This window comes from Zea mays, chromosome 5, assembly GCF_902167145.1.
Source record: "Zea mays cultivar B73 chromosome 5, Zm-B73-REFERENCE-NAM-5.0, whole genome shotgun sequence".
In the NCBI taxonomy this organism is placed as follows: domain Eukaryota; kingdom Viridiplantae; phylum Streptophyta; class Magnoliopsida; order Poales; family Poaceae; genus Zea; species Zea mays.
The window spans coordinates 37,858,782-38,002,960 of NC_050100.1; the positions used below are offsets into that span (position 1 = coordinate 37,858,782).

The window sequence follows — 144,179 nt, forward strand, 5'->3', positions numbered from 1 at the left end:
TACCTTTTCTTCTCCATCTTCTTCTTCCCTTTCTTGTTGTCAACCCTGTCACTGTCACTTGTATATGGACATTTTGCAATGAAGCGACCGGACTTACCACATCTATAGCATACCCTCTTGGAGCGGGTTTGTAGTCTTTCCCTTTCCTTTGCTTGAGGATTTGTCGAAAGCTCTTAATGACAAGAGTCATCTCCTCATTGTCGAGCTTGGAGACGTCGATTGGGAGTCTACTTGATGTAGACTCTTCCTTCTTCTCTTCTGTTGCTTTGAGTGCAATGGGTTGCACCTCGGGTGTGGAGGTGGCGCCTTGCTCCAAGTTGACAATATGTTTGGAGTCTTTGATCATAAGTTCAAAGCTCATAAACTTGGCAATTACTTTCTCGGGAGTCATCTGTTTATATCTAGGATCTCCACGGATTAGTTGCACTTGAGTAGGATTATGAAAAACGAGAGATCTTAGAATAACTTTGACCATTTCATGGTCATCCCATTTGGTGCTCCCGAGGTTGCGCACTTGATTCACCATTGTTTTGAGCTGGTTGTACATCGCTTGCGACTCGTCTCCTTTGTTGAGGACGAATCAACCGAGTTCTCCCTTGATCGTTTCACATTTGGTGATCTTGGTCACCTCGTCCCCTTCATGCGCTATTTTGAGGACGCCCCAAATTTCTTTGGCATTTTCAACCCTTGCACCTTATTATACTCCTCTTGACACAAGGAGGTGAGGAGTATAGAAGTTGCTTGGGAATTAAAATGCCTTATTTGGGTGGCCTCGTCCAAGTCGTAGTCCTCGTCGCCCACCTGTGGTGCATGTGCTCCAAACTCAATAATATCCCAAATGCTTTCATGGAGTGAGGTTAGATGATGCCTCATTTTATCACTCCACATACAATAATCCTCACCATCAAAATATGGTGGTTTGCCTAGGGGTACCGAAAGCAGAGGAGTGTGTTTAGGAATGTGAGGATAGCGAAGAGGCATCTTACTATACTTCTTACGCTCATGGCGTTTTGAAGTTGTAGACTCGGCGCCAGATGTGGAAGGTGATGAAGAGTCGGTCTCGTAGTAGACCACCTTCTACATTTTCTTTTTCTTCTTGTCACCATTCCTATGTGACTTGATGGAGGAAGTGGATTCCTCCTTGTGCTTGTCGCCGAACTCTCTTGACAGAGTCCATTCTTTCTTCCTTCCCGAGCCTTTGGCCTTGTCGCCGGTGACTATCTCTCTCTTGGCGTGATCTCCCGACATCACTTCGAGTTGTTAGACTCTTAATGAAGCACCGGGCTCCGATACCAATTGAAAGTCGCCTAGAGGGGGGTGAATAGGCAAAACTTGAAATTTACAAACTATGCTCGGGGGTTAGCGTTAGTCTTAATTCGGAGTGCGGAAGATAGTTTGCCTTGCCAAGAGTTGCTCAATTAATGCGGATAACTTTTGGGAGCAAACTCAAATCAATATGGACAAGGGAACTTTAGAGAGAAGAATGCAGGGAAACAAATCAAGTGAAGATCAGTGCAAGTGAACATGGTGATTTGTTTACCGAGGTTGGTTTCAAAGAACTTAGTCCCCGTTAAGGAGGCCACAAAGGCCGGGTCTATTTCAACCCTTTCCCTCTCTCAATCAGTCACACAGACCGGTTGAGGCTTCCTAAGGCTGGGCCAAATACCACCGAAATAGAAGGTAAAGAAGCTCAAAAGTCGTTCCTAAGGGGATGCAGAGCTTAAAGACTCAAAAGACGTTCCTAAGGGGATGTAGAGTCTTGTGTATTCCAGTGTGGGCGTGTGGGTGTGTGTCTTCGGCATCCTCATCATTTGCATCATATCATCACATCATTTCGCATAACATTACATCATACATCATATTGCATTAACGGCACAAAAATTGAATACGAAGCAAACCTTCGACAAATGCTTCGTCAAAATGAAAATGTGCTGAGGCACGAAGTAAGCTTCGGGAAATACAGTTTTATCAAACTTTCCCTAGAAGGGCTCTTTCTTTACGAAGCATGAGAAGGGAAGGTGTTTTTTCGCCGAAGGCTCAGAAACGGTATGTGTGCAAATTTCACGCATCGTAAAGAAATATATTACAGTAATTTACATGTTTCATCAATTGTTCCACACATCAAATGTTACATAGTATTTTTATAATAAAGTTGCAGAGTATTATTACAACAAAGTCTACTCTTCTCTAAGGATCTTTTTCTGCGGCTTCGTTTAATAATTTGTCGACAACTTCGTCGATAATAGAGTTTGCAAGGCTCATAACGTCTAGTGCTTCCTTCATCTCCAGATCAGCCAGAGGATTGTATGGCTCTGGCAGCGGTGATAGCTCAGCTGTAATAGATAAGCTATTAGTTCGAAGCCACAAAGCAAGTACCGAAGTTAAAATTCAAAAAACAATACCTATGCGCCTTTCGCGCTCAACAGCCTCTTTAGTTCGCCTAGCTTCTTCTCGGGCGTCATGGGTGTCTTTTTCATTCTTTTTTATAATTTCGTGGGCCAATTCTCGACCACCGTTTACCCAGACATTCGTTTTGTTTAAGGAGAAGGCGGCTTCGGCTTGAGCTGCAGCTTTCACGTGTTCGCATCCAGCCTTCTCCAGAATATCTGCGACTCCCCGCGCGCCGGAGAAAGCACAAATATCGCCGCGGTCATTCAAAATTTCCACAAAAGCTTCGGCTTCCCCCACTTATTCACTCAATAACGCCTTCGGGGTCGCCTCCAATGAAGTTCTCCTCAGAGGAGTAGGCACCTACCTTTGCAAAGCTGTTTTCAAATTTTTCACGCAATCCAAAGATTTTTTGAAGCATTTTTCCTTGGATTCGCGGAGCTCCTCAATATTTTTCTCCAGCCTAGCCTTCCACCATTCACTTATTTCTTGGCTGGCTTCTGCGACTTCACAATTTTCTTTGGCTTCAGCAAGTTGTTTCCGAAGGTTTTCAACTTCGGCTCTTTGGGCTTCGGCCTAAGCGTTGTACTTAGCTTCGTCTTCTTTCATTTTATTCACCAATGAAATTAAAATCTTGTCTTTATCCAAACCTTCATTTCTTAGCTCAATTACATCTGAGCGAAGGTTGCTGAGAGCTATTGTGCAACCTTCGTCTTCGACGCTCTTTTTTGCCCTCAAGGCATTGCTAAGAATTAAACCCTGCAAGAAAAAGAAAGAATTAAGCATAACAATGAAATACTTCATTTCCAACTTTAAAGTTAACTTCTATATCTTTATACTGTTGTACCCAAGGCTATCAGCAAGATCATCCTTCGCCATGGCCGAAAGGCCTTCCTCAAGCTTCAGAAATCCCATACTTTTAGCTATCTCCCGGCAAACGGATATTTCTTTGTTATCCGGGAGACAGTACATGAAATCATCTTCGTTAGTGCCATTGAACACTAAGGCCTCTTTGGATATTTTAGTTTCTGGGCGTAGTGTCTGGCTTCTAAGATTTCTTCGTTGGATAATTTTTTCCTCGAAGCATGCCGAATAATGTAATCAACATCTTCGGCCGGAGCTTAGGGGGCAGGAGATTTTGCTTTTTCCATCATATCTTGCCCCGTTGCCATGCCAGTATCTGAAGTTTGTTGCTCAACTTTATCTTCAGGCGCGACAGCCTTCGTTTTAATGGGCACTGAAGGCCTAGCTTCGGGTTCAGCCTAGACTTTGACAGCTTCGGCAACTTTCTTAGTAGGAGCAGGGCTCAAGGCCTTTGTGGTCTCCATGACAGCGTCTAGCACGCTAGCCATCCTCCTCCTCTTAGGAGTTGCGACAGGAGCTTTTTGCACTTTCGGCAATTCTGCCTCTGCTGGTGGGCTCAGAATTTCTGGCATTTTCACTGTTGTTTCCATTTTTGGCTCTTTGGTCGTATCATCCTTGGCTTCGGCTGGCCCGACTGTAGGCATTTTCGGCACTACAATCGATTCTTCAGCGCTTTGCACGATGCGGGCAGCTTGTTTTGCTTCGGCAGTTGAAGAGGTCCCTTCGCCAAATTCAGGCACTACGGTCGGTTCAATATATCGCGGTCGGTGGGTCAGAACCTTTATTTTCTTGCCCTTCGACACAGCAGTGGTGGCCGAAGCGGTAGTTTTTCTCTTCTTTCCTTGCCTTCGCAGTGGGTAGTGATAATCAAGGTATACGAAGCCAATTGCATCAAACACCATGTTCAATCTTTTCTTCCCCCGACCCCCGAAGGCTGCGGACAAGGCATCATCTTCGGCCTTGGAATATGTCCCAAGTAGCTCGTCGCTGGTAGCTTCAATGCATTTCAACCAGTCATCATTTGGTTCGTCAAACTTCTCTCTAAATCTGAAGGTATATTTCCATCGAACTAGGCCACCTTCACTGGATTCGGCAGTGGTCTCCTTCGGCATATCCCAGCTCTCCACAAGTGGCCGCACTCTGAAGGCTATGTGCTCTTGAATTATATCTCTTGTGCCAATGAAGGCGCAAACATTGCTAAAGGCCTTCTGGCATGCTTTGATGTCACTTTCAATAGCTACCTTCGGCCTTTGGAGGCCGAAGCGAGACCAGATGGGGCGCTGGATAATTTCCTTGATGTCTTCCCTTTTAATCTGATCATTTTAACATAAAACCATTCCTCCATCCAGGCCCTGGGCCATCTTTTCTGGTATGTCGGCACCGAGTAGCTTGCATTGGGGCGAGCAATAAATCCATAACAACCGAAGTTGTTGTGGTACTGTTCTTTGCTAGTAGCCTTCGTCTCGTATAATAGCTCGTGCATATTGCAGAAACACTTCACACTCGGCTCCAGCCCCTGGCTTCTTACAGCCCAAACAAACATCCCCATCCTAATTATAGCTTCGAGGGTAATCTGATGAAGAAAGATCTGGAATATCTTTAACACCTCAACCACAAATCTGCTCAACGGGAACCGAAGGCCTGCCTTCAAGAAGCTTCGGTAAATAACAACTTCATTTTCCTCAGGAGCAGGAGCAGTGTTGTCTCCTCCAACCCTCACAATATACATGTCGCGAAAATATCTCCCTCTCATGGTGTCAATATGACTTTGTTTAATGGTCGATTTTCTAAAGATGGTATGGCTTGGCCGCTAGGGCCGGTCCTCAGAATCTTCATCTCCACTTTCCACATCATAACTATCACTATCATCAGAATCTTCAGACAAACCCTCCATTATCTCCTTAGTAATTTTCTCTGTGTTCGTTTTTGCCATAGACTCATAAAACCCAGCAATAAAAGGGTCCGCAACTTTCTTCTCTTCATACAGCTTCTTCTCCTCAGTTATCTTCTTCTCCTCAGTCATCTTCTTCTCCTCACTCATCTTCTCCTCCTCAGGTTTGGAGCAAACACATCTTTAAACCTGTCGGGGACCATAATTAGGGGTACCCTCAAGACTCCTAAATCTCAGCTGGTAACCCCCATCAGCACAAAGCTGCAAAGGCCTGATGGGTGCGACTAAGTCAAGGATCGGTCCATTCGAGGGACGCGATCATGCCTCGCCCGAGCCCAGCCTCGGGCAAGGGCAACCGACCCCGGAGGATCTACGTCTCGCCTGAGGCCCCCCTCTAGCAACGGACACAGCTTCGGCTCGCCCGAGGCCCAGTCTTCACCAAGAAGCAACCTAGGCCAAATCGCCACGCCAACCGACCAAATCGCAGGGGTATTTAATGCAAAGGTGGCCTGACACCTTTATCCTGACGCACGCCCTCCAGTCGACAGAGCCGAAGTGACCGCAGTCACTTTGCCGCTCCACTGACCGGTCTTACAAGGGGACAGCGACGCCTGCGCCGCACCGACTGCTGAGCCACTCGACAGAGTGAGGCTGACAGTAGCCAAGTCCAGCCCTAGGCGCCATGGGAAACTCAGCTTCGCCCGACCCCAGGGCTCGGACTCGGCCTCAGCCCCAGAAGACGACGGACTCCGCTTCGCCCGACCCCAGGGCTCGGACTCGGGCTCAGTCCCGGAAGACGACGAACTCCGCTCCGCCCGACCCCAGGGCTCGGACTCGGGCTCAGCCCCGGAAGACGACGAACTCCGCTCCGCCCGACCCCAGGGCTCGGACTCGGGCTCAGCCCCGGAAGACGACGAACTCCGCTCCGCCCGACCCCAGGGCTCGAACTCGGGCTCAGCCCCGGAAGACGACGAACTCCGCTCCGCCCGACCCCAGGGCTCGGACTCGGGCTCAGCCCCGGAAGACGACGAACTCCGCTCCGCCCGACCCCAGGGCTCGGACTCGGGCTCAGCCCCGGAAGACGACGAACTCCGCTTCGCCCGACCCCAGGGCTCGGACTCGGGCTCAGCCCCGAAGGACGACGAACTCCGCTTCGCCCGACCCCAGGGCTCGGACTCAGCCCTGGCATCAGCCGACGGTCTCTGCCTCGTCCGACCCGGGGGCTCGGACTCGACCTCGACCTCGGAGGAGCCTCCACCTCGCCCAAACTAGGGCACAGACCGACCACATCAACAGGAGGCGCCATCATTACCCTGCCCCAAGCTGACTCAGGCTATGGGGAACAAGACCGGCGTCCCATCTGGCTCGCTCCGCCAGACAAGTAATGATGGCACCCCGCACGCTCTATGACGATGGCGGCTCTCAGCCCCCTTACGGAAGCAAGAGGACGTCAGCAAGGACTCGACAGCCCTGACAGTTGTCCTTCCGCCGGGCTCCAGCGCTCCTCCGACGGCCACGACACCACACGAACCGGGTGCCAAAGCCTCTCCGGCTGCCACGATGGCATGTACTTAGGACGCTAGCTCTCCTCCGCTAGACACGTTAGCACACTGCTACACCCCCCATTGTACACCTGGATCCTCTCCTTACGCCTATAAAAGGAAGGACCAGGGCCCTCTTACAGAGGGTTGGCCGCGCGGGGAAGGACGGGACGGCGCTCGCGTGAGGCCGCTCGCTCCCTCCCGCGTGGACGCTTGTAACCCACTACTGCAAGCGCACTCGACCTGGGCGCGGGACAAACACGAAGGCCACAGGATTCCACCTCTCACGCACGTCTCCCTCCGGCTGCCTCCCCCCTTCGCGCTCCGTCTCGCGCCGACCCATCTAGGCTGGGCACGCGGCGACAATTTACTCGTCGGTCGAGAGACCCCCGGGTTTCGAAACGCCGACAAAACCGAAGCTCAAAAATCAAGCAAGAGCTGGTAAGCAAGAGTTAAAAATTTTAGAAAATAACGCAAATAGGAGAAATGACGTATCAAATGCTGCCGCTGTGGGTTCCTATTTATATGCCTAGCGCTTTGCAACTTGGCGGGCCCCGTCTGTCATTGACTTTCCCTATTCTAGCGAAGGGAAGGTGTTTTTTTCGGACCTTCGGCTTAAGGCCTTTGTTCACGTCACAGTCTGAATTCGTTGTTATAACAAATTAATACTGCGAGGGGCTACTGTTGGGGGCCTTCATCTTCCGAAGGTCCTCAAAAAACACAACTAACATGTTTTCCAAGTATAATACATTCACAGGGACCTTCGGCCTCGGAATGAAGTTGTACATGATATGAAAAGCATGGTCTAGGAGAAGGATGAATCAGTTTCGAAGCTACGCATGGAGAAGCTTCGGCTTAGCGATGGAAAATGAAACCGACTTAAAGAGGAAAAGACTATCTAGTCCTCGATAGATTGTTCTTAAGTCAATAGTAAATATCAAGGGCATGGATGTAATTTTACACATGATGCGTCCTATGCCTATAAATAGATGAACAGTAGCACCATACTGTTCACGCTGACTTGTATTCACTCGCACGTCACACCTGTATTTTCACCTTCTATCAAGCCGAAGGTATAAATGTAATTTGATATTGTTCATGTTTATTCATAATGATATAAGAAAAATATCCTAATGATGTCATATGATTATTTATGTTATTTTCCATGTTTCATATGCTTCTACTTTCATTATTATATATTGAGATGATGAAGGTACGTTCTTTATAACCTTCGTCTGAAGATCATTATATCCTAAAGGCGATAATGCTTCGAAAGACGAAGATCTTTAACCAGTAACATTTTGTGTTGCCTTGTTCTTAAATCATAGCATTTGATAATAAGTCTCTTGTGCATAAACCACACGCTGAGGCCCCTCCCACATCGCCTTTCATTTCACCCCACGCTCCCCTCCTACCTCGCCTAACGCCATCGCTCACTGCGTCCCCTCCCACCGCGTCGAGGCCCCGTTCGGGCTGCCTCTCCGTGCACGTCAGCGCGCCAAGCTCGACACGCCATAGCCTGCAGAGCCGCTACTTAGAGCCCTTGCCACATTGCGCCGACCACTGTGCCCGGAGAACTGTCGTCAAACATCACCATCCATGGTGCTACCCCGACCGGATTCCGCTCGAGGTGAGAACCACCTGCTCGCCCTTTCCTCCTCCCTTCCCTTCTGTTGTATCCCTCTTTGCTCCACGCGGTCGCGTCCGAGCCATTTCATTGCGTCCCACCGGCGGACAGCCGACGAGATCCCTTTCCCCCGCATGATGGCAATGTCCACAATTCTCGCCGTCGTGCAGCTAGGGCTAGACGAAGCTCTTATAGGACACCCCCATCGGTAGCCCCCTCTCTTTCTTTTATCCCCGCACGCCCAGCCGAAGTAGCTGACCGGTGGGTCCTCTCAGCCGCGCGCGCCAACGCCGCACGAGCGTGCCGTTGAGGGCCCCTCGCCCGTGTCGCTGCTAGTGCCCCTAGCCATGCGCATCAAGCGCTGGCGCACTGCCGCACGCGTCTAGCCTAGCCACGTGCCGGCCACCGAGGGGCCACACGGGCTTGCCCACACGGACACGCATCCACACCGGATCAGCCCCATGCCATCCCATATCCCGTGGGATCCCCACACCCTCGACCGTGTAGCCCGCCATACGACCAGATCCGGCAAGTAATCAGCTGCCACGTGCCCTACCCGCGTCGGCGCCCATGCGCTTTTTCGTCGAGACCCTCGTTTTTCTTTGAAATTGCGTGCATGTAGCCTGAGTATAGGAAAACCCAATATTAGCCCCTGAAATCTATAGTTATTTGCGTTTTGGTCCCCAAAACTTGAAAACCCTATAACATTTGCATAGAAACTCCGAATTAGGTGATTCAAATTGCATAATTCTCATGGTAATTCTGTCTACGTGTTAGCGGTATGTTCATATACTATTTTGGTATTTTAATTGATGGTTAGTCCCTAGTTGGAATAAAGTAAGTATAGTCTTAATTAAATGATTTAAGGAAAGAGGACTATAGTAAATGTCCTAGTTCTAGAACCATAACACACCCTAATGATTTATGTCATCAACAAACTAACTCTATTTATATAATGTTGTATTGCCTTGTTGCGTATGTTTGGTGTACTGTTCTTTTGCTATTCTCCAAGTGTATTGAATGTATGATCGCTTTGCGTACACAATAAGCAGTCCATGTTTCTCGAAGAAGTTACAGGAGAAGCACTTGAGCAGCCTGAGGACTGACTATTATGTCTTATTCATTTCATAATTCATTCTCCCACGTACCATGATCAACCTAAGGACTGACTACCTTTACATTTACCCTGTTCTTGATTACCTTTTTGGGTTGGGCTATTATGATCAACATTATACCGATGCTCTACTTTAATAAATGAACATGATGAGATTACTTTTATGATACGATACTTTTATTCTGGATATGATGATGAACTTGTGATACTTAAGAAGGCTCGGGCTATTTTTCGAGTACTTCTGCGTAAGGATCAGTTCGGTGAAAGATCACCCGGGAAAATAGTGTATCCATGATGGTGAAATGGGACGCCCTTAGCTAATTAATTAGAGGAACTAGAAGTGTAGTTGCTTTATCGTTGTGTCATCAATGGGGTCTAGGAACAGTGCTTGCTCTGCCGAGGCTGGGTGCTGAGGTTTTTTCATTTTGTTTTTTGTTAGTCACCCCTACGAGGAGAGGTATTGTGTTTATCAAATTAGAGAAACTTAACGAGCGACTATGACCTCTAGAAAATCTTTGTAAAGGCTACATAGTGAAACCTTGCCGACTCACCTTGGGAGTGTTTAAGGTCTATACAACCCAAAGCAAAAAGGGATCACAAGTCATGGTAAAGTGTGCGACATATACAGAGAGTTAGAAACTGGTATATTAGACGTGCTCACGGTTGCGAGCAGTCTTGGGATCCTCTTTGATTAAGGATAATCTGGATACATTCATGATGATGATTTTATGATGATGATGCTGATACACTCTGATATTTCCTCTACGAGGATATGTCCCTTGGGATAACAACTATGTTTTATGATAAAACTTGACTTATTATAATGAGTAAAACTTAACTAAGTAAAAGCAATTTGCTTTTAGTCTAACTTCACGTAAAGCTAGTTCACTTCAGCCAAATATAGTATTTGCTGGATACGTTGATGTGTATTCACCCTTGTTTTAATACAAAACACCAGATTATCCACATTGCAATAATTGCTCCGGAGAAGACGAAGGCAACCTGGAGGACTTACAAGAGTTTTAGAACTTCGAGAAGTTTTAGACTAGATTAATATCAACCCCCAATTAGCTTCCTGTGAATGTCTTATCTTTACTACGTTTTACTTTAACACTTTGATTACTCGTTAAGTTGATGACTATGCGGATGTCTTCAACTTTATGATGTAATAAATTAATATCTTTTTATGTTATTATTTGAGCACTTTCCAATAATATTTATTTATGTAATCGTCACGTACGCCTTCTAAAACCGGATGACATTCGTTTTAAGTCCTAAATAATAAATAATCTCTGCTGCCCAAAAATTGCTCGGATCCATCGTCTTCCACACGTTCTCTCTCCTGCCCCGCCGTTTCCTCCAACGGCCGGTTCGTCCCACACGCGGGCGCTAGAGCGCAACTTCCGCCATCTCCCTCCCTTTCTGAAACCGACCACCTCTCCTTCCGTATGGGCAGTCGTACTCCAACCGCCTGGAATCCCCCACAAGCCGCAGCGCCACCACTGCGACGCCTACCCCCGCCTCTGCCGCGATGATCTTCCGTCCCGGCACCGCCGTGTGGGTGGAACACCCAGACCTCGCCTGGGCCGAGGCCGAGGTCGTGTCCTCGCCCGCCTCCCCGTCCTCGCCGTCCTATGTCACTGTCGTCCTATCCACCGGTGTTAAGGTGAGAGCGCAACGACTCAGACAGCCCATTGTTTCGATTTCCAAGCTCCGCTGCGTGCGTTGCAGCCTAGGTGTTCGTCGAACAGCTAACTTCGTTGCTGGGTTGGTTTGTCCGTTTGGCTATCTCTGTGTCTGGGCTGTGGTGTGGCCTGTGGGCAGGCTATAGTAGACGGTAGGAAGGTCCTGCCGCGGGACACTGAGGCCGATCTTGGGGGCGTCGACGATATGACCAAGCTCGTCTACCTCCACGAGCCTGGGGTGCTCTGCAACCTCGCACTCCGATACAGGCTCAACGAAATCTACGTGAGTGTCTCCATCTTTTGCACTCTCTCTTTAATCTCACAATGTCCATTGGTTGTACAATAGTCGTATCCTGTAAAAAGTCCTTCTAGGAGGATCGTGGGCTAGTGGCCTCGTGTAAGATCATGTATGGGTCCAATATATGTGGAAGATGGGATTATTTTGTCGATATGTGCTTAGCCATATGTTGTGTTTTGTGGGAACATGCTGCTAATGTTGTTGTTCTATGTGCCATACATTATTCCAACGGTTCTGTTTTTTCTTCAGACATACACAGGGCGCATCTTGATCGCTGTAAATCCTTTTGCAAAGCTCCCTCATATGTATGATATGCATATGATGGAACAGTACAGAGGTGTGCAGTTTGGTGAATTGAGTCCACATGTTTTTGCCATTGCTGATGCATCTTACAGGTACGGAACATGGAAACCAGCTTGCAGTGTGTTAGCGAGAAATTAGAATATGGAGTTTTACATGGTATATTTCTCTTTCTTGAAGAGCAATGGTTAGCGAGAACTGCAGCCAGTCCATATTAGTCAGTGGAGAAAGTGGTGCTGGAAAAACAGAGACCACCAAACTCATTATGCGATATCTTACTTTTGTTGGCGGGCGTGCAATTGGTGATATCCGCTCTGTGGAGCAACAAGTTCTAGAGGTAACATTCAGTTTTCTCATCAATTCTTTTGGTGCATGATTAACATGCCCTGTAGAAGGCTTTATGTTTTCTCAACTCTGCATCTATCCTTCTCACATTTCAATGCAGTCAAATCCACTGTTGGAAGCTTTTGGTAATGCACGGACAGTGAGAAATGATAACTCCAGGTGAACTTTAATTCTTTCATTAATTTTCTTGTAGTCAATCAACTTGTTTTACTATTTTTTCATAAAAAAGAATGGCTGTTTGATTCTTTTACCGTACAACTATATACATCTTTCATTTGATAGTCTTTGAATAGTGAGGGTGCCATACTTATTAATTTTTGAAAGGTGCTAATGTTTTAGGTGTAATCCTCATTATAAAAAGAAATGAAGCTAGACACTTATATCAGTATGCTCATAGGTGTGATAGTATATTACTAGTAGGTGTACTGCTTTCTTCTATATACACATATGTATACTTACTAGTTCATATCACTGCAGTCGATTTGGGAAATTTGTTGAAATTCAGTTTAACAAATCTGGTAGAATATCTGGGGCTGCAGTTCGAACTTACCTCTTGGAACGGTCTCGTGTTGTGCAAATTTCTGAATCCGAAAGGAATTACCACTGCTTTTATCAACTTTGTGCATCTGGGAAGGTTTGTTTACAGACCTTTGGTGATTTTATTTTAGTTTATTATCCCTGAGACTAATTGTGATGTTCCAATAACATGAAGCTATAAAATTTGGATCTGGAATATCCGTACTTTGTTTTCCAGGGATGGAAAGTTTTTCCATTTCCTGCGGATTAAACTGATTTAAGGTGCTACGATATATGCAACTAGTCATGAAGGATTATGCACATATTTCATAAAATAGGGTATGTTGTCGTGTATAATCTCACATAAGTGTCAACTTGAAAAACAACCTGTGGAAAGAGAAAAAAGACAAATGCCACTAAGAAGTGAAGCTTCATATCAAATTTGGAGTGAAGTGACTATATATTGCACCTTTGGTTCCAAATTACAAGTTGTTTTGGCTTTTCTAGGTACATAGCTTTTGCTATGCACCTAGATATACGCTATGTTTTGATCGTAGTAATAACTATGTTTCTAGAAATTTCAAAATGACTTACAATTTGGAATGGAGGGAATAGTATTTTCATAAGACAAAGTGGAGCAGGAAAGATAGTTTAGACTTTAGAGGGCTATCCTAGACAGCCGAAAATTCAGGGGAGTAAATGGACATTTATGTTTATGCAATGTTCCAGTTCACATGCATCCAGCAGTAATTGAGTCAAAAAAAAAAATTCTTCCGAAAAACGCAGGAGAGTTGCGCATCTTTATATTAAGAAGAGGGAAATTTAAGGTCCAAGAGGACCAGTACAAAAACCACCCTATGGTGGCCAGCAATAAGCATAAATAAAACTGTCCATAGGAAAAAGATACAAAGAGACGATCAACGAAAAATTAAGTCGAGCTTGCTGCGCCTAGAGCAGCAGCAAGACCAAGGCTTCCGAGGTGTTTGGCACCAGCTAGCACCCATAAAGATAGCTCATCGAGGAAGCTTCTATGCACCTTGCCAATGGTTGGCGAATCTTCATCGAAGATAACTCTGTTTCTATGCAACCTAAGGCACCATGCTCCCAAAATAATTGCACTGTTGACTCCCTTTCTATAGTTTTGCGCACCTGAATGGTCACTTTTCCCCACCAATCAGCAAAAGTTGACCAATTATGAATTGGGTGCTTTTAACCACTCTGCCATAGATACATAAAAGGTAGCATTGTATATCGTAAATCACCAATTTTCGTATAGAAGGATTTGCACAACACACAATGAAATGTTGTTTGTTTGTGGAACCGTTTCTTCCTCAACTTTGTTTGAATTTGGTATTTTAATATTTGTGTTAACTATTCCATGGAATTATTTTCATTGTCATGAGAGATTGAGACTCTGTTGGGTTAAACCTCCTCATAGCTCAATATTTATCAGTGTATGTTGTCTACATAAGTAACATACTAACATTGTATGTGCTTCAGTTCAGAATTACTTAGCTCGCAGTTGATACTTTTTGGTATATTAATTTGTATCACCAGGATGCAGATAAATACAAGCTTGCTCATCCTCAGAACTTTTACTACCTAAATCAAAGCCATATGTATGAATTAGAAGGGGTCAACGATGCAGAAGAATATTTAAAAACACGGAGAGCTATGGACATTGTTGGTATATGTTTTTCTGATCAGGTTCATCTTGGCCTCATTACAACACTAGGACAGAAAATTACCAAACTCTTGTTTCTCTTGATAAATGATTTTGACTCTTGATGCTACCATGAACTCTCAGGAAGCTATATTCCGAATTGTGGCTGCTATCCTTCATCTAGGAAACATTGAATTTTCTCCTGGAAAGGAGTTTGATTCCTCTGTTATTAAGGATGAAAAATGTAAATTCCATCTCCAGATGGCTGCTGATTTACTTATGTGAGTATTTTATTAATCCTTATCTTAGTCTCCTGTCACTGGTGCTATGCATCACAAAACAGCAAAGTAAACATGCTACTTTCTGTTGTGGACATAGTAGATACTGCTAATTCTTTCAGATCAAGTTATTATGTGTTTGAAACTTTGAATTTGCTACTTATTGTGCATGTCTCCCATCACGACAGCCAGCTTCTCCGGGGCACGTTCGTGGCCTTTGATCAGGCCATGAACTCTGTTCTTCGTGACTGTGTCGACCTCTACCACCCTTCGGCCCCCGTCCACCATTAGGAGGGCCGCAACGCTACTGGGCCATTTGTGTTCCATAGTGCTGAGATTGTCTCCATGACGATCGAGGCTTTGTCATCTCCACCTCCCATGCTTCCCATCAGCATGCTCGCCACTGGCGGCTCCAACGCGCCTCGATGTCTTCGTAGCTCACTCCAACTCCCATCATCTGGGTTGCTGACTCTGGCACCTCATACCACACCACTTTTGATCCTGGTACTGCCGCTTTACCCCATCCCCATAGCCCCACCTTCCCTTCCTCCATCATTGTCGGTAATGCGTATACTCTGCCTGTCACGGTGTCACCTCAGTAGGTGACACGATCCTTCCTAATGCTTTGTACCTCAACAACATCCTTGTTGCCCCCAACATCATCTAGAACCTTCTCTCGGTCCGTCGCCCCACCACTGATAACCACTGTTCTATGGAGTTCGATCCCTGGGGGCTCACCATACGGGATTTTACCACTTGTGCTTTGGTTGCTCGATGCGATAGCTCCAGCCTCCTATATCCCATTCGCTTTCCCGCCCTACTTTCCTCTGCCCATGTTGCCACATTCTATGCCCTCACCTCCACTGCCTCTGCCTCCACTTGGCACCGTCGTCTTGACTACCTCGGCCACGACGTCCTCTCCAGACTCTTGGACACCTCGGCCATCCCTTACCCCACGACAGTGCCACCTTGCTTTGCCATGCCTGTCAGCTTGGGCGTTACACTCGCTTATCCTTCTCTTCCATCTCCCGAGCTACTCACCCATTCGACCTCATCCACTGTGACCTTTGGACATCCCCCTATTCTAAGCATCTCTGGTTATTGGTATTATCTGGTCATCCTTGATGACTTCTCTCACTACTTGTGGACCTTTCCCCTCTGTCGCTAGTCTGACACCTTCACCAGTCTTTCTCACCTTTTAGCGTGGGTGTCGACTCAGTTTGGTCACACCATCTAGGATGTTCAGTGCGATAATGGACAAGAGTTTGATAACTTCTACGTCTCACACCTTCTTTCTCTCCCATGACATGCAACTGCTGATGTCGTGCCCTCACACTTCCCCTCAGAATGGTCGAGCCGAGCGCATGATTCGCATCGCCACCAACATTCTGTGTTGCCTCCTTTTCTAGCCTTCTCTTCCCGCCCGATACTGGGCTGAGGCGCTGAACACAACCACCTGCCTCCTCAACCGTTTTCCCTCTAAGGCGCCCCCCATCGCACTTCGTTCTTCACCCCCTTTGGCACCACCCCCCTCTTATGAGCACCTTGACATCTTCGTGAGTGCTTGCAATCCCAACACCTTCGCCACCGCTCATCACAAACTTTCACCCCGATTCTCTCACTGTCTTTTCCTCGGGTACTCCTCTGATCACAAGGGGTACCAGTGCCTAGATCTTCTCACCCACCGGCCACCGTATCATCATCTCTCATCATGTTGTCTTTGATGAGGATGTTTTCCCCCTTCTAGCTCCTCTCCACCCGTCGACCCAATTCCCTTCTCGATGTCGATTGCGTCGACATACCTGCTCTTCCCCTACCCCTTTCGCGTCGCACGCAACCGCGTCACCTCTGCCTGCGCCATGCGTGGCCGCGTCGCCTCATGATATATGCTCTGTTATTTAGTTAGAGCATAGTGTCTTTCTATCTAGTTAGAGGTAACGACTACTTACAATTAGACCTTATGTGCAAGCGTGCAAACGAGCATCCTGATCCATTAGATTATGATCTAACCGTAGATATAACTTTAGTTTGTTAGGGGTTCTTTTATAAATCTATGTGAGCTACTGGTGGAAGGGTTTAAGTGTTAAATGTTACATACAGTTGGATCATGATCTAATAGACTAGGAGCCTTGTTTGCACTTTTGCACATAATGCCTGATTCCACAGTAGTCGTTGCCATAGTTAGAGCTTTAGACATTTGCCTTTTTATGTGCTCTGTTATTTCTTGGCAAATATATGATATTAGCAATACTCATGATCACATGCATTGGTCCTTTATGAGCATCACCCAAAAAAATTATCGACAATTCAAAATGATCTATAAATTATGTCAATTTGTTATGTCTAGGCACTATTTTATGTCAGTTCTTGTTTTTTATCTAGGGTTGATGTAAATCTTTTGCTTTCAACTATGTGCTATCGCACAATTAAAACTCCTGAAGGAAACATAATCAAGGCAGTTGACAGTTCTGCAGCTGTCATCGGTCGTGATACTCTTGCAAAGACTGTTTATGCTCGACTATTTGATTGGTATGGCCATGTCCCTTCGTGAACTGCTTTTATAATTTTTCAAGGCGGTGCTCATAGCGTTGCTACTGCAGGCTTGTTGACAACATTAATAAGTCCATTGGGCAGGACATGGAGTCCAGGTCACAGATTGGGGTCTTGGACATCTATGGTTTTGAGTGTTTCAAATATAACAGGTCAGACTTTCGGTCTTTCTTTCAAACTAATAAGCAGAGGCCTATTATTCCCCTGCCAAACCATTTTAGCTTTCTGTCGGTGATTATTCTTCAAGGAGCTTCATAATTTTAATAATATTACCTAGTACAAGTATTAATGTGATGCTAAATTTTGGTATTTTCTTCAAGTTTCAAGAAAACCAAAAGCCTAATATTCCCCTGTCAAGAAGCAGGTTGGCCAAACTTTCATTTGTTTTGTTGACCTTTCTTGAAGGAACTGCTTTCTCGAAATAATACCACTGCAATTATTATGCAATGCCAACTTTTGTTAACAAATACCAGTGCCAGATTTGGTTAGTAAATAATGAGCTAGCTCACAACTCAGTAATGTTAGGCATGTTTGGTTCCCTTGGCTTCTCTTGCACGGACAAGGACTTTTGAATGGAATAAGATTCTGTTGACTTCCCTTGGTTGTAAGAGAACTTCAAATGGAAAAATCTATGGTAATAAAAAAATCTTAATGCACTTAGTTATTCCTTGTAGTGTTTGTACTTGATTGGTAAAACTTGTAGTAGATAGTTGGCATGTTCTGAAGCTGATGGCCCTATATAATGTACCAGCACTTGATAATATTGTGATATGGTGGGAAATGCTGGTGTTCCTGGGTTTCATGCACTTTGGTTGAATTCTTTTAATGGTAATCTGTAACATCCCCACACACAAAAAGAGTAGGTTGAAAGCTGCATTATAGTACAATGCATTTTCAAGCTAGACTGTTAGCTGTCTTACTCCACATGAAGATTCTTCAACTCTATTGTTAATACTTTTGAAAGATTATTTAGTTATATCTATTTTTCTTTGAATTTCTGATGGCTCCTCCTTCTGCTAGCTTTGAGCAGTTGTGCATCAATTTTGCTAATGAAAAGCTTCAACAACATTTTAATAAGGTATTTTATGACCCTGCCTATGTCCTTCCTCGTAATCACAAACATATTTGATTCCTTTTTATTTTGAATTTCTTGATCCAGCATGTTTTCAAGATGGAGCAGGAGGAATATAAAACAGAAGAAATTAATTGGAGCTACATCGACTTTGTTGATAACCAAGATATATTGGATCTTATTGAAAAGGTCTAAACTTCTAAAACTAAGAGAATCTATAGTTGCATTTGAAATATCCCTGTTATTAGTGGTGATATACTGATATGAATGCCAATATTGTATTGCTTGCTCACATTTTCTTTTAGTTTTCATACCAGTGTGCACATATAATGAACATACAAAGGTCTTGACATGCCTGTGGCATGTGCCAGTGAAGTTTGCTACATTCTCTGTTCATAAATTGTTTCTGCACAGAATATGATATGGTAGTTATATTTGATGTACCTTTACCAGCTTGACTAAACTTTTCAAGTTTTTCCTTTCTCCCTTCTGATTTTGGTAGGCGTCTATACCTGTAATGATGGTTGGAGCTTTGCAATGTATAGTAATTGTTTGGCATATCTTGGCCAGAGTGCTGAATTAAATTCAGAATAATCTTAACATTAAAACAGAGCTAAAGGTGTTGGTTATCTCTCATTGAATCTAAAAAGGGCATAAGTTGACTTGATGCACAATTTTCCTGTTGACAATAGTTTCTAAATCGTACTTGTCATTTAATGGAAGTATCTTTGCTGTAGTTGTGCTAAAACCTTGATCTTAGTAGTAATGAGCATTTTCTATAAAAAGTAATGCATATAGCTGGTTACAGACGTACAGTTATGAGGAAGAAAGTTGGTACATCCTTCTCCTTGCTGATGTACTTGTAATGTAACTGAACGTATGAACTTCTGAAAAGATGGTATATCATTGCATGCGTTTTCTTTTCTCGAACATGTCATTGGATGTGTTTTTCTTGTTGGAATCTTTGTTTCATTTATGTTTCATGCTAGCATATTATCTAAATAACAACAATAACAACAAAGTCTTTTAGTTCCAAATAAGTTAGGGTAGGCTAGAGTTGGAACCCACCAGAAGCCACAAGTCAAGGTTCAATAACAACAAAGCCTTTTAGTTCCAAACAAGTTAGGGTAGGCTAGAGTTGGAACCCACCAGAAGCCACAAGTCAAGGTTCAGACACGTGGATAGCTGTTTTTCATGCACTCCTATTCAAGACTAAATCTTTGGGTATATTCCATCCTTTGAAGTTTCCTTTTACTGTATATTCCCATGTCAACTTTGGCCTTCCATTGCCTCTTTTTCCATTATTATCGCACCTTAGAATCTCACTATGCACTGTGCCTATAGAGGTACTCCTATCCAAGTCCAATGTCCCACGAATGTAGCGTAGTATACGCTTGAGGGCAGCAAAGTGAGGTTCTCTTGGATCGTGCATATGAAGACAAATCTGTTGGACTGCATAAGAAATATCAGGGCGAGTGAATGTCAGATACTGAAGAGCTCCTGCAAGACTGCGAAAATCTGTAGCGTCTGAAACTGGATCACCATCGGCTGAAAGCTTGGGGTTTATGTCAACATGAGTAGTGCACGGTTTGCAGTCGCTCATGCCAGCTCGATCAAGAATGTCAAGCATGTATTGCTGTTGGGATAGGTAGAGCCCGGAGCTGGTGTGCTGAACATGCATTCCGAGGAAGTGATGTAATTGTCCAAGGTCCTTCAAGGAGAATTCCTGCTGAAGAGCACTGATGGTGCGACGAAGAAGTGCCATGGAGGATGCAGTGAGGACAATATCATCAACATATAGCAAGAGATAAATCATGTCTTCACCTTTGCGATATACGGAGGAACGCCACGCAACAGCAGCCAGCAGGTATTTGCCTAAAATTAGATAACCATTCCCACTGCAGCTAGAAATGGCGGACGCCTCGGCTCCCTGCCCCGGCGCCTCGGCTCCCTGCCCTGGCGCGGCGCCCTCCTCCTCGGAACTCCAACCCGCCTGTTCGGCTTCCATCCCAACTCCCCTCCCCACCAGCCCCTCGCCGGCCATCTCTCCGGTACCGGCGACTACCACCTTGTTTCCCACCTCCTCGGCGTCTGTGTCCTGGTCGTCCCGGCGGCTGAGCTCCCAGGAAGGGCGGTCCAAGGCCCAGCGCTGGCGCGGCGACGCTTCAGCTGGAGGTTCCTCTCCATCTTCTCGTTCCTTTAAAGCTGCACTCCTCTCCAGCTCGGTTTGCGCCGCTGGTCTCTCTCCCTTGGCAAGCCATGTCTCCCCCTCCCCTTCTGCGCTAGCTGCTCCTGTTTTCCCCGCCAAGGTGTCGTCTGGTGTGGCCCTTCCGGCTGTTGAAGTGGGCTGGCAGGTGGTTGAACGTAGACAGAGGAATCGTGGTGTGCACCTCCCTCGTCGAGGGTCCCGTGTGGATCTCCGAGGTCGGTGTTACAACTGCCTCTCTACTTCTCACCGGGCTGCTACCTGCCGGCGTCCAACAAGGTGTTTTCGGTGTCTCTGCTTTGGACATCGGGTGGCAGACTGCTCGTCTCTGCCGGCCGACTCTCAGAAGCAGCCAGTGTGGCAGCGCCTGGGCATCGTCAAGCGGCGTCTTCCTGGAAGTCAGGATTCCTCCCAGCGGGCCTTGGTGAGGCCGAGGACTCCGGTGCGGCCTCCGGTGTGGCAGAGGTTATCTGGCATGGACAAGGTTCATTCTCTGGGGGGCGCGCGCAAGACCTCGGTCTGGAGACGTCTTGCTTCGTCGCATGATCGTGCCGCGATGGAGCCTGTCATGGATCTAGAGAAGCAACCGCCCTTACAGCCCAAGCGAAAAAGAAGACGTTCAAGACGCGGGAAAGGGGCTGCGGTGTTGGGGAACAGTCAGTCTCCCCCTGTTGACTTGGTTCCTCTCACGTCGAACTTGCCCTCTTGTGTTTTGGAACTTTCAACGGACATGGCAAGAGAAGAAGTTGCGCTCCGTCGAGCATTATTTGTCACTGTTACTGGTACCAGACCCGCTGTTCTCGGCTCGGAGGTGCTGGAGGAAGTGGCCCGTCGTTATTGCATCAATATTGATGATATGTCTATTCACCAGTCCAAGCCAGAAGACTTCCTTCTGTTTTTGCCGGATGAGGAAGTGGCGACAAGAGTGCTTAATGAAGGAAAGCCATTCAGAGGCCCTTTGTTCTCGCTCGTGTTCAAGCAATGGACAAGATTTGCACATGCCTCAGCTACGTCTTTCTCTCACTTGATGGATATTGAGATCCGGGGGATCCCAGCGCACGCGTGGGGTCTGAACACAGCCAAGAAACTTCTTCATGGCTCCTGTCACATCTTGGAGTTGCACCCCGCCTCTGCGTGCAAGACAGATCTCTCCTCACTCAAGCTTCAGGCATGGTGTCTGGATCCGAAGAAGCTTTGCAGGGATATGGACCTCCACATCATTGAGCGAGAGCCATTTATTCAGGAGGCGAGATGTCTGACCTACAAGATTAGCATTGCTGCTAGTCCGGCTCCCCTTCAGTTACCCTCGGACAGCAGTCTGCCTCCTTCAGATGAGAATGAGTTTCATGGTGAGGAGGATGGAGATGTCCGGGGTCCGTCCAATCCCCGGTTCCGACAACCACGCCCTTTGCAGCGTCAGCCTGTCCACCATCGCCTCAGATCACATCAGGGCGTGGGCAGAGAACGGTCTGTGGCTGTGCATGGAAATAGGATGGTGGCGCCGGTCCTAGCACTGGAAGATGGTGCTGCTGTCTGTGCTGGTGATGGGCTGCTGACCTCACCTGGACCTTCCTCGCCTCAGCACAGATGTTTGGCTGAGCCGCTGGAGAAGGCTAGGTTGAGCTCGCCCCTTCCTGCCACTCATGTGCCATGCATGACAACCTTGAAGAATATCTTAGCTGGGCCGTCTGGGTCTGCTGTTGTGGGATCGCTGGATTCTGTCCTCCCCGTTTCGCCCCAGCGACACAGGACTGTTGCTGTTGCTGGGTCGCTGGAACAGGCTGGTGCGAATTCGCCCCTACCAGGTGGTTCATCTAATGCTGTGGCCCCCCTGAGAGTCTACTCGAGAAGCAGATTCCGAAGCAAACACGCCCCAATTCAGGAAGGACAGTTGATACAGGTCGTGGAGGTCAACATTACAGAGAGGCCTTGTCTGAATCATTCGGAGTCTGTGGATAATTCTTTGTCTGGGTGCACTGCTGTTGCCCCTGCCCTTGATTTTGCTGCTGAATCCCAACCACATGAAACAACAAGCTTTGAAGCCAGAAAACAAGAGTTCTTCAAAGGAATCTCCAAGTATTCTTCTGGGATTCTTCCTGTTCCGCGAGCTGAACCGCACGTTGATCCTCCACCTTCCCCACCTACTGCTCCCATGCCAAGAAGAAGTCGCCGTGTTGCGGGAGTTGGAGTGGAATTTAATCTCCTTGACCTGGGAGGTAGAACTACCAGGAAAGTCATGAGATCCTTGCATATTATCTCCGAGAATGAGGGAATTAGTCAGGAAGCCTTGGATGAATATACTCAGCTTTTCAAGCGCCCCCTGACCCGTAGTGAGGTGGAGGCTCTTGCTGCCCTATTTGGGTGGAGAGCCCCCTGAGTTGGTTCCCCTTCAATAAGGGTGTTGTTTTCTGGTTGGTGATGTAAACTGTGTTTCTTAATGGATCCATCCAAAATTCTTATTTGGAATGTGCGAGGTCTCAATTCTCGTGCTCGTCAAGATTCTGTTAGAGAATTAGCTCTGTCCGTTAAGGCTGAGTTGGTATGTTTGCAGGAAACTAAGATGCAATCTATTGCTAGAAGCACCTTAATTTCTGTTTTGGGTGCTGAATTTTCTGAATATGTCTTCTTGCCTTCGATTGGAGCCAGTGGAGGAATTCTGGTGGCCTGGAAAAATCATTTGAGATTCACAGGTGCGAGCAGAGTTGATAATCACAGTGTCTCCATTCAGTTCCATAAGCAAGAAGGAGGTACCTGGTGGTTAACCTGTGTATATGGTCCCCAAGGGGATGATGAGAAGATCTCTTTTCTGCAGGAGCTAAGAAATGTAAGAGAGGGCTGCAATGGTCCTTGGGTTGTTGCTGGGGATTTCAACTTAATCTACAAAGCCTCTGACAAGAACAACAACAATTTCAGCAGAGCTATGATGGGAAGGTTTAGGCGATTTATCAATGATCTCGACCTTAAAGAAATTCCTCTCCATGGTCGGCGTTTTACTTGGTCAAATCAACAACTGGAGCCTGTTCTGGTCAGGTTGGACAGAGTCCTATGCTCAGTTGACTGGGAGTTTCTCTTCCCTGATGTGCTGCTGCAAAGTTCTGCTTCCCAAGACTCTGATCATTGCCCATTAATTCTGGGTCTTCGAGATAATAAATCAGGGAGTCGACGTTTTCATTTTGAGGCTTTTTGGCCTAAATTGGAGGGATTTCATGATACTGTACGCGATGCCTGGGACTCAGTTGGAACAACGAATTGTCCTTTCCTCACTCTTCACTATAAACTGAAGAAGACAGCCAGGAGGTTGCAAGCTTGGAGTGATAGGCAGGTTGGTCACATTAGATCTCAACTAGCTTTGGCAAAAGAAATTTCTCATAAGCTGGAAATTGCTCAGGATGAAAGGGTGTTGACTCCGGATGAATTTTGGCTGAAAGGCAAGCTTAAAAAACATTCTTTGCTTTTATCCTCCCTGAAGCGTACTATGGCTAGGATGAGATCAAGGATTTTGTGGCTCAAGGATGGTGATGCCAACACAAAATTCTTCCACCTGCATGCCAAACACCGTAAGAGAAAGAATTTTATTGCTACGTTGGTTGATGGGGATGATATCCTTACTAGCCATAGGGACAAGGCTGCAGCAGTGGATGGTTTCTTTTCAAATTTAATTGGTTCATGCTGGGACAGAGAGCAAGCAGTGGATTTGGAGGCCCTTGGCCTTTCTCAGCATGATTTGGCTGCGCTTGAGGCTCCCTGTTCGGAAAGGGAAATATGGGAAACCATTAAGCTTTTACCTTCTGATAAAGCTCCGGGGCCGGATGGATTTACTGGCTGTTTTTATAAGTCCTGCTGGACCGTTATCAAATCTGATATCATGGCTGCTATTCAAGCTATCTGGAATAATAACTTTGTTAATTTTGACAAGTTGAATTCTGCTTACATTACCTTGATCCCAAAAAAAGAGGGGGCTGAACATGTGAAGGATTTTAGACCAATAAGCCTTGTGCACAGTTTCGGCAAGCTGATTACAAAGATTCTTGCCAACAGGCTGGCTAGCAAGCTTAACAGGCTGATCTCTCCAAATCAGAGTGCCTTCATCAAGGGGCGGTTTATTCAAGATAACTTCATGCTGGTGCAGCAGACTTACAGATTCCTTCATCGCCAGAAGAAGGCCAGTTTGCTTCTCAAATTGGACATCACCAAGGCCTTCGATTCGGTCTCGTGGCCTTTTCTTATTGAGGTCTTGGCGCAGCTTGGGTTTGGTCAGCTTTGGAGGGATATTATCTGTGGACTGTTGGCCTCTTCGTCTACTCAGGTCCTTCTTAATGGTTTTTCGGGGAGGAAGATTATTCACAGAAGAGGACTTCGGCAAGGCGACCCTCTTTCCCCAATGCTTTTTATCCTTGTAATGGACATCTTGGCCCTGCTCTTTACTAGGGCCGAGGAAGCAGGTTTATTGCAGCGCCTGTCGGACAGGGTTAATCTCCACCGGATCTCTATGTATGCTGATGATGTTGTCATATTTTTGAGGCCCTCGGCTGCTGACATTTCCACTACATTAAGTATCTTGGATTTGTTTGGAAAGGCGTCTGGGCTCCGCAACAATGAGCAGAAATCTAATGTTTTTCCCATCCAGTGCCCTACGGATGACCTTGTGTTGGTCCAGAATTTATTGCCTTTTGAGAGGTCTGAATTCCCTTGCAAATATCTTGGAATTCCACTCTCCCTTCATAAGCTGACCAGAGAACAGATTCAATCTATCATAGACAGGGTGGCCGACCGTCTTCCGAGTTGGAAAGCTGATCTTATGACAAGAGCCGGTAGGAAGATTATGGTTCAGCATGTGCTCTCCAGTATGATCATCTATTTGGCTATGGCCATTGATTTTCCTCAATGGGCTTTGGAGGCAATTGATAAAATTAGAAAGGGTTTTCTTTGGAAAGGCCGCAAGGAAGTCAGGGGAGGACATTGTCTGGTTGCTTGGGGAAGGGTGTGCAGACCCCTCCATTTGGGAGGGTTGGGTATTTCTAGTTTAAAGGAACTTTGCTGGGCCCTCCGTATGAGATGGTTATGGCTTCATAAAACTGATCCAGAAAAACCTTGGGCAAATCTCCCTATCCAAGTTCCAAAAAAGGCAGAAGCTTTCTTCTCCACTGTTTTGGTCTCTAAGGTTGGAAATGGAGCACACACTCTGTTTTGGACAGATAAATGGATCTTGGGGCAGAATGTGTGTAGTCTGGCGCCTAGGTTATTCGCCATCATTCCTAAAAGGATTGCAAATAGAAGAACTGTGCTTGAAGCTCTTGCCAACAGAAAATGGATATCTGATATAAAGGGTGCTCTGTCTGTGGGAGTTCTAGTGGATTATCTGAATCTTTGGGAGCTTCTTTCAGAAATAGTGTTGCAGCCTGAAGTGGAGGATAAGCACATTTTTAGTATTGCAGCAGATGGTAAATACTCGGCTAAGTCGGCTTATGAGGGCCTCTTTGCTGGGTCAACGTCCTTTGGTCTCTATCACCTGATTTGGAAAACCTGGGCACCTCCAAAGTGTCGGTTCTTTCTTTGGCTGGTTGCTAACAAGAGATGCTGGACCGCTGACAGGCTTGCGAAGAGAGGCTTGGATCATCCAGCTAGGTGCCTCTTTTGTGACCAGGAAGCTGAAACTATTGATCACATCCTCGTCTCCTGTGTGTTCACAAGAGTGTTCTGGTTTACTCTTCTTAAACCGTTTGGGTTTCAAAGTCTGGCTCCCCAGCCAGGACATTCTTCATTTATGGCTTGGTGGGAGCAGATTTCTGGGTTGGCTTCTGGTATCCCTGGTAAAGGACTTAATTCTCTTGTGGCCTTAGGTGCATGGATAACCTGGAAGCATCGTAATAGTTGTGTTTTTGATGGTTGTACTCCTAGTTTAGATCTGTCCATTAAGTTAGCCAGGGAGGAGAGGCAGTCTTGGGAGATGGCTGGGGCTAAGGGTCTTTCATACCTTGCTGCCCTAATTCCTGGAGACTAGGGAGTTGTTTAGTTTGATGGATTTTTCAGTTTCCTGTGTTTCTGGCCTCCCTGAGGAAGCCTTGTAATCTGTCCAGATCTCTTTGATCTGGATTTATCTCTTCTTCTTAATATATTGAGGCGTAGTTCTCCTGCGTTTTCCCCAAAAAAAAACCTTTGCGATATACGAACAACGAAGTGTCGGATTTGGTTTCTGTAAAACCAAGCTGAAATAGATGAGAGGCAAAGCGACTATACCAGGCACGCGGGGCTTGCTTCAGACCATATAGTGAGCGGTTGAGTCGACAAACATAATCTGGATGAATTGAATCCTCGAACCCTGAAGGTTGTGCACAATAAACTGTTTTTGACAGAGTGCCATGAAGGAATGCATTGCTGACATCTAGTTGATGAATGGGCGAACCATGAGATAGAGCCAGTGACAGGACTGTCCGGACAGTAGCAGGTTTAACAACAGGACTTAAAGTCTCAAAGAAATCAATGCCTGAACGCTGGGTGAAGCCGCGAAGAACCCAACATGCTTTGTAGCGCTCAAGAGAACCATCAGCAGTGCACTTGTGTTTGAAAACCCATTTTCCACTGGCAATGTTGGAGTGCGAAGGACGAGGGACGAGGTCCTAGGTCTTGTTATCAAGCAGTGCAGAGTATTCCTCTTCCATGGCTGTCCGCCAATTGGGATCAACAAGAGCAGCACGATAACTCCGAGGCACTGGTGAGAGCACAAAAGCTTCAAATAGAGCCGGGAACCGCAGACCGCACTTGCCACGAGTGGTCATGCCATGCTGATTGGTGACCGATGGTACGGGTACCGCACCAGCGGGGACCGATGGTGGAGGCGAGGTCCCAGAAGTGGGAATGCAGACCTGGCTGTCGAGAGTAGACCTGGCCGAGGAAGCGACCAGGAGGCCCTAGGTTGACAGAGGGGTGCTGTCTAGCGGCGGGTGGTGATGTGCAGCCGATAGTAGAAGAGCCTGGTGGAGAACTGACAGTGGTGTTCTTCCCAACAGCAGATGGCGATGTAGAGCTACTTGGAGAGAAACCTGGTGGTGTGCCGGTAGTGGTGGACGTCGATGAGCGCTAAGAAGGTCCAGCAGGAGGGCCGGCTGAAGTAGCAGGCCTAATGAGCGGAACACCCGGTGTACGGGGGTCACCGGCTGGTCCGCTGGTGGACCCAATCGAGTTCAGCGTAGGGGCAACCGGTGGAAGGCCAAGGTTGCTGGTGGTAGCTGCAGTGAAGAAAGGTGACAGCTCGAATGGAACTGAAACCATGTTAGGTATGTCGTCCAAAAAATCAAAAGTTGTGCTTGTGGATCTCTTCGAAGACCACATGGCGAGAGATGATGATGCGGTGAGAGAGACGACCAAGGCCGAGGTATCCTTTGTGGTGGGGAGAATACCCAAGGAAGACACATAGGGTAGAGCGAGGAGATAATTTGTGGGGTGTAGTGGGGGTGAGATTAGGATAGCACTTGCAGCCGAAAACACGAAGGTGTTCGTACGAGGGGTGTTTGCCAAGTAAGGCGAAGTGGGGTGTGCCGGAAGCAAGTGTATTTGTGGGAAGGATATTGAGAAGATATGTGGCAGTACGAGAGCAGCAGCCCAGAAAGTGGGAGGGATGCTGGCTTGGAAGAGAAGCGTGCAGACGACATTATTGATGGAGCGAATTATGCATTCGGCCTTGCTGTTTTGGGGGGAAGTGTAAGGACAAGACATGCGTAAAAGAACTCCATGGGAGGAGAAAAACTTGCGAGCGTTGAGGTTGTCGAATTCGCGACCATTGTCACATTGGACACCCTGGATGGTGACACCAAATTGGGTGCGAACATAAGCGAAAAAATTTGTAAGGGTGGAAAAGGTGTTAATACTTAAGGCGCAAGGGAAACGTCCACAAGTAGTGTGAACAGTCGTCCAAAATGTCCAGATAATATTTATGACCGGAAACACTAGTGATTGGTGAAGTCCAAAGATCACAATGTATTAATTGAAAATTGCGAGTGGCATGTGATGAAGAAGAATGGAAAGGTAGACGAACGTGACGTCCTAGCTGGCATGCATGGCATATGGGGGTGTTTTTATTCGGGGGTACAAGGGATGACAGAAGACTGAGCTAGCTGAGTGAGGACCGCAGATCCTGGATGTCCAAGTCGTTGATGCCACAACGAAGAGGTGGTAGCATGGAGAGAAGATGTCGTGCTCCTAAGTGGGTAGAGTGGGTCGGAGCTATCACACCGAAGGATCACGCGCCGAGTGGGAAGATCCTTCACAGAGCAGCCAAGAGGGTCAAATTCCATAGAACAATTATTGTCAGTGGTGAACTGGCGAACAGAAATTAAATCTTTAATGAGAGAAGGTGAAACAAGGACATTGTTAAGACAAAAGTTATGAGAAAGTTGAGTGGTGCCAGTGGAAGTGACAGGAAGAAGGTTGCCATTGCCAACAACAATGTTAGAGGGTAGATGATGAGAAGAAGAGAGGTGGGAAAGTATACCAGCGTCGAAAGTCATGTGACTGGAGGCACCTGTGTCGAAGAACCACTCTTGCTGCTGGGGATGTTGAAGAGTGGTGGTTTGGAAATTGGTGGCGAGTTGTTGGATATCCCAACCAGGAGGGGGTGGAGCAGCGCCAGTGTAGTCAGGGGCCGGCCCATATGCTTGAGGGGGGGGGGCCAGGAGCCTGCCCACTGGCTGGGAGGACCAGCAAGAAAGGCCTAAGGCGGTTGAGTTGGAGCAGGAGGCCCTAAGGTCGGTGGACGAGGTGTTGGCGGTCGTGACCCTAGCCACATGTAAATGGATCCCGTCTAGGGATTGTAGTAGTTGTGGCCGCCTGGGGGAGTGGAAGCGTGGCTGGAACCAATGTTGGGTGCACCGCGGTTGCCACCGGAGGATCGGCCACCGCGCTTGCTCCGCTTGCCCCGGTGCTGAAATGAACCGCCACCGCCACACCCACCAGTCTGCTGCTGTTGATTGGGTGAAGGGGGCGTGGCTGGGACGACTGGGATCCACTGGAGCTACCGATGTTGGACAGGGCAGCGAGGGCAGCGGCCGGAGCAGCCTTTGCCCGTGAGTTCCTCAAGAGCCAGGTCATCGCGGACCTGCAGAAAACTGGGAAGTGGCTTGGTGTGGCGTAGATGGTGACCGAGAGCCTGGAAGCGCTCGTTAAGGCCTCTGACAATGTTAAGGACTAAAGTCTGGTCAGAGACAGGTTCGCCGAGATCACGCAGATCTTCGGCGAGTTTCTTGTAGCGGCGACAATATTTGGCGACCGGGAGACCGCCTTGGGAGAAGGACCGAAATTCTTGGTCGGCATAAAGAGCACGCGTGGTGCGATTTCCAAGAAACTGGGACTCTATAGGGAGCCAAAAGGTGTGGGCAGAGGCGCCGCGCTGAGAAATGATGTCAGCGAGGGCATCAGAAAGAGTGCCAAGAAACCAAGTTCGGACGACGACATTCATGCGAATCCAATCGGGTGACTCGGGAAAAGCAGAATCGGAGAGGACGTGGCACTCCAAGGAGAATTTGGTGAGGGAGAGAAGGAAAGATTCACACCAGCGGGCGTAGAAGGTGGAGTTGGTGTCAAGGAGTAGTGGAACAAGAGCCCGGATGTTGGTTACTGCAACAGCCTGGGCGTGAAGGTTTAGCAGCGCGGTTGCCTTGTGGTGGAGAAGAGCAGCATGAAGAGTTGCAGGTGGGATGTCGTCGTCGGCAGCAGTGCCAGACGAACGAGTATCCTCCTCCGGCTGGGGAGGAGCAGCGGCTACGCGTTCCCGGGCGGTGCGCTCCTAGGCAGTGCGAACGTGGGCTTCGGCCGCGTCGCGTTCTTGCTGGGCAAGTGCGGCCTCGCGGTCGGCATCAGTCGCGCGCGCAAGGGTAGCCTGACGGGTGGTCAGAGCCCGTCGCTCGTCCTCTTCCTTGGCGGTGGAGAAGAATGGCGCGCTCTGCAGAGGTGTCGGCAATGTTGGGATGCTGAAGCACCTCGGAGCCGGAGATAGCGTCGAATGGTGGGTGCGCACTGAGGCGGAAGCGAAGTGGGAAAAAAGAAGGATCTGTCGGTAGACCTAGGTCTGTGATACCATGTAAGTAAGCAGGATTGAGGAAGAATGATTGTTGTATAGAATGGGGGACATACTGTGTACATATATAGGCGAGGAGGAAGAGAGGTAAAACGAAACCCCTATGTCTATGGAAGCTAATAATACACAGGATCAATCAGATCCGGACTCCTCTCCCTAATTCCCTCTATCCATAAGTACAGTGGCCGGCCGACACAGGATTGCCAGGCTCAGGCCCTTCCATATGTAGCTGATTCTCTAACAGGCATCAACTTCTTTTAAAAATTGAATATGTGACCTCAGACGTGCAACTGTCCTTTGCAAAGAAGCCAGGACCAGACAATGTTGTTTAAGCTGTCTCAATAACCAAATTTCCTCCCTGGACAAAATTTTGTTATCTTGCGCCATTTCCAGTCTATGCATTACCTCACGAGCAAGACCCAACTGGACATTCACATTGCCCACTTCTTTATGCCCCCAGGATTGCAGACACTTAGCTAATCTTTTTAACTTTAATGATATCTTCTCCATAGGGCAAGAATCCTATAATGGCTGATTCCACGATGCAGCCACCACCTCCAAAAAAACCAGGAATCTTAGGCCAAAAACTCTCGAAATGAAATCGTCTCTTACCCAAGCACACCTCTCTGACTTAAGTTAGGGGACAGTGATCCAAAACTGAGGTAGCATTACTGTGAAGAGAACAATTAGGAAAATAATCTTCTCAATCTGTAGTGCAGAAAACATGATCCAATTTCATAAGGGTAGGCTCATCCCTCTGATTCGACCAAGTGAACCTTCTACCAATCAAAGGAATCTCCTTTAGCTCCAAGGAATTAACAAGACCTCTGAAGTTACCCTTCATTGTCCTGTTTATGTTGGAATTATTCTTATCCTCTTCTTTGAAAATCAGGTTAAAATCGCCACATAATAACCATGGCCCCGCACACTCCTCCCTAACTGATCTTAATTCATGGATAAAAGCCTGCTTAAGGCTATCCTGATGAGGTCCATACACACCTGTGAACCACCAGCAAGAACCAGAGTTGGCGTTTCTTAACGGCGACTTAAAGGAGGAGGTCTACGTACACCAGCCGCTAGGTTTTGCGATCCCTAGTAAGGAGGGCAAGGTGTTGCACCCGCGTAATGCCCTCTACGGCTTGCGACAGGCACCGAGGGCGTGGAATGCCAAGCTGGATTCCACGCTCAAGAGGATGGACTTTATGCCAAGCCCGCACGAGGCGGCCATCTATCAGCGGGGCAATGGAGAAAATGCCCTGCTGTTGGGTGTCTACGTCGGCGATTTGGTGATCACCAGCGCCAAGGATGCAGAGGTGACAACGTTTAAGGAAGAGATGAAGGCCACCTTCTAGATGAGCGACCTGGGGCATCTCTCTTTCTACCTGAGGATTGAGGTGCACCAGAGTGACTCTGGGATCACTTTCGCCAGACGGGCTACGCCAAGCGCATTGTTGAGCTGGCTGGGCTCACTAATTGCAACCCAGCTCTCACTCAAATGGAGGAGAGGCTGAATCTGAGCCGCGACAGCACGATGGAGAAGGTGGACGCTACTCAGTACCGACGTCTTGTGGGGAGCCTTCGCTACCTCGTCCACACACGACCGGATCTGGCATACTCCGTCGGCTACGTTAGTCGGTTCCTGCAGCGACCGACGATGGAGCACGTGCAGGCTGTGAAGAGGATCGTCCGCTACGTTGCGGGGACTTTCGACCACGGTCTCTACTACCCGAGGTGCCATGGGGAGGCACACCTTGTTGGGTACAATGATAGCGACCACACCGGCAACATCGACACCAGCAAAAGCACAAGCGGGATCCTCTTCTTCCTCGACAAGTGCCCCATCAGCTGACAGTCGGTCAAGCAGCAGGTGGTGGCCATGTCCAGCTGCGAGACTGAGTACATAGCAGCCTCCATCGCTTTGACTCAAGCGCTCTGGCTAGCTCGACTGCTTGGTGATCTTGGGAGAGACAGTGCAGTGGTGGAACTCAGGGTGGACAGCCAGTCTGCTCTGATGTTGGCCAAGAACCCCGTGTTCTATGAACGGAGCAAGCACATTCGGGTGAGGTAACACTTTATCCGTGACTGCTTGGCAGAAGGGAGCATCAAGACGCGCAACATCGACACCAAGGATCAGCTTGCGGACCTGCTCACCAAGCCCCTTGGGAGGATCAAGTTTCTTGAGCTTTGCTCCAGGTCCGGGATGACCCAACTATCTAACAAGATGACACACAAGACTTAGGGGGGGAATTGTTGGAATAAGTCTCGTGGTCTGTGGGAAGGACAACAACAGTCCTTGTCGGTTTTTGACTGTAGGGACAACAACATCTCAGTCTTTTTGACTGCAAGGACAGCGTGAGACAGCAGCAGCAACATGTCAGACTTTTGACTGCAAGGACAACGTGCTGCATGCATCTCCTTTTCCACTTTTCTAGTTTTTGGAGGACAGCAGCTTGATGCAGTTTTCTTTTGACTAGAGTACAACAACACGTAGTGGTTAGTGCAGTTTGTAGGACAACATATTCGCATATCTAGAACGCATATGCTGCAGTCCCTTGGACTATAAATATGTATCCCAACCCTTAGACGAGTATGGCATTGTGTAGTGTTTGAGAAAATAAACAGAAAATCGCCCCAACTTATATTGTCATCCTCTCGATGAGAGTAAGAGTCCCGTTGCTTACACCCAGGGTTGGAGAGACTCGACATGGCTGACTGGGTGTAGCAGGGTAGAGGTGCGGCCATGACGGGTGCTAAAGATGGCAGGCGCGCTAAGCAGGAGGCCATCACAGTCGTGGAGGGGCTATCGCATGTGTGCGCGTGGCGAGCAGGGGAGAGAGGTGCCTGGCGCGGGGAGGATGGCGCTGGATTGGAGGGGGCCACACGCCTACGGAGGCGCATGGAGGGCAGTTAGCAGTAGGATGCCGGTGCTGAGCATGTGCGAGCGCCTGGAAGGCTGGCGCAAGCGACGTGGGGGTGGCGGGGATGTCCACGTCGGGTAGAGGTGGCACTGGCGCGGCTGGAAACGGCGTTGCGGGCACACCAGGAGCCGCTAGCCATAGGGGGGGAGTGGAGGTGAGGTGGAAGAGATGGCGACTGGGTTAGAGGAGAGAGAGGGAGGAAGGGAAGAGAGGCTTGACACCAGGATAGAAGTGGAAACACTAACCCTAGTTAGGATGGTGTTGTATTGATAGATTTAGTATATGGGCTTGGCCTGTGAAGCTGTTACACACACGTCTAACAAGAATCATTAGAAGCCATGGTCTGAAGCACTCTGTCTAATTTCACCAGGATTTGGGAGTCCTTTGGTTTCACTAGGATTTTTTGAGGGCCATATCATTAACTAGTCTCCTAAAATGCCACATCATTACAACAACAACAAAGCCTTTTTGTCCCAAGCACGTTGGGGTAGGCTAGAGATGAAACCCCATATGAAAACCTCAGAGCTCAACTCCCAAAGAAAAGAAAAGGGAGACAAAGGCAAAGGAGAACCGAAAAACGACGAAATGGGGAAACACATAAAAAGAGATAAAACCCACAAGAACCAGCAAGATCTAAAGGGGCACAAGAAAAGGTCAAACGATTAAGAAAAGCGAAACTACAAATCAGGGTTCTGGCACGTGAATTGCACACTTCCACCCCTTCCTATCCACGGCGAGCTCTTTATCAATATTCCACTCCTTCAGGTCCCTCTTCACAGCCTCTGTCCACGTCAAGGTTGGTCGACCTCTACATCTCTTCACATTCTCGGGACGCCTAATTATTCCGATATGCACTGGTGCCTCTTCAGGTCTCCGTTGGATATGTCCAAACCATCTCAAACGATGTTGCATAAGCTTCTCCTCAATTGGCGCCACTCCTACTCTCTCTCGTATATCATCATTCCGGACTCGATCTCTCCTTGTGTGGCCACATATCCAGCGCAACATACGCATCTCTGCCACACTTAGTTGTTGGACATGTCGTCTTTTAGTGGGCCAACATTCTGCTCCATACAACATAGCCGACCGGATTGCAGTCCTGTAGAATTTGCCTTTTAGTTTGTGTGGCACCCGGGGGTCGCATAAGACACTCGTAGCTTGCTGCCACTTCAACCATCCAGCTTTAATTCTATGACTGACATCCTCATCGATGTCTCCCTCCTTCTGAAGCATTGATCCTAAGTAACGAAAAGTGTCTTTCTTGGGTACCACTTGCCCATCAAGACTAACATCACCATCCTCATACCCCATGGCACTGAAATCACACTTCATATAGTCTGTTTTAGACCTACTAAGCCTAAAACCTTTTGCTTCCAGCGTCTGCCTCCACAATTTCAACTTTTGCGAAACACCACTCCTACTCTCCTCAATAAGTACCACATCATTGGCAAAAAGCATACACCACGGTATATCTCCTTGTATGTCCTCATTGGCAAAAAGCATACACCACGGTATATCTCCTTGTATGTCCCTTGTGACCTCATCTATCACCAAAGCGAAAAGATAAGGGCTCAAAGCCGACCCTTGATGTAGTCCTATGTTAATTGGAAAGTCATCGTGTCTCCATCACTTGTTCGGACACTTGTCACAACATTAGTGTACATATCTTTAATAAGATTAATGTACTTTGTTGATACTTTGTATTTTTCCAAGGCCCACCACATTACACTCCTAGGTACTTTGTCATAAGCCTTCTCCAAGTCTATGAAGACCATATGCAGGTCTTTCTTTTGTTCTCTGAATCTCTCCATAAATTGTCTTACTAAGAAAATGGCCTCCATAGTTGATCTCCCAGGCATGAAACCAAACTGATTTTGGGTCACGCTCGTCATCTTCCGCAGGCGGTGTTCAATGACTCTCTCCCATAGCTTCATTGTATGGCTCATGAGCTTAATTCCACGGTAATTAGTACAACTTTGAACATCTCCTTTGTTCTTGAAGATTGGTACTAACGTACTCCGCCGCCACTCGTCGGGCATTCTGTTTGTCCGAAAGATGGCGTTGAAAAGCTTAGTCAGCCATACTATCGCTATGTCTCCAAGGCCACATCATTATCATATTAAAATTTGAATTGTCCTTATCTTCATCCTTGTAGATTAAATTAAAATCTCCTGCCACCATCCAAGGCCATGGGCATGCTGCACGAATATCGGATAGCTCTTCTAAAAGGAGAATCTTTTCGTCATTCCCTTGAGGTCCATAGACACAAGTCAACCACCATGTTTGTCCATTCACATGAGAAAACTGGATTGTCACACTGTGGTTGTCTATTTGGCAAGCTCCTGATACTCTGATGCGTCGTCTCCAGGCTACCTGGATTCCCCCACTTGCTCCAACTGATGGGGCTGCAATAAAATCGGAGAAATCCAAGCCTAGAGCAGATAGGACTCTTTGAGACATATCTGAGGATCACTGTCTTTAACATTTAGAAGTCCTTTAATCTACTTATATTCTGGTAAAAAATATCATCTACTTATATTACCAAATTTGCAGAAAATGACTTGCTGCATCCTTGTCAATGTCATCATTGAATATATATCTAGTGCTGGAATTTCATTTGGTTTCACCTGTGTGGATTTATATAATTGTGCTTTTTTTTTGTTTTGCAGAAACCAATAGGCATAGTTTCACTTTTGGATGAAGCATGGTAGGATTTTCATACTGTGTTATCAAACACTTAAGAGTTCAAAATTCTAACTCCTTTCTAGTCTTGTTAAACAGCATGCTTGGAAAATCAACACATGAAACTTTTGCGATGAAGTTATTTCAGAACTTAAGAGCACACCCGAGACTTGAAAAACCAAAGCTCTCAAAGACGGATTTCACCCTGTCCCATTTTGCTGGAAAGGCATGTCCTGTGAATCACATTTCTTGTAAGCTATTCTTAGTATTTTGTTGCTCTGACTAGGTTAGAGCATGTGGCAATCAATGGCCTACTTTTTGTAGGTGACCTACCAAACTGATTTATTTTTGGAGAAGAATCGAGATTATGTTATTGCAGAGCACCAGAATCTTTTATCTTCTTCAAAATGTTTATTTATTTCTGGTCTCTTTGCTTCACACCAAGAGGATCCATTGAAATCATCTTATAAGTTTTCTTCAGTAGCTTCACGATTTAAGGTATAATGCTGCACATTACTGTTTCCTTTATTTCCTCTGGGCATATTTTTTTTGTTTTTCTAGATTTTTCCTTTATTTACTGTTTCTGGGTTATTTATCTTTACTTTTCTGGTCAGTGCATATTAGATATTTGTTTACAGCTATTTGTGTGGTACAAATAAATGTCTATTGATTGCATGCTAACAATAAAGGGAAACAGGAAAGAAGCAGGCAAAATCATAGTTCAAAATTTATTGTTTCAGATATATAATTTTTGAGCTTTTAAGGAACTCATTTGAGTTTTTGTCTTGAATATCTCTCCCCCTCCTTTCTTCCTATGTGTTGTGGAGACTTGAGAGTAATTCTTTGAAAGCCCTCAAGAATAGTGCATGCTATTTTTATTTTTATTTGATTATACTTATGATATGGTCAGTTATCTAATCCCAACAGCAACAACTCCAAGCACTAATGGAGACACTTAGCTCCACGGAGCCTCATTACATCCGCTGCATAAAACCAAATTCTCTGAATTGCCCTCAGAAGTTTGAAAATGGCAGTGTACTACAGCAACTGCAGAGTGGGGTTAGTTCCATTGATTCTGCTTTCACACCCTAATGTATAAGTCTTTTGAATTTTGATTCCTATCAATGATTTCTCATTTTTCCATTCTGTTTAACTCATCTTTTTTATATGCTTCATTATTGGAATCACTGTGCTACTAATTTAGTTTATTTATTTGGTTTCATTACAGGGTGTACTTGAAGCTATTAGGATAAGTCTTGCTGGTTATCCTACAAGGAGAACATACTCTGAATTCATCGATCGCTTTGGACTTCTTGTGCAAGAATATATGGGTGAAAGGTGATATGCTGACATTATTGTTGAGTACTTTTCTAGAGTGCAATGCCAAAAAAAAACTTTTCTAGAGTGCTGGTGTGGAAGGGGGGGGGGGGCTTCCAAGCCTTTTGTTCCTTAATAAAATGACACACAACTCTCTTGTGTCGTTCAAGAAAAAAGATTGTTGAGTACTTTAGAATGTCAGAAGAAGGGGGCAAGCCTAGTGCAGTGGTGACAACTCTCGCTAAGTCACCAGGTCACAGGTTCGAAGCAGCCTCTCTGCATTTGCAGGGGAAGGCTTGACTCGATTTATCTCTTCCCCAGATCCCACTCATATGGGAGCCTACGGTACCGGGTCTGCCCTTTACTGCAGAATGTCAGAATATGTCATCTCTCAGTAGTATTAATGTATAACTTTCATTTTTTACTTCTATCATATTTGGGTTTGGAAGTACTATCACATAATTATAGAGTAAAGGTTTCTGTACCTTTTTTCACTATTGCAGATTTGATGAGAGATCACTGACACAGAGGATCCTTACAGAGCTAAACCTGGAGAACTTTCAAGTAAAGTATCCTAATTCTATTCAAAGTTGGACCGTTTCTTTTCTCAAATGCATGACAGAGGTGCATATCATTATTATTATTATTATTAAGAAGAAAGAAGAGTCATACAAATCCATCATGCCACAGTTTAGTACAAGAGAATTTGCCAATCACTAAAGGAAATCACAACCAACAACATAGACACACAACTCCTATGACTAAATGTTAGAATACAAGTGAATTGTTCGCCTCTCTCAATCAGCTTAAGCTTTTTAGATTGAACTGGTTAGTGCATGCAACTTAATATGGTATCAAAGTCAGAGGTTTCGAGTTGGAATCCTAGTTAGCGCAATTAATAAAATGATTATTGCTTAGCCTCGATGCGAGGGGGAGTGTTAGAATACAAGTGAATTGTCCACCTCTCTCCATTAGCTTAAGCTTTTGCATTGAACTATTTGGTGCAGATAACTTAATACTAAATTCTATTGAGTTCTTTGGCCCCTGGCATAGACCATAGCTTGGCCTCATCCCTAATGCCCTGCAAATATAGCATCGAGATCAGTTGAAGTCCCTTCAAAATTCAAAAATACATTCATTCCTATGCTTCCATATCTCCCAAGCTAACAACACCACTGAGAAGTTGAACCCCTATTGATGATGCTTATTAACTTGCTCCAATGCTTGGCGTCACCACTCAAAGACAAATCATATTATTTAGCCGCGCCTGATGCTGCTGCTGCAGACCAACCAATGAAAGACTGAGAACCAAACTTTGCTTGAGAACATACATGTAATGAGTAACTGTCGTGCAATTTACTCCTGACTATATAGAGGGATTGCTCAGGATGATCATGACCTTGATGGGTTAAACAATCAGAAGTCCAACACTTTTGGGAGGCCAACCTAACAAAAACAGGCAGTGTGGTGGACCCTAACATCTCGAAATTTCTTTCCCTGGCTTGAATTCAACAGCTCCCACATTGAAACGATGATAGGCTGATCTTGTCATGAACTTACCCAAAGGGAATACATCCATAAGGAGCATTCATCCACTTCCAGGGGTGAGGTCAACCGTGGATAATATATTCCATACTGAAGAATGATGAACTATTGTTGTATTGATAGGAGATGGGGTACATATATATAGGGACTCAACCCTAACCTTAATGGGCTGGCAGCCCAACAGTGGTGCCAGTCCACACACACTCACACACACAGTCTAACATCCCCCCGCAGTCGCAACGGGGACACCACACACGATGAGACTGGAGTAGAGGCCGAAGGTAAGAGTCGACGGGTTGAAATCCCCCGCAGTCGCAACGTCGTGATGGTGCAAATGTTGAGGCTGGAGTAGAGACCGGTGTGTGCTCCAAGAAGACGATAGCCCCTAGATGCCGCGGTAGCCGAAGTCGAGGTGGTCGCGGTCAGGAGACACGCAACAGAAGCCTGATCTTAGGGAGGGGTTGACGTTCGAGCGTCAACGATCGGCAGGGCGACACAACAAAAGGACACCGGCAGGCCGACCTTCCTGCTTCTTCGATCGTCCGGGCGTCAAGGAGCCCCGCCAGGGAGGCCGACGGCAGCGCACGCGTCTGCGCCGGTCATGGTGTCCGCGCCCGCGGCAGAAAAGAAGGGGAATGTCGGATCCGGCTGGGAAGGCCACGACAACGACGGATCCGGACGGGAAGACGCGATCCAGCCAAAGGGACGGAGGATCGAGCCGAGAAGGCCGCAATAACGTGGATCCGGCCGGGAAGACCGAGGCAGTGATGGATCCAACGAAGGCGATGAAGGGGTGGGCGGCGAGGCAGGTCCAATCGGGCAGGGGCCTACGCCGGACCTGACAAGGGGTGTTGACGGCACCAGGGATGGGAGAAGCTCGAAGTGGGAGGTGCTGCTAGGGCGTCAGCGTGAGCAATTAGGAGGTGGTTAGCGCGATGACAAGGGGCTGCAAAGCGCAGGAGCGGCCTGCTGGCCGGTCGGCGGCGGAGGGAGAGGGTGTCGCGGCGAGATCGCCCGCGCCCACTGCAGCGGCAACAAGGCTGTGCTTGTGGCGTTACCAGAGGCTACTGCGGCCACGGCAGCGTGCAGGTACGCGGCGGGTTGGTCGGGCGCGCCAGGTGCAGGCACGGGGGTAGGGGGAGAGCTCGGCAGGCCTCCGTGGCTGAGGGCAGCGGCACGGGGCCAAGGCGCTGCGCCGACGAGTAGGAGAAGGGAGCCAGCGCGGTGGAGCGGTGGTGGCCGGGGCCGTGGCCGCCAGTGGCCAGCTACGGAGGACGGGCGACCGCGAGGGAGTCGGCGCCCACGAGGGCTGCACAGGGGAGGTGAGCGTGCTACTGCGGCGGCTGCTCACCAGCGACGCTGCGTAGGCCGGTGTGAGCAGGGAGCAGGGGACGCGGCCGCTGTAGGAGCCGAGGGGCCGCCATGGCCGGAGACGCAGGGGCTCCCTGGAGATCCGACTGGTCCATCCAGGCGGTGCGGTGGCCCGCGAAGATCTTGATGGCACGGGCGTCCTCGCGGCGGTGCGCGCGAAGGTGTCACAGCTGGTCCTAGGCGGCCAGCAGGCGCGAGGCGAGGAGGCGGCCCCGCGACTGAAGCGAGGCCATGTGACACGCCGCGGTGCCCGCGCTGAGCGTCGCCGGGTTGCTGTGGCTGGCCAGATCTGGGGGGGAAGGGGAGGGCTAGCGGCTAGGAGGGACAGCCGAGTCGCCGGTGATCAGGGGAGGGGTGGCGGGGCAGGCATCCAGAGTGAGCGAAGGAGGACTCCCTGCGGCCGTGGTAGAGGGCCGGCGGCGGCATGGGGCAGCGGCTGGGGTGTGGCCGCCCTGGGAGGGAAGGATGAGCCTCCCGGGGGGCGGCGGCTGGACCTAGGGGTAGAGCAGGTAGGGTGGCGGCTGTGGGAGGTGGGAGAGAAGAACCCTAACCTAGTTTGATACCATGTAGAATGATGAACTGTTGTTGTATTGATAGGAGATGGGGTACATATATATAGGGACTCAACCCTAACCCTAATGGGCCGGCAGCCCAACAGTGGTGCCGACACACACTCACACACACAGTCTAACACATACCCTTAGCTGAAGATATATTTAAATAAAGCCTCTGTTGATGAACCAGTGTTTTCTGTTTGTGGTTCCTGGTCTGTTCTTCGGTTGACAATCTCTCGTCATATGCATACACAGAGATGGAGGAAGATGGACAAGGATTTTCCATGCAACCATTTTCATGTTGAAGTAGTGTCCTGCTGCCATCCAATAGACATTACTGGGACGAAGAACAATCCTATGATATCAAGTCCAGCCCATATGCGATCAAGCTGTCTTTTTAAGCCATAGACACTTCATTATCAATGCCCATCTAATCACTTCTAGATCAAGAACCCAGTCTTCCAAGATCAGTTGGTCTTTTGATCCGTCCCAAAGCAACAAGGCAATAACCTCCATTCACCTCTTTTCAACCTTTCCAAAGAAAAGTTCTTTCAATCTTGTCAATTGCTTTAATAACCCATTTAGAAAATTCCAAGGCAACGAGCTGATAAATAGGTGTGGCGTGAACATGCACTAACAAGGGTAGCCCTCCCAGCTAGACGCATCATGGACATTTTCTAATCAGGCAACTTTTCAGCAAACTTGTCAACTATCGGGTACCTCTTTTGTGTTGAGTTTATTTCAATACTAAGATAAGAACATTCAACTGCATTCACACATTCAACCGGAACTTATTGTTAGACAGCCATATGTGGTCGATCTGGGTCTAGGCCTTGTGGCTAGCCCATGCAGCTGCCCTTGTTACTAACCTTAGGATTGACAGATGATAATCTGTCAATAGGGACTGTAGTACATATAGAGGCCAGCAGGCCTTAGCAATAGAATGGGCCTTAACACCCCCGTGAAACTCAAGGTGGAAGGCTAGGATCTGAAGCGATGTTGTGATCAAGTGAAAGTGATGTGCTCTGGTTTGCGCTTTGGTGAAGAAATCGGCCAATTGGGATTCTGAAGGCACATATTGAAGACCGAGTGAACGATGCATAAACACCAATATGTTTAATAAGATCATGAGAAACTTGTATAACACCCATGTTATCACATAGAAGAGGTGTAAGAGTGTCACAATAGCCATCAGAGTCATAATTTCAGCACTAGTGGGTATCAGAGATAACAAAGTTGTTAAAAGGCGTTTTCATTTTGAATCTTTTTGGAATGAGGTGGTGCACAATGCTTGGAATTCTGTCCCTGTTGGCCAATGTCCATACTCCACTCTTGATTTAAAATTCAAGGGGACAGCTAGGGCCCTTCAAGGTTGGAGCAGCAAGAAGGTGGGGCACATTGAGGCTCAGCTGCAACTTGCTACAGAAATGATCCATTAGCTTGAGATTGCGCAGGATGGTTGTATTCTTTCTGCAGCCAAGAGGTGGCTGTTGAGCAATTTGAAGAAACATTCTCTGGCTTTGGCCTCAACCAAGCGAACCATTGCACGCCTTAGATCAAGGATTTCGTGGCTCAAGGAGGGAGATGCAAACTCTAAACTGTTTCATTCCTTTGCGCGTTACAGAAAGAATAAGAACCTTGTTTCCAAAATTATTGTGGGAAATCAAGTCCTTACTGCTCATAATGACAAAGCTGCAGCAGTGGATCAGTTCTATCTTGATCTTCTTGGTGCTAGTAGAGACATAAATTTATCCAGTAACCTTGATGCTTTGGAAATTGCTGGCGCTCCAAATCCAAACCTTCTAGAGTTGGACAACCCCATAACTGAGCAAGAAGTATGCAATGCTATAAATTGTTTGCCCTCAGATAAATCTCCTGGACCGGATGGGTTTACTGGCAGATTTTATAAGACTTGCTGGTCCATTATTAAAGATGATCTTATGGCTGGGTGATGGCAGGTTGGAACAGAAGATTTGATAATTTCTATAAGCTAAACTCTGCTTTCATCACTTTAATCCCAAAGAAAGGTGGAGCGGATCAGGTCAAAGATTTTAGACCCTTTAGTGTTGTTCACAGCTTTGCAAAACTAATCACCAAGCTGTTAGCTAGTCGGCTGGCATCATGACTCAATGATTTGGTCTCTCCAAACCAAAATGTCTTTATTAAAGGTCGCTTTATCCAGGATAATTTCATGTTGGGAATGACTCTAGAACTGTTGATCTAAAGGAATTATTCTATAATACAAAGATGCGTCAGCCCTCCCCACCCCATCCTGGCGCCTCCATCCACACAGCCCCTCGCCGGCCTTCTCCCTGAACTCGGCAACCACACCCACAAATTCCAGCCAGGCGTCAGGCCCCAGGCACCGCGGTGCATCATCCCAGGTAGGGCGGTCCAAATTCCAGAGGTGGAACGACGGAAGTCCTTCATGCCTTCCCCCTCTGGTGGTTTCCTCCGGTGAACCCCGTTCCTATAAAGATGCTACGCTCATCCAGTTGAGTGCAGCACCTCCCCCTCCTTCTTGGGGATCACAGTTGAAGTCTGCGAAGGAGGTGGTGATCAGGGGTCACGTCGAGGATCTCCGGCAGGCGACTACTGGTCAACGTCAAGTAGGTGTGGTGCATCAACCCTAGCCCCCGTCTCCTCGGCGGCAGGAAGACGACGAGTGGCAAATCGTTGAAAGAAGAGGAAGACGACGAGAAAGTTTGGCTGACAGAGTTTTCAACGGAGGAAAAATGTTTAGGGGCCCTCTTTTCAACCTTCAATTCAACCGGTGGTCGAGGTTGGCTCATGCTGAGGCGACTAGGTTGCCAGCTCTGGTGGACGTCGAGGTTCACGACATCCCTGCCCACGCATGGGATCGTTCTACGACGGAGTATCTTCTCCGGGACTCTTGCCTTATTACAGACATTCATCCGAGCACGACCCTGAAGAATGAGTTGTCTTCCTTCAGGCTTCGTGCATGGTGTTCTAACCTAGATATGTTCCCTTTGACGATGAAGCTTCTCATTGTTGAGCCGGGGACGGACGTGCAGGAGAGAAGATGTCTTTCCTATGATATTAAAGTGGTTGTTACTGATGAGGTGGTCCCGATGAAGTTGGACCCCCCTCCACCTCAGTCCTCTTCGGCTAATGGACGGGATCGGCATGAGGATGGTGGCGGGCGGCATTCAGACGACCCCCATTCTCAACATACGGGCTGCAGGCCGAGGCATCAGCGCCCGATCCTCCAGCGTCTGGACCCGAGGCGTCAGTCAACGATTGGTGGCCGTGGCGTTTCGTTCCAGCGCGCCACTGTCCCAGTGGCGGGGCCAGTTGTGGGAGTCGAGGAGGTGGCCTCCCCACCGCGGCAGTTGGAAGGCTCCCCTTTATTGCTGACGACAGGCATAGGAGCCAAAGATTATGTTGTGGGAGTCGAGGAGGTGCCTTCCCCACTGAGGCAGCTGGAATGCCCCCCTTTATTGCTGACGACAGGCACAGGAGCCGAAGATGGTTTTACTGGGCGTTGCTACAAGTGTGCCTGGACGGTTGTCAAAAGGGACTTCTTGGCAGCTCTGTCAGTAATTCTCCAGGGGGGTTCTTCCAAGCTTTATCTCCTTAACTCCGCATATGTGACTCTCCTACCAAAAAAGGCTGAGGCTGTGGAGGTAAAGGATTTTAGACCGATTAGTTTAATTAATAGTTTTGCCAAGATTATCACCAAGATTTTGGCTAATAGGCTTACTGAAATCCTCCCTAAATTGGTCTCCCCCAATCAAAGTGCATTCATTAAAGGAAGAAGTATTCATGACAATTTTATGATGGTTCGAGAAACTGCAAAAGCTATTCACAGGCAGAAAATTTCTAGAATCTTGCTGAAGTTAGACATTGGCAAGGCCTTTGACTCAGTTTCTTGGCATTTCCTCCTTGAAGTTCTTGAACATGTGGTGTTTGGTCTACTCTGGCGTAATCTAATTGCTAAGCTGTTGTGTTCCTCCTCTACTCGGGTGTTAGTTAATGGGGAACCTGGAGACCTCATTTGTCACCAGCAAGGCTTGCAGCAGGGAGATCCTCTCTCCCCAAATGCTCTTTATATTAGTGATGGATGTGCTGAACTCTCTTTTTTAGAAAGCAAATGATGTAGGGCTCTTGGAACCTTTGTTAAGAAGGGGTGGGGGTCAGCGTGTCTCTTTTTACGCAGATGATGTTGTGTTATTTGTTCAGCCTAACAGTAATACTAGGTGTGATCAAGGAGCTGTTGAGGGTGTTTGGCAAGGCATCAGGGTTGATCACAAACATAAGGAAATGCAGTATGACACCTATTCAGTGCGAGGAGCATATCATTGTTGCTGCTCAACAGATGTTACCCTGCAATGTTGTTCCTTTCCCATGTAAATACTTAGGTCTTCCTGTCTCTGTTAAAAAGCTCCCTAGAAGTTCCTTTCTTGAGCTTATTGACAAGGTTGCAGCAAAGCTTCCTGGCTGGAAGGCTACTAATCTTAATCCAGCCGGAAGGGCAACTTTGGTTAAAGTTGTGCTCACTGCTATTCCCATTTATCACCTCATAGCTTTGCGATGTCCAAGGTGGGTGATCAAGGCAATAGACAAGATTCGAAGGGGTTTTCTTTGGAAAGGTAGAACTGATATTAGAGGAGGCCATTGTGTCGTTGGGTGGTCCAAGGTCTGCCGACCCATCTCCCTTGGTGGGCTGGAAATCCATACTTTGGAAATGATGGGATGGTCTTTAAATTTGAGATGGCTTTGGCTCCAGAAAACTGAAGGCCTTGGGCAGATTTTGAAATAAAGGTGCACAGATTTGCTTCAGCCCTCTTCGCAACCTCTGTGTGTTCTACTGTTGGTAATGGGTCAAACACTCTCTTCTGGACAGATAAATGGTTACATGGCCAATCTTTGCTCTAGATTGCTCCTGCTCTAACAAATCGGGTTTCCAAAAAAAAGGAGGCACAGATCAGTCCAAGCAGCCTTAACAGCCAATGGATGGGTGAATGATCTCTCTAGAAGCCTTCCGGCGCAGGTGCTGTTTGAGTTTTTGTTGGTCTGGGATTTACTCCAAGAGGTGCAGCTGCAACCTAATGTTGAGGACCAGCATCGTTGGCTACCATCTTCGTCGGGGTTGTATTCGGCCAGTTCTGCTTATATGCGCTTCCATGGTGATGCAACAACCTTTGAGCTTGCTAAAATAATTTGGAAGACTTGGGCCCCTCCGCGTTGCAAGTATTTCATTTGGCTTGCATCTCTCAACCGATGTTGGATAGCTGATCGGCTGGCGCGTCATGGCATGGATCACCCGGATAGATGTCCCCTGTGTGACCAGCAGGATGAGATAGTGCAACACATGCTGGTGGCTTGTGTCTTTACAAGGGAAGTATGGTTTAGAACTCTAAGCAGGCTGGGACTGCAACATCTTGCTCCCACGTATGATGCAGCAGTGTTCCAGGATTGGTGAAGAGAAGCAGAAAGAAATGTGTCTAAGCATAAGAAAAAAGGTTTTAACTCTATTGTGATTTTAGTAGCTTGGCAGATTTGGAAGCATAGAAATGCGTGTGTGTTTGACAATGCTTCCCCAAACATCCACGCAATTTTGCTGTCCATCCATGATGAGGCCTTATTATGGGGCCTTGCTAGGGCCGCTGCTCTTAGGCAGGTTTGGCTGTAGCTTGCCTTTTCCTTTTTTTCTTTTTTCCCTTTTTCCTTCGGTGCTTTCTTGGCACCTTGTACTTGGTCTTTTCTAGACCTTTTTTCCCGTCTTAATATATTGATACGTGGTTCTCCCACGTGTTCGAGAAAAAAATAATTTCATGTTGGTTCAGGAAACGACTAAATTTCTTCACCAACAGAGACATCCACGTTTGATGCTCAAGCTGGATATTACTAAAGCTTTTGATTCGGTCTCCTGGCCCTTCCTAATTGAGGTCTTGCAAAATTTAGGCTGCAAGTCTGGAGAGATGTCATCTCTGGGCTGCTCCTCACCTCCTCCACTCGGGTGCTATTTAATGGCCACCCGGGAAGCCTCATTTCACATAAAAGAGGGCTGCGGCAAGGGGACTCTCTTTCTCCGATGTTGTTTGTTCTTGTCATGGATGTGCTTGGTCAGCTTTTCTCTAAAGCATGTTAGAAACAGTAGATTGAATTCATGGGCTAACCCTAGAGGGTAGGGTAGCAATATAGTCTTACATGGGCCTGGTACATGGGCCTAAACATATACACTAACACTCCCCCGCAGTCTGAACTTCCGACGCAGCGGAGTTCACTGACATCAAAAGGAAAGACGAGCATTACACAGATGTACATTACACCATAGGATCCCCCCACAGCCGCAACTAGCCACTACTGATGTTGAGGCTGGAGCGAAACTCAGCGAAGGTCGAGGACGGAAGACCCTTGGTGAAGATATCAGCAAATTGGGAGGTGGTCGGGACGTGGAGGACCCGAACAGCACCGGCGGCGACATAATCGCGGACGAAGTGTAGATCGATCTCGACATGCTTGGTCCGCTGGTGCTGCACCGGGTTGGTGGAGAGGTAGACCGCGCTGACGTTGTCGCAGTAGACCAACGTGCTCCTGGAGAGTGGACTGTGAAGCTCGGCGAGGAGCTGCCGGAGCCAGGCAGCCTCCGCCACGCCGTTGGCCACGGCACGGTACTCCGCCTCGGCACTCGAGCGGGAGACGACCGGCTGGCGCTTCGACGACCAGGACACCAGGTTGCTGCCTAAGAAGACGGCGTAGCCGGAGGTGGAGCGCCGAGTGTCTGGGCACCCTGCCCAGTCAGCGTCGGTGTAGACGACAAGGTCGGAGGAGGTAGACCGGTGAAGAAGCAGTCCGTAGTCGACGGTGCCCCGGAGGTAGCGGAGGAGGCGCTTGAGAGCCACGAGGTGGGGCTCTCGGGGGTCGTGCATATGGAGACAGACCTGCTGCACAGCGGAGGGGAGGGAAGGCGGAGGGTGAGAGTGGTCGCTGCTCGCCAGCCATGGGAGTAGGCGGGGCTGCGGTCACGGTGACTAATGCACAGTGCACGCGGACAGAGGCGCGGTTGCAGCTCGCCGCAGCGCAGACGACGGCGCGCACACGCGGACTGGGAGGAGGCTGCGGCGAGCACACGCGGACTGGGAGGAGGCGCGGCACGCAGAGGGAACGACGGCGCGCGGAGGAGACGACGACGCGAGCAGGGAGCAGTGGTGCACCCGCTGGAGGGAGTGACGGCGCACCCACTGGAGACGCGGCCCGCCCGAGCACGGGAATGACGGCGCGGCGCGCACGGCGTGGGGAGAGGAGGCGCGCACGCGCAGGGAGAAGGCGCGGGGGTGACGCGCGGCGCGGGGAGAGGAGGCGCGCGCGCAGGGAGGAGGGGCCGCGGGCAGGGGGGGCGGCGGTGCCAGCAGGGAGGGAGGAGCAGGGGGCGGCGGCGCCTGCAGGGAGAGGAAACCCTAGCTCGTAGATACCATTTTAGAAACAGTAGATTGAATTCATGCGCAAACCCTAGAGGGTAGCAATATAGTCTTACATGGGCCTGGTACATGGGCCTAAACATATACACTAACAAAGCATATGAAGAAAGTTTGTTGCAACCTCTTTCTTCTAGGCAGCTGCAATACCGGGTTTCTCTTTATGCTGACGATGTGGTTCTCTTAATCAATCCTGTGGCAGAGGACATTTGGTTTCAGACATCCTTCACCTTTTTGGAGAGGCTTCTGGTTTATATAATAATAACCATAAATCTAGTGTCTATCCCATCTGGTGTCATGAGGACAATTTAGATGTGATTCAACAGTTTTGGGATACCTAGCTTTCCTTGCAAATATCTTGGTCTGCCCCTCTCCTTGCATAAATTAAAGAGGGAGCAAGTGCAGCCCATTGTGGACAAAATAGCTAATCAACTCCCTGGATGGAAAGCTGATCTGTTGACTAAAGCAGGAAGTGTTATGGTGCAATCTATTTTGATAGGGATGCTGATTTACATTGCCATGCCTGTGGACCTGCCTTCTGCAACAATGAAGGACATTGATAAAGTTAGAAAAGGGTTCCTTTGGCGTTGTCGTAAAAATGTCATGGGTGGACATTGTGTTGTGGCCTGGGGAAGAGTGCGCATACCTCGCGAGCTTGGAGGGCTGGGTATTTTCAGCATCACTGAGCGGGGTTTGGCTTTAAAAATACGTTGGGCTTGGCTGCAAAAAACTGAGCCATGTCGGCCCTGGTCATCCCTGTATCTTCATATCCCAAGGAAAATCCGAGAGTTTCTAAAATGGCCATGCATTCTGAGGTCAGAAATGGGGCCTCTACCCTCTTCTGGAGTGATCGATGGCTAGGAGGGCAAAGGGTAGTGGACATTGCTCCTCATCTTCTAGAGACCATTCCTAAGAAGTTGGTTAACAAAAGGACAGTTCAGGAGGTGATTAGAGATAATTTATGGATTAATGATATTAATGGGAGTCTATCAGTTGGAGCCCTTGCAGACTTTCTGCGCCTTTGGGACATGGTGGCCCAAGTTGATCTTTGCCTTGATAAAGAGGACAAGCATATTTTTCGATTGGCTGCTAATGGAAAATATTCGGCTAAAGCTGCTTATGAGGGGCTCTTTCTTGGATCAGTGGAGTTCGAGCCTTATGAGAGGATTTGGAAAACTTGGGCTCCGCCCAAATGTCGTTTCTTCTTGTGGTTGGTGGCTCATAAGAAATGTTGGACGACAGATAGACTTGAAAAGCGAGGTCTGGATCATTCGGAAAGATGTCCTCTTTGTGATCAGGAAAGGGAGACAATAGACCATCTGCCTGTGACTTGTGTCTTCTCTAGGGAATGTTGGTTCCTCCTGCTTAGGCAATTCGGGTTGCAAGTTTTGGCACCGCAACCATCTAATATAAATTTCATGGAGGGTCCCTTCAGAGATGGCCTAAACTCTCTTATTGTGCTAGGTGCTTGGGTCTTATGGAATCATAGAAACAGATGTATCTTTGATGGTCTTTCCCCTAATATTGCTAATTTCTTAATTCAAGTTGGGGACGAGCACCGTCTGTGGGAGTCTACTGGGGCCAAGGGGTTGTCCTCCCTTGTTGCCTCCCTCTCAAATGTGGATTAGAGCTTTATAGATGGATCAGTTTGTGTTTGTTACGTTTAGACCGCCGTAAGGCGTCTCTTGTATTCTGGTCTATTTTGGACCTTGTTTCTTTCTCCTTTTAATATAATGATACACAGCTCTCCTGCGTGTTCGAGAAAAAAAGAGCTCGAAGTTCTGCTTCAATAATAGATCGAGAGATGGCTGCTTGCTTTTTGGATTTCCATGCAATAGGAGTGGACCCATGAATTGAGGTAGGGGCAGATACAAACTGACTCAAGATTTATGAACAACATGAGCAATATCAGGTCTGGTGATCGTAAGGTAAACAAGACTGCCCACAATATGGCGATAGCGAGATGAGTCCTCTAGAGGTGTCCATTAGTCGAACAAAGTTGCAAGTGAATATCCATCGGTGTCACAATAGTGCGTGTATAAGTAATTCCAGAACAATCAAGATCTTGGATGTACTTGGGCTATGAGAGATAAAAACCTTTGGGAGCCTATAGAACCTCTACCCAAGAAATAACTAAGAGGACCCAAATCAAACATCTAAAATTCCTTGCTAAGGTGCTTCTTGACTTGATAAATATGCTCTGAATCATCACCTTTAAGCAACATGTCATCCAAATATAATAAAAGTATAGTGCGACCTTTGGGAGGTATGAATAACTACTGCTAGATCATGATCAGTAGAAGAAAAACCAACAACCTTGATTACAGAAATGAATCTCTCAAACCAGGCACAAGGGGCCTATTTTAGACCATATAAGGCACGTCGGAGACGACAAATATGCGCTGAGGGAGCATCAACACTAGGAGGCAGATGCATATAAACTTCATGTAGATCACCATGAAGAAAAGCATTTTTGACATCCATCTGAGAGATAGTCCAAGAGGAGTCTACAACAACAATCAAAGTACGAACAATAGTCATATGGGCAACTGGTGCAAAAGTCTCATCTTTTTTTCGAAAAACATAGGAGAACTGCGCATCATTTCATTAAGAAGAAATAGAAGAGGGTTTACCCCCACAAGACTTACAACACAAGGCCCTATTACATGAAAATGAAAAAACACCCACAAGACCAGGCCATTAGCAGATTAGCCGAGAGTTCCTAGCCTACATCGTGCCCCCTCTAGTAGGAACCGAAGGTCCATGGCTCCAGTTGCACACCACAGAAAGCCTTCGTTGGCAACATTTTGAAGAACCACTAAGACCTCCGAAATAGATCTATCAAACAAACCCCCAAGCCACTAGGATAAAGAGATTGTTGATTCCTTTCTTTATATTCTTAGAAGCCAAACAAGCAACGCTACTCCACCAACTCATAAAGCTTCTTTCCTCATGTTGAGGTAGAGAGGAAAGTCCTAGGCCCTGCAGGATTAGAAACCACACTTGTTTGGTAAACACGCAGGAGACAAATAGGTCAGGCTGTAGGGTGTGGGAGGCCTCGCTTTGCAAGCCGGTTTGTAGTACACAGTTCCACACCTTATTTTTCAGCGCCAACCAAATAAATAGTTTGCATTTGGGAGGAGCCCAAGATCTCCAAACCCTCTTCCAAGGAGAAAATTGGATTGTTCCTACAAAGAAAACCTCGTAAGTCAATTTGGTGGAGTAGGACCCATTCTCAGAGAGATTCCAGAGGTATTGATCAGCGACCCCTTGCTGTAGGTGCCAACCATCCAGCAAGTCCCACATCATAAGATACTCACTAAGAACATGAATGGTAAGGGCACCTTCAATGTCAGCCACCCATCCCCTGTTTAGCAGCGCCTGGGACATAGTATGGTGCTTAATTATTCTCTTGGGAATGGTTTTAAAGAGGTTAGGAGCTAGCTCTTGGATTGTCCTGCCCTCCAGCCATCTATCAGCCCAAAACAAAGTATTTTTACCATCCCCCACTGTTGTTTGAACAAACAAATTAAAGAGAGCTCAATCATATTTTGGCACCTGGATGGGTAGTCCACTCCAAGGCCTGCAAGGTTTAGTTTTTTCAAGCCAAATCCATCGTACCCGAAGGGCCCAACTTATCACCTCCAAATTGAGAACTCCAAGACCGTTAAGTCGTCATAATCTAGCCCTTGAGTCTGTTGGAAACCACGAGCCATGAGACGAGCTTTGTATGGCTCAATGGAACCATCCGATTTTGTCTTACCTTTGAAAACCCATTTACATGTGATGGGGACAACATTAGAGGGTAAAGGAACAATATCCCATGTACCCGTGCGTTCTAGAGCAGCCAATTCCTCAAGCATAGCAAGCTGCCACTTAGGGATACTAGAAGCCTCATGATAAGCCTAGTGGTTAAGGCTTCCAAGTAGCACCTCCAAATCTCGGGTTCGATTCCCCTCGGGGAGAATTTTCGGGCTTGGTTAAAAAACTCCCCTCGTTGTGCCTCACCCGCTCTCAAGTTACGATGTTCTGTGCACCACCCTTCGGTTGGGCCGTTGCAAAGTGTACAGTTGATGCCAACCAGTTAGTGATGGGGGCCAGGGTTCAAGGGTTTTCTCGGCTGTGGCCAATGCTTCGATCTCTTCTTAATATTATACCGTGAGGACGTTCATTCGCTCCCTGGCCGAGTTTTTTTATAAGAGGATGATTCAACAATTTCTGTAGCAGAACGTGTAAAACCATAGTGATCTGGAGGTTCAATGTTGCCACAGTCACGAAGACAATATCCCTGATTAAAAACAACAGGAGACTCATGATTGTCAGTACAAGTATCTGCAACAGGTTCTACATCAGGACTAGCGTGGGGATAGAGCAGGAACGATGACTGTAGGTTTGGGTGACAGGTGGTTTAGAGGATTAAGATGGAGATGATGTGGAAGTGGAAGGAGGCGTAATGGGAATAAGAGCATCTGGTTTGGTTATAGGAGAAGATTGTCACACAGATGAAGGATCTTGGATGGGAGGAAGACATAGGAAGCATGAGGAGTGGGTGGACGAGTTGTGGAAGAAGGGTCGTTTTTCATTAAAACTCACATCTTGTGAATTATGAATGCGACAAGATGGGTTATAACACTTTTTTCTCGAACGCGCAGGAGGACTACACGTCATTATATTAAGAGAGGAAAAAGGTCCAAGAGGACCAAAATACAATGCCCATAGGGCAATCCGAAACACTTGACCACAGTCTAGACCCTACTAATAATAGCAGGAACACCAAAACTTGCTAGCTGCTTAGCCCCAGCCCTATCCCAGTAACTTAACTCATATGGGTCATAACACTGATAACCTTTTATATTTAGGACTGTAGCCAAGTAAAACGCACTCAACAGATTGAGTAGTCAATTTAGTCAATTCGCGGGGCACTAACAAGACAACATGTGCATTCAAAAACTCGAAGATGATCATATCATGGAGAAGTCCCAAAAGAACTTCACCAGGTGTTTTGCCAGAGAGTTTTGATGACAATTGTCTATTGATGAGATAGACCGCCGTAGAAGCAGCTTCACTCCTAAAATGTGAAGGAACAACAGATGATATCAAAAGAGTTCATGTAGTCTCTATGACATGACGATGTTTGCGTTCAGCAACGTCGTTTTGTGCATAAGCACGAGGATAAGAAAGTTGAGCAAGCATACCCTTCGAGGTCAATAAATGGCGAAAATTATCAGATAAAAATTCGTCACAAAGTCAACGCAAAAAAATTAATAGGAGTAGAAAATAGGGTGTGAACCATGGAAGCACTCGCTTAGCAGGACCGTCTCGCACACGATGGGATGGGAGGCACGGATGAAAATCTTGATGAGGGCGACCGCGGGTTTGAACACGGAGGACCGGATGTCAGCGAAGGACGTGCGCGCGACGCGGAGAAGCGAACACTTGTGCGTGAAGACAGTCGTGACCGCGGCGAGAAATCAGGCCGCAACAACGACCATGAAATTTTGCTGGAATTAGGTGATCCTAATACTAACCTGCTCTGTTACCATGTTACTAACGTTAGGATTGATGAATGATAATCTGTCCGTAGGGACTGTAGTATATATAAAGGCCAATAGGCCTTAGTAATAGGATAGGCCTAATGGGCTTAACAACCCTATGTTAGGTTTTTATTCGACAACAGTGTAGATTGAGTTGTATATGACAAAGATATCATAGGTTTCCCTGTTTTCCATAAGCCACCCAATCGATCTACTATACACTATGTTGAAGTGTATAAGTGGATTGCATACCTTCTCCTACTAGCTTAAACTTTTGGGTTGAACTGGTTAGTGGGTGAACTCTAACATGGTATCAAAGCCAGTGGTCTCGAGTTCGAATCCTGGCAGAGGCTTTAGTTCCACGTCTACGCTTTTCTCTCTGGCTGCACGTGAGAGGTGTTGAAGTGTATAAGTGGATTGTCTACCTTCTAATAGCTTAAGCTTTTGGGTTGAACTGGTTAGTGCGTCCACCCTAACACACTACATACTTCTCTTTCATGGAAACACAACCAACCTCTCTACCATAAACAACTCAATCTACACTATTGTTCGATAGGTAGTTAGGTTGATGCGGACTCCCTGCTTTCGATGGAGGCTCAGTAGGAGGTTGTGGACAAGAACGCAGGAAATAGGAGTGGGAAGGGGGAGGAGGATTCCTGGTGGCGTTCTGGACGCTGGAGAGTTCCTCCAGTGCGCCCCAGGTAACCTCCTAAGACTAGGAGATTTATTTCTTCTTTTGATAATCCCTAGTACAAGCTACCCTTGGTCTCTTATAGACTGAGCCCAGGTTAATATAGAAACAAATCATATCACTCTCAACTTGCTAGAAAACAGACTGACTAAATATAGAAACTTATCTGCTGTCTCTTTTATTCCTTATATGCTGACTGACTAAATATAGAAACTTATCTGTTGTCTCTTTTATTCCTTATCTGATGTTTCCTTTATTCCTGGCGATTCCTTCTCTGGTATACCTTTCCTACAAATGCATCGGTATCATTTCCCCCCTCCCCCAAAAACAGGTCGTCCGCGACCTGGACACCAGGAAAACGGCGACGAAAGTCCTCCAGCTGAACCCAAGTTGCATCAGCTGCTGATTGTCCCAGCCATTGCACGAGCAGTCCCACACGCCTCAGTTCTTGCGTGCCTTAGTAACCTTCTCAGGCTGAGGTAGGACTCTGCCATGTAATATTGGGGGTAGAGGAACTATTGCAGCCGGGGGAGCCCCAGTATATTTCTTTAGTAAAGAGACATGAAACACATTATGGATGCGGGCGTGAGATGGCAGGGCAAGCCTGTAAGATACTGTCCCAATTTCCTCCAGAACCTGATAGGGACCATAGAAGCGAGGCCCAAGCTTAGAGTAGGCGGCTGGTGTGATTCCTAAAGTTGTACGCTGTTGCAGTCGAACCCACACCCAATCCCCGGTAGTGAACTGCACTTCCCTTCGAGACTTATCCTGGAATTGTTTCATTGTGAGCTGAGCCTGTATGAGGCGTTCCTTGATCTGAGCTAAAAATTCATCCCGATCTTGTAACTGAGTGTCAATAGCAGCTACAGGGGAAAGTCCCGGTTGGTAAGAGATAATAGCTGGAGGGTCTCGTCCATACACAACTCGAAATGGTGAACAACGAAGGGCTGTTTGAAATGAAGTGTTATAACAGTACTCCGCCTAGGACAACCACTGTAACCATGTGTGGGGTCGATCCCCAGCTAAGCATCGCAAGTACATCAAGATGATCCGGTTAGTAACTTCAGATTGGCCATCAGACTGTGGGTGGAACGCTGAACTCATCTGCAACTTGACCCCTGTCCTGGTGAACAGCTCAGTCCAAAATGTACTAGTGAAAACTGGATCACGATCACTGACGATGGAGCAAGGAATACCATGGTGACGAGCAATATGATCAAAGAAAGCCTTAGCTACCGAAGATGCTGTATAGGGATGGCTGAGAGGCACGAAATGAGCATACTTTGAGAAGCGGTCCACCACGGTAAGAATAACTGATTTGCCTCCAACCTTTGGAAACCCCTCCACGAAATCCATGGCTATATCGCTCCAAACCCCTGAAGGAACCGGAAGTGGTTGTAACAAACCTGCCGGATGAAGGTGTTCGGACTTATTACGTTGACAGACTGAACAGCCCTTGACAAAATCTCTTATGCGGCTGGCAGCAAGGGGACTATGGAAGGAAGCCCTCCAGCGGTTGAGGGACTTTTCGATGCCCTCGTGGCCTTCTTCATGAACTGAAGCTAACAACAGGGGCCACATGGATGAGGCATCTGGCACAAAAAATTTTCCCTTGAACAGTAAGAGACCATCAACCTCGGACCACCCTTCCTTCGCAGTTCCAGCCACCAACTGTTGCCTGAGCGCCACCGCGATCCCATCTCAGCCCGTAGAGTGTCAAACAGAGCAAATGTGGGGGTGGAAATACTGTGTAGGTTCTGCAGGACTTCATCTCTGCGAGACAACGCATCAGCAGCTCCATTGAGTTTGCCTGGCTTGTACTCAACTGTCATGTCATACCCAAATAATTTGCTGACCCATGTATGTTGAGGGATGGTGGATAACGTTGGTCTAGGATGAATTTCAAGCTGTAGTGATCAGTCTGAACTGTGAACGGTCGCCCCAGAGATATGGACGCCAATACCTGACAGCTTTAACCAAGCCAATCAATTCCCGTTCATATGCTGGCAGCTTTTGATGATGAGGGGCTACTGGCCTACTGAAGAAAGCTATGGCGCCCTCACCTTGATGTAAGACAGCCCCAAACCCAACTCCAGAAGCATCACTATCAACAATAAAGTGACGAGTGAAGTCTGGCATCTGCACAAATGGTGTTGTGATGAGGGTTTGTTTGAGCAATGTAAAAGCCTCGGCTGCTTCCGGTGTCCAATGGAAAGACTCCCTTTTCAATAAGGCGGTGAGAGGTGCTGCTATTGTTCCATATCCAGCAATAAACTTCTGATAATATCCGGTTAGTCCCAAAAATCCTCTGAGAGCTCGCAAACTATTAGGAAGTGGCCAGGTTTCCACAGCAGAAACTTTGTCGGGATCCATGGCGACCCCTGTTGCAGATATGATATGTCCGAAATAGGCTACTGTAGCAGCCCCGAACAAGCATTTGGAGCGTTTCAGGGCTAGTTGATGGTCACGGAGGGTCTGTAGAACCAACTTGACATGCTGCAGATGGGCTGTCCAGCTATTACTGTAAATGAGGATATCATCAAAAAATACCAGCACGAACTTTCTGATAAATGGTTTCAATATGTCATTCATCAAGCTCTGAAATGTAGATGGGGCGTTAGTGAGCCCAAAGGGCATGACAAGGAACTCAAAATGGCCACGATGGGTGCGGAACGCTGTTTTTTCCACATCTGCTGGGTACATGCGTACTTGATGGTAGCCACTTCTTAAATCTAACTTGGTAAAGAATACAGCACCACGGAGTTCATCCAATAATTCATCGACCACTGGGATTGGAAATTTGTCCTTTACTGTTTTGTCATTAAGGGCGCGATAATCCACACAAAACCTCCAGGAACCATCAAACTTTTTCACAAGAAGCACTGGGGATGAAAAAGCGGAGGTGCATTCTCTAATGATACCTTGCTGTAACATAGCGTCACACTGCTGCTCTATTTCATCCTTCAACAATTGAGGGTACCGATATGGTCGTACTGCCACAGGTGGAGTACCGGGCAGTAATCTGATCTTGTGGTCATGGCGGCGAGATGGAGGGAGGCCGTGAGGTTCCCTGAAAATATCCTCAAAGGAATGGAGCAAAGCCTCCATGAGATCACCTCCTGATGCTAAAGCTGCACACTATGGTGGCAGAGCACCAATTCCAGTCCACTGAATGTTACTGCCTCGATATAAGAATGACATGGAGAGGGCCTCAAAATTCCACAAAATTGTTCCGAGAGTGCGAAGCCAATGGACACCTAATACAATGTCAAATCCATCCAGTGGTAGGGTATAGAAGGATATCGAGAAATCAGCTTCTCCAATAACCAGAGGCAGTTGAGTGCACACACCCGCAGTAGTTACCCGATCTCCGTTGGCCACCTTCACCGTCAGACCTGGACGAGGTTCAACTTGAAGCTGCAGCTGACTGACCACAGAATCATTGATGAAGGAATGTGTCGAACCAGTGTCCACGAGGGCCACTAACTGACGGCCATACAAACAAACAGAAAGTTTCATGGTAGTGCCAATATCAATACCGGTGAGAGCATGGAGAGAGATGCCAACATCATCCAATGTTTCACCACCCTCATCATCTTCTGTTAATTCCAGCAAGAAAACCCCTTTGTTTGCACATCTGTGATCGGCAGTATACTTTTCAGTACAATGGTAGCACTCACCACTAGCCCGCTTTGCTGCTAATTCTTCACTGGAAAGACGCTTGAACCGAGGGCGTTGGTTGCCAACAACTGATTTAATAGGCGTACTCACGCCACGGGCTGCAGGGCGCGCCGTGGAGTGTGTGCTTACAGCCAGCTCCATGCGACGCTCATATGCTCGAGCAAGGTTGATTGCTGACTGCAAATTAGTTGGCCCTTGGAGTTCGACGTCTGTCCTCAATGGCTCACCCAAGCCAGCGGTGAAGAGGTTGGTCTGTTGACGCTGTGAAAGATTGTCACAACGGCAAGCAACAAGGAAAATTGACGTGTATAATCATCCACTGTTCCAGTGCGATAGAGATCCTTGAGGTCAGCGAGGCCATTCATGCGCAGTGGGGGGCCGAACCTAAGATTGATCAATTCGGAGAAACGGCCCCAGGTAATGTCGCCGTAGTCGCGCTCGATGGTGTAGTACCATTCAGCGGCAACTCCGTCGAGGTGCAGGGACGCCATCCAGACCCGTTCCTCGCGCAGTGTCCTCATGCCGCGGAAGTAGATATCACATTTTGTCAGCCACGCCAGGGGGTCCGATTCACCGTCATAGGACGGAAAATTGGGCCTGGGCCAATGTGAGCTGTCCTCCCGACGGAAGGGGCCATCCCCGCCGCCGCCGCCGCGCAGCCCCTCCTTGAAGCGGCCGCCGTCGTTGGGGGATTTTGGAACCCCTGAAGATGCTTCCTCCGTGGGTGGAATTTCCACGCGGGCAAGGCGACGATCATGAGATTCGAGGCGTGTGTTGATGGTGGTGATTTGGGCTAGCATTTGGGTTTGGTGATCAAGGATTTGGCGTAGGGAGTCAGCGAGTCCACGCCCATCAGGATTCTGTCCAGTGCCGGACTTTTGGGTTTGGTGATCAAGGATTTGGCGTAGGGAGTCAAGCGAGTCCACGCCCATCAGGATTCTGTCCAGTGCCGGACTCGGAAGTCATGGCGCTGGCTGTCTCTGATACCAAATGATGCGGACTCCCTGCTTTCGATGGAGGCTCAGTAGGAGGTTGTGGACAAGAACGCAGGAAATAGGAGTGGGAAGGGGGAGGAGGATTCCTGGTGGCGTTCTGGACGCTGGAGAGTTCCTCCAGTGCGCCCCAGGTAACCTCCTAAGACTAGGAGATTTATTTCTTCTTTTGATAATCCCTAGTACAAGCTACCCCTGGTCTCTTATAGACTGAGCCCAGGTTAATATAGAAACAAATCATATCACTCTCAACTTGCTAGAAAACAAACTGACTAAATATAGAAACTTATGTGCTGTCTCTTTTATTCCTTATATGCTGACTGACTAAATATAGAAACTTATCTGCTGTCTCTTTTATTCCTTGTCTGCTGTTTCCTTTGTTCCTGGCGATTCCTTCTCTGGTATACCTTTCCTACAAATGCATCGGTATCATAGGTACCCAACGCAGGGCAGCTACATGTGCTGGCCGCAAGGCCTAGACCCAGATCGACCACATATATCTGCCTAATACTTATGAGTTCTCTAGTTGCCTTTTTCTGTGTTTTTGCCTTCTCTATTTTTGACGTTTTGTATTGTATTGTTTCTAAGATCTTAAGAACATAAGTTACTTCTCATGTCTTGAAACTAATCATAATCAAAAAAGAAATGTAGATCACCACCTAAAGTAGATGTCTCTTATAATTTTAAATCTTGTTTGTTAAATTTGTATTAATTTGTTATAATCAATTTAAATCTATCTCTAGCCTACCCCAACTTTCTTGGGACTAAAAGGTTATGTTGATGAATTTAAATCTATCTCTAAATATTGTACTTCCTAGCGGGGACATATTTCTCGCGGGGATAAATTCCCTGATGGGGACGGGGATGGAAGAAAAAACTCCCTCATGAGCGTTCACAGGACGGGGAGTTTTCTTCCCACGGGGACGGGTATGGGAAGCCATTCCCTGTTGCCATCCCTAGGCACATAGGATGCATACCCCTACTGTTTTTGCCGCTCAGGAAAAAACTTGTTACACAGGTTACATATGATGAGAGGTGCTTCTATGTCTAACGTTTGAGTTTTAAAACTTGAAGCTAAATTGAAGGGTTGTTTATTCTTACTTGCCCCTTCAAGGGCATTAATTTTTTTGCAGCCCTGTTGTGATGGGGAAGCACAGAAACACCACTTGGAAGGGGCATTATTATGAACTAGTTTCATGGAAATACAATTTAATGATGTATACCTATTTTGTGTCTAATTGTATTCTTCAGCTTGGCAGAACAAAAGTTTTTCTTCGGGCTGGTCAGATAGCTGTGTTGGACTCTAGACGTGGTGAGATTCTGGACAATGCTGTGAGGATTGTGCAGAGTCACTTTCGAACCTTTACTGTGCGCAAGAAATTTCTTTCAACAAGGAAAGCTTCTATTTCTATCCAAATATTTTGCCGAGGTATGTTGGAGCTTTCTGTGGTTTTCATACTTTACAATTTAATATTAGTTGGGGGTAAACAAAACAGGTCCTAAATTTTCTTGAGTCTAACCTCAGCTTTTCGCACGAATATGCATTTTTTATGTTATAACTAACCTGCAGTATCATATTATGTTTATTTCATGAGCTTTTTAAAACATATTAGGAGAAATCTTATTGCTCCGTACTTTAACAAAATATTATTGTGTAGAATCCATTAATAACTTATTACTTTATCTTTTGTATAGCCAAATAATATTCTAAGGACTAGTAGGTTAAACATTTAGGGTTTGGTTCCCAGCCACAACACACCATGCCTAAACTGTGGTACGCCACAAAAACAGAATTTGATGTTTGGTCGATAATGTTACTAACCTTGAATTACAGAGAGAATAATTAGTGCTTAGGACTTGGTTGAATATATAGGTACAGGTAATATGGGCCACATGGGCCTTAATAGATAAGACTAATGAGGCAGCCACATAAGATTGCTCAGTGCAAATCATGTTTTACAGTACCACATTTACTGTTTTATCAAGAAATCCGGAAAGACCGGTGTTATGTCCTGACAAGTGGGCCTCAACACTCGGAGGCGGACGAATGACACAATGAACGACAAAACGTTAGGTAGGGGAACTATATTGTCTCGTTGTGTGTGTCCTGTCCAACTACAGGACGGGTTTATAGGGCAACCGAGGGTTGGTGGCCCAAAATACATTCATTCCCCCGGTTACCTACTACATACTTGGAATATTACGCGCAACGGGGTAATTACAGCGTGGTGCCCAAATGTCTACCCACTGATTGCACTGACCGGTGGGGCCTCCGGGGCGGCCCACAGTGGATTGAAGGCCTGGTGGGGACTACTTCTCCTGGGCCTTCGCTATCGTGGGGCCTTCGCGTCTTAGGACCCCAGTACCAAGCGTAGGGTGATCCACGTAGGGGTCTTGCGAACCCTCATGGGTGACGAAGTCCTCGACCTTGCTCTCCGCGTCTGGGCCTTCGCCTGACCGCCATGGTGGAGGTCTTCATTCGTGGGGAGCCCCCCTGAGCCCTTGCCTTCGCTACCTGCTTAGGTAGCGGCCTTGCTGGCCTTTCAACCATTTTTCTTTGGCCTCCTAGTGCGACAGTCTTTGGTTGAGTGTCCGACATCTTCACCGTGAAAAACACAGTATGGCTTGCACTCATGCATGGGGCCGCGATTGCGTCCCCTGCCCCACTGGCTGGCTGCTGATTTTGATCATAGAAATGAGGGGGTCCTCAAGCTGCTGCTGGTTGACAATGCTGTGCACTTGTTGCTTTTGATTTGGGGGCAGAGGCTGTTGATTTCTGGGCCATGGTTTGGAGTTTGTTGAGTGTGAGGGCTCCCTTGGCTTACACAGCGCCTCAATCTTACGATAGTGCGGGGGCTCTCTTGTCTTCGAAGTTGGACCTTAGCATACTTTTCGAAGAGTTGGTACAACTCTTGGAGGGACGTTTGGGGTGTCACAGGTGCAATGATTGTATACGTGGCCTATGCGCGGCGCTGATGGCATAATGGATAGCGATTTCGTCTTCGATCGACGACAACTGAGATTTGAGTGATAGAAATTTGTTATAGTAGTCACGAAGATTCCTTCTCTGGTTGCTGGCATAAGGATAGCTCCATGAGGGCATCGGTCTATGGTCTGTATCCCTGAAAGTTGAGTAGGAATTTCTCTCGAAGGGCTGCCCATGAGTCGATTGATAACGATGGCAGCCTGATGTACCATGTCAGAGTAGGCCTTCGAGGCGATTATGAATTACTCTGTCATTGCATTGTCGTCTCCTTCGGACGAGGACTACTGCCACCTATTAGCCCATGATGAATTGCAAAGGGTTAGCTTTACTGTTGTATTTGGGCCAATTTCCTGCTCTATAATTGCGGGGCCAGGGTGTCGCCTGTAGCCTGGCTGACAGAGGGTACCTTTCGTCGGTGAAGTTGAAGGCCTGGAAGGTGTCTTGGTGTGGAGTCTGTCTGGTTTCTTCGAAGTTGTCCTGTCCTTATCTATGGTGTGAAAGGTGAGATGGTAGTTGCTGAGTCTGAAGCTCTGGAATTTCTCGTTCGAGGGCCCTCGGGCGCTCCTTTTTCTGCTGGATAAGGTATTGGACCTTGGCCTGGACTTCGTTGTGTTGTTTTTTGGCTATGAAAGTGTCCCTTTGCTTCTGGAGGTTGCTGTTGCGCATGCGAAGGCTTGTGAGTAGTTGTTCCTCTGTATTGATGTTGAGGTCTACGTCGTCTTGTAGGTCTTCGTCGTAATCTGAGGTGGGTATCCCTAGCGAGTGGAGATGGTGACATGTTGTTGGTGCGAAGCCTGGGGGAATTGGTGACATGTTCCTCGTCAAGTATGGCCATATTTTGGCCTTGTAGGGATGGCTATGTGGGTTGAGTGGCGCGTCATTTGGGGTCTTGGAGCTGGAGGTGTGGGCGCTTGGCACAGGGGATGACAACCGTTTTTGTTTGGGGGGTTGGTGGTTTTCACCTTCTGGTTCGGCGGTGGCTTGGGGAATGTTGTTAGTGGATGGCTATAGGATGTCGTCGACAAAGACCACCTTACCTTTTTGGTGCTAGCGACGAGGGCCGCCATCGTTGCCTATCCTTGGGTGAGGAGTTGGCCCGGATGTTATTTTTCTTGGGAGGCATTGTGGGATTGGCCTTCGTGACACAAACGGTTGGCGCCAAATATTGGGTCCTGACAAGTGGGCCCCAACACTCGGGAGCGGATGAATGAAACAATGAACGACAAAACATTAGGTAGGTGAACTGTAGCTTCTTGTTGTGTGTGTCCCGTCCAGCTACAGGACGGGAGTATTTTTAGGGCAACCGAGGGTTGGTGGCCCAAAATACATTCATATCCCCGGTTACCTACTACATCCTTGGAATATTCCGCGTAACGGGGTAATTACAGCGAGGTGATGTCCGGTGGGCAGGCACACCTAAATGTCTACCCACTGATTGCACTAACCGGTGGGGACTACTTCTCCTGGTCCATCCATATCGTGGGGCCTTTGCGTCTTGGGACCCCTCGTACCAAGCGTAGGATGATCCATGTCGGGGTTTTCCGAACCGTCGTGGGTAACGAAGTCCTCGACCTTGCTCTCCGCGTTTGGGCCTTCGCCTAGCCGCCATGCTGGAGGTCTTCATTCGTGGGGAGCCCCCTGAGCTCCCCTGGTGGGCTCCTGCCTTCGCATGGTGGTCGGTAGTAACTGGAGCGAAGGCCCCGCTTGGGGTGAGCCTGTCGAAGTCTTCGGTTTGGCCAGGCCCTGCAATCAGGCATGATGGTTAGTCATGTCCTAGAGGCAAGTTTACGAAGGGTCGATCGAGGTCATCGACGTTAGGTTCGGTTTCCATCCCATCAATCGTGTATGAATGGGCTGTAAACAACAATTAACAGTACCACATTTATTGTTTACTCAGTGCAAATCATGTTTGACGGTACCACATAGGGGAGTGTTGGAATACAAACTCATACCCTTAACCAGGGATGGGGAGTAGTATTAATAGACTTAGTAACTGGGCCAGGCCCATTACAGTGAGGGGTGAGAGGTAATTACATGGGGAATACCCCAAACCCTAGAATCCTAGATGGGTAGTCTAACACCCCCCGCAGTCACAACTCTATCCTGTACAGATGTTTAGACTGGAACGAAAGTCTAAGAATACACTCGACGGTAGTCCCTTGGTGAAGATGTCGGCGAACTGCAGCGTGGTGGGGATGCTGAGAACCCGAACGTCACCGGCAGCGACACGCTCGCGGACGAAGTGTAGGTCGATCTCGACGTGCTTCGTGCGCTGATGCTGCACGGGGTTGGTGGAGAGGTAGACCGCACTGACGTTGTCGCAGTAGACGAGAGTGGCGCGCTGGAGAGGACTGTGGAGCTCGTGGAGGAGCTGGCGCAGCCAGGAGGCCTCTGCCACACCGTTGGCCATGGCACGGTACTCGGCCTCAGCGCTGGAGCGAGAGACGACGGGCTGCCTCTTGGCGGCCCAAGAGACGAGGTTGGCGCCCAGGAACACGACGTAGCCGGAGGTGGACCGACGCGTGTCGGGACAGCCAGCCCAGTCATCGTCGGTGTAGACCACGAGCTCCGACGTCGGGGATGGGCGGAGTAGGAGGCCGTAGTCGATGGAGCCGCGGAGGTAGCGCAGAATCCGCTTGAGCGCAGTGAGATGGGGCTCCCGCGGAGTGTGCATATGCAGGCACACCTGCTGGACGGCGTAAGCGATGTCGGGCCTGGAGAAGGTGAGGTACTGGAGCGCGCCGGTCAGGCTCCGGTAGGACGTCGCGTCGGCGACCGGAGGCCCGTCGTCCTCAGAGAGCTTCGCCTGGGTGTCGACAGGCGTGGAGCAAGGCTTGCAGTCAGACATGCCAGCCCGCTCCAGGATGTCGATGGCGTACTGGCGTTGGTGGAGGAAGAGACCCTGAGGCCGGCGCTCGGCGGTGATGACGAGGAAGTGGTGTAGGGGCCCCAGGTCCTTCATGGCGAATTCCCGCTGAAGGGCGACGATCGTGCGGTGAAGAAGGTCGGCGGTGGATGCCGTGAGCACAATGTCGTCGACGTAGAGCAGGAGGTAGACGGTGTCGTCGCCGCGCCGGTAGATGAACAGGGACGTGTCCGACTTGGCCTCGACGAAGCCGATGGAGGCCAGGTAGGAGGCGAAGCGACTGTACCATGCCCGTGGCGCCTGCTTGAGGCCGTACAGGGACCGGTTCAGCCGGCAGACCAGATCCGGACGGTCAGTATCGACGAAGCCGGTGGGCTGGCTGCAGTAGACAGTCTCCGTCAGAGTGCCATGGAGGAAGGCATTCTTGACGTCGAGCTGGTGGATCGCCCAGTCGCGGGAGAGGGCGAGGGAGAGGACGGCGCGAACAGTGGCGAACTTGACGACGAGGCTGAAGGTCTCGTCGTAGTCCACTCCAGGGCGCTGGGTGAAGCCCCGAAGGACCCAACGGGCCTTGTAGCGGTCGAGGGAGCCGTCCGAGGTCAGCTTGTGGCGAAATAGCCACTTGCCGGTGACCACGTTGGTGCCTGGTGGACGCGGCACCAGGTCCCAGGTGTGGTTGGCCAAGAGGGCCGCGTACTCCTCCTCCATAGCACGACGCCAATGGGGGTCGGCGAGGGCAGCGCGAACGGAGGAGGGCACAGGGGATGCGTCCGGAGGAGTGCAGGTCGTATCAGCTGCCAGGATCAGCCGGTCGACGGGGCTGTAGGATCTAGGACACCGGCTAGAGGGGGGGTGAATAGACGGTTTTGACTAAAAACAACAATACTAAGTAAATTTAATCAATACAACAAGGGGAATAAATTTACTAGTGTCAATAAGTAAACAATGTATGAAAGACAACTACGGAGATTGAATACTTTGAAGAACAATAAGCAAAACACTAATCAATTGCAAGGCAATAAGTAATGCTAGAAGGAATAGACACCGAAATTTATCCCGTGGTATCGGTGATTTGCCGATCACCCCTAATCCACGTTGAGGTGGACTTCAAGCTCTCACTTGCTCCTCTATCAAGACACGACTTGATCTTTGAGCCAAGTGGACAAGAAATCACTCAATACCTCGATTCCACTAATGTCACCTTTGCCGCTCCGGCGAGGTAGGCGCGAACCCCTCACAATCAACACCGCGACTTCTCCACAATCTTCTTGGAGAGCTCGACGGAGACAATCACCCGAGCCGTCTAGGAGGCGGCAACCTCCAAGAGTAACAAGCCAACGACGCTTGCTCGGTGTACCACCTAGTGCCTCAAGGATCACCAAATGATGCAAATGCACTAGGAACCCTCAATCTCTCACTAGAATGCAATCTCAAGCAAAGAGTGTGAGAGAGTGAGTTGGAGGATCACAAATGAGCTCAATGTGTTCAAGGAATGGCTAAGAGAGCTCTCACACACGAGCTACCCTTCTATTTATAGCCCCCCATCTAAATCCAACCGTTATGTGCAAAGGGGGGCAATTCTGCGCACACGCGGACCGTCCGCGCCCTAGGGCCGGACGGTCCGCCGTACAACATAACGGCTATAATGACCGTTGAAACATGTCAGAGCTGTCTCAAAAGGTGTGTCCGGACTGTCCGCCCTTCAAGCCCGGACCGTCCGCGACCTGGCAGATTCAAACACCCGAGCCTCGGGTCAAACGGAGTTAACACGTGCGGACCGTCCGGCTATAATTCCCGGACGGTCCGCGACCTGAGGCAGTACTGTCCGGACTTGTCACCCGGACAGTCCGTAGTACAAATCGATAAAAACACACAGTCCCTGTTCAAAAACGAGTTAGACACATGCGGACCGTCCGCGCCTCACAGGCGGACCGTCCGCCTATAATTCAGGGACAGACCCGAAGCTACCTTTCTCTGGTCAGGACTGCGGACGGTCCGGCCCTAAGGCCCGGACGGTCCGCAGTGCAATAGAACACAGTGCCAACACAAATGGTCAGACTTCGGACCCTCTGGAGGATCGCGGACGGTCCGCCCCCAAGGGCCGGACAGTCCGCGCGACCAAGACTTCTCAAATTTCAAACATGCTCTTGAATGAACTTTTAACTCACGAAATGAGAAGCGCTGTTAGTCCTCATGCAAATGCAACTACTTGATGCTCTATGAGGCACTAAGTTTTACACAGATCTAAGTCATTGACCCCTCTTAATAGTACGGCTATCTAGCCTACTAATCCGGTCAGGTATCTTCTCTAAACTCCTCAAGACCGGCAAAAGTAAAACCTATATTATACCTTTGCCTTCATCTGATCCACAACCAATGCGTATGACTCTTCAACATTTCCTGTTCTATGTGGTCCAACCCTGCATTCTTATTTCTCCAAGAATCGTTAGTCCACAAGTAGTTGTCATTAATTACCAAAACATTACTAGAGGGGCCTAGATGATTCACAATCTCCCCCTTTTTGGTAATTGATGACAACACCACATAGTATATTAAAGAGAAGTTTAGTTTCTCCAAATCTCTCTCATACCTAAGGTATAAAATAGATTTTGGAGATGAGTTTCATAGGACTTATCTTGAATTGAAGTTCTGTCCAAAAGATAGATAAATCCCAATAGAAACTCAGTATGCAAGAAGGGCTCCCCCTAAGTGTGTGCAGGATTATTTGAAGTTGAAGATATAACACACATAATATATTAGAGCTTGATGGAGACTTTCCTACAAACATGGTTATCGAGACATACAAGCGATGATTCGTAGAGTGAGCGCAGCAATTATAATCACATCTCGATTAACCACACACAGAGTAATTTGAACTAAAACATAGTTCATCCCACAGAATATTACAGATAATAATCCACAGACATACGACATAGAGTTAATAGATCGAACCAAGTTCCAAATGCATAAGACATAAACTAAAACGGCACAAAAAAGATAAAATGCATATGCATGGTCTTAGTGTCCACATAGAACCACCAACTCCCCCTGAAGGAGACGCCTGACAACTTCTCATCACTTCTCTCCCCCTTTGGCATCAATTGCCACAAAGGAGAGGCCTTACTGATCACTCGGCGGAGGATGCATGTGGTAATAATGAGTGCGGAAGGTGTCAAACAGGGAGGAGAACTGGTCAAAGTCCTGCTGGAGCTGCTGCTGCCTCTGACTGATATCATGCATGTTGTCAGTTGTAGAAAGATTATCAAACTGACTGGAGAGAGCACCCATGTTATCTTGAAAGCTTTGTTGCATATTATTCAGCCTTGACATGATGGGATCAGTGACATTAGTGTGAATGTGATCACGAAGGTCAGAAAATTCAGAGTTGAGCACATCCCAGTTGTCGTCAAAGCGAGACCGCATGTCATCGAGGCGGTGATCCACATGTGACATCAACCCCTCAAATCGAGTATCAATATGAGCCTCCAGCCCTTGCTGCATGTTGTGAAAATAAGGATCAAAATATCCTGGAGCAGGCTCCCAATAGTGCTGAGGCTGAGGAGGAGGTGGAGGAGGAGGCATCTGCTGTTCCTCAACATTAGGCGCTGCTCCACCCTCATAGCCAGGGTCTTCCTCATCATCTGGGAATGGAGTGAGTGGCCTGGTGAGAAACCCTATCTCATTCTTAAAAGGCCTGAATGGAGTGTGGACAATCTCACATGGGCCCTCAAATCTTGTCTTGGATTTGATAAGAGCCATAATGTATGGAGCATATGCCAAGTTTTGATTCTTGTCCATCTTTAAATCATTAAGCTGCCTCATCATGAAAAGAACAATGTTCATGACTTCTCCATTCATAATGTGATGAATTATGTTCCAGAACTTCTCCCTGATTTTACTCTTATCACCACTCTTGGGAAGGATGGTGACTCTGGCAATCTTGTTGATGACAGCAGGATGATGTCTGAGTCCTGCTGTCTCACCAAATCTCCTGGGTATACCAAGTCTGGCTGGCTCATAAAACTGCACAAAATCCTCAAAATTGTCTTCAGTATAAAGATCCACTCCAGCAGAAATGGTGCCATAGTTCAGACTGTTGGCAGCTGCAAAGTCAGCAAAAGAAGCAGAGTAGCGCTTGAAGCCAGTCATCCAGGTGATGGATTCTTCTGCAATATCAATCTCTGAGGTAGCCAAGAATTGCTTAACAGCCATTTCATTAAAATCTGTGCGCTGCCCCATAAACTGATATAGTCCGCATGCCTCAAACTTAGGGATCAAACCCTCCATGACTGATTGACTGAGCAGGAATGACCAATCAATCACCTGATGCTTATGGAAATTAGTATCCACCAGGGTGCCCCAGAAAACATCAAACTGCAGCTGCGTGTGGAAAAACTGGATGTTGGTATCTGATGGCAGAGCATACTGATTCACAGTCCGTCGAGAGCAGTACTCAGTCATAGAAAATCTCCGCTTTGGGAAAGTCCATCCTTGGATATCAATGGGATAATCAGGATGAACATGAGGAAAATCTTCCGCATCCATGGATTCAGTGCCCCCAGCTGAGGATTGGGCTTCTGAATCAGTGGTTGGTACATAATCATCATCATTTCCTCGAGGGCGCTTGGATTTAAAGCGACCTGCAAGTTTCTTGCGTAGACCACCAAGACCACTGCAACAATGTGACAAACATCCATAGATGAATAATTGAAACCAATCACCATTTATAAAAGGAATGGAACTGTAATGCTCTGCCAGGGTCCGGACTGTCCGCGCTAGGGGGCCGGACGGTCCGCGCCAGAGGCCCGGACGGTCCGCGTCCACCAGGCGGACGGTCCGCGACCGACCAGGGGCGACTCCAAGAACCCTAGCCGCCACAAGTGTTCAATTTGATGGTTTTGCAGATAATACCCAGCCAAATAAGTTGAAAATTTTGCATAGCATTGATATTGAGAAGAACTAACAATCCCACCAATCAGATTTTGAAACCCACTGCTCAATTTCAGATCAGAGAAGAAACCCAAATAATCTCAAAGTTGATGAAATTTGATTAAATCCACAAGATTTGAAGATACCGTGATGAAGACATGTTTAGGGAATGGTGCAGCAAGCTGTCGGACTGTCCGCACGCAACTTCACTTCACGGTCCGCGCACACTCGACACAAGAGAGGATATAGCGAGTGGAGAGCAAGAGAGAACAACCGAATAGGCACAACTGGCAAGTCTGCGGGCTCTGGTCCTTTTTCTGCCCTGTCGCGGACGGTCCGCGCGGGGGCGGCGGACGGTCCGCGTCCTGATGACCTCAGACAGTCTGCGAGGCTGCTCGGACTGTCCATTGCTTGATGCTGCGGACGGTCCGCGGTCCATGGGCGGACGGTCCGCGGCCTGATACTCATTTTTCCAATTTCTGTCCACTTTCTGATTTTGAATTCCGAATCCGAATTGGTGCTCATATATGGACATTTTGACCAATCCAAAAGTTGGTATGCATGCATATACTTATGATGTATTTGAGAAATGCAAGATTTTTGAATTAAACTATCTAGAGTAATTAGAAATGAAAAATGCACAAATAATACCAAATAAATAGCACAAAAAAAACATACTTAGACCCAAGATGCAAGGCGACACATGTGTGATCAACTTCAAGTCACATTAGAGATATCGATCACATTCATTTCACTTCTTAGAGAACAAAATCTTGTTTCATCCAAAGGTTTTGTAAAAATGTCTGCTAATTGATCATCGGTGCCAATGGAATAAATAGAGATATCTCCCTTGCCAACATGATCTCTTAAGAAGTGATGCCGTATATCAATATGCTTGGTTCTTGAATGTTGGACCGGATTGGTAGCCAATTTCACCGCACTCTCATTATCACACATGAGAGGCACATTCTTGAAAATAATTCCATAGTCCAATAAGGTTTGTTTCATCCATAATAGTTGAGCACAACAATTTCCGGCCGATATATATTCCGCCTCGGCGGTAGATAGAGCAACCGAATTTTGTTTCTTAGAAGACCATGAAACAAGAGATCTACCAAGAAATTGACAACAACCGGAGGTGCTTTTTCTATCAACTTTGCACCCCGCATAGTCCGAATCCGAATATCCAATTAATTCAAATTGAGCACCTTTGGGATACCATAGACCAATATTGGGAGTATACTTCAAATATCTTAGAATCCTTTTAGCGGCCTTCAAGTGAATCTCTCTAGGAGAAGCTTGAAATCGAGCACACATGCATACACTAAACATAACATCGGGCCTAGATGCGGTAATATAAAGCAAACTACCAATTATTGAACGATAAAGTTTTTGATCAACTATTGTACCTCCTTCATCTAAGTCTAGATGACCATTTGTTGCCATTGGAGTCTTGATAGGCTTAGCATTTTCTAAACCAAACTTCTTGAGCATGTCCCTCAAATATTTTGATTGACTTATAAAAATTCCATCTTTCAATTGTTTGATTTGAAGGCCAAGAAAGAAGCTCAATTCTCCTATCATAGACATTTCAAATTCCTTTGACATCATTTTTCCGAACTCCTCACAAAATAATTCATTAGTAGATCCAAAAATAATATCATCAACGTAGATTTGACAAACAAATAAATCTTTACCAATTCTTTTAGTGAATAGAGTAGTGTCAACCTTCCCAATTTTGAAGTCTTTGGAAAGCAAGAAATCCCTAAGCCTTTCATACCAAGCGCGTGGAGCTTGCTTAAGCCCATAGAGAGCTTTAGAGAGCTTGAACACATGGTTAGGTCTTTTGGGGTCCTCAAAACCGGGAGGTTGTTCAACATACACTAGTTCACTAATCTTACCATTTAGAAAGGCACTCTTTACATCCATTTGGTAGAGCTTGATATTGTGTGCACAAGCATAAGCAAGTAGAATCCGGATTGCTTCTAATCTTGCTACGGGAGCAAATGTCTCCCCAAAATCCAATCCTTCAATTTGAGTATATCCTTGTGCAACTAATCTTGCCTTGTTTCTTACTACCACACCATCTTCATTGTGCTTGTTGCGGAACACCCATTTTGTACCAATAACATTGTGGTTCTTTGGTCTCTCAACAAGCTCCCAAACTTCATTTCGAGTGAAGTTATTTAATTCTTCATGCATTGCATTCACCCAATCAACATCAAGTAGAGCTTCATCTACACGGTTAGGTTCCATACAAGATACAAAAGAGAAATGTTCACAAAATGAAGCTATGCGAGAGCGAGTTTGAACACCCTTACTAATATCACCCACAATTTGATCAACCGGGTGATCCTTCACAATGGAATGATGAATTCTTGATACCGTTTGATAGTTGCTTGATGAAGCATTAGGAGAAACCGTAGGTCTTGAAGTACCTTGATCATGAGTATCCATGGTTTCATCGAGTGGTTTGCTTTGGTGATCTTCCTCATTTATAGTTGAGGATGAAGGAATAACAACCACACTATCTTCATCATCATCTTCCTTAGGTTTTATTTCACCAATGGCCATTGTTTTCATTGCATTTATCAATTGAGTTCCCCCAACATCATCGAGATTATCACTCTCATCTTGAGACCCATTTGTTTCATCAAATTCAACATCATATGCTTCCTCAATAATACCATGAGTTTTGTTGAAGACTCTATAAGCCTTACTATTTGATGAATATCCAAGAAGAAAACCCTCATCACATTTCTTCTCAAATTTAGAAAGCCGGCTTCCCTTTCTCAAAATATAACATTTGCAACCAAATACCCTAAAATATGAGATATTTGGCTTTCTACCAATGAGCAATTCATATGGAGTTTTCTTCAAGAGTTTGTGACAATATAGTCTATTTGATGAATGACAAGCGGTATTTATTGCCTCGGCCCAATAAGAATCCGATATATTATATTCCGCTAACATAGACCTTGCCATATCAATAAGAGTTCTATTCTTTCTTTCAACAATACCGTTTTGTTCCGGGGTATATTTGGAAGAGAATTCATGTTTGATACCCTTGTCATCACAATATTGATCAATTCTTGCATTTTTGAATTCCGACCCATTATCACTTCTAACCTTTTTGATGTCGAAATCAAATTGATTTTGAGCCAATATAGCAAATGACTTGAATGTTTCAAACACATTGGATTTGTCTCGTAGAAAATAAACCCAAGTAAATCTTGAATAGTCATCCACAATCACAAGACAATAAGAATTACCACCAATACTTACAAAAGATGTGGGCCCAAATAAATCCATGTGAAGTAATTCCAAAGGTCGATGAGTGGACATTTGACTTTTATTTGGATGAGTATTTGCCACTTGCTTACCGGCTTGACAAGAGCTACACAATTTGTTCTTTTCAAACTTCACATCTTTCAAGCCTCGAACTAAGTCATGCTTGGTTAACCGATTGAGTTGCTTCATCCCAACATGACCAAGTCTTCTATGCCATAACCAACCTAGTGAAGCTTTTGAAAATAAGCAAGTTGTGAGCTTTGCCTCATTAGATGAGAAATCAACAAGATAAAGATTTTCATGTCTAAAACCTTTAAATTTAAGATTGCTACCGTCAACACTAGAGATAATAACATCTTCAACTGTGAAATTGCAACAAAATCCTAAATCACATAATTGAGCTACGGAAAGTAAATTAAAGTTCAAAGACTCAACCAATAGCACATTTGATATAGAATGATCATTTGAAATAGCAATTTTACCCAAACCTTTAACCTTTCCTTTACGATTATCTCCAAATGTGATACTATCATAATTTGAGCAATCTTCCTCACTCATTTGGGTAAACATCTTCATATCCCCGGTCATGTGTTGAGTACATCCACTATCCAACACCCAATGATTCCCTCCCGCCTTGTAGTTTACCTACAAAAGGAAATCAATCTCTTTTAGGTACCCAAACTTGCTTGGGTCCTTGGATGTTAGTGACCAAGGTCTTTGGCACCCAAATAGCTTTCTTTTTGTTTCCAACAATTGAAGTACCAACAAATTTAGCATGAACACCTTTTGCATTATGAGAAAGAACATAACAATGCTCAAAACAAGTGGAGGATACATGTTTGAACTTGGGACAATTTTTCTTAACATGTCCCTTTTTGTGACACTTGTGACACACTTTGTCACATTCTTTCACAAACAATGTCTTTTGCTTTACAAAAGCATTCTTTCCTTTCTTGGGAACATATCCAAGACCTTCACGGTTGAGAGAACATCGTTGACTTCCCAATATGAAATCCAACTTCTTCTTACCACCATATGCCTTTTCTAGGTCATGAGTTAGAGTATTTATTCTATCCACTAACACTTCATTCTCAACAATAATTTTTGATTCATCAAGAGCAATATTATCATTGAGAGAAATTTTGCATTTATCACAAATAGAGTTAGTAGGTAGTGGTTCACTTGTAAGACTATCAAGTAAGTCACAAGTGACTCCAACATCCTTAGTGACCACCTCAACTTCATGCACAATAGATGATTTTTGAGCATCCGCAAGCTTCTCACAATTTTCTTTGAGATCATTGTGAGAGGTCTTGAGCTCCTCAAAAGACACTTGGAGGTTTTTATACAATTCCTTCAAGGCCTTAAATTTTTCTTTTTCTTTGTGCATGTAGTCATCGGCCTCACCTAACATTCTAACAAGATCATCATATGAATAGCCATCATCATCAACATCATCGATATCATCATCATCATTTATATCATTTAAATCGGTGATGATTTTTACCTTAGCATCTCCCTTTGCCATGAGACAATGGGGGGATGAGAAGAGTGAGGGAGCTTCCTTGATGGCAATTCCGGCATTAAGCTTGGATGAGGTGTCATCATCATCATCATCCGAGCTATCATCCGAGTCCCATTCAACTAAGTAGGCTTTGCCATCTTTCTTCTTGTTATAGTATTTCTTTTTCTTCTTGTCACTTTCATCTTTGCCCTTCTTCTTCTTGCTTGGACAATTCATGGCAATGTGACCGGGATCCCCACACTCAAAACATTTTCTATCATTGAAAGCATTTCTTCTAGATGTTTGACCTCTTCTAGGTTGACCTCTTTTCATCTTCATGAATTTATTGAATTTCCTTACAAATAAAGCCATGTCACAATCACTCTCACTTTCATTTTCTTCATCATTGCTATCTTCCTTTTCAATTGCCTTTGAGGCCTTGGCTTTGAGAGCAATAGATTCATTTTTCACCTTCTTTGCCAAACTTAAAGCATCGGCTTGTGACTTCTTAAATATATCTTGAGTGAGAATTTCTCCCAATACTTCGGTTGGAGAGGTTGTAGATAGATCACTCCTTACTAGCATTGTCACAATAGTCTCATATTTCTCCGGAAGTGATCTAAGGAACTTGTGTGTGAAATCCACATCCGGTACATTAAAACCAAGTCCTTTGAGTTCATTTACAATCTCATTCAATCGATTGAACATATCGGATACACTCTCATCTTCTTTCATAATAAATTGCTCAAACTTCCCTTTGCACACATATAGTTTGGCACTCTTCACAATTGTAGTTCCTTCATGAATTTCCATTAGTTTTACCCAAATCTCATGAGCGGTTGTGAGATTCTTGATACGATTGAACTCATTTATATCAAGAGCATCATAAAAGACATTCATGGCTTGATCATTTGTGAGGATATTCTCATTATCACTAACTGATGGTTCATCTTCCTTCAATACAACAAATCCATCTCTAACAATTTGCCAAATTTTTCCACCCATTGCTCTAAGATGCATTGACATTCTTATTTTCCAATAATCATAATTGTTTCCATCAAAGTGCGGTGGCTTCCCAATGTGCACATTGTTGTTACTAGCCATATTGTCCCACTCCGGGATGATTAGATCCACAAACAATGGAGTCCTCGGTTCTGATACCACTTGTAGGATCTAGGACACCGGCTAGAGGGGGGGTGAATAGACGGTTTTGACTAAAAACAACAATACTAAGTAAATTTAATCAATACAACAAGGGGAATAAATTTACTAGTGTCAATAAGTAAACAATGTATGAAAGACAACTACGGAGATTGAATACTTTGAAGAACAATAAGCAAAACACTAATCAATTGCAAGGCAATAAGTAATGCTAGAAGGAATAGACACCGAAATTTATCCCGTGGTATCGGTGATTTGCCGATCACCCCTAATCCACGTTGAGGTGGACTTCAAGCTCTCACTTGCTCCTCTATCAAGACACGACTTGATCTTTGAGCCAAGTGGACAAGAAATCACTCAATACCTCGATTCCACTAATGTCACCTTTGCCGCTCCGGCGAGGTAGGCGCGAACCCCTCACAATCAACACCGCGACTTCTCCACAATCTTCTTGGAGAGCTCGACGGAGACAATCACCCGAGCCGTCTAGGAGGCGGCAACCTCCAAGAGTAACAAGCCAACGACGCTTGCTCGGTGTACCACCTAGTGCCTCAAGGATCACCAAATGATGCAAATGCACTAGGAACCCTCAATCTCTCACTAGAATGCAATCTCAAGCAAAGAGTGTGAGAGAGTGAGTTGGAGGATCACAAATGAGCTCAATGTGTTCAAGGAATGGCTAAGAGAGCTCTCACACACGAGCTACCCTTCTATTTATAGCCCCCCATCTAAATCCAACCGTTATGTGCAAAGGGGGGCAATTCTGCGCACACGCGGACCGTCCGCGCCCTAGGGCCGGACGGTCCGCCGTACAACATAACGGCTATAATGACCGTTGAAACATGTCAGAGCTGTCTCAAAAGGTGTGTCCGGACTGTCCGCCCTTCAAGCCCGGACCGTCCGCGACCTGGCAGATTCAAACACCCGAGCCTCGGGTCAAACGGAGTTAACACGTGCGGACCGTCCGGCTATAATTCCCGGACGGTCCGCGACCTGAGGCAGTACTGTCCGGACTTGTCACCCGGACAGTCCGTAGTACAAATCGATAAAAACACACAGTCCCTGTTCAAAAACGAGTTAGACACATGCGGACCGTCCGCGCCTCACAGGCGGACCGTCCGCCTATAATTCAGGGACAGACCCGAAGCTACCTTTCTCTGGTCAGGACTGCGGACGGTCCGGCCCTAAGGCCCGGACGGTCCGCAGTGCAATAGAACACAGTGCCAACACAAATGGTCAGACTTCGGACCCTCTGGAGGATCGCGGACGGTCCGCCCCCAAGGGCCGGACAGTCCGCGCGACCAAGACTTCTCAAATTTCAAACATGCTCTTGAATGAACTTTTAACTCACGAAATGAGAAGCGCTGTTAGTCCTCATGCAAATGCAACTACTTGATGCTCTATGAGGCACTAAGTTTTACACAGATCTAAGTCATTGACCCCTCTTAATAGTACGGCTATCTAGCCTACTAATCCGGTCAGGTATCTTCTCTAAACTCCTCAAGACCGGCAAAAGTAAAACCTATATTATACCTTTGCCTTCATCTGATCCACAACCAATGCGTATGACTCTTCAACATTTCCTGTTCTATGTGGTCCAACCCTGCATTCTTATTTCTCCAAGAATCGTTAGTCCACAAGTAGTTGTCATTAATTACCAAAACATTACTAGAGGGGCCTAGATGATTCACAGGGGCGAAGAACGCCAGCGGCGCGCCGAGTCACCATTGGGTGGACGTGCCCGGGGTCGCGATGGATGGCGACCGGGTGGTACACTGACGACTCGGAGCGGGCCGCCGGAACGTCGGGAGCGGCAGGTATGGCCGGCTCGCGGCGGTGATAGACGACGGCGGGGTCGGCAAAGCGGGCCGTGCTCGTCGACAGGCCTGAGTCGGCAGGCGCCGAGGTGGCAGCGTGGCTGCGACGGTGGTAGACGAGCGCGGGGTCGGCGAAGCGAGTCGGGGTCGACGGGGCCGCGCGTGGCGCAGGCGGGATCGACGGGGCCGCGCGTGGCGCAGGCGGGGTCGTCGGGGCCGCGCGTGGCGCAGGCGGGGTCGTCGGGGCCGCGCGTGGCGCAGGCGGGGTCGTCGGGGCCGCGCGGGGCGCAGGCGGGATCAGCGGGACCGCGCGTGGCGCAGGCGTGATCGGCGGGGCCGCGCGTGGCGCAGGCGTGATCGACGGGGCCGCGCGTGGCGCGGGAATGGGCGCAAGTGGTTGCGTCGTGGTCGTACGAGGTACGGGTAACGGCGCAAGGCGGGGCGCCGGGGGTGGGAGGGGAACCGGATCAGACTCGAGGAGTGAGTCTAGATCGGTGGGTGGGGTGGAGCCTGCAAGGGGAAACACATCTTCGTCAAAGACGACGTGACGAGAGATGATGATGCGGTGGGAGGTGAGGTCTAGGCACCGATACCCCTTGTGGTCAGGGGAGTAGCCGAGGAAGAGGCATCGAGTGGAGCGAGGAGAAAGCTTGTTAGGGGCGGTAGCGGAAGTGTTAGGGTAGCAGGCACAGCCGAACACGCGCAGGTGGTCGTAGGAAGGGGTTCTGCCTTACAGGGCAAAGTGAGGAGTAGGGTGGCTCACCGCCTTCGAGGGAAGACGGTTGAGGAGATGCGTGGCAGTATGAAGGGCCTCTGCCCAGTAGGTGGCAGGGAGAGACGCCTGAAAGAGAAGGCAGCGGATCATGTTGGTGGTGGTGCGAATCATACGCTCGGCCCGGCCGTTCTGAGCAGAGGTGTAGGGACACGAGAGACGCAACTGGACGCCGTGAGTGAGGAAGAAAGAACGGGAGGCGTTGTTGTCGAACTCGCGGCCATTGTCGCACTGCAGGGCACGGACCGAGCGCCGGAACTGGGTGGATACCCAGGTGAAGAAGTGAGTGAGGGTGGTAAACGTGTCGGACTTCAGCCGAAGGGGGAAAGTCCAAAGGAAATGGGAGTAGTCATCCAGAATGACTAGGTAGTACTTGTAGCCGGAGAGGCTAAGGACAGGAGACGTCCAGAGGTCACAGTGGACAAGATCAAAGGCCTGAACAGCCCTGGACGTGGAAGTGGAAAAAGGGAGACGTGAGTGACGGCCGAGCTGACAAGCATGGCAGAGGCGCTCAGAAGGGCCCCGATTATATGATATGTCTGAGTGGCCGGAAAGCTGGGACATGACGTCAGGTCCAGGGTGCCCGAGGCGACGGTGCCAAATGGCGGAGGAGGTGGTGGTAGTAGCGAGAGCATGAGATGAGGCTACTTTGGTGTGGGGAGTGGAGGGCAAGTGAAGAGAATAGAGGGGGCCGGAGCTGTCACAGCGAGCGAGCACATCATGTGTGGGGAGGTGGCGTATGGTGAGGCCCCAAGGGTCGAACTCCATAGAGCACTGGTTGTCACTAGTGAAGCGACGAACCGAGAGGAGGGGATGAGTCAGTCCGGGAGCAACAAGGACGTCGTTAAGGCAGAATGGTCCTGGAAGAACCGATGTACCTACTGAGGTAACCGGGAGGGTGGAACCGTTACCGACGACGATGGAGGTAGGATGTGAGGGATGGGGTGGATGGGAGTGGAGTAACGAATTAGTGATGGGGGTAGTGTGGAAGGAGGCCCCGGAGTCAACCACCCAATCGGTGGTGGTTCGGGGAGGTGGAAGTGGCGAGGGTACGGTGTGAGCGGAGAGGGCCAGGGAAGGTGCCCCGACAGGTGCACTAGGAAGGGAGGGAGAGGACACGGGCTCAACCGCTAGGGAGGCGATCGCAGCACGTGGAAAGACAAGCGGTCCAGGCACGTGACGGCCCGCCTGAGGGTGGACCTCGACGCAGTCCCGAAGAATAGGGTTCCAGACTGAATCGAAGGACATGAACATGCCACGGATGAGCTGGCCGTCGTGAAGGAGGACACGCACAGTCACGAGAGCGGCGGGCATGGCGACCGGTGCAGGAGAGGCGAGGCACTGCTGGAGCCGGGGAGCGGTCAGCCGACGCAGGGAGGCGCGGACTGGACAACCGGGCGCGGAACAGCAGGGGCGGCTGGGTGCTCGGCGTCGGGCGTCCACGGCACGGGACAGCAGGGGTGCAGATCCGCGTGGAACAGCAGGGGCGCGCGTCCTCCGGGCGGGCGCTCCTGGACGGCGCGACAGGTCCTGCGGTTGTCGAGCCCGGTCCTCGGCTCGGTGTCGAATGCGCAGGGGCAGGGCGCGGTTGTCGCGCGGGGTGAGCACCTGGCGCGTCGGGGCTCCGGTCGGTCGGCACCAGGGCGCGACGGACGGGGCGCGCGGTCGACGGGGACGCGCAGCGTCGCGGCACAGCAGGGCCCAGGCGCACGGGTCCGGCCGGTGCGCAGCAGCTAGGGCGGCACGGCAGGACGCACGGCGGCCAGGCTTGGCGCGGGCTGAGCGGCGGCTCGGGTGCGCCGGTGGTCCGGATCTGGCTTGGCGAGCGAGCCGCGAGCGCGCTGCGGTGCTGGACGAGCGCGCCGGGGCGGCTGGGCGCCTGGCGGAGGCCGGTGGGGCGTGGCGGCCTGGCGGCCTGGCGGCTGTCGCTGGCGAGCCGTGGGCGAGCGCCCCTGGGCAGCTGCGCGCCTGCTGCAACCGATGGTGGGGGCGACGGATGGGGACGCCGTTCGAGCGCCGGCGGCTGGCCTGGGGACCGGCGGCCGCTGGAGGGGAGGAGGGAGCGGCGCGGCCACGGAGGGGCAAGGAGCTGGGCGCTAGCCAGCAGAGAAGCGCGCGGCAGGGACCGAGCTGGAAGAAGCTCCGACCGGGCGCTAGGCGCGCGCAGGAGAGATGGAGGGAGGAGAGATGAGGAGCGGCTGGGAAGGGGAAGGAGAGGCCGGCGGCTGGGGGGCTGGGCGGCGGCGCAGGGGAGCTCCGGTGGCTGGGCAGGGAGGCCGGCGGCGGCTGCAGGGGTGGGAGAAGCCCCTGGCGGCTGTGGCTGACAAGACCTAAACCTAATCTGATACCATGTTGGAATACAAACCCATACCCCTAACCAGGGATGGGGAGTAGTATTAATAGACTTAGTAACTGGGCCAGGCCCATTACAGTGAGGGGTGAGACGGTAATTACATGGGGAATACCCCAAACCCTAGAATCCTAGACGGGTAGTCTAACAGGGAGTATGGGAGGATGGTCATGTTTCCAGAAGCCGCCTACTCACTCACGCCTATATATACTTGTACCTTGTACACCTCTATAATCAATCTATTATTCCCAACTTACATTATGCACTATAAATTGCACTTTGATGCTTAAAGTATTGGCTTTGGCTGCTGACACGCTGTTCTGCAGGGTGTTTAGCACGAAATGTGCTTGAAGCTAAGAGACAGATAGCCGCAGCTGTTTCAGTTGAAAGATATGCTAGAAGATGGTTGTGTCGTTGTGCATATTTGCGTCTTCGTTCTGCTTCTCTTGTGATCCAGTCTGGGATTCGCTATATCTTAGCAGTTCAGAGGTTGCGGCACTTAAAGAATGCTAAAGCTTCTACTGTTATCCAGGTCTTTCTCATCTTGATTCTTCTGAACTCTAATTTTTTTAATCTCTCTCTCTCTCTCTCCTCATCAGTTTTAACTTGCCAAGTTGTGGAATTGTTTCATTGGATCGAGATTTTTATTATCGTTTGTAAATCTCAAGTAATATTGTATCTATAAACTTTTCTGATTTGATCTTTGTTCATAAAGATGATGTATACTGACCAACACTGTTAATTTAATATATAGGCTTGGTGGAGGATGCAGAAGCTCTATTATTTCCATCAGCAGTATCGATGGGCAACAGTTCTCATCCAGTGTTGTTGGAGACAGAAGCTTGCTAAAAGGGCATTGCGGAACCTTAAACATGTATGAACAACAGCAACTATCTGCAGTCCAATGTATCTTAAAGCATCCAATTTGAACCCTGAAAATAACAACTATTTTTTTGGAAGCTTCCTAAATTTTGTTCTAAATAAAAAGATGTCTTCATAAGTTTTACCTGTTGACAGTTTGGTTGCTGCTAGAGGTAAGCATAAGGTTCCAACTAACGGTGCCCACAAGACGTGACAATCAATTTCACAATTAAATATTCATTTTCCTTGTTCTTTCCACGATATTAATATCTACTGCCATAAATAGTTCTATAAGGGATGAAGTGGTGAACTGATGATTCCTGTCTTATTCTGTTTAGGAGGTCCAAAACTGAAATTTCGCGTATGATGATACCAATTTCTTCATGCTTAATACAAATCCTTTCATGCTTAATACACTGTAACTATCTCGTTTTTTTATGTCCTGGATGTGATATAACACATTTGTTGACATTTCATTGCGAAAGGGCCTCTATCATAATGGTTAAGGCTTCCGAGTAGTACCTCTAGGTCACATGTTCGATCTCCCTCGGGGGCGAATTTTGTGGTTTGGTTAAAAAAAATCCCCTCTCTGCCCTGCCCACTCCCGGATTACATCCTGCGTGCCACCATTCGGCTGGGTCGTTGCAGAGTGGGTGATGACGACCCGCTAGTGATGGGGGGCCAGGGTTCAAGGATTTTCTCGGCCGGGACCATGTTTCGGTCTCTTCTTAATATAATATTAGGAGGGCGGTCTTTTCCTTCTCGTCCGAATTTTTTAACATTCCATTAGTCTGCAATCTTCTGAAGTCTATTGCACACTTCACCAAAAGCTCTAGGTTTTGGGTGACTGGTTGATGCATGAATCTTAGTGTGATATTAGACTCAAAGTTCTTCAGTTATAGTATCACCTAACACAATTTTCCTCTAAACAAATAATTATGACAGCCTGCTTCAACTTCGATGAAGACTTGATATGACTTAGTAACTAGCAGTGTTGTATGTTATGTCTTTCTGTTGGAATATAAGGCTGTCTCCAGCAGATCGTGCATCGTGCAAAACACTGTTTTGCACTGTAGACTGCACTGTTCGCAGAGTGTAATTTGAAATAAGGGGTGTGATAGGAGATAGGATGGTAAGCTGTTGGAGACAGCCTAAGTGAATTGCATACCTCTTTCTATGAGCTTACATTTTTGGTTTGAACTAGTTGGTGCATTCAACTTAATATGGTATCAAAATCAGAGGTTTCGACTTTGAATCCTGGTTAGTGTAATTAAATAAAAGCCTCAACATGAGGGGGCATTGGAATATAAGTGAATTGCACACCTTTTCCTATCAGTTTAAGCTTTTAGGTTGAATTGGTTGGTGCATGCAACTTAATACTTTCCTCCACAGATAAAGAATTTATGTAAAATGGTTGGTGCATGGAAGTTTGACTCAATAAGTTAATATTTTTCTCTCGAACGTGCAGAAAACTGCACACCTTTATATTAAGAAAAAATAGAACACTATGTTATATGGGGTTGAGTGTTGGCCTAGTAAGAGACAGCATATCCAACAACTAAGTGTCGCAGAGATGTGTATGTTCCGTTGAATATGTGGGCACACAAGATTGGACTGAGTGAGAAACGATAACATACGCGATCGGCTAGGAGTAGCACCAATTGAACAAAAGCTTATTAGGCATGTCCACCGGAGACCTACAGAGGCACCGGTCACCGGTGCACAGAGGCATCATAAGACGGGACAATAATGTGAAAAGAGGTAGATGGCGGCTAAACTTGACATTGGAGGAGGCAATCAAGAGGGGCTTGAAGGAATGAAATATCCCCAAAAAGTTGTGTTTGGATATAAGTGCTTGGAAAGAAGTTATCCACATGCCCGAATCATGATTAGGCCAAAGCTTTCCCCCTCCCCTTTCTCTCTTTTTCTCTTTTTGTGACTTCTTGTTGGGTTTCAACTCTAGCCTACCCCAACTTGCTTGGGACTAAAAGGCAATTTCGATGTAGAACAAGATCCAAAATAGACTAAACAACATGCACCATCTTATATTGGTGAAAAGCAAAAATACAGGAACCCATCTACAGCTCACTGCACGTTCAGAGCTATACCCACAGACCAAATATCCCTAAGCCCAGTAGCACCCGAGCCTGGCATCCTCCTTGATATCGTGAATGACTCTAGGGATACTTGGGGATGCCCCATCAACATTACAGAGCGGATAAGTTCTGTATGGTTAAATTCGAAATGCATTCTTCTGGTACACTTCCATAGTTCATCACATTTATCTTTCTTGTGGTAAATTTATCTTGTATTATTGATGATTCACATGTCATGCAGTGTAATTGGGTAGTGTATTGGTATTCAAAGTTCATTTTGTTCACGTACTGAACTTCTTCATTTTCAAGGCTGCTTATGAAACTGGAGCTTTACGTGAAGCTAAAGGCAAACTTGAGAAGAGCTTGGAAGATCTTACTTTGCGATTCACATTAGAGAGGAGGCAAAGGGTATGCTTCTGTATGATATTAATGTAATGTAAACATTTTCAAAAATGAAGTGCTTTCCCTTATCTAGTATGACCTTGAAGGATATTCACTCTATAAGGGTTTGGTGGGGAACAATTAGCAGCAATGCATCTAAAGTAGTTTAACATCATCGATATGTTTTCTCCATACTTCTCAACATCCCAGTTGAGCACTCAATTTTTTTGTATATTAATTGATGTTTGTTACAGTACCAGTAATTATGTGTGTGTGTGTGTGTGTGTACACAGCTTGCTGCTGAAGAGTCGAAGGCATTGGAGATATCCAAGCTTCTCAAAATATTGGAATCCGTGAAATCAGAATTAGAGGCATCAAATGAAGAAAATAAAAATAGTTGCAAGAAAATTTCCTCGCTCCAACATCAGCTAGATTTATCATCCAAGGATCAAGAAGCTCAGCAAAATATTCTTTCTCAGATAGAAGAAGTGAAGAGGGAGAATATTTTACTACAGGTGTTCCCCACCTGTAAATTTTTAATTTAGTGCAATATCCCTACTTCGAGTTCTATTTAATTCAATATTCCATGTCACATTCAAATCTTATGTTTATGCCTCTCATTTTTAGCCCTCATCAGTGTGGTGTAAGCTCTTAATACTCTGCTATAATGGTACTCTAGTTTGTGGTTTGTCTTTAGTTTGTGCTTGGTCTAAGCAATCCTTAATGAATTCCAGTGTCTATTATGTCAATTTCGATAGGTTGATTAAATCTGTGTTCTAGATTTGTCAAACCTCTTCTGTAATGCAGGCAAAGAACACAGAAATGGAACAAGAGCTCTTAAAAGCTCAAAAATGTAGCCATGATAATATGGACAAGTTGCACGATGTGGAAAAGAACTATGTTCATCTCCGGGATAACTTGAAAAAGTAAGTCCTTTTTAACAGTAATATCATAGAGCTCCAGAGTTTTTACAAAATAATTTGCACGTCTTTTTCCCAGCTTAGAGGATAAGATCTCAAATTTAGAAGATGAGAATCATTTATTGAGACAGAAGGCCTTGAATTTATCTCCTAGGCACAGCCGAACTGGGGTATATCTTATTCATTATAGAATGATATCCTTTTCTTTTAGTGTCCTATATAAGTAATCATGTAGTCTGTTCAGTTAAGAATTGTTATGTTCTGATGAATGCTCTTATATTTGTTCATAGAGTTATCACTGCGGTTCTTCACCATGCAGCCCAAAATCATTCGTTGTAAGACCTGCGACCTCATTGTCATTTTCATTGTAGATCCATCTCAGTTGTGGATAAATGAAATTCCGTCTCCCTTCAGGAATCTTCACCTGTGAAACTTGCACCTCCCCCTCATAACCAGACAGAATCAAGAAGGTCGAGGATGAATTCTGATAGATATGAGGTTAAATATATCTTTCTCTAAATATTATAAAGAACATCATTTTATGTGCATATTATTTCTAGATATTAGTCATTGCCAGGATGAATTTTTTTGTATGAAGTTAAGCATACTCAAGATTTTTTTTTGGCGCTTTCAGGATTACCATGATGTGCTCCACCGCTGCATCAAAGATGATATGGGATTCAAGAAGGGAAAACCAGTTGCAGCCTGTATCATTTACAAATGCCTTCTCTATTGGGGAGTATTTGAGGCTGAAAGAACAACTATTTTTGACTTCATAATTCACACAATCAATACCACTCTGAAGGTTAGGATCCTGTTCTTTTTTCTTAACCATGTGACTGAGCTGCGCTCATTATTGGTATCAACATTTTGCTTTTCAGGCAGAAAACGAGAATGACATTTTGCCCTACTGGCTAGCCAATACATCTGCTCTTCTATGCATGTTGCAAAGAAACTTAAGGTCAAAAGGATTCATCATGGCAGCCTCTCGATCGTCTTCGGATACTCACTTAAGTGAAAAGGCAAATGAAGTGAGTGCCAACCCATTCAACATATTCACCTTTCAGCTTGCACTTTACACGTCCCTTCTGTTCATTGGATGTAAGATGCAATTTATCTCTAGTGGTAACAGGTTTACATTGGTTTTGATCAGTCTGATGTGACTAATAGGCCTGTTTGGCAAAAAAAATCTACTGAGCTGGAGCTGGTTCTGTGAAGTGAATCTCTGCGAAAGGGCATCTAGCCGAGTTGGTTAGGTGGTCTGAGTAGCACTCCTTAGGTCCTGGGTTCGACTCCCCGTGGGAGCGAATTTCAGGCTGTGGTTAAAAAAATCCTCTCGTCTGTCCCACGCCAAAGCACAGGTCTAAGGCTCAGCCCCGGTCGTGGTTGTTCTCACATGGGCTTCGATGCCGCTGTGTATGGGTGGCGCAGGGCCGCAGGGGTTCGGGGGTTTTCTCAACCTGTGTGAGAAGGTCTTCTTCTTAATATAATACTCGGGGGCTGTCTTACCCCCGCAGGTCGAGTGAAGTGAATCTCTGAAATGAACTAGGTGGCTGGGAGCTTAAAAAGTAGCTTCTCTTGATTCACCCCATGCATAGTCATTGTATCCATAGAGTTTATCCTAGAGAATAATAGAGAAACATTTGTAGTTTCTCCGAGAGAATCAGCTTCCACAAAGTTGTACCAAACAGGCCTATAGTAGCTTACTTTTTCTCAAACTAGATCTTTGAAAGTTGCAGCTTTGTCTAGCAGTTCCCAGAAGAAACCTGAAATTTGTTCAGAACATGTCAATAGAGCCAATGGTAGACCTTAGGTTTTTTATAGAATACATATTGTTACATATCTGATAAAACACATACCATGGCTATCTATAATTGATTTTGTAAATGTTCTTACAGACATTCCGGACTCCTTTAAGAGCCTTTGGACAACAAACAAGCATGTCACACATTGATGCTCGATACCCAGCCATGCTATTTAAGCAACAACTAACTGCTTCCTTGGAGAAGATCTTTGGCTTAATTCGTGACAATCTAAAGAAAGAGATATCACCTCTTTTAAGCCTTTGCATTCAGGTATGTGATCTAACAGCTCCAGTTTCTTGCTGATTTCATCCAGCACAAACTTCATGGAAGTTCTATGCTGGAGGCTGCACAATTTTAATCAGTTCATATTGGGAAGCAATGGCTTCAATCTTCTATTATGTTGATAATAGGCACCAAAACTTGCTCGAGGAGGCAGTGGAAGGAGGTCGAGATCACCTGATGTAGCCTTGCAGCAACCGATAAGTACTCATTGGGATCGGATTGTGAAATTTTTGGACTCATTGATGGATAGACTACACAAAAATTTTGTGAGTTACTCCATACAAATGTGCAAACATTCTATCAGCAAATTCCATGGTGGCAACTAATGTTACATGATTTTCGTGATGTTATCATAACTTCATAGTCATGCAAGTGTATTTGGGAGTTGATACTTAAGTAATTCCTATATCCTTTGAATTAGTTAATAGACAGAGTCCATACATATAACATATGTCATAACCCTGTGCATGCACTTGCCATGCTCGGAGTATGTTTAGTTTTGAATCTGGAACCCTGTGTATGCTCTGAGTATGTTCACATGATTGTGCAATCAAGATCTTCCATTCAATAGATAGAATTCTGATGTGGTTCAGTATCTTATGCTAGCTGGAACTTAAATCCAAGGGTTCATCATGCATGATCTAGAGCAAAATTTGTAACCTAGGATTCGTAAATGAACTGTAAGAAAAAGACCCAATCTGGTTGTATTCTGGTTTGCTAACTGTTTTAGAGCTTGTTTGGGAGCAAGTGGAATGGAGGGGATTGAGGGGCTAGAATCTCTTGTTATTCAACTTTGAATAGTAAGGGATTCTAGCCCACTTAATCCCCTCACTAGAGTTTGGGAGGAAGTGTAATGGAGAGGATTGAGGGGCTAGAATTCCTTTTTATTCAATTTTGAATAGTAACTAGTAAGTGATTCTATCCCCCTCAATCCCCTCCATTCCACTTGTTCCAAACAAGCCCTAAGGGTTTCTTGTCGAGTGGTCACTTTGGGAATAAGAAAGGTAGTCCATTTGATTAATGTTTGTTGAATGAGCAGAATAAGTGTTTTCAAAACCCTATGAAGTATAGAAGGAATGACTACAAGCCAATGAAGTTTAAGGACCAGTATCTAAGTAGGGCCTATTTGCGTGGAAGCAAAATGCTGGAGAGGCTTGGGTTGAAATTTCCATTTGAACTTAAAGGCCTCTTTTGCACCCCTCTATTGCTACTATATTTTTTAGGAAATCCACAGTTCTTAACTCAATAGTTTGTATTCATTATGATCTATTCTCTTTTAACTGATCTTCAGATCAAATCTTCATACAGGTGCCTTCTTTTTTCACCCGCAAGCTAGTAACTCAAGTTTTTTCCTTCATTAATGTGCAGCTGTTCAATAGGTCGGGATGTACAAGTCAATTATATTCTTGATAAAAACATTCTGGTCAACAAACTTTTGATTTAGTTTTTCTTTTTCTAATCTGCAGTATGCTCCTACGACGAGAATGTTGCACATTTTCAAATGGAGAATATGTGAAATCTGGGCTTTGTGTGCTGGAGAAATGGATTGTGGACACTGAAGAGGTTCGCAGCAGGCCTTTCTCTTTTTGTATCTTGATCGGCATTCGACAGTGCACCTATTCTTTTCTACGTTGTAGCATGCAGGTGCAGCTTGGGATGAGCTGCAGTTCATTAGGCAAGCGGTTGACTTTCTGGTAAAACTTAGTACCCACTCTGTTCCAAATTAAAATTCATTTTAGTCTTTTATTGGATTGAGTAAATTACAATACAATAGCGGTCCACGAACTTGACACGCTGTGTCATTTACCTCTCGAACTCAGAAAACCGGGCAAACAGGTCCTCGAACTTTATCAGCACATAGCAGGAATATTTTGATGACTTGGGTTGACAAGATTGCAGATAGGCTACCAAATTGGAAAGCTAGGCTCCTCAACCTTGCTGGTAGGACAGCCCTTGTGCGCTTTGTTCTCTCTGCCATCCCAGTTTATCTTTTCCTTGCAATGAATGTCCCTAAGTGGGTGATTCACAAAATTGATAAAATCAGAAAAGGATTTGTGTGGAGAGGGAGAAAAGAGGTGAATGGAGGTAGCTGCCTTGTGGCATGGGATTCAGTCACAAGACCTTTGAAGTATGGTGGGCTTGGGATCCCTAATTTACAACACATGTGTTGGGCCCTTCAAGCCAAATGGCTTTGGCTTCAAAAAACAGATCGGGATAGGCCTTGGCTTGGCTTGTCCATCCCCATTCAGCAACATGTTAAAGACCTTTTTGCTGCATCCCTGATTTCTCATGTGGGAAATGGCTCTAATACCTTGTTCTGGACAGATAAGTGGCTTAATGGATGCTCCATCAGAGATCTTGCTTCAGAAGTGGTGTCCAAGGTGGCTAAGCGAGCTCTTACCTCTATGACAGTGGTTCAGGCTCTTGAAAACAGGCAATGGATTGCACATATCAACCCCCCCCCCCTTCCTTGATTGGAATTCAGCAATTTCTTTTCTTATGGGATACTTTAGGAGATGTGCAGCTTTCTCAGGAGGAAGGCCGCCATGTTTGGAGACATGAGACATCAGGGGTGTTCTCCTCTAAATCCTGCTACAAGGTCCTTTTATTAGGTTCTACTGTTTTTGAGCCTTGGAAGAGATTATGGAAGACCTGGGCTCCTCCTAAATGCAAGTTCTTTCTTTGGTTGGCAATAAGAAACAAATGTTGGACAGCTGACAGATTACAGTTGAGGGGACTGCCACACCCAGATGTTTGCCCAATGTGTGATCAAGCCCAAGAGACAATTCAGCACCTCCTTACTGCGTGCATTTTTGCCCGACAATTTTGGCATACAATTCTTGCTGCTATTGGCTTGGGGCATCTCACTCCGACTGCTGATGAGGGAAACTTTTCAGAATGGTGGGGAAAGGTGAGCCTTAGAGTTACCAAGACAAGGAAAAAAGGACTTAACTCTCTGATCATCCTGGGGGCTTGGTGCCTATGGCTTCAGAGAAACAGAGCAGTGTTTCATGGGGAGTCTCCTTCATTGCCCAGGATTCTTAGATGTTTCTCAGATGAGTGTGTTTGCTGGGTTTTAGCAGGAGCTAAGGAGATCGGTAGTATGGGCTTAGTTGCTGCCCTGGGCGAGGTCGGGTCTAGTTTCAGTACTTCTGTGTAATTTCTTTCGGAATTTTGTGGGTCTTTGGGAGATTTGCTTTGCAACATCTCCTCTTTTGTAATGTTTCTCTTCCTCTTTAATATATAAGATGTGCAGTTCTCCTGCGCGTTCTCAAAAAAAAAACCATCCAAAGCTGGGTTTTGCAAAACCGGATACCGACTTGGCATGTTATGTCCCTTAGGTCCCTGAACTTGAATGCTATGTCACTTGAGTCTCCGAACTTTCATTAGTTTGCTCTAATATGGCATGACAAGTCAACATCTGGTTTATATGTTACAAAGGTACATCTTTATCTTTATCCTCCAACATCCTATCTACATGGCTAGAGTTACTCACCCTAGTGTACCTGTGGACTAAATCCTGTTTATCTCAACATAAAAACATATTAATCCACCTAAGTTGTCACTCATTCAGCAAAATAAAGCAAGGACCTTTCAAACTCTTCCTTCTTGGCATGATGATAATTCTACAAACAAATGAAAACCAAGCATAATCCAAGGTAGCACTTCACACTAGTGTAAATTGTTAACTTGGTTTGGATTTTATGTCGCTTATCCAACTTTTAAGCTTTGTCATTATGATATGAATAAGCACCATACAACTTTATTTAGTGATAATTTCCCCTACATGTGTGCTTGAGTGATTTAAATTCAAGCTTACACACATGCATGAGTATGAAATTTGTGGAAAGATTGTCAATGATGTTGAGGTATATAAGATAAAGATGTACCTTTGTAGTCATTTTATTTCTATCTTTTCATACATAACCAAAGAATGGAAAAGATTCTTCAAGAGTCTCGGGTCCCAGAAGCGCGTGATAAATGCCACCGAAGCCTAAGACTGTGGAGGAAATTAAGTGAAGTACTCTGGATACAAAGTGAGGAAAAGTATCTAAAACTTCTCCCCTGGCCCTACTCCCCAACCTAGAGTAGCTAAGTGTGGAAGTAAAATCAACCCTTGTTCATACATGGGCCTTTCTGGTACGAAATGGGCCACTTCAAATAGGTTCATTGCTCCGGCCCAGAATACATTAATCCGACATGGGCTACATGAGCTCCAAGTAGTTTACCGGGCAAATTGATAAGTCTGGCATTCCCAGCCCACCAAGCAAAGCCAGTGGTTTCTTGGTCACGACCAGCTAAAACGAAAGTTCCATTAAAGAGTGTTTCCACGTGATAGAACCTCCTCAGGGAATATAAGATTTTCATGAGGTTGATCCTGAGCTGCCATCCACGCACGAATACCCTCGTTTAAAAGAATATTTTTGGTGTAGAAAGTCTCAAATTCAGGATCTTCTGCTGCACGGATTTCCTAGGAAACGAAGTCATAGGCACGTAGGTTTAGAGCCAGACCAACTACGCCAATAGCACTCATCCATAAACCGGTGACGGGTACAAATAGCATAAAGAAATGTAACCAACGTTTATTGGAAAAAGCAACACCAAAGATTTGGGACCAAAAGCGGTTAGCAGTGACCATTGAATATGTTTCTTCAGCTTGAGTTGGGTTAAAAGCACGGAAGGTATTTGCACCATCGCCATCTTCAAATAGAGTGTTTTCTACGGTAGCTTCGTGGATAGCGCATAGCAGAGCTGCGCTTAATACTCAGGCAACTCCCATCATATGAAATGGGTTCAACGTCCAATTATGAAATCCTTAGAAGAAAAGGATGAACCGAAATATAGCTACTACGCCAAAACTCGGCGCAAAGAACCAACCAGATTGTCCCAGTGGATAAATAAGGGATACGAAATCAAAAACAGCGATTGGACCAGAGAATGAAATTGGCATTGTAAGGCCGCAATTGAACAGACCGAGCAAGTTCAAATTGATGTAGCATGAAACCTATTAGTGCAAAAGCTCCATGGAGAGCGACAAAAGTCCAAAGACCACGTAATTGACACCAACGAGTAAAATATCCCTGTGCTTCTGGTCCCCATAGTAGCAACAAAGAGTGTGCTAAACTATTGGCAGGTGTGGAAACTGCCACGGTTAAGAAATTGCAACCTTCCAAATAGGAACTAGCCAATCCATGGGTAAACCAACCCCCTAAAGCGAAATAAGCACAAGGAAAAAGCAATAAGCCGGACCATCCTTCAAAAACGAAATTGTCCCTTTGTAACCACTCGTCCATAATATCAAATAGATCGTTTTATTCTTTAGTAACTCTACCAACGGCTATAGTCATAGTTTTTTTTCTCGAAACACGCAGGAGAGCTGCGTATAATTTATATTAAGAAAGAGATAGAGGTCTGAGAACAGACCGGGTACAAACGACTCCTTACGGAGGTCGAAAACACAAATACAGAAACATACTCATCCCTTATCTATGACACAACAACAGCCCCCCCTAGTCTTAAGGCTAAATGCCCCTAAGCCCTCTAGCCCCGGCCATACCCCACAGCGCTGCATCCTCCTGGATGTGCTGCAGGATACCTCTAGTGCTCGGAGAAGCTCCCTCGAAGACACAGGTGTTTTGATGCTTCCACAGCCACCAGTCCACAAGGATTACCAACGTGTTAAAACCTTTTTTCTTCTCTTTAGAATCCTGACCTTCGGCATTTGGAAAATCATGTCCTCAGGCCCAGGCGCCAGGTATTGCAGCCCCACTTTACACAACACCTGCCACCAAATGTTTCTAGAGAACACACAAGAGAGCAAAATATGTTGGACTGTTTCTTCATGTTGATCGCAAAAGAGGCATTTGTCATGATGATCCATACCTCGCCGGGCCAATCTGTCAGTCGTCCAGCACCGGTTGAGTGAAGCTAGCCAAATGAAGAATTTACATTTTGGAGGAGCCCAACTCTTCCAAATTCTTTTAGCCGGTTCAAAAGATGTTGTACCGGTCCAAAAGCTGTTATAAGCCGTCTTAGAGGAATAGAGGCAAGAAGCGCAAGGCACCCAAATGTGGACATCAGGAACTCCTGTCTGTAAATGAACATCTTGAATCAGATCCCAAACTAGAAGGAACTCCCAGATGACAACAGCAGTCAGACCCCCAGAGATATCCTGAATCCAACTATTATCAGCAAGAGCCTCCTGCACCGTACGGCCTGTCCTGACCCTCCTTGGAATACGGCTGAACAGGTAAGGGGCAAGAACTGCAATAGACTGTCCTTGAATCCATCTATCCATCCAAAAGAGGGTTGTGGCACCATCCCCCACAGAAGAGTGAACCGAGGCCTGGAAGAGAACTTCAGCATTGGGATGAACTTTTATGTCGAACTCAGTCCATGGTCTCTCTACCTGTGTTTTTCTGAGCCAGAGCCATCTCACATTAAGAGCCCAACCAAGGATTTCCAAGTTGTGAATACCCAAGCCGCCAAACTTAAGTGGTCGACACACCCTTGTCCATCCAACAACACAATGGCCTCCCTTGATATATTTTCTGTCCTTCTAGAGGAAACCCCTGCGAATCTTGTCAATGGCTTTGATAACCCATTTAGGGCATAGAAGGACAAGAAGATGGTATATAGGAATGGCAGTGAGGACAGCCTTAACCAATGTCAGTCTTCCAGCATTGGTGATCAGGGCAGATTTCCACCCTGGCAATTTGTCAGCCACCTTGTCAATAAGTTCTTGAAAAGCAATCTTTGGAAGCTTCTTTACTGATAGAGGCAGTCCCAAATATCTACAGGGGAACTGCTGCACATTACAAGGGAAAATCTCCTGGGACATGTCAACTTGCTGTTCATTACAATGTATGGGCGTGATGCTACATTTGTTGATATTTGCGACAAGACCTGTAGCTTCCCCAAAAATCCTTAATATTTCCTTCAGCATATTGAGCTCATCTCTTTCAGGCTTTAAAAACAGCACCACATCGTCTGCATATAAGGAAATGTGTTGGCCCCTACCGCGCCATAGAAGAGGATGCAACAAACCCAGATCTTGTGCCTTCGGAATCAGCAAGTTGAGGACATCCATAACAATGATAAAGAGCATAGCGGACAGGGGGTCCCCCTGCCTAAGACCTCTTCTGTGATGAATAATATCCCCAGGCTCTCCATTAACCAAGACCCTAGTAGTGGATGAACTCAGGACCCTTGAGATTATTCCACACCACAAAGGACCAAAACCCAAATGTCTAAGAACCTCAAAAAGGAAGGTCCAAGAGACAGAGTCAAAAGTCTTTCCAATGTCCAACTTCAATAAGATTCTAGATAATTTTTGCCCATAAATGGCCTTGGCTGTTTGCTGCACCATGACAAAATTATCATCTATACTTCTACCTTTCACAAACGCACTTTGATTCACAGAGACCAAGTCAGGGAGCTTAGGAGCAAGTCTATTAGCCAAAATCTTGGTAAATTTTTTTGCAAAACTGTGAATTAGGCTTATTGGCCTGAAATCCTTCACCTCAATGGCCTCACTCTTCTTTGGCAACAAAGTAACATAGGCTGAGTTGAGCAGATATAATCTAGAAGCATCCCCCTGCCAAACTTTCTTCAAGGCTGACATAAAATCCATTTTGATGATAGGCCAAACCTTTTTGTAAAATCTACCTGTGTACCCATCTGGCCCCGGGGCCTTGTCAGAAGGAAGCGACCTGATGGTGTGCCAAACCTCCTCCTCGGTGACCATCTGCTCAAGTTCTTGGAGGTTCAAAGGACATCTTTGAAAGGCTTCCAGATTCAGGGCTGAAGCTCTGGGAGGGACCATTCCAAGCAGCGAATTATAAAAATCCCAAACAGCCTCCTTTTTCTCCTTTTGATCAACGATTAATCTGTTTTGAACCTGGATTTTTCCAATGAAATTCTTCTTTTTCCTATATCTGGCGTGCTGGTGAAAGTATTCAGTGTTGGCATCACCTTCTTTCATCCACAGCAGCCTACTCCTCAAACGGGCTATGGTTCTCTCCAGGGAAACCAAAGCCAAAGAATGATGTTTTAATCGTTGCCTTAGCCACTCTTCTTGTGGGGAAAGAGATCTAGAATCTCTTGCAATTTCCAGCTTATGAAGAATTTCTTTAGCCATCAACACCTGTCTTTTTATGTTTCCCACCTTTTTCTGACTCCAAGAATGCAGATGTTTGGACAGCCTCTTTAGTTTCCCAGCAAAACACTGTAGAAGGCAGCAGCCCTCCAAAGGTTGCAGCCAAGACTGCTGCACTTCATCCATAAAACCCTCTATTCTTGTCCAAAAACTCTCAAAATGAAACCTTCTTTTTCCTTGTACGAGTTCATGCAATCCAAGTAAAAGGGGGCAGTGATCAGAAATCATGGAAGCTGAGCTTTGTAGGACAGAGTTGAGGTATAAGGTTTCCCAATCTGCAGTATGGAACACCCTGTCTAAACGGACCAGGGTGGGGGAAGATCTCTCATTGGACCATGTGTATTTCCTTCCAAGCAATGACAGCTCCTTCAGATTCAGCTCGTTTAACAGACGTCTAAATCTTCCTATCATGGCTCTGTTTAGGTTGCCATTGTTTTTATCTTCAGCTTTATAAATAAGGTTGAAATCCCCCCCCCAATCATCCACGGGCCACTGCGCAAATTACGAATCAGTTGCAATTCTTGCAGGAATAGAATCTTGAGGTTATCCAATTGGGGGCCATAAACTCCAGTGAGCCACCAGGGAGTGCCATCGCTATGCTGGAACTGAGCTGAGACTGAAAAGGTGTCAATTCTATATTGAATAACCTTGCACGAAGTACTTTTCTAGGCCAATAAATTCCTCCCTAGTGCCAACTGCCGGGAGCGTTACAAATTCATCAAAAACAACTCCCAGGAGAGACGTAACCATGAAACGAGAAATAGAACTCTTCTTTGTTTCTTGTAAACATACCACGTCAGGACAAGTACTATTGACCATAGCACGAACTACATCCCTTCTGACTTTTCTATTCAAACCTCTAACATTCCAAAAAAGATTTTTTGATGGATCCATAGGAAACAAGGGCAACAAGAACTACATAACCATGGGTGATGGCTTACATTATATCCTCTGGACCTAGGTCAGCAGGCAGCACCTGGACATCCTGAAGATGGATATCGACAGGCACTGACCATCCGAACAAAGCAGCCAAGGCTTTAATATGGGATTCAGACAGGGGGGAGTTGAACAGCCTGCCATATTTTTGAAGAGCTTCATCGCTGAACGCCCCATCCGCATCAATAATATCCATTGTTCTTAATAAGTCAATTTGGATCTGCCTGGTTGCATCATTTGGGGTCCTCCGCTTTGCCAATCTGCTACTTCGGCGATAGTGATCCTCCTATCTAATTACTTCAACCATTTTCGATCACTTCATATTATTTCCAGGGCATACGATAGTTTGATTATCTGTGGATGATTTCTTTCTCATTCAATGCCCTTTTTCAGTCGTCTCGAAGATAGAAATTTTGCATTTTTATCTATGGGGTCACAACCAAGGTCGTGCTAAATCCAGGAATTTCATTTAATTCATTTTTTATACTATAGAAAAGAAATAAAGAAATAAACATTTGAATTCAGCATTATTCCATGATTTCTATTTCAAAGCCTATTTTTCAGGGAAAACCCCTCTTTTCTCATTCGCTCTCTCTATTGCATGGGTGGAAGAACAAAAATAGAATTCTGAAAAAAGCACCATAAAACTTTATTTAGTAGTGATAATTTCCCCTACATGTGTGCTTGAATGATTTAAATTCAAGCTTACACACATGCATGAGTATGAAATTTGTGGAAATATTGTCAATGATGTTAAGGTATATAAGATAAAGATGTACCTTTGTAACATGTCCACTCAGTAAAAACATAATGATGACATGTCGTGCCACGTTAGAGCACACTAATGAAAGTTCGAGGACTGACATAACATTAAAGTTTGGAGACCCAAGTGACACAACATTTTAAGTTGGGGACCCTAAGTTGCTCCAACATGGCATGCCACGTCGGAATCCGGTTTTGTAATCCCGGCTTTTGATGGTTTTGTATGGATTGACAAAGTTCGAGGACCTGGGTGGTAAGTGACACAACGTGTCAAGTTCGTGGACCGCTAGTGTACTTTACTCTATTAGATTCATACAATAATTAGTGTATGTGTTTTGTATATGTGTCTAGATTCATTATCATTTATTATAATGTAGACATAAAAAGAAAGTGATAAAACGAACTCTATTGTGGGATGGAGGGAGTATAATTCATTCATTCTATATACCTAGATTTTGTTGTTGTTTCTATGTTTTCTTCTCATACATTACATGTACTGCAGATCATTCCACAGAAAAGCAAAAAGACCATTGAGCAGATTAAGAAAAATATTTGCCCGGTATGGATAAATTTCAATAGTGCTATTCCTATATGGTACTCCTTCCGTCCAAAAAATAAAGTTTGGTTTACCTTTTTAGTTGATTCATACAATAATTAATGTATTTGTTTTACATATGTGTCTAAATGCATCACCATCTATTTGAACATACAGGTTAGGCATTGATAGAATTATACTTCCAGTTTAAAACCCTTACCTTGATTCACTGATTTCTCCTAGGCATTAAGTGTGAGACAGATATATCGCTTATGTACGATGTACTGGGACGACAAATATGGTACTCATAGTGTATCAGCTGAGGTACATTCTCATCTTCTCTTTTGTGACATGCAGTCATGCTTCTTGCTTTCAGCTAACTCAGTGTGTTCTTTGCAGGTTGTTGCCAGAATGAGGGACATGGTGAGTAATGACATGCAAAATCCTGTCTCTAATTCATTTCTTTTAGATGATGACTTAAGGTTAGTTGTCCCTGGAACTTCAGTTCATGAACTTATATATCGTTCTGTCTTAACCTTTTGCATGATTCATGCACTCATTAACTTACATCTAGTCTATCCTTCCTAATTTACAATTGCAGCATTCCTTTCACAACCGAGGAAATTGCAGAGCAAGTACCAGATGTTGACATGTCAAACATCGAAACTCCCGCATCTCTTCGTCATGTTCATTCTGCTCAGTTCTTGACGCAGCACCTTCAGCCACCTTATACGTCTCGATGAATTGCCTAGGTTTTTGCTTTGGTAACAATTAGTGATGCCGAGGTAGTGAACTTAGAGGATTTGATAGGTCGGTGGTAACTATAACCATCATTGTTGATTTAATCCATGCTAATATTCATTCCACCGTATGCTTTTTTGTTTTATATTTTTGACATGCCTCGTGTCATCATGTCAAGCCCAAAGTAGACTACATTCTTTGTAGGTCGCTGTCAAATTTCAGATCCATTATCTAGTCATCAATCCATCATTATGCTGAGTCCTTTATATTGCTAAACCTGGGATATACTTGTGGTATTTTTCCTCATCCCTGACCTGGACAACAGAAGTTCGTATTATAGTGATGACAACAGAAGTCTAGCGGTAATGATAATGACACAAGTATCATGATTTTCTTCAAGTAAAAAAAATTCATGGCCAATTTTCAAGTTTTTACCTGGCCTAAAACACCGATGACCTAGCAAATGAGAGTTACTAGCAAACATGTGCATACGTTGCATGGACTCCATAATTTGTTGCATGTTCGCTTGAGCTTTAAGTCGCAGCTGATTTTCAAGTTTTATCTCCAGTACTAGCAATCAAAACGGTGAGATAAGCAGCCGCTGCAGCAGCCGACCGCCCACGAATTGTTAATATCTTGGAATCGATGGCTTCAGATATCTTTCAATCGGAATTTGTGAAAGTGAAAAAAAAGACGGATAGAAGAATACGGACATAGAGGGTGTGAGTGTGAGAGCGCTGTGGGAAGAAATAAATGCATGGAAGGAATAGATCTCGTGATATTGACCGGATCGATGAGCTCTTTTTTTTAAACGGCAGGAGCTCTGCCCATTATTTAAGGGAAAAGAGTTTAGAGAGTACAAACAACAGTCTGAGACCGGACAAACCACACCCGAGCACACTCAAAGGGAGGCTAAGCCCCACACCCTAAATGGCTAGCAGGAAGCAGCAATATGAAAATTACATGGGAAGCAAGGCCCGCCTAAATTGTGAAACATCTTCTTTAATTCTTAAGGCGACTTGGACCGGAGGAAGGGCGACGCTTTCGAAAATCCTGCGATTCCTCTCCTTCCAAATGTTCCACATTGTGTAAATCACGATTCTATTGAAAGCGCGTTTCTGATTTTTTGGTAGTAGGGGAGTCGCAGCTTCCCACCACTATGAATTGAAACATATTACTAACTCCGTTTTTCTTATTTTTCATATTTTAGTTTAAAAATAAATTAACGGACAATAAATTTTCGAGAACAGAGATAGTAAATCGCAGCTAGACGATGACAACTACACGGTAGCGATGTCACTCTCCAGCTTGTCCAGACGACCGATGTATACGACAACATATGTCAATCAAATTTCTGAAATCGCTATACACAGACAATAGCGCGAGTCCGAGACATAGGGAATCTTGGACCGAGTGGATCAGATGTAACTAACGTCAGTCAGATATAACTCTATCCACTGTTTTTAATTTGTCGCGATTTAGTTTAAAAATTAATTAGTAGATAATAAATATTAGAGAATGGATTTAGTAATACTCTTCTAAATGGTAAATGCAAAGCTACCGGCTTCTGCCTAGCTAGCTGGCTAGCTTAAATAGTTTCTTTGCGGAAGCTCCTGCGTCCGGACGGCTACCTCCCGCATGGTGTGATTCCTGCAAAAAAACATTACGTATGTTGCGTAATAACTTTTAATCTTCAAGTGAAGTAAATAAAAAACTTCTGCCGAACCATTGCCACCAGGTCGGATATGACGTGTCGTTCAATTTCCAAAGAAAAAAAAGGAAAAAAAAAGGAAGTATTTGCAGCATATAAAATCATCGTATGCAACATCACAAACTTCCTAATGCAATATCTAAAATATCATGTACTACAACATCAAAACTATCCACTACAACATCACAAATTCAACGATGGAAAGCCTCTGAAACTAGATAATCGCGTGCAACATCACAAATTGTCAACTGCAGTATCACAAAATCAGCATAAAAAACAAAACATCTCGATCAAAACATTTTTCAATGTTGCAACATATGGAAAAGGTCATGCCAACACCTAAATTCACTTGCGAAAGCAGAGAGAAATGGCTAAAACTCATATGCTCTGTGTTCGCTGCAGCGAATGCAACGGCTGCAAGTCTCCTCACAGGGGCACTGCAGCAGCAGCCACTGCTTTAGTGCAATCGAATAGGCCCTAAAATTTTGTGACGTTTAGATAATTTATTGCAACATCCAAAAACCATATATTGTAACATCCCCAATGTCTCATGCAACATAGAGAAACAATAAATACAACATCATAAATCAGCTATTGTAACATGTTGGTCATGCAGGCTTGGATGTGCAACAACAAGGGGATGTGTTTGAGGGTGGAAGTTTCAGTTCCAACTACATGTTCTAGTCTGCCACCATCCATCTTTAAAGGGATCATGGCACATAAGAGAGAGTGAATTATGCTTTCTAAAAGCTTATACTCTAACTCGGCCTCTATTTTCTTATTAACAAAATCTATGCAAAGATAATCCATCTGGATATGTAAAAGACTTGTTCAATTCAAAGACCTATAATTTGGTTTTGTTAATTGAATGGTCACTAGTGAACTTATGCTTTCAATGAGTTATGATTGAGCTAGAGTCCACACCAAGGTGGTGAGCAAGGCTAGGAGATGGATGAAGGGTGATCACTCCATATGAAGCAAGCTCACACTTGTTGAGAAGATGAAGAGGTGAAAACAAGCTCGAAGGGTATGTGCTAAGGATTTTCATTTCACTAGTTGAGACACAATAAGTGTATGCTCAGATTTAATATAGATATCCATACTATTAAGAGGAGAAATCTAAAGTAAAATGGTTATATAAGTGATGTAGGAAATGGTGACACTTAAGAGGGGGGTGAATTAGAACTCCTTAGAAACTATCTCTAAACTAGACCACAAATAAATGACTAGAGCAAAACCCATGCAAATAAACAAACTAAAATGTGCAAACTAGGTTTTGTCTAAGTGTTGCTATCTCTACCGCAAAAATAGTTTTGCAACCTAAGTTCCAATCCTAATTATTCTAACTAGAAAGTAGAGATTGAAACTTAAGTACTTAATGTAAATGCAGAAGGTAAAGAGCAAAGGAAGAGATGCAAAACTCTAGTGGACGATGCTAGTATTTTTACCAAGGTATCCAAAACCACGCAAGGTCCCGACTAATCCTCGTTGGTGCCCCTACGCAAAGGGTAGCCCACGTGAGGGCCAAGCACCATGAACGAGTAACTTCGTTGAGAGCAACTGGACTTTTCCACACACAAGTGGTGCTCCGCTTCTGTCCTCCTCTCGGATGCTCCTCGTCGTCTTCACTATCGAGCTTCCGGGTGAAACGCCATGGGCGTCGTTCCCTCCGATACACGGTGGCGGTCTTGGCACAACCGCGGTTGTCACGGTCTCACAAGACTCTCTCCCCACTTGGTACAATTACAACGGTTCGCGTAAGAGCAGAGGGGTTATGTGGTTTTTTCTAAACTCACTCAACTAACTAGGGATCATCTAGAGCAAGCGCAATAGCGGTCTAACTAAGCTAAGCACTTTGCAAAGCACCTACGCTAATCATCAAGTGATTCTAATATGCACTTATGTGTTGGAGCTCTTGGAAATGTGCCTCTATGCTTGGGATATGTTTCTTGTGCTCCTCACTCCTCAAATGCCAGGTTGGATGGGGTATATATAAGCCCCAACTCGAAACTAGCCGTTGGAGAAGAAACAACAGCTTTCTGTTCACACTGGACAATCTGGTGTGCATAGCCGTTGGATTTGACTATTGCAATTCAACTGTTGGCATGTTGACTTCTCACACCAGATAGTTCGACCTCTAGCATCGGACAGTCCGGTGTCTCTCCTCCATAATGCCACCTAGAACTAGTCATTGGGCTCCTGTTCCCTAGTGCACCAGACAGTCCGGTGAGCCTCCAATGCACCTCTAGTGCACAGGCTCACATCCCTTCTCAGTTTTGTTCACTTCTTTTGATTGAGCTTCTTTTGGACTTGTGCCTTGGACTTGGACTTGATATTTATTGGTCTTCTAATTATCTTTTAGGTCTTCTTTTCAGGTGTTGCATCCTCAAAGCCTTAGTTCAATCCACTTCGCATCCTGTGAACTACAAAAAACAAACACTTGGGAAACATTAGTCCACATGGTTATGTTGGTTAGATATTGCTACACATAATCAATGTTAACTAAATCATTTAATTAATGACTTATGTAATATAGTAAAACTATGCTTTTTAGCATCATGGATCTAGGGACTAGAGCATGGAGTTTATTGCTCTAGATTCCTCTCCCTACAAATGATCCTAAAGTAGCCACCTAGGAGGTATTGTACAACCACAAACATTGCATGGCTCTTAATCAAGTAACTACCACATCTCTATCTTGTTGTGGTTATAAAAAGGCTCAAGAGGGGGTGCCAAGTTAGGTACGACTCTTGTCCTACCATGGTGTGTGTTAGGCTATAAATCATTGGTGTGCCACTCTTGAAGGAGAGCATCTATATATGCTTGGTCAATCCAAAACCTTAGTACTTGATATATAATTAGGGCGTCTAGTGAAAGATTACATAGTGAAACCCTACCATACTTCCTTGGAAGAAGTGATGTTGGCCTTACAAACCTTGACATTTAGGAATCATGACTCATGGATATAGTTTTACACATTCTGCATAATGAATTATTGACTTATTATAAGAATCTGCTCTTGGATATGAGTGGCTTAAATGCTTCTTGATTATTGGTTACCTTGGTAACTTGTATGATATGTGAATGATCGAATATTGACTAATATTACTTTCACTTGGGTAGGGTTATCTTAAAGTAGTGACTCAAATTTAATAAAATATGATCAACCAAAAATACTAACCATGGTCAAATATTATATAGCCTTTTAGCATTCATCCAAATTTGTTATTCTTGTTAAGAATGGTGCGCTTACGCTTGTGTTATATTTAATGAAAACCCTAGACATGTATTAGATGTTGGATATGAGGAGTTTCCTGAAGATGTCCATGATTTCTAATTATTGTCCATCGCTCATAGATCCCTATGGATACCTAGAATTACCAAATTGTTTGTGTTGCTTAATGCATATAAGCATAACTATGTGTCGTGTCCAGTGCGGGGAAAGGCGTGCTAGATCAGTAATAGTGATGGCACAATGGGGAAGATACATAATTTACCTTAATATCTCTATAGTATAGTACTAAGTGGTATGGGTACTATGTGGGCCCAGTTTGTATGTGAGATTTGCACGCTATTGTAAAAAGGGATCCTGTGAACCAAAACGGAACATGCAAGAAAAACAGAATCAGAACACTACAGTTTTGTCTAGTGCGGGGAAAGGCATGCCACATCAGCAACAGTGATGGCACAATGGGGAAGATACATAGTTTACCTTAGCATCTCTACAATATAGTACTAAGTGGTGTGGATATCATGTGGGCCCAGTTTGTAAGTGAGATTTACATGCTATTGTTAAAGGGGAGTCTGTGAACCAAAACGGAAAATGCAAGAAAAACAGAATTAGAACACTACCACGGAGAGCAACTTCCTCCACAAGTTGACATACACGTGTGCTCTTCCTTCCACCATCTCTCTCAAGTACTTTGTAAGTCCATATATCCCGGAGATGAATTCAAAACTGCTTTTAAAACACACCATGGGCATTTTCAGTTCAGGGTCATGCCTTTTGGCTTGACCAATGCGCCAGCTACTTCTCAATGCCTTATGAATGACATCCTTGCCCCTTTTCTCAGAAAGTTTGTCCTAGTCTTCCTAGATGACATTGTAATCTATTGTGCCACTTTGGAACAACACCTATCACACATCAGACAAGTTCTGTCTCAATTGAGATCATACCAACTTTTCATGAAAATGAGCAAGTGTTCCTTTGCCCAAAGTTCTCTGAACTATTTAGGGCATATCATATCAATTGAAGGGGTGGTAATAGATTCCTCTAAGACCATAGCAATGCAGAACTGGTCCATTCCAACCAATATCACTGAATTGAGATGATTCCTAGGGTTTACTAGCTACTACAGGAAGTTTATTCAGCACTATGGTTTGATTGCTCACCCTCTCATTAACCTTCTCAGAAAACACCATATTTTGTGGACCACACGAGCTACTGAGGCCTTTTTACAAGTGAAAGCTATTATGCGAAGTGCTCCTATCTTGGCTCTGCCCGACTTCACCGAGTAGTTTGTGGTGGAGACTAACACGTGTGACCTAGGTATAGGTGCAATTCTCATGCAAAGAGATAGACATATTGCTTTCCTCAACAAACCCTTAGGCAACCAACACCAGAAACTTCCAATATATGAAAAAGAATTCCTTGCTCTCATTTTACTATTGAGAAGTGGAGGCCATACTTGCAGAGACAAGAATTCTTGATTAAAATTTTGGCCACCAGATCTTGGCTTATCTCATTGAGAAGCATTTGCATTGTGACATGCAAAGGAAGACTACAACCAGACTAATGGGCATGCAGTTTAAAGTGATCTATAAGAAAGTCAAAGAAAATGTGGTAGCTGATGCTCTATCTTGGGTCAGTCACCTTATGGCAGTTGCTACTGTGGCCACAACCCAGTAGGTATGGATTCTAGAAGTCCTGAATAGCTATATTATAGATCCTATTGCTCAGACTCTTTTGGAAAAACTCTCAGTCCATTCTCTAGATGTGCACGGTTTTTCACTGTCCTAGGGATTGATCAGACATCACAACAAACTTCGGATTGCACTAAACACTGCTCTTCAAACCAAGTTGGTTCATTATATGCATTCTACAGTTATTGGGGGTCACTCAGGTTCCAAGGCCACCTACCAGCACTTAAAGAAATGGTGATGACTAATATGCAAGCAGTTATTAGGTGCAAGCGTGTAAACAACTCTCATTAGTCCATTAGATCTAGATCGAACCGTATGTGTAATCGTGGTTTGTTAGGAGCTTTTTTATAAAGCCACGCGACGTGGTGGTGGGAGGATTTAAATGCTAATTATGACATATTGTTAGATCTAGATCTAACGGACCAAGAGACCTGCTTGCACGATTGCACCTAATGGCTACTTGCATATTAGTGGTTGCCTAAAGAAATTATTCCGATGGAAGGGTATGAAACAAGATGTGGACACTTTTGTGAAGCAGTGAGATGTATGTCAGCAAGCAAAACATGAACACACCCTCCGGTCGGGTTGCTTCAACCATTACCAGTTCCTGCGGGAGCATCGCAAGATCTGACATGGACTTCATAGAGGGTCATCCACCCTTGAATGGCAGTAGCTCAATTCTAGTGGTGGTTGATGTTAAGGCCCATGTGGCCCATATTAGTTGTGCCTATATATTCTACTAAGTCATTAGTACTAATTGTACTCTCACCCACTAATCTAATGTTAGTAACATGGTACCAAAGTAGGTTAGGGCCTAAACCCAAATTTTTAGTCACCATTGCGATGTCTTTGTCCGTCAGGACACCAAGCCTTCTTCCTGGTCGTCTGATCATTGGTCGATGGTACAGATTAGATCCTATATCTTATGAAATGGTATGAAATGTCGTCCGCTAGATCTGGGGTCGATGGCCAAAGAGACGACCACATCTGCGCTACTCCCAGCCCTCCAATCCAATCTCGATAGCCTGATTTTTATACGATGAAGGGGTATCTCTACTCTAATTGCGGCGTCCATGCATGGATCGACAGCCACGACTACTCCCCCCAGCCGACAGGCTTCCCACGGCGGAGCTCCTAGGCCACATTGGCGCTCTTACCAGCGAGAGACATTCCGGCTCACCGGTGTGGGGGACAGATATCCCCCAGGTCCACTAGAAGGCGAAAGGTCCTCGCGCGGGGCCTCGGGCCAGTTACCCTGCAAGGCCATCCCTTTGTGGGTCGGGCAAAAGCTACTGGCAGAATGGGCCGACCTAAGAAGGCGACGGACTCGAGCCCAATCAGTCCATCAAATTGTGCACTATCCAAAGAAACCGTCCGACTTTCCCACGCATGGCGCCCTCAAATGTCGTAGATTAGGGATAAGTCGGCGGGATTTTCGGGAGATCAGTTCAGTCAATTCACTATTATTTAGGGGACATGTGATCAATATGTACGTATGGAGTGCCCCACTGTCGTGTATATAAGGCCCAGGGGGAACCCCATCATTTTCATTCCCATCTACTTATCTCATTAGCTTTTCTCCATTCAGGAAACACCGCTTGTAACCCACCATATACAGCTCCACCCTAGGAAGTATGGTATTACACCTCTCCAAGCGGCCCAAACATGCAGAAAATCGTCTGTCTCTCTCGTGTGTCCAGCACGAACCATTGAGTTACAATCAACAGCATTGTCCTACCCAATAGCACCGCAAGGGTAACCCTAGGTGTGCGGTCGGACTCTAAACACCGACAACCGGTGCTTCCTTCCCCAAACCCAATAGCCTTAGGTGCACGGGGAGACAAGGCGAAACCAACCGAAGAGTCCTTATCGGCGAGGGAGATGCCAATGCAGCGGTCCACTGCGAGCAGCGACTCCATGACAGATGCGACCGACGACGAGCAATTCCACCGTCACCGATTACGAATCCTTTCCAGCAATGCGTCGTTGTGCACCGCAATCCTTTGTGAAGCCCCAAGGAACTTTCCAAAGCCAGGAAGATGGTGTGGTGCGTAGTCGTCGGCCGTGTTATCCTTTCTCCTCTCCCCTGCTTCACAGCGACAAAGAAGTTGAGGAAAGGATGAGAAAGAGGTATTCAAGGACCTGTTTGAGATGAAACAGAGAAGTTGGGGAAAGGATGAAAATAGGTAAGAATATGTGACTTAGTCAATTGGATCACACTCTGATTATGTTTATCTAAATCAAAAGATGATGCCCAAAGAGGTCCAAGTTGATTGGAAGAACGATAAGAAAAAGGACTTAAAATCAGCAGTCTAGGTGTACAGGACCATCTACAGGACTCGGTCGTGTGTGCACTGGACATGCTACAATACATCAATAGCGAACTGGTTGTCTCGGGATTTTTCCGTCTACAATACTCGGTCCTATGCACCAGACCCTCTATATAACTCGGTCATGTGTGGACCGGACCTGCAACAGGACTCGATCATGTGCACCGGACCTGCTATAGGAACCAGTAGACCAACGGCTACTTCGGGCGTGCAACGGCTACTTCAACAGTCGAAAGAGGTACGGTGTGCACCAGACCGGTTTGGTGCCATCCAAAAGAGAAAAGGGCCAATCTATATCATGGAGGACTGACGACCATTATGGGTCCCGGTGGCGCACCGGACCGCTCTGGTGCGCCCGAGAGTCAGTTTTTGAGGAAGTTTCCAACGGCTATTTGAGGCTTGGGGCTATATAAAGGTCCCCTCCACGACACTAAGGGGCACACCAAGGCACATACAAGTGTAGTATCATTATGCAACTATTCTCTACCTCTCTCTTTGTCTATTTCTCTCTAGATCAGGTGTTGGCGCAGTTATAGTCTAAAAGACAGAGGGAAGGTGCTGCTGCGAGATAGAACGGCTGATTGCGAGCTTGAGCAAGAATTTGGCGGTTCTATTATACTGCAACATCGACCAGATATAAGGGAAGACTTTGTCTGTCACCTGGTGACAGATCTGAGCAAACGGAGGAAATAGTTGAAATAGACTCTAAACTAATTTGACAAACTCCAATGTGGATGTGGGCAAGCATTTCAGGCTTAGCCGAACCACGCGATAAATCGCTTGTCTCCTTGTCTCTTGCTCTGTTTGCTTTCTATTTGTACTTCTCTACTTATCTCTGGTATAAGCTGTTTGTGAAGTGCAGGTTCTGTTTTGATAAAAGGACTATAATTCCGCTGCGATCTACTCGACTTGACTATTCGGCTGCAAATCATACTTCGAGTAGAGTAAGAAGTTTGAAGCTTTCGGTGTTAAATTTTATTCGCCTATTCACCCCTCCTCTAGACGACATCCAGATCCATGTTCCCAGTCGAAGGGAACTTTCAATTAAAAATAACCAACATTATATTAACTAAAAATATATAAAAGGAAAACTGATGTTGCACTGATATAGCTCTAGGCTAAGGTTAAAAGTTAGAAGCTGAATCGATAGCTGATGTTAGATAACATGGTGTGTGTTTGGTTGGGATTCTGGGCGGCTTCTGGCCGCCAGAAGCTGAAGCCGCGGCCAAACACCTAGCTTCTGGCCAGCTTCTGGCGGTCGCGCTTCTCACAGAAGCCGCACGCCTTCAGGAAACCCAAAAGCCGCCCGAGCGACGCTTCCGCTGCAAGCCGGCCTTACTCGCGAGGGTTTCCACAACCGCCGCCCGAGCGACGCGTCGTCTCCGCGCCTCAACTCTCCGTCGGCTGTCGCCTCCTCCTCCGCCGCATCGGGTCGGGGACCTCGACCACACTCCCTTCCGCGGTATTCGCTTCTCAGGTATTCCTCCATTCCGTTCCATCTCCGCTCGTCCCTGGCTGCCTCCTATCGCAAACCTCCCTGACCGTTGACGTCGCTAGGGTTTGGGCCGCGCCGCCGCCAGTTCGTCCACAAGGTTGGAGTCGTCCCGTTTCCGAACTCCTCGTAATCGCAGGTACATTAATCGTCTCGTCCCCTAAGCGCTGTTACGGATCCGATATTCCCCATGTACTACTTAGGGTTTAGGGTATACGGATCTGGTAATCCCCATGAACTGATTAGGGTCTAGGTTGCATGAAAACTTGGCCGTGCAATGAGGCAAATTTGTGAACTGCTTAGTAACGAATATCATCTGATATTTGATGTTCAGATCTTGTGGAGTTCGGTGTTTGTCTCTGTTGCATCACAATCTCCTCTCCTACGAAGGTGATGTTCACATCAATTTTTCCATCCCTCTTACTGCTTTACAATTTTAAGATTGTTGTGTATGTTTTCCAAGATCCAGTTGCAAATATGTTCACGGTGTCTGGTAAATCCGTTCATACTGTCTTCGTATTGTTATTAGTGCATAGGAGACTAGTAATTAGTCGTAGTTGTACCCTCCTTTGTCACCAGCCTAGGCAGTGGACATGTAAGTACGCCTAATTTGTGTAGATAGTCCCCATGTCTGGTATACTAACGACCTAATAAATCCACATCAGATGGATTCAGCAGACTCCATAGCCGACAAGGCAATTGGACGGATGCAAGAGATTTCGGACAAGACATTTTCCGTAGCGAGGGAAACAATCCGTCCTGGACGCGGGTTGACCTCATTTGATGCTACCAAACTTCGTGTAGCTTTGGAGGAGATAGCTTGCATGCTGGAGCAAGACTCTCTGGTGTTGCAAGAGCATTTGGACATCGTGAACAACGTAAACATCCCGGTTGACAGCAGCTATGAACCTTCTACCTTGTCGTCACCACCCCCATCTAACGACGACCTTACTCCACATTGGGACTTTGCGGAGCATTTCCAAAACTTCTGGGGTGTTGAATATGACTCCGATCAGATGCCTTCGTTTAGTGACAATGATGTTTAAGGTAGAAGGGAGTGAACCTTGGAGTTAGGTGTTTGAATAACAGGGATGAAGTCCCTTAGCTTTTGTGTACTAAGGGCGTAGGGAAACAGGGAATCAGTTTGTTCTTTTGGTTAATGGGCTGCTGTAAATGTGTTCCCTGTCATTTTGTGTCCAGTACCAGTTTATTTAAGGTTCTCGTTGTGTAATTAAGCAAATTGGAATCTTAGTACTTATGGTATTATCTGAACATAATATGGCCAGTATATTCTTCATCTTTTTTGTTGTTTTTAATCCGAGACCACTACTACGTATGTTGAAAACTATATACTTGTTATGCACTAGATGGACAAGTCCGGCAAAGTGATTGCAAAGTGGGATAGTAGAGCAACAAAAATTTACACAGAAATTTGTGTAGAAGAGGTCAATGCTCGGAACAGGCCACAACAATTTCTAAATGTAGAAGGGTATGCTAACCTCATAAGGAAGTTTAAGGAACGCACTGGTCGCACTTACACCAGGGATCAAATGAAGAATAGGTGGGATTCGTTGAAGAGAATGTTCACCCAGTGGAAAACTCTTAATGAAAGGGCTACAGGTCTTGGTCGAGACCCTCATACTGGTTCAATCAGTGCGCCAGATGAGTGGTGGGCCAAGCAAAATGAAGTAAGTTCATCTTTTTTTTCGTAGACTAACATTAGTATTGGCCATCTAAAAGTAGGACTACGAATTGGTGCAGGCAATGCCAGGTTGTATTATGTTCAAAACAGCCCCCCTAGAGAATGAGGACGAGCTAAAGGTTATGTTTGGACCCATTGTCTGCACAAATGAAAGAACCCTGGTTCCTGGCGTCGAGGATGCTAATTCATCTTCTGATGATCATTTGGAATACACTTTAGGTGGGGGTGAAAACAGCACACCTGACCCCTGCACAAATGCTACTGGGAAGCGTAAGATGCGCCATGATTCCCCAAAACCAAAGAAGAAAAAAGATTCGAGGGAAGAGTACATGAAAAGACTTGTGGAGGCTTTTGAGTCCCGCTCATTGACCACAAACAAGTCCATTACCTCTTCTGACAATGACCCAGTTCGAATAGAGCTTAAAAAGCAGATGCAACAAGTCAAGAAAGATGGATCACCAGAAGGGAGCGAACTACATTTGTTTGCGACTCATCTTCTGATTCAGAAGAAGTATAGAGATGTTTTTGCAACCTTGGAGACAAAAGAAGGAAGAATCGCTTGGCTTCGCAATGCTTACGCGTTAGAAACTAAAAAGAGCACTTAGCTGGTGGACGTCCGACAACAGAGGCCTACATGTTTATTATTATCGTTGGTTATGTGTTTTCATCAGTCATGTCGTTTCAGTATATGTTGCTGGTCCGACAACTGAGGCTTATATGTTCAGTATTATGTTAGTTGTGTCTGCTTAATGAGTCATGTCGTGTCAGTTTTCATACGTATCATTTTCGCTTTCAAACAATTTTCCAAATATTCGAGTTGAACATGTATTAGAATAATCAGAGTTGTAACTTTGTGAGCTATGTGAATCTGTGAACTTCATATGCCTGTAAACTGTTCGGCTTCTTTAATATGTGTTTTATAAACTGTGGTTGCATATGAAATTGTGGCTCTTGCTTGTGTCCATGCAGATGTGTGATCCTTATGAACACACATATGATGATGAAATGGATGCACACACATCTGATGATGAAATGGATGCACACACATCTCATGATGAAACAGATGGAGAAATGCTTGTTGCTCTATATGCTGTAGACATTTGGGGCAGGCATTTCAGTCAGGCTCCTAGAAGAACATTGGTCGAATCTGGTATTCAATGGGTTCAAAGAACGTTGGAGATTAGTAACGACTGTTTTGACATGTTTCGCATGCGAAGAACTGTTTTTAGACGATTGCATGACACGTTGGTACAAAATTATGGTCTGCTTCCAAGCAGGGGTGTCAGTACTATGGAAGCTCTTGGCATATTCTTGTGGGCATGTGGGGGTCCACAATCGTTTAGGCAGATCAGAAATAAATTTGGTCACTCATTGGAAACAATTAGCCGCAAGTATAGTGATGTCCTTAATGCACTTTATAAGATGTCATCTGACATAATCAAGCCGAAAGACCCACAATTCGTCGAGATTCATCATCGTTTGCGAGAGGCGAGGTTTTGGCCACACTTCAAGGATTGCATAGGCGCAATAGATGGTAGTCACTTTCCAGTGGCAGTCCCGGCTTCGGAACAAGCGAAATATATTGGCCGACACGGTTACACGTCGCAGAATGTAATGGCCGTATGTGACTTCGATATGAGGTTCACATTTGTGGTGACAGGCTGGCCAGGTTCCGTACATGACACAAGAGTACTACAGGATACTTTAATAACTTATGCGGACAGGTTCCCCCATCCACCGGAAGGTATACAAATATTTTGTACATTTGTAGAATACAGTACTATTTTATGTCACATGTACGTAACATTTGTATTTTGAGTTTGTGCAGGTAAATACTATCTTGTCGATTCGGGTTATCCAAATAGAAAGGGGTACCTTGCACCTTATAAGGGGCAGAAGTACCACATTACGGAATGGCAAAATGCGAGGCAACCTATTGGGAGTAAAGAAGTATTCAACTATGCGCACTCATCCCTACGAAATGTTATTGAGCGATCATTTGGGGTGCTAAAAATGAAGTGGAGAATTCTATTAAGTCTCCCTTCATTTTCGCTTGAGAAACAATCGAAGATAATTATTGCATGTATGACACTGCATAACTTCATTAGAGATAGTGCTCTACACGATAGAGATTTTGATGAAGTAGGACCTAATAGCCTAAGTCATGATCTACCTGCAGGTGAGAGTAGTACTAGCACATCTGATGAGTTAGACATGAGTGATTTTCGAGATGCAATTGCAAATGCATTAGTGGCGTAGTTGACTTAGTGCAATTGTAACGGTACTTATGATGTAATCAACTCCACTAATTATTTTGTAATGAACTTTATCTGTGTTATGGGTTTCATTTTATCGTTTGTTCGAACAGAATCTGCAATTTGAGAATTTGTATCCAAACACGTAGATTCTGACGAACAGCTTTTCTGCACAGCTGGCGAACCAAACACCTAAATTCTAACCACCAGCTTTTCCCAACAGCCAGCTTTTCCCCACAGCCAGCTTTTCAGATAAGCTGGCCAGAAAAAAGCCGAACCAAACACGCCCATGACAACCAGACTTGCCTACCTTAAAGCATCTGGCTCAAAGTACGCCACTTACCGAACCGAACCAAATCAAACCAGTAGAAAACCATTAGGGCGTATTTGACAACAATATTTTCAAAATCATTGTTTTACAATATTATACTACCTCCGTTCACAAATATATGATATCGTTGACTTTTTTGAAAACTTTGATCACCCATCTTATTCAAAATATTTATTCAAAAATATAAAATTTTAAGTTAAGCAGAAACTACCTTAAGTGATAAAACAAATCACAAAAAAATTGATGATAACTCATTATTTTTTGAATAAAACGAGTGGTCAAAGTTTTTTTAAAAGTCAACGGTGTTATATATTTATGAACGAAGGGGGTACTTTACAGTTATCATGATAATATAATAGTTTTGGTCAGCTCAGAAAATACAATGATTTTGAGAAACATTGTTTAGATACAACATTGTAAACCATGGTATTTAGACAAAAGCTAGCCATGCCATAAAATTTTTGGATTTGAGTGGAGTTTTTAATATAAAAAATACAATGATATGTAGAATATCATGGTTTTGAAAACATATTTTTTAGAAATGTAACCAAACACTTTATAGCATAAAATACGCTGATATTCCTATAAACTATGATATTAACTACAAACTATAAAAAATACTTTGCTTACAAATAGTTACTTATAGCAACTTAAAGGGATTAAGCCAAATCTACTGTTTTACTACTCTCAAATAGATTTAGCAAAAAAAAGACTAGTCCAACAGACTTTATAAATTCATAACTCTATATGAAGTGTGAAGTGGACTATCTAAAAATTGAGAGCAAATGTGTAGTAATAAAGAACTACTCCCTCCATTCCAAAATATAATTCGTTTTAAACTAATTAAATATTCATTAAGTAACATATGAATGCAATATGAATGTGGTTTGCATGTATGTCTATGTTCATTGTCATTTGACTCATTGTGGACAAAAAAAAATGTGAGCTAAAAAGAACATTTTAAGGACATGAAACTCATGTGCCCTAACAATATAGAACTTTATTGTGCAATTTCATTACTATGGATCCACTTCACAAGTAATCCACACATCATACTTGGATAAAACTTCCTTGAGTTTGTCATCTGTACATGTATGTCCCAAATTTGCAATAAAGATATTAAAGCAAGGTGGTATATCATTTGAAGACTTATCGCGTCTATCCTACACCAAACATACCATACTATCAAGCTCTATATATGTCGAGCAAGCTTTAAATAAGAAACATCGGATGACAAAACTTTTTGAATTTCAGTATATCTTATCATAACATGTTCACTGCGTAGTACATTCATCTAGTAAATTATTAAGGGACGAAGACAGCAACGACTACAAATAAAATGAGCCACCCAGACACGGCTGCCACTGCTCTCAGACTCCACCCGATATTCCTCCACTTCGATCAGCAGCTGCCCGCACGCGCGCTGATGGGGAAGCCGGCCGAGTCGTCGTCGACGTCGTGGTCTGCGCTGTTCGGTTTCGGTTGCTTCAGCTCTTCCCATGCCGACCGCTCTGGTGACGGCCCGGGCAAGGTGGCCTCCGCCGGTTCCAGGCCTCCCGCGCCACCAGCACCGCTGCTTTCGCCGGATGACCTATCACTGTCGCTGGCGGGATCTGACGTGCTGGCTTTCACGGTGGAGGAGCTCCGGGTGGCGACGCGGGACTTCTCGATGAGCAACTTCGTCGGCGAGGGCGGGTTCGGGCCCGTGTACAAGGGCCGCGTCGACGAGCGGGTCAGGCCCGGCTTGCGGCAGCCGCAGGCCGTCGCCGTCAAGCTGCTCGACCTCGAGGGCTCCCAGGGCCACAAGGAGTGGCTGGTAAGCAAGTTTCTGAATCACGCGAACAATCTGATTCGGGTTGGTTTCGCAGATTTGAAAGAGAATAGCCAGCCATTGATCCATTTTATTCCGAATTCATTTTCGTTGCAATTTAATTTCTACTGCCATTTTAGTCCTTTTATTATTTAACAAACGAATTGAGCCCGCCCCAGTCTAAAGTCCGAAGAAAACAGTAGCATCGCCATCTGTAGCTGAGCTGTGATCACTTTCGGAAGCCGACATGTCTTCTCCCCTCTCCCTTGAGACACAATTTCATTTCGGGATTAATTCTTTGTTTGGTGCCCTGGAGGGAGCTGTATGCAGTACGTCAACTTGTCAACCACCCAACCAACTGCAGCACTGCTTATTCGGTCAAACAATTGTACCAAGTGTTGGTGGTCAAAATATTCCTTAAACAATACTGTACTGTACTAAGGAAACGCTGCCTGTGTTGACCTGCAACTACTTGTGATTATTCACTTATTTGTTCGTTTGTTTTTGCTGGTACAGGCTGAGGTCATTTTCCTTGGGCAGCTGAGGCATCCGCACCTTGTCAAGCTCATCGGCTACTGCTACCAGGACGAGCACAGGCTTCTCGTGTACGAGTTCATGGCCAGGGGCAGCTTGGAGAAGCATCTCTTCAAAAGTAGGGCAGGTTCTAATAGTTTAGGGTAAAAGGCAAAGCCAACAACGTACGTTCCTAACGATCGATGATCTCTTCGTGGAAACGAACAGGGCACTCTGCTTCCCTTCCGTGGTCAACGCGAATGAGGATCGCCATTGGAGCCGCCAAAGGTTTGGCTTTCCTCCACGACGCTGCCAAACCCGTCATCTACCGCGACTTCAAGACGTCCAACATCCTGCTGGACTCGGTAAAATAATGAGACCAGGCTGCGCGCGCATTCGCTCCATGCGGCTTTCCCTGACTCGCGCCTTCATTCAGGACTACACGGCGAAGCTGTCGGATTTCGGGCTAGCGAAGGCTGGACCTGGAGAAGACGAGACCCACGTGTCGACCCGAGTCATGGGCACGCAGGGCTACGCCGCACCCGAGTACATCATGACAGGTATGTACTTAGGCAAAAAATATTATGGAACATGCATGCGCGCACTCAGCAGTGACGATCTACTGTTAATTTTTTCTGCGTTAAAATTAGCAGGGCATCTAACGACCAAGAGCGACGTGTACAGCTTCGGCGTCGTGCTCCTGGAGCTGCTAACGGGGCGGAAGGCGTTGGACAAGAACCGGCCGCCGCGAGAGCAGAGCCTGGTGGAATGGGCGCGGCCATGCCTGCGCGACGCTCGCCGGCTGGAGCGCGTCATGGACCGGAGGCTGCCGCGCCCCACCACGCCCACCCGAGCAGCCCAAAAGGCCGCCGGGATAGCCCACCAGTGCCTCAGTGTCAGCCCCAAATCCCGGCCCCAAATGTCCCACGTTGTACAGGCCCTGGAGTCGCTGCTTGCTCTAGACGATGCCGCCGTGGAGCCGTTTGTGTACACGGCGCCGCCGGAGAGCAGATGACCTGTGTCATCTTGTGTAAAAAGCAAGCGCCGGTGAGTCAACAATCCGAAGGTGTTTTGCCCACAGTAGTCCACTATATATATATTTTCTATTGTAAAAAACATTAGTTCACGCGTGAGACGCGTACCTCTGTTTTTCTCGCCCCTGGGAAACTTGGTGGCTGCCTCTATATTTACACTGATCTAATCTAGGCGACAGATCACACATATTTTTATGTTTTCTATTATATGCTCAATCATAATATATATTATTATAAAAAATAGGAAAAAAACAAACCAGTATGATCAGGTCTAGCTCGTCGTGTCACACCTAAGAGCATATGTATAACCTAGAGACTCTGATTTAGTTTTCTAATTATAAGAGGCAACTAAGAGACTATATGATATAACCCTAAACTTCTAAATCATAAATACGGTCAGCACACAATATGTATAGAGAGTCATATAAAGATGAATTCTTCTTGATTATTTTTCACTTAACTTTCTAGAGTCTCTTTTAAGAGACATCTCATTTAATTGGATTGTACCTACCCTATGGCTTATGAAAGGCACGGTGATTGGGTCCAGCTAACATGGCCATGCTAGGGTCGGACTAAATCGTGTCAGACCATAGGTCGTCATGTAAATGTTTGGAACGTATTTAAATAACTATTTCATTAAATTAAAGTCTATTTATATGATATATAGAAACTATAGTAATATACAAATATCTAAGTAGTATAAAAATTTATGTGAGCTATGCACGTGCGCCGCCTCCGGTACTCTGTCGGCATCGTGGACTGACTATATGTCAAAAAAAATCTCAGAACAGGTCGATTCCAATATATACCCTATACCATACAATGCGCTTCATCGATGATATTCTCTCAATGGTACCCGTTCAATGTTCGTGCGACTTGGATACCGCTTGTTATCTTGTAGGAGGAAAAATGTGATTGTTGGTGGTCGGAAGGAATTTTTTTTTGAAGTAAAGGTACTGTAGGAAGGACCTACAGTAATATTATTAAATCAAAAGAACTGAGTTTAGGGAGAAAGAGGCAAATTACAAAGAAAAGGAAGGAAGAGGGAGCAGAGGGGGGAAGAGTTACAGCCCTAAGTTGAGCAACCAAGATGCAATATCTTCCTTAAGAATAGGCTTAACTCGATGGCATAATAAGGCAATTTCACTCCTAAACATAGCCTTGCACTCAGAAACCGAAGGGGGAATTTCGTTGAAGATCCAATTGTTTCTGCACCTCCAGATGCACCACGTCATGATGATAATAGCTTCTAACCTCCAAGGAACTTGCAAGCGTCTTCTAATTCTCATTAAGGTATGCAGAAGATCCGTAGAACACGGCGGGAGGAAGCCCAAAAGTAGCCAACATCTCCTAGCAAAGTTGCATCTGAAGAAAAGATGAATAGACGTTTCTTCAATCTGGAGAATACAGTTGTCGCAGGTGTATGAGTCTAAAGGCATTGAACGTCGTCTGAGAAGGGAGCGGGTATTCAATCTATTTTTGAGCAATAACCAGAAGAATACTTTGTGCTTAGGTTGACATTTAGATTTCCATAACCAAAAGAAGAGAGGGAGCGATTGATGGGTGCCAATCAAGTGAGCATAGACCTTCTGAGAAGAAAACCGATTGAAAGAGGCACTGCATCGCCAAATATCATTGTGATCAAGCAACTGTAGATTACCAAGGGTGTTCTGAAGTGAGAGAAGCTGCTCGAACGCTTCAGCAGAGAGGGGGGTATGGAACAGTTCATTCGGGGAAGCCAACCGAGCTTGACTAATGTTAATCTCCTTGACAGAGGCAAAAGACCAAAGCTCCAGGAACTTTTCAGATAATCGTTGTCCATTCCATCGATCATGCCAAAGGAGAGTAGATTTACCATTTCCAATCTCCACTTGGGCAATTTCCTTAAAAGAATCTTGGATTTTGAGAATATCTTTCCACCAAAACGAGCCAACTGGTTTAGTTGAGGGCAGAGAGTTGTTGTAATGAGTGTCCCAGATAATGTTAACCCATGGGATGTTGACTCTATTAAAGAATTTATGAAGGCATTTCATAAGGAGCGCTTTATTCTGCCACTCAAGGTTGATGACTCCAAGTCCCCCTGGGTTTTTGGCCTGCAAACTGATTTCCAAGCAACTTGAGGAGGTTTTTTTGCATTTATGTCTGCCCCTCTCCAGAGACAATGCCGTCGAAGTTTGTCAATCTGTTTGATCACAGATTTTGGGAGCTTCGGGGTGCACATGTAATAGGTTGGAAGTGAAGAAAATACCGCGTTGACCATTTGTAATCTGCCAGCCTAAGATAGGAAAATAGAAGTTGAAGCTAGTCTTCTTTCAATCTTCTGAATGAGGGGAATGAAGGCTTCCAAATTGGGTTTTTTAAGCCCCAAAGGAAGCCCAAGATACGTGAAGGGCAAAGCCCCAACCTTGCAGTGAAATGTATTTGCTAGCATTGCCATTTTCTGCTCTGAAACATTGATGGGATAAATATTAGATTTGTTATAATTCACATGGAGCCCTGTAGAATCAGCAAATGAATTAAGCATTGCTTTAAGAAAGAAGAGTTGTCTAGGGCACGCTTCCAGAATCAGAATTGTATCATCTGCGTATTGGATAATCGGGAAGTCGGATCCACAGGAAAGCGGGATCGGGAGCTTGAGGATGCCACAATCCTTGGCCTTGTTAATAATTGACTGAAGTAGATCAGCAGCTAAGACAAAGAGAAGGGGGGACAGGGGATCCCCCTGCCGAATCCCACGCCTGCAATGAAAACGTCTGCCCGGGACCCCATTCAAAAGAACTTGTGACATGCCAGAGCCAAGAATCAAAGAGATCCAGTGAAGCCATCTGTCCCCAAAGCCCTTATGCCTCAAAATATCAATGATAGCAGCATGCTCTAGTTTGTCAAAAGCCTTTTCAAAGTCCAATTTTAGGATAACCATTTCTTTACCCGATTTGTGACAAATAGAGATGTATTCAAAGGCCCATGCTAGACAATCCTGAATTGTCCGTGCCTTGAGGAAGACATATTGATTCTGGTAGATTAGATTAGTAATAACCAGTTGTAGTCTATTGGCAAGAAGTTTAGTCAGGATTTTCATGCTTGTATTGAGGAGAGATATCGGTCTATAGTCCCCCATTGAAGTAGGCGAACTAAGCTTGGGGATGAGAGTCACAAAAGAACCATTGATGCTTTCTAAGCAGATTGATCCCTCATAAAATTTATCACAAAGCTCATAGAAGTTGGAAGCAATTACCGGCCAGCATTTTCTCACAAATTCTATGTTAAAACCATCAGGGCCTGGGGACTTATTGGTAGGAAGATTTCTGATGATCTGGTCTATCTCACTATGCGAGAATGGCAAATCCAGTGTTGACAGGTTATTAGCAGGTTGAATCAATTCAGATAGGTTGAAAACCATAGTTGTTGGCTGGGAGGTCCCTAATCGATCTTTGAAGGCTTGGAACAGAACCTCTTCTTTATCCTTATGAGAGAAAGCCACCATGCCATTATCACAAGACAGAGACAAGATACTGTTGTGTCGATGCTTGGAAGTGGCATTAGCATGAAAGAATTTTGTGCCAGCATCCCCCAACGTGGCCCATTTGATTTGGCCTCTCTGCTTCCAGTAGGTACGCTGATTGGAAAGAAGACCCTGCAGGTGGTGAACTAGAGCATTCTTAAAGTTCCATTCTTGAATTGTTAGATCTCTGCTTTCCTCAATAAAATCCATCAATTGAATGATCAATTCCGTCTTAACAATCAACTTAGCTAGATTGGGTAAAGATTTCTGCCACCCATGGATCACCTTTCTTGCTCTTTTAAATTTGGCCATAAGCCGTTTTGCAGGATCAGGCTGGAATAGATCGTGCTCCCAAGAGGCTTGGAATCTGGAATGGAAGTCCTCAAGCTGAAGCCAATAGTTTTCAAATCTGAAAATGGGCAGTTTAGGAACGTTAGATTGAATGTTGACCACCTAGAGAACATGATCTGTGGTGCTCCTGGCCTGGGAAGAGGCAGAAGTGGCTGGGAAGTTGGAAGACCAGGCAGGCGAGACAAAGCACCAGTCCCGCTTTTCAAGCAGAGGATGACGCTGCATATTAGACCAAGTGAATGCTTGCCCTCTGAGAGGAATTTCTTGTAAACCCAGCTGACTGATTGCCGCATTGAAATTGAGCATTCTAATAGGGTCACCACCCTGCTTGTTACGATTTTCAGGATACCTAATCATGTTGAAATCACCAAGGAAAATCCAAAGCTTGTCTTCATCAATTTCAAGGTTAGAGAACCAGGCAAGAAAAGCTTCTCTACCATGAGGAGAACAAGGGGCATAGATGTTGGAGAGCCACCAGACTTGCCCATTTAGATTGGATTGGAAACGAATAGTGTGCCCAAACGAATTCTGTTCAACTACCTCAGCCTCAAAGAGGGAGCTTTTCCAGATAGTGATGAATCCTCCAGAAGCTCCAATAGAAGGGCCGAGAGCAAATTTATCTAAATAGCGGTTGCAGAAGAGACAAATATATGAGTCATCGAAGGATTCCTTTTTTGTTTCCTGAATACAAACAATGTCACAATTGGATTCCAAAATATTATTCCGCAAAGAGTTCCACTTGATGTCAGAGTTAATGCCTCTGATGTTGTGAGACAAAATTTTCAGTGACCGATGAGAACTCTGAAAAAGATTATCCATTGAAAACCAGAAATATTTCACTCAAGAGTTCGAGTACGCCAAACATACATCGACAGGGGTCCAAGCATACAATATAAAGAAGGTAGGTCGATTCAGAGATTCCAAAAAAAGTGGGGCAATGCGTGCCAGTACCACCCCCGAAATCCAGACATAAGAAAAGCCGAAAAGGCTTAAATAAACCCCATGTTATCTTTGATCCCAGAAAATTCGATCCATTCACCCATAAGACATAAATTGGTGAAAAGTTTGATGCGTTCCCCACAGCGGCCACGACAGGCCCAATAACATAAAGAGTAGTTTTGTTGCGGTACATAATTAAACCAAAAGATGTCAAGAACTGCGGCACCTCAGCCCCAAGCTGAGACAGAAGAGACGGTGACGCATTACAGCCCCGCCGAGGGATGAGACTCCGCGTCATCATCCATATCAGAAGCCTCCCTTTGGTCTTCGGACAGAGAACTCGGCTCATTCCTGGAGCAAGACGAGGAACGAGGCCTCTGAATGGCAGCACTGGAGGACCTGGAGTTATTTAAGGTATCAAGGTTCAGCTTGTGGGGGTCAACATTGTAGAAGTCAGCGCCCAACTTCTTGATAGTCCTGTGGGAGAGAGATGGCGGTGGGGATGACCCAGCACAGCACAAGCAGTTATTTTTTATTCCAAAACAAGACTTAAAGCCTTTGGTCTTTTCTCTGAGCCTTGCACTCCTTCTCACTTCAGTGTCAACCAAGGATGCACGTTTCTTTTTGTTAACTGCTTCAGAAGTCACAGTGGACTGAGCATCCACAAGCGGATCCTGGTTAGGGGGAAGCAAGCATTTGGGGGGGATCTTAATAGGCATAGTTTCCATGTTGGGTTCCATGAAAGCAGAAAGAGCCCCCGACAACAGAAATTTTTTGGCCCACTCAAAAGAGTCCGGCCTCATAAGTAGGCCCATAAAGAAAGCTGCCCAAAGTTTTGGAACGGGGATGAGGTATGTATTGGGGGGCAAAGTTCAGCCCAGGAGGAGAAACGTTTTCTGGCCATGAAATCTTCGTAGGCAGGGTCCTGAGAGGGCTGATCCAGATGAGTCATGCAGCCCACAATGATGTTTTCATCAGCATTCAGATTCAAATTTTCCTCGCCCTGGTCGTTATTTCCCTCCAAAAACGGGTCCGCTGGGGGGAGGGCTGGTAGAGCAAGCACAACAACTTCTTGATCTTGGACTTCTTCCTGAGGGAAGTGGACTGCTTGCGGGATAACGATATTGTTAAAAAGACCCATTGGTTCATCTGAAGGCAAGTCCTCAAGGACGGAAAGCTGATAACTAAATTGTTCCTCCTCATTGATGGCAATTGGCACTGGTGCAGGTGGTTGCTCTTGCTGGACCTGTTCAACCGGCCAAGGGTCCCAACCATCATCAGCAATGTTGTCATTTATAGCATCTTCTTCAATTTCACCAATGGGAGGGATGTTGAGGTCAAATTGGAAGTTGGGCACAGGCTGCCCCAATCCAAAAAATTCCACCGGAAGTTGATGACCATTATGAGGATATGGAGGCACAACCTCTTCGACCTTAGGCAAGGCACCAAGCATGAATTGTTGAACTATATCGCACTGAACAGTCCAGGAAACCCCATGAAAACCTTCAGCTACTGAAAATACAATAAACTGGGAACTTCCTGCAGAGATGTCACCCTTGCTCTAACCACGGCGGCGACTTCATCGTTGGCAGCGGCAGCGAGTGCGCACACAGGGAGGGCAGCGGGAGCGCGCGCAGGGAGGGCCATCAACCCTTTCTCTGTTGGTTTCTTGACTGAAGGTGTGGATTGTGCCTTTGATCGACCGTTTTAATTACTTCTGTACCACAAGCTATGGGTCTGGTAAGAAGATGCATCAGAGTGGTATGGTCGGAAGGAATTCAAAACGTTGAACATTCAATCTTCTTAAGTCCCCGTGTCGAGGATACTTTTAGAGGGTGTTTGATTTGATAAATCATTCTATTCAAGATGATATTCTGCATCATAAGTTTATTTCTCAAATTTGGTGTGATCATCTTATTTTTCATGTTAATACTAACTAAGTATAAGGAATGAGGTGGTGATGGATCAACTCATTTCATTCCACAATCCAAATAAAAAATGAGGAGTGAGAAGATGATGGACTAGCTTATTCTTCAAATCAAACATCCTATTAACTCTTTGTAACACCCTGAATTTTGGGATATAAATTTTTTCTAATATCCACCAAATTCAGGTGTTACCCTCTCATTTCGTTGTTTTCCTTCTATTTTTCTAAATAATGGAGAATTATTTTGTTTTATATTGACGTAAATCTAGTGGAATGAGCCATAGAGATGCTTTGGTTGGTGCATTCATGTCGTTGCATAGTGTTTCTAAGTGCAAAAGGTCTTTGAAACATGTTAATATACCTTGTGGAAGCCTTCGGTAAATTGTCATATTTTTGAAATAGTTTTCTATTTTTTGAAAACTAGAATCTATTTATTTGAGGTACTTAAAAATATTTTTAGAAGCTCTAAGTATATTTTTGAGTTCATTAGGTGCCAAAACATTTCTAGAGATTTTCTCTGGAATTTGTGGAAGCACATACAATATTTTGAGCACAAAATATGGATTTCTAGGCTTTTCTGAATTTAATAAATGGTAAAATCCGAATTTTAACCGAATTTTCATCTCGTTCGAACCCTATATATATATATATATATATATATATATATATATATATATATATATATATGGTCGTCTTCTCCTCGTTGAGCACATTCCAAATCACAAAACGATTTTCTCAGATTCATTCCCCATTTCCCGAAATTGCTCGCCGAAGTTCGGAGCGGTTCTAACTCCAACGACAACCCCGACGATCAATTACTTCCAATCCATGCGTCATCGGCGAAATCCGAGGGTACCTCTACGTTCATCTCGTCGAGGGCTTCGTCTCGGTGCATCTGGTTCGTCGATCGGACCTCCGAATCTTCGTCAATCGACGAATTCATCCTTGGCTCCGACGAGAGTCTTCTTCCCTGGTGAGCTCCTCCATTCATGAAGTTCACAGGATGTTTTCCATGTGTTTATGTTTTAAAGTTCACATGATGTGAAATGGATTGGACTTAGGCTCTAAGAATGCAACACCTCAAAAGAATACATAAAAGACCTGCAAATACTCAGCACAAGCACAAGCACAAGACACAAGAACAAAAGAGCTAAAGAATAGAAGATAGAAGATTCAAGAAGTGGGCAGTCAGCTGAAGCACAGGTGGCGCATCGGGCCGCATGCACAGAGAGCTCTGCAATCGGCTCTTGGGCAGCTAACGCACCAGACCATTCGGTGGTGCACCGGACCATGGTCCAACAGCTAGTTGCCAACGATCATCTAACGTGGCAGCATCAGACCATGCAGTTGACACACCGGATCGTCTACAGTGCTATCAGTGCCAACGGCTAGCTGATGTGGAGAGTCTAGACCAAACGGTCCCGTGTGCACGCATACAAAATTCTGCAGCTTTCCACCAACTGCTATAATTGAGTGGGGGCTCTATATAAACCCCCTATCTGGCCATTTGAAGGTGTGGGAGCCTAAGAAACATACCAATATATGTGATAAACATCTCCAAGTGCTTAAACATCCAAGTGCTTAATAGAATCACTTGGTGATTAACGTATGTGCTTTGCGAAGTGCTTAGGTTAGTTAGACCGCTTATGCGCTTGCTCTAGGTTGTTCCTAATTAGTTGAGTGAGTTGAGAAAAACCCACAAAACCCTTTGGCTCTTGCGCGAGGCTTTGTAATTGTACCGAGTGGGGCGAGAGTCTTACAGGACCACATCAACCGTGTTTGTGGTGCGGTCACCATCGTGTACCCGAGGGAACGAGGCATGTGATGATTCGACAAGAAGCTCTATAGTGGAGAGGGCGGGGAGCATCTGAGAGAAGCCAGAAGCGGAGTACTAATTGTGCATGGATAAGGCCCACAACTCTCTACGAAGTTACTCGACCATGGTGCTTTGCCCCTCGCGTGGGCTACCCTTTGCATAGGGGCACCAACGAGGATTAGTTGGGACCTTGCATGGTTTCGAATACCTCGGTAAAAATACCAGCGTCGTCCACGAGAGTTTGCATCTCTACCTTTGGTTATTAGCTTCTACCTTTACATTAAGTACTTAAGTTTGAATCTCTCTATTCCTAGTTTAGAATTCTTAGGATTGGAACTTAGGTTGCATAACTCTTTTGCGGTAGAGATAACAACACTTAGACAAAACCTAGTTTACACATTCTAGTTTGATTATTTGCATGTGTTTTCATCTAGGGATTTATTTGTGGCCTAGATTAGTGATATTTTTAGAAGTCATAATTCACCCCCCCTTAAGCATCCATGTTCCTTTCACCATCCACGCTCCCCTCATTGACACCTTCAAACCCTTCAAAGGTGAAATGAGATATACTCTACTTTAGTTGTGCTTCCCTATTGTGGTTCCTTGCAGGAGCTTCTATAGATCTCCAATATTTAGCGCCCACCTCCAGTGAACCCACAAACAACCACTATTGTGCCTCCACAAAGGGAAAAGGACGAGGCTGGTGTTGCCAGCTTTACTACCAACCTCAAAGGCTAAGAGTATGCCAAAGTTGTTGACTAGACCGAAGTTGCGTACCAAAGACAATATGAGAGCACAACTTTGAAACACCTAGTTGAGCTAGACAACATTGATGACAAGATTGAAGATCTCGAATCCATCCAAATGCAGATTGAGATTTAGAAACAAATGATGCTTCGGGTTGCTTAGTTTCAACATCAAATAGATGACGCTTCTTAAGAGCTTCATCGCATAAGAAAGGGAGGTGTTTTTCGGACCTTTGGCTCAAAGCCCTCAATTGAGTTTTGCAATTTGAGCTCATTATAAAGAATGAACTAATCCCATGAGGGGCTACTATCGAGGAGAAAGATTTTGGTTGATGGTCTACATCTAATGAAAATCATTGTTGTAGTATGTTTTCAAGAAGATACCTTCGAACCATGTGTTTAAATCAAAAGCTTCGGTTGGCTCTACATTAGTGAACGACAAGCTAAAGGAGGAGGAAGAGATGAAATTGAACATTATTGATCCACCTTTGGATGCAATGACAAGGAGGTTGAGGTTATGAAGGAGGAGGAAAAGGCATACACAACGCCTTTTCCCTACGAATTGACACAATTGCCTATCTCCAGTTGTACAGAGTCTTCGTATAGAGGAAAGTGCATTCTTCTAATTCTAAGCTGAGATGTATGTAACCTCGACGCTTTAAATAGACATACAATACCACAATTATAGTGGTTGATCACTTGTACGCCTTGAGCGTATGGCACCTTAGTACGAAAGAGCATCCGAAGATCTGCTGACTTCAAGCTCTTAAATCAGCTTAAGAGACCTTCGAACGTATAACATTCTGAAAGTATTATAACCCATCCAAACTGAACACATGATCTATCTACGCATCTTTCTCTTATATACAATGAATTTGATACCGGTTTTTCCATTCACGCTCCCCTTCTTGACACCTCCAAACCCTTGGAAGGTGATAGGAGAGAGACTCTACGTTAATTGTGTTGCGTTATTGCGGTTCTTTGTAGAAGCTTCGCCACATCTCTAATACTTTATCGATGATGCTCCTAGTTAAATTTTAATTAGGAAGTTTTAGGTGGCTCTAACTAAACTAAGAAGTGGTGAATTTATACTCACAGTTAAATTTCTTTGCAACGTCGTACCACCTGCATTCTCGAATATTTGTCGTCCACTAGTTATTTTTAAACTAAAACACGACGAATAAAAAAGAATAGAGAGAGTATGCTGAAGCAGCTCAAGATAAAAGCCCTGTTTAGCCATGGTCAGATTTCGATAGACTAACTTGGACACTGGATTAGGAAATTCCACCCTTTTCCACTCGCTCCAGGACAAGAGGGTACCGATGAGTATCGGCGACCCTGCACGAGAATAGAACCAATACCAATAGTTTTGCTTATTTGAATTCTTCCATTATATATCAAAATAAGAAATCTAAATAGATACGCGAAGTGGTGCCCTTGCTTCTGGATTCAAATCCATAGGGGCAGGCAGGAGAGAAGCGAAAAGATAGATATGTTAATGTTTCCACCTACTCTCGAGTATAGCATAGGGCCGAGTTAAGTATAAAATAGGGATCGTCGTAAGATCCCGATGGGCCATCACATCCCTTGATGAGTAGATCATTCATGTCTTACTGGTCAAAGGTAAGTAAGAACCTTTTGATATCAGGAAGTGCAAATAAATAATAGGTCAGTCTTGTTGTCTCAAATAGGAATTGAGTGCCTGTGGAGAAGAGATGGGTTGGTTTGATTGAGGAAAGAATAGGAAAAATAAGGAAGAAGGATAGCATATTGACCGTGCTTTGCGAAGTTCGGTGGAAGTCAGCTGGAATCGTACCGAGCAAGGTTCTATTAATTGGTAAACTACTTAGTAGCCATAGCCAACCCCTTATTATAGGCAAACCCTGCTCTTGTATATTGATAAAGAAAGAGAGAGTTTACTGACGACACATTTGCGTCCAGTGGAATTGATCATCGTTCCCCACGACCAAGACCCAATTCAATATCTTAATAGGAAGAATGTCTTGATCCGCCTCGTATATCTATCATTTGTGTTGATCTGGAATCGAGATTGGAATGCCTTGCTCTGCCTAATCATGAATAGTATATGCCTCATCTCGCTAGCCAGATCTGTACCGTCTTATCGATCGAAAGCTAGGGATACTTATTTATTTTCTTGATGATTGAAAAGCTAGTTTGAATTCGTTGATCTGCCGATACCGGGCCCCATTTCACTAGCCAGCGAGCTTGTGTATTACTTTGCAAATGAAGTGTATCTCTTTTATTTACTTCTGTTGATGTCTCGAACCGCTTAGCGGTTAGTTTTAGTTAAGGATAGTACCAGGTAAGGATTGTTAAGTAACCCTAGTTAGAGTTATGTGGGCAAATACCGACTTTGCCCCTGAGGGGTCTCACATCTCTATATAAGTAACATGTACACCCCTTCATAAGAGAGAGAAGAGAAAGATGTCAGAGGCCCAACCTTATATCATGTATCTCGTGTGTTACTCTGTCGTGCTTCTGGGAAGGGAGACGGGTTCTCTACAGCTTCTCGCGCCTCTACTGCTGACGGGAGGGAAGGGAGCGGATCTGGTGATCCGTGGTGACGTAGTTCTCAACACATTATCAGCACGCTCTACCTCGACGTTGCTGCGAGATCATATCTGCATCAACTCTTCGTCAAGCTAGCAGGTCTTTTGGTCTAGCCAAACTGTCCTACGCGACAGTCTTCGATTCTCTCTCTATGTAATCGAGCGGTATGTTTACTGTTAATGATCTGTTGCATGCGCTACGATCCATGTGCGACGAAATAGCTATCGCCGTCGTCGTGATGCACCCGTGCCGGAAGCGCTCGATATCGCAGCAGCTAGCCCACGTCAGAAGCCATGTAGCGCGTCTGTAGCCGCGCCCGTGCTGCGGTCGCGTCGCCGTCAGAGGAGTGCCACGTGTCGTGCGCCAGCAGCCATGCCCGTGCTGGGGACGAGCGCCCATCCACAGGCCATGCCACCTATGCGAGGGCGGCTAGCCAAGGCCGTGGGGCACCAGCTCGTTACTGTTTCTTGCCGTGCATCGGCATCCGCTTGCTCGAGTCCCTCACCGCGCGCATCAGCTACAACAACACTGAGTTGCTCTAGTGGATCTTCGGACAGAGGCTCCGCAGCCCGCCTAAGGCCTCCCAATAAAGGACTGTGGTGCTAGTAACCGCATAGAGAAGAATGTGCATCTAAATCTATGCGTGTGTGGCAAGTGGTATAGATACGCGGTCACTGATCCATTTTTTCAGGCGATCGAGAGTGTAGTTGAACCGGTACCTTACTTGCACTCTTGTACCCGGTCAAGGCGGTTGGAAAAAAAATCCTTGGCAAAGGTAACAGATCGGCACTGTTCTCACTATGCGGTCAAATCATATAAAAAGGAAGGAAATGGCCACACGTATGTTCCTGACCCACTTCGTGTCGTGAATAAAGGAAGGGGCCCGCTTTTCCTTGATGTCGCACGTAACAAAAGAAGCAAATCTGAAGTTATGCTCGATCGGCATAATCTAGAAAATAATAATTAAAGCATGTTTTATGTTATACTTTTTATCTTAATTAATTATTTCTTGCAATAAATAGTTAATAAAAAATATATGCTTACATATGAAAAAATATCTTTTGCACCTGATGTGTTATGTTTATATATTAATTATTCTGTTTTTCTACTTTTATTTTCTGTAGTAGATACTTAGCAGAAAATTAAAATACATATGAAGGTTGTATTGTGCATACTGAAATCGCTCTAAATATTTATGTTGCGTTGAGCTTTTGGACTCACATCGAGTGTGATTAAATGGTATTGTGGGTACACAGATGTGGCGATCAGGTTACATTATTATTCGACTAAGTTAAGACATTGGCTAAGCATTAGTTGCGCCCTGGTAACATGACGCAGTATTTGTGTCGTATGAACTTGGCAGCGTCATGTGATTGCTATGTCGCGCTCTCGCTTAATCGGATCGCTCCCGTTGAGTCGGACCGCCATCACCGAGTCACACAATTTTCGTGGGCCCTGAAGGCATTGCATGTGTGTCGTAACTATTGAGTCACAGTTGTGCTTGTTGCGCCTGTTGTGCCTGTTGCATGTACTTATCGTGTACCCCAACTACCAAGCCACAACTGCATCTGTTGCGCTGGTTACGAAGGTTTGATGTGTTGTCGTTGCCCTGATAGTCGCACATGTGTTGACGCCAGATACACTAGAGCTTGTATTCGCGTGGATTGTGGTGGGTTGTTCAAGCCCCTAAAGTCACATTATGCGCAACCTTCATAAACAATTTTGTTTGGTTCTATATTTTATTTGATTGTGTTGTGTGGCATTATATATTTATATATCGCCAAGTGGCCATAACAACTATATCAAGCTCTATAGAGTTTGGAAATCTAAGAAATTAAATAAAAATACAATAAAACACAAATAAGTTATTTTTTGCTCTCTCTCCTCATGCATAAAAGTTTTACCCGAAGTAAACCGAAGATATATAATGCATGAAAGCTGAGAGCACCTAGAGGGGGGGTGAATAGGTGATCCTGTAAAACTTAAAAACTTAGGCCACAAAAACTTGTTAAGCGTTAGCACAGTTAATGCCAAGTGGCTAGAGCGAAGATCTTGCACAATATGATAATCACAAAGAGTTCAACACAGAGAAGACACAGTGATTTATCCCGTGGTTCGGCCAAGTACAAAACTTGCCTACTCCACGTTGTGGCGTCCCAACGGACGAGAGTTGCACTCAACTCCTCTCAAGTGATCCAATGATCAACTTGAATACCACAGTGTTATGCTTTTCTTTTCTTATCGCGTTTGCGAGGAATCTCCACAACTTGGAGTCTCTCACCCTTACACTTGAAGTTCACAAAGAAGCACGGAGTAAGGGAGAGAAGCAACACACACAAATCCACAGCAAAATGCGCACACACACGGCCAAGAATCGAGCTCAAAAGACTATCTCAAAGTTCTCACTAAAACGGAGCTCGAATCACTGAGAATGACAAACAATTGCGCAAAGACTGAGTGTGGATGATCAAGAATGCTCTAAGGTTGCTTGTTTTTCCTCCATGCGCCTAGGGGTCCCTTTTATAGCCCCAAGGCAGCTAGGAGCCGTTGAGAGCAAATCTGGAAGGCCATCCTTGCCTTCTGTCGTCGGGCGCACCGGACAGTCCGGTGCACACCGGACACTGTCCGGTGCCCGATTTCCTTCCTTAAACAGCGCAGCCGACCGTTGCAGATCTGGGAGCCGTTGGCGCACCGGACATGTCCGGTGCCCCTTCCGACCGTTGGCCAGGCCACGTGTCGCGCGCGGATTCCGCGGCCGACCGTTGGCTCACCGGACAGTCCGGTGAATTATAGCCGTACGCCGTCGGCGAATTCCCGAGAGCGACCACTTCACGCCAAGTCAGCCTGGCGCACCGGACACTGTCCGGTGCACCACCGGACAGTCCGGTGTGCCAGACTGAGCTGAGTCCTGGCTGTACACAGCCAAGTCTTTTTCATCTCTTTTCTTTTCTTCTTCTTTCTGTTTCTAACACTTAGACAAGTATATTAGTACACAAAACCAATGTACTAAGGCTTAGAAACATACCTTTACTCTTGATTTGCACTTTGTTCATCCATGAGCATAGATTCACATTTAAGCACTTGTGTTGGCACTCAATCACCAAAATACTTAGAAATGGCCCAAGGGCACATTTCCCTTTCAATCTCCCCCTTTTTGGTGATTTATGCCAACACAACATAAAGCAACTAGAACAAGTGCAAAATCACTTCAAATAAAACTCAAATTTATTTTGATTCAATTTTGGCATATATGGATCATCCTTTGCCACCACTTGGTTTGTTTTTGCAAGTCAAACTCAAATCTCTATCTCTAAGTCAAACACACATGTTGAAGCATAAAGAGAGTCATTCCAAAAGAGATTTATCAAAGATTTCAAAAACTCCCCCTATTTCCCATAATCAACACTTCTCCCCACAAGAAGCCAACTTTTGACAAAAGAGACAATGAAAGAGTTTTGACAAACCAAAAGCTCTATTCTACTATTTTCAAAGTTTCTCAAGTGGTAGCTGATCCATCTATTGCTTTGGCCTTTATTTTCTCCCCCTTTGGCATCAAGCACCAAAACGGGATCAATCTTGGCCCTAGAACCCCATTGCCTCACCGAAATCTTCAATTAAGAGCAAATGGCAATAAGAGTTCATGAGATGAACTTGGAATAAGTTACCCTCTCATCGGAGTGCAGTGGAAGTCTTTCATGGTCCAAGTCCACCTTTTCCCTTTCACTTCTCCTTCGAGACTAAATCAAGCAAACTCAAGCATATGGTTAGTCTCAAAGGTTCAAGTTGTAACACAACTCCCCCTAAATATGTGCATCACTTACACAAGGACTTATGAGGTCCAGGGAGTGTTTGTACAACTTGAGCACCACAATAAGCAACAAAATGCAGAATGAACATGATCAAAGGCATAAACACATGTATGCTACAGTTCAATCCAAGTTCCGCGAATCTAAGACATTTAGCTCACTACGCAGCCTGCAAAAGGTCTTCTCATCTAGAGGCTTGGTAAAGATATCGGCTAGCTGGTTCTCGGTGCTAACATGAAACACTTCGATATCTCCCTTTTGCTGGTGGTCTCTCAAAAAGTGATGCCGGATGTCTATGTGCTTTGTGCGGCTGTGCTCAACAGGATTTTCCGCCATGCGGATAGCACTCTCATTATCACATAGGAGTGGGACTTTGCTCAGATTGTAGCCAAAGTCCCTGAGGGTTTGCCTCATCCAAAGTAGTTGTGCACAACACTGTCCTGCGGCAACATACTCGGCCTCAGCGGTGGATAGGGCAACGGAGGTTTGTTTCTTAGAGTTCCAAGACACCAGGGACCTTCCTAAGAATTGGCACGTCCCCGATGTGCTCTTCCAATCGACCTTACATCCAGCATAGTCGGAGTCTGAATATCCAATCAAGTCAAAGGTAGACCCCTTTGGATACCAGAGCCCGAAGCAAGGCGTAGCAACTAAATATCTAAGGATTCGCTTCACTGCCACTAAGTGACACTCCTTAGGATCGGATTGGAATCTAGCGCACATGCATACGCTAAGCATAATATCCGGTCTACTAGCACATAAATAAAGTAAAGACCCTATCATTGACCGGTATGCTTTTTGATCAACGGACTTACCTCCTTTGTTGAGGTCGGTGTGTCTGTCGGTTCCCATCGGAGTCTTTGCGGGCTTGGCGTCCTTCATCCCAAACCGCTTCAGCAGGTCTTGTGTGTACTTCGTTTGAGAGATGAAGGTGCCGTCCTTGAGTTGCTTCACTTGGAACCCAAGGAAGTAGTTCAACTCGCCCATCATTGACATCTCGAATTTCTGCGTCATCACCCTGCTAAACTCTTCACAAGACTTTTTATTAGTAGAACCAAATATTATGTCATCGACATAAATTTGGCACACAAACAAATCACCATCACATGTCTTAGTGAAAAGAGTTGGATCGTCTTTCCCAACCTTGAAAGCATTAGCAATTAAGAAATCTCTAAGGCATTCATACCATGCTCTTGGGGCTTGCTTAAGTCCATAGAGCGCCTTAGAGAGCTTACACACGTGGTTGGGGTACCGTTCATCCTCGAAGCCAGGGGGTTGCTCCACGTACACCTCCTCCTTTATTGGCCCGTTGAGGAAAGCGCTCTTCACATCCATTTGGTACAACCTGAAGGAATGGTGAGCAGCATATGCTAGCAAGATACGAATGGACTCTAGCCTAGCCACAGGAGCAAAAGTCTCCTCAAAGTCCAAACCTGCGACTTGGGCATAACCTTTTGCCACAAGTCGAGCCTTGTTCCGTGTCACCACCCCGTGCTCGTCCTGTTTGTTGCGGAACACCCACTTGGTTCCCACAATATTTTGCTTGGGACGAGGCACCAGTGTCCAAACTTCATTGTGCTTGAAGTTGTTGAGTTCCTCCTGCATGGCCAACACCCAGTCCAGATCTGGCAAGGCCTCTTCTACCCTGAAAGGCTCAATAGAAGAGACAAAGGAGTAATGTTCACAAAAATTAACTAATCGAGACCGAGTAGTTACTCCCTTGCTAATGTCACCCAGAATTTGGTCGACGGGATGATCTCTTTGAATCATCGCTCGAACTTGGATTGGAGGTGCCGGTTCCGCTTCTTCCTCCATCACATGATCATCTTGTGCTCCCCCTTGATCACACGCCTCCTGTTGATGAACCTGTTCATCGCCTTGAGTTGGGGGATGCACCATAGTTGAGGAAGAAGGTTGATCTTGTTCATCTTGTTCCTGTGGCCGAACTTCTCCAATCGCCATGGTTCGTATAGCGGCTGTCGGAACATCTTCTTCATCTACATCATCACAATCAACAACTTGCTCTCTTGGAGAGCCGTTAGTCTCATCAAATACAACGTCGCTAGAGACTTCAACCAAACCCGATGATTTGTTGAAGACTCTATACGCCTTTGTATTTGAGTCATAACCTAACAAAAACCCTTCTACAGCTTTGGGAGCAAATTTAGAATTTCTACCTTTCTTCACTAGAATGTAGCACTTGCTCCCAAATACACGAAAGTAAGATACATTGGGTTTGTTACCGGTTAGTAGCTCATATGACGTCTTCTTGAGGAGGCGATGAAGGTAGACCCTGTTGATGGCGTGGCAAGCCGTGTTCACGGCTTCCGTCCAAAAGCACTCGGGGGTCTTGAACTCTCCTAGCATCGTCCTAGCCATATCGATGAGCGTCCTGTTCTTCCTCTCTACCACACCATTTTGCTGTGGTGTGTAGGGAGCGGAGAACTCGTGCTTGATCCCTTCCTCTTCAAGGAACTCCTCTACTTGAAGGTTCTTGAATTCGGTCCCGTTGTCGCTCCTTATCTTCTTCACTTTGAGCTCAAACTCATTTTGAGCTCTCCTGAGGAAGCGCTTGAGGGTCCCTTGGGTTTCAGACTTATCCTGCAAAAAGAATACCCAAGTGAAGCGGGAAAAGTCATCAACAATAACTAGACCATACTTACTTCCTCCTAAGCTCAGATAGGCGACAGGTCCGAAGAGGTCCATATGCAGCAGCTCCAGAGGTCTTGAAGTGGTCATCACATTCTTGCTGTGATGTGCTCCTCCCACTTGTTTACCTGCTTGACAAGCTGCACAAGGTCTATCTTTTTCGAATTGAACGTTAGTCAAACCTATCACGTGTTCTCCCTTTAGAAGCTTGTGAAGGTTCTTCATCCCCACATGTGCTAAGCGGCGATGCCACAGCCAGCCCATGCTAGTCTTAGCTATTAAGCATGCATCTAGACCGGCCTCTTCTTTTGCAAAATCAACTAAATAAAGTTTGCCGTCTAATATGCCCTTAAAAGCTAGTGAACCATCACTTCTTCTAAAGACAGACACATCTACATTTGTAAATAGACAGTTATATCCCATATTGCATAATTGACTTACAGATAGTAAATTATATCCCAGAGACTTAACTAAAAACACATTAGAAATTGAGTGCTCATTTGAGATTGCAATTTTACCTAACCCTTTTACCTTGCCTTGATTCCCATCACCGAATATAATTGAATCTTGGGAATCCTTATTCTTGACGTAGGAGGTGAACATCTTCTTCTCCCCCGTCATATGGTTTGTGCATCCGCTGTCGATAATCCAGCTTGAACCCCCGGATGCATAAACCTGCAAGGCAAATTTAGGCTTGGGTTTTAGGTACCCAACTCATGTTGGGTCCTACAAGGTTAGTGCAAATATCCTTAGGGACCCAAATGCAAGTTTTGTCTCCCTTGCATTTTGCCCCTAACTTCCTAGCAACTATTTTCTTATCCTTTCTACAAATAGCAAAGGAAGCATTTAAAGCACAATAAATTGTAGAAGGTTCATTCACTACTTTCCTAGGAGCATGAATAACATTCTTTCTAGGCATATGATGAATAGCATTTTTCCTAGACATATTTCTACCATGCATATAGGAAGAACTAGAAGCAAACATGTGATGAGAATCAAAATCATCATAAGCATTGTAACTCCTATAAGCATTTCTAGTTTGTCTCTTATCATGGTACATAAACGCATGGTTCTTTTGCACACTACTAGCCATAGGGGCCTTCCCTTTTTCCTTGGCGGGAATGGGAGCCTTATGGCTTGTTAAGTTCTTGGCTTCTTTCTTGAAGCCAAGTCCATCCTTAATTGAGGGGTGTCTACCAACCGTGTAGGCATCCCTTGCAAATTTTAGCTTATCAAAATCACTTTTGCTAGTCTTAAGTTGGGCATTAAGAATAGCCAATTCATCTTTTAATTTGAAAATTGAAACTAGATGTTCACTACAAGCATCAATATCAAAATCTTTACACCTAGTGCAAATCATAACATGTTCTACACAAGAATTAGATTTATTTGCTATTTCTAACTTAGCATTCATATCATCATTAATGCTCCTTAATTTAGAAATTGTCTCATGACAAGAAGATAATTCACAAGAAAGCATTTCATTTCTTTTAACTTCTAGAGCATGAGATCTTTGAGCTTCTATGAATTTATCATGCTCTTCATACAATAAATCCTCTTGTTTCTCTAAGAGTTTATCCTTCTCATTCAATGCATCAATGAGTTCATTTATCTTATCTATCTTAGATCTATCTAAGCCCTTGAATAAGCATGAATAGTCTATGTCATCATCATCACTAGACTCATTATCACTAGAGGAAGCATAAATGGAGTCTCGAGTACTCACCTTCTTCTCCCTTGCCATAAGGCATGTGTGACGCTCGTTGGGGAAGAGGGTAGATTTGTTGAAGGCGGTGGCGGCAAGTCCTTCATTGTCGGAGTCGGAGGAGGAGCAATCCGAATCCCACTCCTTTCCGATATGTGCCTCGCCCTTGGCCTTCTTGTAATGCTTCTTCTTCTCCCTTTTGTTCCCTTGGTCCTGATCACTATCATTGTCGGGACAGTTAGCAATAAAATGACCAAGCTTACCGCATTTGAAGCATGAGCGCTTCCCCTTGGCTTTGGTCTTGCTTGGCTGTCCCTTGCGACCCTTAAGCGCCGTCTTGAATCTTTTGATGATGAGGGCCATCTCTTCATCATTGAGTCCGGCCGCCTCTATTTGTGTCACCTTGCTAGGTAGCGCCTCCTTGCTTCTTGTTGCTTTGAGAGCAAGAGGTTGCGGCTCGTTGCTTGGTCCATTCAGGGCGTCGTCCACGTACCTCGCCTCCTTGATCATCATTCGCCCGCTGACGAATTTTCCTAGGACTTCTTCGGGCGACATTTTGGTGTACCTGGGATTCTCACGAATATTATTCACCAAATGAGGATCAAGAACGGTAAAAGACCTTAGCATTAGTCGGACGACGTCGTGGTCCGTCCATCGCGTGCTTCCGTAGCTCCTTATTTTGTTAATAAGGGTCTTGAGCCGGTTGTATGTTTGAGTTGGCTCCTCGCCCCTTATCATCGCGAACCGTCCAAGCTCGCCCTCCATCAACTCCGTTTTGGTAAGCAAGGTAACGTCATTTCCCTCATGAGAAATTTTGAGGGTGTCCCATATCTGCTTGGCATTGTCCAAGCCGCTCACCTTGTTGTACTCGTACCTGCACAAGGAGGCTAGCAACACAGTAGTAGCTTGTGCATTTTTATGAATCTGTTCATTAATAAACATAGGGCTATCCGAGCTATCAAATTTCATTCCATTCTCTACAATCTCCCATATGCTTGGATGGAGAGAGAATAAATGACTACGCATTTTGTGACTCCAAAATCCATAGTCCTCCCCATCGAAGTGTGGAGGTTTGCCAAGAGGAATGGAAAGCAAATGCGAATTCGAACTATGTGGAATGCGAGAATAGTCAAATGAAAAGTTCGAATTGACCGTTTTCCTGTAGTCGTTATCTTCGTCCTTTTGGGAAGAAGATGATTCGTCGCTGTCGTAGTAGACGATCTCCTTGATGCGCCTTGTCTTCTTCTTCTTCCCATCTTTTCGCTTGTGGCTTGAGCCCAAGTCGGTAGACTTGTCATTCTTCGGCTCGTTGAAGATAGACTCCTTCTCGTTGTTGTCGACCACCATCCCCTTTCCCTTAGGATCCATCTCTCCGGGCGATTAGTCCCTTCTTGAAGAGAATGGCTCTGATACCAATTGAGAGCACCTAGAGGGGGGGGGGTGAATAGGTGATCCTGTAAAACTTAAAAACTTAGGCCACAAAAACTTGTTAAGCGTTAGCACAGTTAATGCCAAGTGGCTAGAGCGAAGATCTTGCACAATATGATAATCACAAAGAGTTCAACACAGAGAAGACACAGTGATTTATCCCGTGGTTCGGCCAAGTACAAAACTTGCCTACTCCACGTTGTGGCGTCCCAACGGACGAGAGTTGCACTCAACTCCTCTCAAGTGATCCAATGATCAACTTGGATACCACAGTGTTATGCTTTTCTTTTCTTATCGCGTTTGCGAGGAATCTCCACAACTTGGAGTCTCTCACCCTTACACTTGAAGTTCACAAAGAAGCACGGAGTAAGGGAGAGAAGCAACACACACAAATCCACAGCAAAATGCGCACACACACAGCCAAGAATCGAGCTCAAAAGACTATCTCAAAGTTCTCACTAAAACGGAGCTCGAATCACTGAGAATGACAAACAATTGCGCAAAGACTGAGTGTGGATGATCAAGAATGCTCTAAGGTTGCTTGTTTTTCCTCCATGCGCCTAGGGGTCCCTTTTATAGCCCCAAGGCAGCTAGGAGCCGTTGAGAGCAAATCTGGAAGGCCATCCTTGCCTTCTGTCGTCGGGCGCACCGGACAGTCCGGTGCCCGATTTCCTTCCTTAAACAGCGCAGCCGACCGTTGCAGATCTGGGAGCCGTTGGCGCATCGGACATGTCCGGTGCCCCTTCCGACCGTTGGCCAGGCCACGTGTCGCGCGCGGATTCCGCGGCCGACCGTTGGCTCGGCCGACCGTTGGCTCACCGGACAGTCCGGTGCACACCGGACAGTCCGGTGAATTATAGCCGTACGCTGTCGGCGAATTCCCGAGAGCGGCCACTTCACGCCAAGTCAGCCTGGCGCACCGGACACTGTCCGGTGCACCACCGGACAGTCCGGTGTGCCAGACTGAGCTGAGTCCTGGCTGTACACAGCCAAGTCTTTTTCACCTCTTTTCTTTTCTTCTTCTTTCTGTTTCTAACACTTAGACAAGTATATTAGTACACAAAACCAATGTACTAAGGCTTAGAAACATACCTTTACTCTTGATTTGCACTTTGTTCATCCATGAGCATAGATTCACATTTAAGCACTTGTGTTGGCACTCAATCACCAAAATACTTAGAAATGGCCCAAGGGCACATTTCCCTTTCAAAAGCCTTTTTGGCATAGGAGATATCACACATTGGAATCCTATTAGTAAGCAAAACGACCTTACCAAATGTTTTAAGGCTATAAATCTCAGTTATAAATTGCTCAACCAGATGTTGACACATTGCTCTCTTTGTCGTTGAACGACATGAAGCAAACTTTGAGATAAATGGCTAGTACCATAGCAACACGAAGTTGTGAGTACACTGAGAGGTTATTCTTAGAGAAAAAATCACCATGTTGGTGTGAAAAAACATTGTGTGTTCCCGTCGAACCACTTTGCTTGTCCTATCTAGGACCTATATGCTTGTATTGCATACATATATCAGAATTGTAAATACTCATAGTCGCTGAATTGACTCAGGGTAGTACTTTGACGAGAATGGTAAAGGTCAGTCCTGAATGGACACATACCTAGGGTTTATGTAGCCTAACCACACTTGATTTCACCCTTTGGCATCCTTACATTATCTACCTCCGATCTACCAGAAGTAAGAAGAGTAGAAAAATAGTCGTGAAATCCCACATCACCACAGAGCTTGAAGCTACATTAGACATTAATTTGTCCTTGGTTCTTGGCGTTGGAAGAGCCACAATTCTCGACCACAATATTGTTCGTGATGTTAATTTGTGATAAAAATATAAATATCTTATGGAGACCTGGTGTATTCTCCCTAGTCCTAATGACTCCTTCGTATGAGAGTAGTACTATCTGTTGTTGAAGCCTGGTCCCAGACGGATATCGTTCTTGTTTCGCTCTTGCCAAGCAGTTATCACCATTTGCTTCGTGAAAAAGCTTAGCAATCTGGTGATTGTTTCCCAGATAAAAGGAATTCTTGGCCTTGTCTGTTCTATTCCAAAGCTTCTCTTTTTGCTGAACAATGAAGAGATCGAAATAATGCTTTATAGAACAAGTTGGTATATAATATGAGGAGAAAAGTTTGTCCTGCTGGCATCTTACATCACAAATGATTGATTATTGTTATAAGTTCTCTCTCAAAATTATAATACCTAAAAATGTTGCATAAATTGATACCCAATTTATGAACGGTATAAGTAATTGGGTAAATCATGGGCAATGATAAAATGAGCTAGACTATACAACTCTGCATATAAAAATCTCTGCTTGGCAACATTGGCCTGATGCCATGCACTTTACTACCATTATATGTGTACCCATTTTTCCTATGTACTTCAAAGCACAAAGCAACCAGTGAATGTTGTTGTGAGCACTAGACCCTGATGGTCATTTTACTTGTTGATCTTAAGTCAACTAGTTGCTCCAAACGACGAATGGTGTGCATGAGCCCCTCAAGGACCCTTATGGCTAACATAGTGTTGTGCATATCAGTCTAAATCTTAACAATTGATTGTGTATTTGGTAACAATAACAGTAAGTTTGCAGAACCATAAAACAACTTGTTGTTGTGTGTCTTGCTAGAAGTTGAGACTAACCCTTCACATTGAAGGAAAAGAATGTAGTATTCATGCCACTGCATTAATCTAAGTCCAAAGCTCACTGCATAAAACCCCTATCTGTAATGTGCATAAGATTTCCCAAATAAATTACCACAAATAGCATACATCGGCCACAACTAGATGATTGTGGTTGGGGATTTTATCTATATGCTTTTAAGAACATCTCGACATTAGGGGGAGGAATGCCCATATAGTGTAATGCATCAATATTCTATTAAACGCACAAAAGCCAAACTGAACCTATCATTCGGTGTGTAATCCTGTGTATATGGAGTTTGCCAGAAATCTTTGAGGAGTAACCATATTGGTCTGAATGCTTCTACCTGATGTAGATGTGGATATACCTGAGATTAATATCATATCCACATTTGACTTATTGGCATTTGATCTATTCTCGGGGACGCCTGCGAATATGATCCATTGGCCTTAGTCAAAGCATATGTTTTGATTGCAGATTCACGTGGGCTGAAATAACTTTCCTCCGATGAACTCTCCCTGCTGGTGATTTGCCTCACGAAGAGGTTCATCTTGATGATGAAGTTCCTAGCAATGCGGCAATATCATTGTGCTGGGAATGCGGAACAATGAATCTTTCGTTTTGGGAAATGACATAGATCATTATTAAATGTGGGAGACAAATATGTCGACACCTATCTTGCCTCTCTAGATTGCAAAGGGATCCAAAACAAAGTCCTAGGCATGAGTGTTTGAAGCTCTCTTATCGGGTCAATGATAAATGCAATCGAGGCTGAACCAATAATCGCTAAATGAAAGTCGCGAGCTTGAAGTTCGGACATTTATGGGCACTATTGAAATAATGTGTGGTGAATGTGATGGTTCAAGTGGTCTTGTGAGAGACCCACCCCACATATGTGTTGAATAAACATTGTTCTGCTATGTAATATATTTGGCAAATGACATGAATTAAAATATACAGTTAATAGGATTCTGAAGATCCATCATGAGATCCTATGAGGATTCATATCTTTGATTTATAAATATGCAACATATAAATCTCATACCGAATAATACATTCCTGATGAATGACCACTCTCCAGTGTAGAGAGAATATCTCCTAGTTGAGATTATAGTTCCCAACTGGAACCTTCCAAGAGGAAACAAAGTCTGTGTTCAACACCAAAGTTTGATAACCACAATAAAGGGATAAAGGCCCATACAGACCCGAAAAGGAATAAGATGAGGTACCAAAGGGCTTGAAGTTCACCGAATAAGCACATGTGCATTCCACGAGTTTTACTCATGGTATTTTCCACTTGATGTGGAATTACGGTATCCTCTAAAGCCCTGATGGCAGAAACCTATAAGATTTAGGTGTTTCTGGCAAAATATCCCCATTGTGCCAGAATGACAGACTATAACGATGTATTTGATCGATGAAAAATCCCTGATGGATTACGATCTTTGATGGACTTTTGTTACACCATCATAGAAGTTGTAATGAATAAACGCCTGGAGTGATGAGTCATATCTAGAATATGTACTATTACAACTATAATATCTCCTAAGTCCTATGGAAGGACAAATTATTTGCTTTGCACAACTATGTGTTGACAACTTTTTGGAGGCGTCAAATACTCAAGAAGAACCGGCGGCGGTGCTCTCTGGTCAGGCGCGGACGGTCCGCGGCCTGGGGCCGAACGGTCCGCGACCTGGCGCAGGGGCTAGAGTTTCCTGCCTGACGGCCGGACGGTCCGCGCCCTGGGGCCGGATGGTCCGCGTGTGTGCAGGGGCGGCGGAAGATCGCCGGCGGCGCCTGGATCTCGCTCCCGGGAGGGACCCCGTCGGGGAGGAGAGATCCTAGGGGTTGTCTAGGCTTGGGCCGGCCGACCTAGACTCCTCTAATCGGCATAGAGTCGAAGAGAGGCGAAGAATTTGGGGATCAAGAGGCTAAACTAGAACTAGAATAGAACTACTCCTAATTATACTGGAAATAAATGCGAATAGAAGTTGTATTGATTCGATTGATGATTACAAATCGCCCGTAGACCTCTCTTTTTATAGAGGAGGGGGGCTGGACCCTTTACATGACTGGATTCCGAGCTAATTCCGCAAATCTAGCCAACAAACATAGCACAAAACTCGGAACCCTAAACTGTTCTGCGTATGCGCGGACCGTCCGGCCCACAGGCGCGGACTGTCCGGACCGCGGACCGTCCGGCCTCAGGGCCGGACCGTCCGCCAGGCTCAAAACGGTGCTCAACATATGCCCCCCTGCCTTTTGGTGGAGCTGAGCAAACCAAAAGCAACTAACTCGATGTGATTACATCGGTTCTCTTAGGCATCTTGCCACATACTAGGATGGTACTGTTTGAGGAAACGCTCATTCAAAGCCTTAGGCAAATCCTTGCCTTGTAATGTTTGTAGCAAATAGGCGTTGCCAGACATCACCTGTTTTACTTTATAAGGACCCTCCCAGCTTGGCGACCATTTCCCGAACTTCCGGTCTTTATTCCTTAGAGGCAGAATAGTATTCCACACCAGGTCCCCTACTTGAAATGATTTTGCTTTTACCTTCTTGTTGTAGGCCCTGGCTACCATGATCTTGTCCTTTTCTATTGCTCCCAAAGCTATCATCCTCTTGTCGGTCACCTCATCAATATTATCCATCATTGAATTATAATAATCAGTAGCAGTTAGATCATTTTGTCTGGCGAACATGACAGCATTCATACTTATTTCCACAGGCAACACTGCTTCCTGCCCATAGACAAGCTCAAAAGGAGACACTTTAGTAGCCCTATGTTTAGATATCCTATGAGCCCATAAAGCTTCAGACAAAATCTTATGTTAGGATTATCAGATATCTTCTTTTTTATCAAATTAATCAATGTCCTATTACTAGACTCGGCCTGTCCATTGGCCTGAGCATAATATGGAGATGAATTAAGCATCTTAATTCTGTATAATTCAGCAAACTCACGTACCTCCTTTGACATAAAAGAAGTACCTTGATCTGTAGTCAAGGTCTGGGGAATGTCGAATCTATGAATAATATGCTCAGTTATGAACTCAATAACCTCCTTGTGCGTCATGTTCTTTAGAGCAACGGCTTCAGTCCATTTGGTGAAATAGTCAGTGGCAACTAACACAAACCGATGCCCCTTTGATGATGAAGGATGAATTTCTCCAATAAAGTCTAATCCCCATCCTTTGAACGGCCAAGGCTTGATGATAGGATGTAATTCGGCTGCAGGGACCAACTGTAGGTCGCCGAATTTTTGACACATTTGGCAACCCTTGTAGTACTTGAAACAATCAGCTATCATACTAGGCCAATAAAAACTAGACCTTCGCAACAACCACTTCATCTTTGGAGCTGATTGATGGGTACCACAAATTCCTTCATGTACTTCGGCCATGGCTAATATAGCATCATCTGGGCCCAAGCACTTGAGCAGGACGTCATTGACTGTTCGGCGGTAAAGTTCATCACTCATCAAAACATACTTGAAAGTTGTTCGCCGAATGTTCTTATATGTCCTAATATTGGGATTTCATAAATAATTAAGTATAGGTGTCCTCCAATCACTTGCATCGGCTTCATTATCAGCCGAATCGATTAAGAGAACATTTCTGGTAACCCCGGACGGTCCGGCGTCATCACGCTGACGGTCCGCGACCTGGGAATTTGGCTCTGCACTGGTT

At 45.6% G+C, this 144,179-nt stretch overlaps 4 protein-coding genes and 1 long non-coding RNA gene across 6 annotated transcripts; 4 read left to right on the forward strand and 1 right to left on the reverse strand.

Moving 5' to 3' along the window:
* The first annotated feature begins 8,099 nt into the window (after positions 1-8,099).
* On the forward strand, positions 8,100-10,617 carry LOC109939462 (uncharacterized). Its single transcript, XR_002261917.1, has 2 exons — positions 8,100-8,314; positions 10,384-10,617. It is a non-coding gene; the product is annotated as an uncharacterized lncRNA (long non-coding RNA).
* A 166-nt stretch (positions 10,618-10,783) lies between these two features.
* Positions 10,784-98,563, forward strand: LOC103626243 (protein OPAQUE1-like). Its single transcript, XM_008646644.2, has 38 exons — positions 10,784-11,091; positions 11,250-11,393; positions 11,658-11,803; positions 11,889-12,045; positions 12,154-12,212; positions 12,531-12,687; positions 14,127-14,276; positions 14,377-14,513; positions 16,893-17,039; positions 17,111-17,212; positions 18,081-18,138; positions 18,220-18,321; positions 35,995-36,032; positions 36,107-36,233; positions 36,332-36,505; positions 36,935-37,066; positions 37,236-37,345; positions 37,828-37,888; positions 60,386-60,563; positions 81,137-81,342; positions 81,565-81,684; positions 84,077-84,175; positions 84,442-84,663; positions 84,956-85,074; positions 85,148-85,238; positions 85,359-85,403; positions 85,483-85,566; positions 85,703-85,873; positions 85,950-86,099; positions 86,967-87,143; positions 87,284-87,421; positions 88,464-88,534; positions 88,622-88,718; positions 88,793-88,849; positions 97,514-97,570; positions 97,790-97,870; positions 97,946-98,028; positions 98,148-98,563. Exons 1-38 carry the CDS (start codon positions 10,957-10,959, stop codon positions 98,287-98,289), a joined length of 4,524 nt encoding a protein of 1,507 aa, XP_008644866.1. The 5' UTR covers positions 10,784-10,956; the 3' UTR covers positions 98,290-98,563.
* On the reverse strand, positions 67,725-70,647 carry LOC118472004 (uncharacterized). The gene is made up of 2 exons (XM_035958999.1): positions 70,062-70,647; positions 67,725-69,658 (listed from the first exon to the last, which is right to left on the reverse strand). Exons 1-2 carry the CDS (start codon positions 70,073-70,075, stop codon positions 68,107-68,109), a joined length of 1,566 nt encoding a protein of 521 aa, XP_035814892.1. The 5' UTR covers positions 70,076-70,647; the 3' UTR covers positions 67,725-68,106.
* A 12,857-nt stretch (positions 98,564-111,420) lies between the features above and the next one.
* Positions 111,421-112,778, forward strand: LOC103626245 (putative nuclease HARBI1). The gene is made up of 2 exons (XM_035959000.1): positions 111,421-112,189; positions 112,274-112,778. Exons 1-2 carry the CDS (start codon positions 111,451-111,453, stop codon positions 112,702-112,704), a joined length of 1,170 nt encoding a protein of 389 aa, XP_035814893.1. The 5' UTR covers positions 111,421-111,450; the 3' UTR covers positions 112,705-112,778.
* Positions 112,779-114,269: 1,491 nt separating this feature from the next.
* Positions 114,270-116,577, forward strand: LOC100272518 (putative protein kinase superfamily protein). Of its 2 annotated transcripts, none has more exons than XM_008683161.4 (5): positions 114,270-114,847; positions 115,358-115,493; positions 115,583-115,719; positions 115,791-115,914; positions 116,005-116,577. In XM_008683161.4, exons 1-5 carry the CDS (start codon positions 114,371-114,373, stop codon positions 116,367-116,369), a joined length of 1,239 nt encoding a protein of 412 aa, XP_008681383.1. In that variant the 5' UTR covers positions 114,270-114,370; the 3' UTR covers positions 116,370-116,577. The 2 variants fall into 2 exon arrangements, with proteins under 2 accessions (XP_008681383.1, NP_001346584.1); NM_001359655.1 differs by having other exon boundaries at positions 114,414-114,847; positions 116,008-116,474.
* The last annotated feature ends 27,602 nt before the right edge of the window (positions 116,578-144,179 follow it).

Bases quoted from the DNA above. Each gene is read 5' to 3' on its own strand.
- LOC103626245 (XM_035959000.1), top strand. From the start codon at position 111,451: ATGGATGCACACACATCTGATGATGAAATGGATGCACACACATCTCAT. The intron at 112,190-112,273 runs GTATACAAATAT...GAGTTTGTGCAG, and splicing joins GTTCCCCCATCCACCGGAAG to GTAAATACTATCTTGTCGAT.
- LOC100272518 (XM_008683161.4), top strand. From the start codon at position 114,371: ATGAGCCACCCAGACACGGCTGCCACTGCTCTCAGACTCCACCCGATA. The intron at 114,848-115,357 runs GTAAGCAAGTTT...TTGCTGGTACAG, and splicing joins AGGGCCACAAGGAGTGGCTG to GCTGAGGTCATTTTCCTTGG. The intron at 115,915-116,004 runs GTATGTACTTAG...CGTTAAAATTAG, and splicing joins ACCCGAGTACATCATGACAG to CAGGGCATCTAACGACCAAG.
- LOC103626243 (XM_008646644.2), top strand. From the start codon at position 10,957: ATGATCTTCCGTCCCGGCACCGCCGTGTGGGTGGAACACCCAGACCTC. The intron at 81,685-84,076 runs GTATGAACAACA...TTCATTTTCAAG, and splicing joins CATTGCGGAACCTTAAACAT to GCTGCTTATGAAACTGGAGC. The intron at 98,029-98,147 runs GTTAGTTGTCCC...TTACAATTGCAG, and splicing joins CTTTTAGATGATGACTTAAG to CATTCCTTTCACAACCGAGG.